The sequence below is a fragment of the Salvelinus alpinus genome, chromosome 13 (genome assembly GCF_045679555.1).
Source record: "Salvelinus alpinus chromosome 13, SLU_Salpinus.1, whole genome shotgun sequence".
Lineage (NCBI taxonomy): Eukaryota > Metazoa > Chordata > Actinopteri > Salmoniformes > Salmonidae > Salvelinus > Salvelinus alpinus.
Genome location: NC_092098.1, coordinates 6,602,334 through 6,746,512, shown reverse-complemented (window position 1 = coordinate 6,746,512; position 144,179 = coordinate 6,602,334). Strand labels below are relative to the sequence as shown.

Genomic DNA, 144,179 nt, shown 5'->3' with positions numbered 1-144,179 from the left:
TCGATTGAAATCTTTTATTTTTTTTTATTGTCATTTCGTCAAACATTAGGGACATGATGATGAAATCACCATATAATTGTATAATCAATCCTAATGTTGTCTATTAGAAGTCAACATATGTGTTATTCCAATCTATAAGATGACTACGTACTTGGTTTCGATGTGTTTTAGTCTTGCGGCATGCCTGCTTTGTATTTGTCAGTTTCTTTTTGTGATTTTCGCTTCTTTTCCAGGCGCTGTATTCTCTTAAAGTAACATCTTTATGAGATTAGCTTTGTGATATTTTTCTTTAATTGTATGTGCAATTAATCCCTGTAGGCTTATTATTGTTTTACTATAGACCACCTTCAAATTGGATGATGGCCTCCTACTGCATGACATCTCTGCTACATGCTGCTTCCTTTGACACCTGAGCTTCCTGTATGCTCGTGAGGAAGCCTACTGCCACCTCTGTCACCTGACAAACCACCTCCTGCAGGCCACCTGAACTAAAGTCAGCATCTGCTGCTTCCTCTGCATCGAGCTGGGTCTACGCTCTCCTTCACTCTCGTTCTCATCTAAAACCCCTACATCTGCTTCCCTGTCTTCTCCTTCAAAACTAGACAATTCAAGACTTTAAACCTGTTGTATTGATTTAAAACAATGATGCATCTATAATTGCTACAAACTTTATAGTTGGCTTACTTGTCTTTCTACTATGCTGTACATCTGTTGCAGATTGAGGGGGTGGATTCATGCAATTTATTCTGGTAGGTACTGCCTCGGAGGACAGTGTCTTCCGTGAACCTTGTTAAAAAATGCATTTTGACGAGAAAAGTATTATATGACTGAAATTTATTTTTATTGACAAAGATTAGCTGTACCTTATTCAGAATAAAACACTCTTCAAAGTCCTCCTCGCACACATCATAACCCCCTTTATTCAGGTCCTTAAAGGACTTCTGCAGACATGTCCCTACACTGGCTGTTTCTCAGCCATATCTTCCTCCTGAGTAATTGCAACAGTGCGTAAGGTCTGATCTCACATTTGATTGAATTCACAAAAAAATAAAAAATAAATCAGGCTTTGTTTTCCATTTTATGGAAATATGACTGACTCTGACTCTCTTCTCTCAGCTTCTACCCTTCCCAGGAAGAGACCTCAGGTTTCTGGGAATCTACAACACCAGTTTTTTTTTTTTTTTACTTCTTCTCTGGGACCCCCAGCCATTGAGTGTGTGTATAAAGTTTATGATTGTGTTCTCAATCCTTGTTCTCTTATACCTCTACACACTACACTGAAGTTTTAAATAGTCCTTTAGATGTTCCTGAGTCTGAGAACACATCTGTCCCCTGAACCCCCTGCAGATCACCTGAACTGCATTAGGCATCATCTGCTGGAGTTTGGTCTATGCTCATAGTCTCCTGTTCTCTTTCTCACCTCTGCTGGATGTTGGCCTACGCTTAAGGTCTTCAGTTTTATAGTTAATTTAGTAGTGTCGTGGTTGTTATAACATCTGTGGTAGTATAGTTTGTAGATAAACAAACTATTATGTCCTCTATCCCTGTTATTCACCCTGATTGTTTTTAATAGTGCTCTACAGTTCATTTAAACAGCAGCCATGTCGTTTTTCTCTCTATATGTGAGGAGTATGACGTAGACTTCAGAAGTCATAAGGCAGCCTTTCTTGCTACTCCTGTGACCAGTACCCAAAGGAGGGTACTGGTCATAGTTATTAGTGTATATGGACTCCATCCCTGTAGTCAGCAGACTTTTACCCCTTTTTTTCTCACCAATTTAGTGGTATCCAATTGGTAGTTACAGTCTTGTGTCATCACTGCAACTACCGTACGGACTCGGGAGAGGCGGCGGTTGAGAGCCATGCGTCCTCCGAAACACAACCCAACCAAGCCGCACTGCTTCGTGACACAATGCCCACTTAACCCGGAAGCCAGCCGCACCAATGTGTCAGAGGGAACACTGTGCACCTGGCTCACCACAGGAGTCGCTAGTGCGCAATGGGACAAGGACATCCCTAACGGCCAAACCCTCCCCTAACCTGGACGACGCTGGGCCAATTGTGCGCCACCCCATGGGTCTCCTGGTCACGGCCGGCTGCAACAGAGCCTGGACTCGATCCCAGAATCTCTAGTGGCACAGCTAGCACTGCGATGCAGTGCCTTAGACCACTGCGCCACTCGGGGGACCCCCAGTCTGCAGACCTCTGGAGTCTGTCACACTCCTTCACTTCAATCAAAACGGACACATTCCTCTCCTAGACACCACCATAACAACCATTGCTTGATTAGCAATACCTCCAATAACAGAGAACATAGTATAGAATAAAGACCCACACTTTATCCTGTCCTATTAAACGTTAGAATAAAGACCTACACTTTATCCTATGAAACATTTTCAGTTGCTGCCCTCTTTAAACCTGATTGATCTAGTGAAGCGATGCTCTAATTCTACACATGGTGTCTTTCTTTTTTGTACCATTTTCTTACTGAGGGGATGCATGCACAATGTGTTCTTCCAGGTTGTGATCAAATGCTCTACTTTCATGGTTTCGATGTGTTCTATATTTTTCACAATGTTAACAGGCATTTAATAAATCAACCTTTTGAGTTGTCCATTTTCTGAAGATGCATATAATTATAGTAGACTATATTTGATGGTATTCAGACTTAATCGGATCATAGAGCAACAGAACATAAGTAGTTACCTATACGATATTTTACAGACATCTATCATAACTTGAGGTACTTAATGGTGTTCTACTTATAGGGATAATGCCTGAGAAGCCGGCGTTTTGAAGGACATATTGGCACAGTGTTAGGCCATAGAGACGACGTAAAGTGCCCGCAAACCGTGTCAATATCTCCTCCAAACATTGTCTGCGAGGGCATTATCACTTTTATACAACGGGTTACCAACATATTCAAATAATGATTGACATATTTTCATAAAAACGTTATTTTGATTAATTTATTAATACTATTTCATCCTTCCACAAAATATAGTCCCGACACAAATCTAGGGTTGCTACCCAAGCCGGCTGGTCGTCCATTCTATCGGTTTGGTAGCCAGAGACGCGACCCAGTCGTTCAGTCTTTTTGTTCTGTATCCAGTCGTTCATTCTAAATGTTCCATTGCCATACTGGCAGGCAACGATCTTATCCCTTGCTTGCTAGCTAGCCAACTATGGCTAACTTAGTCATGTCAAAAAGTGAAACCAGAATAACAGTAAAGTAACATCATTTGCATTTGTTTAAGATAATTTCTAGTGACATTTATTTGGATACATCATAACAATGAGCTAATGAGGCGCGATTTAGCCTGGCATAGAAAATGTGCTCACTCGTCAGGACACTGTTGTTCAGAGGAGCCAGTCAACACAGCAACACAACTTCAAACTGAAGCTGGAAAGACTGCAAACTAGCTGCACTTTGTTTTGTTATACCTTTTTTCTATATATCCATAAAAATTATACCAGCTGATTCATGATTTCGTATGGCTATCTTGTCTCGACACGTTCATTACTATGGGACAGCAGGAGCTTGAATTTGAATATTGAAACAATGTTGAAAATGTCAGAGAGACAGATAGCAAGGTTTATACAAATCTCCGCTGTTGAAAACCAAATGTTAGTCTAAAAGAAATGTGAGATAATGTCCTGATGCTTTTTATAGTGGAGATCAAGTTTATGAATTGCCTGGCTGGGCTGGTGAGGCAGTGGATTGCACATTGATGGAACAGAGTAAATACGCATTTTAACGTCATAGATTTAGCTGGTGTTAACTTGTGGAATAGACACTGGCTAAATGCAGCTTTAACCAATCAGCATTCAGGATTAGACCCACCCGTTGTATAACGCTTGATAAATTACTTTGTGTTACGCACACCTCTAAGAAGAGAGAACGCAACACCCTGCTACAACTCAATGTGAAGTGAAAGAGGTATGGGACTGTAGGTGCGATTAAGGATGACAAAAGCAGAGAATTTACCAGTTACTAGGAATTTATTTCTTCACACAATAATATGTGGAAAAGGTGCTGGACGGAACCAAAGCAAAGAAAGTAAATATCAAAGCCCCCTCTCCTACCTTACCACTACTTACCACCACCTGGTGCGCTAACCAAAATACAGGGGGTGGTCCGCCCAGGTCTTACCTAGTGTGCCTAGACAGTGAATATACTACGGGTATATGTATGCCCGCAGGCCTCTTGCCTAAGCACTCCCTAGGTGCCTTCTCCTTCCCCCCTGGGAACAAATGAAACAGAATATTAAACAATTTCACAAACAAACTGAGAAACACAGGACATCAAATAAGCTCTAACTGACTGAGCAACAAACTAACACAGCACATACCAAAGCTGCTCCCAGCAACGACTAACACAGTAAATATCCCACAGCCATCAGCCTCCTCTCTCAGCAATCATCTCAGGAGAGACAATCAATCTCTCTCTGGCCAACAGAACACTGGCTTATATAGCTTCAGAAGGAATCTAATTGAAGACAGCTGCGTCCTGACGAGGGGGCGGGGTCAGCTCTGCAATCATCAATTCGGGGTCGACCAATCAGCTGCTTGGGGAGAATTTCAGGAAGCCATCTCCTGAAACACACACACTCAAATACAAACTACAACACAGAAACTGGGGAACGTAACACTTTGCAATGACCCAGTGTCACAAATAATGGCTTCTATTGATTGTGGAGCATACCCTGGGATAGCCTTTGATGTAATATAGCTGGACACATTGGTAAAGTACCGTTAGCTAGCCATGCTGCTTCATGCTAGTTGTGTTAAAACTAGCTATAGTTTTGTTTCATTACTGGTAGCTAGCATGTTTTTTCTGTCAGTGATCATTGCTTTGGTGATTGATTCGATGGGTAGTCATAGATACAGCACACTACTCATTACACAGCCAATGACGTGTGCCTCACCATGCAATAATTACTCCAAATGCATCTTCTCATTATTTATTGCATACCTTTCAACATCTGTTGGAAACTGGGGAAATGATTTTCCTCCCTTCCTCTGGACAGTATTGCAGCCGATTGCTGCACATAGCCTCAACTTTGCATTGTCATAATAATTGAATTAGTTATCAGTATTTTTGACAACAATCACATGAGATTCCAGCTCAACAACTTCATAATCAAGTGGGAAATAAGCTTTGCATAATGATTCCTTTTTTGCTTCCCCTCCCCCTAAACAAAATCACAGACAACATTTTACAATAAAAAAATGTATTTATTGATGACATATGTTTCTGATCATGAAAAAAAGTTATTTCACAGGAGGAGAACTAGTAGTCGCAAAACTTGTAAAGACATCGATTTCTAGCAATTTAAGCCAAGTATGTTTTTTTCTTTTTTTGTGAGTTGTGAATTAGCTAGCCAGCTAGATATCTACTTGGGACAGGCTAGCTATCTAGCTACCGCCAACAAGAGGATGAAGACCATTTGTGCCTTACTTAAGATGCATGACGTTCATTAGAAAAAAATGCCCACTATCTAGTGCACTCATCCTAAACAAAGTAATCTCTATAAACAATTAAGTAAGTCAATTCTACCAAATTTTGTGCACTCTGATACAGATTCTAGTTTTGGAAACAGAAAAGTTTATGGAGATTAAATGTTTCATTGATGAGAAAATGAGCAGAATGTCGATCAAAATCTTCTCCCACTGCCGGCCACTGGGCTGCTTCACATTTACACATCCAGGGAAATATCTGTCTCATTGTCCTGTGGCGTCATCGCTGATTTTGTCCAACTGGTGGCCGCCAACCAGCTCCATGGGGCCATATTGGTCACATGTTCAGGTGTCACATGTCCATAACTAATTGGTACATAAAACCTAATGTTGGCTTAAAAATGCTTGAAGGGGTCTAGAGAAAAAAAATAAAACTTCCAAAACATGGCACTTAAATATCCTTATATTTTTGGGGGATGGAAAAGCACCCCAAAATAGTTGTTTTCATGCCAAGTTTGAATATTTTACATGTAAACAGTCTAAATAGGTTATTTAAGTGTTCCCTGAAGTCAGCTGATTACAATGATATAGAATAGGATATTACATACGGTGTTAATTTTAAGAAATGTGACCAGAAATCTGCTCTGTATCACGGCTCAGGCTAAGACCCAGATGCAGACACAGGAGGCGGATAGTACGAGTCTCACAGTTTATTATAGTACAAGGGGCAGGCAAAAGTTAAGTCAATGCAGGCAAAGAGTCATAATCCGAATCAGAGTCAGGCAGGTACAGGATGGCAGGAAATCAAACAGGACGGCAGGATCAGGACGGTCAGAAATGGGAAGACTAGGGAAACCAAAAACTAGCACACGGGAACACGCTGGTAGGACTTGACGGGACAAGACAAACTGGCAATAGACAAACAGAAAACGCAGGTATAAATACACAGGACACAATGGGGACAAATGAGAGACTCCTCGTGGAGACAAGCACAAGACAGGTGAAACAGATCAGGATGTGACGCCCTGTACACATCACTCTAGGTAAAACCCAATAGGAATGCATTATGTCCAGCTGTGAGATGTGTAACCCATTTGAACCAAATGCCTTTGTGATGAGACCATTCGACCTTTACAAAAAAGCAAGTAAAAGGTCGAAATAAAGATGTCTAGCTAAAGTGCCATTGCAGATTTAACTTATTCAATAATTTAGGGCACCACTTTTCAAAAATGGGCGGCAACCAGCTCCATGCTTGAGGCAGTGTGGAAAACACAATAAAATGGCTCAACTATTCCAGATATACGTATGCTTTAAAATGTATGCAGAATAGTGGTCTAAAGGTACCCTCAAATTACTATTTTGTCATTTCCAATTGAACATAACTTCATTAATAAGTGTTATATTAAGCCTAATGATGGCATACAATGTTTTTTTTTGGGGGGGGGGGGGTTAATACAATCATGTATGTTATTCTTTTGAAAATATGACCAAAATGTGCACACAATGCTGTCTGAAGAAGCATTGATTTAATATTTTGATCCCTCGATTCAGGAGATAACATTTCAGCACACTCCTAATGATCTCAAAATATTGTGTCATCTGTGGATTAGAATGATATTCGGTGCCTTCAGAAAGTATTCACACCACTTGACTATTTCCACATTTTGTGGTGTTACAGCCTGAATTTAAAATGGACTACATTTAGATATGTCACTGGCCCACACAAAATACCCCATAATCTCAAAGTGGAATTACAGTTGAAGTTAACATACACTTAGGTTGGAGTCATTAAAACTAGTTTTTCAACCACTCCACAAATTTCTTGTTAACAAATTATAGTTTTGGCAAGTCGGTAAGGACATCTACTTTGTGCATGACACAAGTAATCTTTCCAACAATTGATAACAGACAGATTATTTCACTTATAACTCACTGCATCACAATTCCAGTTGGTCAGAAGTTTACATACACTAAGTTGACTGTGCCTTTAAACAGCTTGGAAAATTTAGCAAAATTATGTCATGACTTTAGAAGCTTCTGATAGGCTAATTGACATCATTTGAGTCAATTGGAGGTGTACCTGTGGATGTATTTCAAGGACTACCTTCAAACTCAGTGCCTCTTTGCTTGACATCATGGGAAAATCAAAAGAAATCAGTCAAGACCTCAGAAAAAAAATTGTAGACCTCCACAAGTCTGCTTCATCCTTGGGAGCAATTTCCAAACGCCTGATGGTACCACGTCCATCTGTACAAACAGTAGTGCACAAGTATAAACACCATGGGACCATGCAGTCATCATACCGCTCAGGAAGGAGATGCGTTCTGTCTCCTAGAGATGAACGTACTTTGGTTCGAAAAGTGCAAATCAATCCCAGAACAACAGCAAAGGACCTTGTGAAGATGCTGGAGGAAACAGGCACAAAAGTATCTATATCCACAGTAAAACGGGTCCTATATCGACATGACCTGAAAGGCTGCTCAGCAAGGAAGAAACTGCTCCAAAACTGCCATAAAAAGGCCAGACTACGGTTTGCAACTGCACATGGGGACAAAGATCATACTTTTTGGAGAAATATCCTCTGGTCTGACTTAACAAAAATAGAACTGTTTGGCCATTGTTATGTTTGGAGGAAAAAGGGGGACGCTTGCAAGCCGAAGAACACCACCCCAACCGTGAAGCACAGGGGTGGCAGCATCAAGTTGTGGGGGTGCTTTGCTGCAGGAGGGACTGGTGCACTTCACAAAATAGATGGCATCATGAGGGAGGAAAATTATGTGGATATATTGAAGCAACATCTCAAGACATCAGTCAGGGAGTTGAAACTTACTCGTAAATGGGTCTTCTAAATGGACAATGACCCCAAGTATACTTCCAAAGTTGTGGCAAAATGGCTTAAGGACAACAAAGTCAAGGTATTAGAGTGGCCATCACAAAGCCCTGACCTTAATCCTATAGAAAATTTGTGGGCAGAACTGAAAAAGCATGTGCGAGCAAGGAGGCCTACAAACCTGACTTAGTTACACCAGCCCTGTCAGGAGGAATGGGCCAAAATTCACCCAACTTATTGTGGGAAGCTTGTGGAAGGCTACCTGAAACATTTGACCTAAATTAATCTATTTAAAGGCAATGCTACTAAATACTAATTGAGTGTATGTAAACTTCTGACCCACTGGGAATGTGATGAAAGAAATAAAAGCTGAAATAAATCATTCTCTCTACTATTATTCTGACATTTCACATTCTTAAAATAAAGTGGTGATCCTAACTGACCTAAGACAGGGAATTTTACCAGGATTAAATGTCAGGAATTGTGAAAAACTGAGTTTAAATGTACTTGGCTAAGGTGTATGTCAACTTTCGACTTAAACTGTATATTTTTTTTAATGTTTACTTTTTTAAATTTTTTATGAAAAGCTGAAATACCTTGAGTCAATAAGTGTTCAGCCCCTCTGTTATGGCAAGCCTAAATACTGTACGTTCAGGAGTAAAAATGTGTAAACAAGTCACACAATAAGTTGCATGGACCCACTCTGTGTGCAATACTAGTGTTTAACATGATTTTTTTATTGACTGCCTCATCTCTGTACCCCACACGTTCAATTATCTGTAAGATCTGTCAATCGAGCAGTGAATTTCAAACACAGATTCAACCACAAAGACATGGGAGGTTTTCCAATGCCTCGCAAAGAAGGGTACCTGTTGGTAGATGGGTAAAAATAAAGAAGCAGACATTGAATATGCCTTTGAGCATGGTGAAGTTATTAATTACACTTTGGATGGTGTATCAATACACCAGTCACTACAAAGACACAGGTGTCCTTCCTAACTCAGCTGCCAGAGAGGAAGGAAACTGCTCAGGGATTTCACCACGAGGCCAATGGTGACAGTCACAAGGTTTAATGGCTGTGATTGGAGAAAACTGAGGATGAAACAATAACATTGTAGGTACTCCACAATAGTAACCTAATTGACCGAGTGAAAAGGAAGCCTGTACAAAATAAAAATATTCCAAAACATGCATCCTATTTGCAACAAAGCACTAAAGTAATACAGCAAAAACATTTAGTAAAGCAATTCACTTTTTGTCCTGAATACAAATTGTTATGTCTGGGGCAAATCCAATACAACACACAAGCATAGTGGTGGCTGCATCATGTCATGGGTATCCTTGTAATCATTAAGGACTGGGGAGTTTTCTTTAGGAAAGCAAAGAAACGTAATAGAGCTAAGCACAGACAAAATCCGAGGGGAAAACCTGGTTCAGTCTGCTTTCCACCAGATCCTGGGAGATGAATTCACAATAACCTAAAATACAAGTAGGACAATAACCTAAAATACAAGGCTTACCACGAAGACAGCGAATGTTACAGAATGTTACAGTTTTGACTTCAATCTGCTTGAAAATCTATTGCAAGACCTGAAAATGGCTGTCTAGCCATGAAGAATTTTTAGCAAATGTTGCACAATCCAGGTATGCAAAGCTCTTAGAGACTTACCCAGAAAAACTGTAATAGCTGCCAAAGGTGCTTCTACAAAGTAATCAGGGGAGTGAATACTTATGTAAATTTGATATTTCTGTATTTCATGTTCAATAAATTAGCAAACGTTCCTAAAAACATGTTTTCACATTGTCGTTATGGGTCATTATGGGGTATAAATCAATTTATTCAATTTTGAATTCAGGGTGTAAGACAACAAAATGTGGAATAAGCCTAGGGGTATGAATACTTTCTGAAGGCACTGTATAAAATGTCCCAAAACGGTGTTTGCAATTTTAAGTAATGGTAGCCTACGTATCTGACCGATACATCCCATTCAAAAATGTAGAGTTCTATTGGAACGGCTTCATGTCCATGGTTCCATGATCAACATTTTAAGTAAGTACAGGAAAGGTTTCCAGTCACATTTCTGGAAATATCATTGCAATCAGTAGACTTTATGGAACCCCCATATGACAGTTTATAGTGTTGAAATGTAAAATGTTGAAAATGAGGATGAAAATATATTCAGGAATCAGTAATCATTTTCACCGCATTTCTGCATCCATTTTAAAGGATACATCCAGTGCATTCGTAAAGTATTCAGACACCTTGACTTTTTACACATTTTGTTATGTTACAGCCTTATTCTAAAATTGATTGAATCATTTATTTTCCTTGTCAATCAAAACCCAATACCCCATATGGACGAGGCAAAAAATGATTTTGGGATTTTTTTGCAAATAGAAAACTGAAATATTATACATTTACATAAGTATTCAGACCCGTTACTTAGTACTTTGTTGAAGCACCTTTGGCAGGGATTACAGCTTCAAGTCTTCTTGGGTATGACGCTACAAGCTTGGCACACCTGTATTTGGGGAGTTTCTCCCATTCCTCTCTGCAGATTCACTCAAGCTCTGTCAAGTTGGATGGGGAACGTCGCTGCATAGCAATTTTTTTAGGTCTCGCTAGAGATGTTAGATCGGGTTCAAGTCCGGGCCACTGAAGGACATTCAGAGACTTGTCCTGAAGCCACTCCTGTGTTGTCTTGGCTGTGTGCTTAGCTGTGTAGTTGTTGTTCTGTTGGAAGGTGAACCTTCGCCTCAGTCTGAGGTCCTGAGTGCTCTGGAGGTTTTCATTAAGGATTTCTCTGTACTTTGCTCCGTTCGTCTTTCCCTCGATCCTGACTAGTCTCCCAGTCGCTGCCGCTGAAAAACATCCCCCCCACCATGCTTCACCATAGGGATGGTGCCAGGTTTCCTCACGACATGACGCCTGTCTTACAGGCCAAAGAGTGCAATCTTCGTTTCATCAGACCAGAGAATCTTGTTTCTAATGGTCTGAGAGTCCTTTAGGTTTCTTTTGGCAAACTCCAAGCGGGCTGTCATGTGCCTTTTACTGAGGAGTGGCTTCCGTCTGGCCACTCTACCATAAATGTTTGATTGGTGGAGTGCTGGAGAGATGGTTGTCCTTCCGGAATGTTCTACCATCTTCACAGAGGAACTCTGGAGCTCTGTCAGAGTGACCATCAGGTACTTGGTCACCTCAATGACCAAGGCCCTTCTCCCCTGATTGCTCAGTTTGGCTGGGTGGCCAGCTCTAGGAAGTCTTGGTGGTTCCAAACTTCTTCCATTTAAGAATGATGGAGGCCAATGTGTTCTTGGCGACCTTCAATGACGAATTTCTTTTTGGGGCATCCTTCCCCTGTGCCTCTCCACAACCTGTCTCAGAGCTATATGGACAATTATTTTCGACCTCATGGCTTGGTTTCTGCTCTGACATGCACTGTTAACTGTGGGACCTTATATAGACAGGTGTTTGCCTTTCCAAATCATGTCCAATCAATTGACTTTACCACAGTTGGACTCCAATAAAGTTTTAGAAACATATCAAGTATGATCAATGGAAACAGGATTAACCTGAGCTAAATTTCAAGTCTCATAGCAAAGGGTCTGAATACTTATATAAATAGGGTATTTCTGTTTTTTTCTAACATTTCTAAAAAACTTTTTTTTTCTTTTCGCTTTGTCATTATGGGGTATTGTGTGTAGATTGATGAGGGGAAAAAATAATTGAATCTATTGTAGAATAAGGCTGTAACGTAACAAAATGAAAGTCAGGGAGTTTGAATACTTTCCGTATGCACTGTATAGCTGGCATACTTTGGTCCTTTATTGTGTTCTCCACAAAACCTCAAACATTTTAAGCCATCATAGGGCTTCATGGATGATTCTTGGATGATTCATCCAAGATGGCGTAGCAGTCAGATGTCTTTGTCTTTGTCCTGTCCCTTTTATATATATTTTTCTTCGCATATCTTTAAAAAATATTTTCTTAAACCTCAACTTCTAAATACTCTCCTGCAACCTGCCTCACCCAATGTGGCGTGGATCTGGATTTTTTCTAAAGTATTTCTATTTACTTCGGATCTGGAATCCCTCAACTGAAGCTAGCCAGCTAACTACCTACCAGCTATCAGTCAGCAAACCACTGCTAGCGGTCATCAGCTAACCTTTAGCTCGGAAAGCTCTCGCTAGTTTGTACAACGTGACTCAAACCAGAGCATAACGGACCTAATTATTTTTCTCTCCATATCTCTGGATTCCTACCGCAAACTCTGAACATTTTCATCTGGATCTTCGAAACTAGCTAACCCTCAATCCCGGGTGACTACTCCTGCCTAGCGTTTCCATCCCGGAGCAAGCACCAATTAGCCTGAAGCTAGCCCGGCTAGGGCTCCTGGGCTACCACCGAAGCCCACTCCTGGGCTACAATATCCGGACCCCTTCTACTGCCGGTATTTGGCACGGAACCCCGCCGATCCTCTACGACTGGAATACCGACATAATCTGCCCGAGGATTCCAACAGGCCCCTCAGGCGCAACATCCGCTGAAGGCCCATTCTGCTAACCGTGGCCTGCTAGCTATCTAGAGCTACTTGGAACCCTACTAATCCACGACTGGTCTATCAACGTCACCACACGAAGAGGCAAGAACAGACTTACCTCCATCACGAAGTCCCCCAAATGCCCTTCTGCTAACTTGCTAGCCCCGGTCTACTAACTGCTAGCTTGCTTGCCCCGGTCTGCAAACTGCTAGCTTGTTAGCCCCGGCCTACTAACTGCTAGCTTGTTAGCCCCGGTCTGCTAACTGTCTGAATCGCCATGCCCCCAGCCAGCCCAACCACTCACTGGACCCATATGATCACTTGGCTACGCATGCTTCTCTCTAATATCAATATGCCTTGTCCATTACTGTCCTGGTTAGTGATTACTGTCTTATTTCACTGTAGAGACTATAGCCCTGCTCAATATGCCTTAACCAACCATGTTGTTCCACCTCCTACATATGCGATGACATCACCTGGTTTAAACGTCTCTGGAGACTATATCTCTCTCATCATTACTCAATGCCTAGGTTTACCTCCAATGTACTCACATCCTACCTTACCTTTGTCTGTACACTATGCCTTGAATCTATGCTATCGGTCCCAGTAACCTGCACCTTTTACTCTCTGTTTCGAACGTGCTAGACGGCCAGTTCGTATAGCCTTTAGCCGTACCCTTATCCTACTTCTCCTCTGTTCCTCTGGTGATGTAAAGGTCCGGCAGGTCCGGCAGTGCCTAGCTCCACTCCCACTCCCCAGGTGCTCTCATTTGTTGACTTCTGTAACCGTAAAAGCCTTGGTTTCATGCATGTTAACATTAGAACCCTGCTCCCTAAGTTTGTTTTACTCACTGCTTTAGCACACTCTGCCAACCCGGATGTCTTAGCCGTGTCTGAATCCTGGCTTAGGAAAACCACCAAAAACCCTGAAATCTCCATCCCTAACTATAACATTTTCCTCTAAGATAGAACTGCCAAAGTGGGCGGTGTTGCAATCTACTGCAAAGATGGCCTGCAGAGTTCTTGTCTTACTATCCAGGTCTGTACCCCAAAAAATTGAGCTTCTACTTCTAAAAATGTACCTTTCCAGAAACAAGTCTCTCACTGTTGCTGCTTGCTATAGACCACTCTCTGCCCCCAGCTGTGCTCTCGACACCATATGTGAATTAATTGCCCCCCATCTATCTTCTGAGCTCGTGCTACTAGGTGACCTAAACTGGGACATGCTTAACACCCCGGCCATCCTACAATCTAAGCTTGATGCCCTCAATCTCACACAAATTATCAATGAACCTACCAGGTACAACCCCAAATCTGTAAACACGGGCACTCTCATAGATATCATCCTAACTAACTCGCCCTCCAAATACACCTCTGCTGTTTTCAATCAAGATCTCAGCGATCACTGCCTCATTGCCTGCATCCGTAATGGGTCTGCAACCAAACGACCACCCCTCATCACTGTCAAACGCTCCCTAAAACACCTCTGCGAGCAGGCCTTTCTAATCGACCTGGTCGGGGTATCCTGGAATGACATTGACCTCATCCCGTCAGTAGAGGATGCCTGGTTATTCTTTAAAAGTGCCTTCCTCACCATCTTAAATAAGCATGCTCCATTCAAAAAATGTAGAACTAGGAATAGATATAGTCCTTGGTTCACTCCAGACCTGTCTGCCCTTGACCAGCACAAAAACATCCTGTGGAATCTGGTTTCAGAGCTTGTCATGGGTGCACCACAGCCACGCTCAAGGTCCTAAACGAAATCATAACCGCCATCGATAAGAGACATTACTGTGCAGCCGTATTCATCGACCTGACCAAGGCTTTCGACTCTGTCAATCACCACATTCTTATTGGCAGACTCGACAGCCTTGGTTTCTCAAATGATTGCCTCGCCTGGTTTAACAACTACTTCTCTGATAGAGTTCAGTGTGTCAAATCGGAGGGCCTGTTGTCCGGACCTCTGGCAGTCTCTATGGGGGTGCCACAGGGTTCAATTCTCAGGGCCGACTCTCTTCTCTGTATACATCAATGAGGTCGCTCTTGCTGCTGGTGATTCTCTGATCCACGTCTACGCGGACGACACCATTCTGTATACTTCTGGCCCCTCTTTGGACACTGTGTTAACTAACCTTCAGACGAGCTTCAATGCCATACAACTCTCCTTTCGTAGCCTCCAACTACTCTTAAATGGAACTAAAATGCATGCTATTCAGCCGATCGCTGCCCGAATATGTGGACTACTACAAATACCTAGGCGTCTGGATAGACTGTAAATCTCCTTCCAGACTCACATTAAGCATCTCCAATCCAAAATGAAATCTAGAATTGGCTTCCTATATCGCAACAAAGCATCCTTCACTCATGCTGCCAAACATACCCTCGTAAAACTGACCATCCTACCGATCCTCGACTTCGGCGATGTCATTTATAAAATAGGCTCCAACACTCTACTCAACAAATTGGATGCAGTCTATCACAGTGCCATCCGTTTTGCCACCAAAGGCCCATACACTACCCACCACTGCGACCTGTTCGCTCTCGTTGGTTGGCCCTCGCTTCATACTCGTCGCCAAACCCACTGGCTACAGGTTATCTACAAGTCTCTGCTAGGTAAAGCCCCGTCTTATCTCAGTTCACTGGTCACCATAGCAGCACCCACTCGTAGCACGCGCTCCAGCAGGTATATTTCACTGGTCATCCCCAAAGCCAACACCTCCTTTGGCCGCCTTTCCTTCCAGTTCTCTACTGCCAATGACTGGAACGAATTGCAAAAATCACTGAAGTTGGAGACTTATATCTCCCTCACTAACTTCAAGCATCGGCTGTCACAGCAGCTGACCGATCGCTGTACACAGCCCATCCAACCAACTTCCTTCCTCCTCCCCATATTTTTTTTTTTCTGCTCTTTTGCACACCAGTATTCATACTTGCATATCCTCATCTGCACATCTATCACTCCAGTGTTAATTGCTAAATTGTAATTACTTTGCCACTATGGCCTATTTATTGCTTTACCTCTATACTTAATTTGTACTCACTGTATATAGACTTTTTGTTTTTCTTTTTTTCTACTGTATTATTGACTGTATGTTTTGTTTATTCCATGTGTAACTCTGCGTTGTTGTATGTGTCGAATTGCTATGCTTTATCTTGACCAGGTCGCAGTTGCAAATGAGAACTTGTTCTCAACTAGCCTTCCTGGTTAAATAAAGGTTAAATACATTTAAAAAAAGTAAAAAATGTACCAATTATTTATGTAGATATGGCCATGTGAATCCTGTCCTATTGGAACCGACGGAGCTGATTGGCGGCCATTTTGGAAAACTAGTCCTTTATAATAGAGTACCACAGCATGAGACATAATATACATAAAACCTAGCAGTCAAGCAAGTAAATGGTTCCAATTGTTTTTTCACCATTCATTTTCCCCGTAAGGGATATTAAAATAAGGGCTTTGTTTTGTTTAGGCTTACCCTAGCGTGATGTTTTGATAACCATGTCAATCTTTCCAGAGCAAGTTGAATTGCAAGAAAAGAATGCAGTTACACAGGTCAAACAAAGACACAAGGTAAGCATTAAAGAATGGAATTCTTTGCAAGTGTAGACTGATAGTGACTATGTAGTTGGCAGTACGCTCTGATGGGCACATCACATTTTAACACCGTAGGCATGCTATGGCATTGGAATAAAAAAAATGAGCTACTTTCCACCTGAACTGGGTGGAAATGTGAAGTATTAAAAAGTGAGAGCAAAACCCTAAGGTGACAAGTTAAAAGAAGTTTAGAAGCTCAGTGCCTCTATAGTTGGTTATTCTATCCCATTCCCTTGACAATGAACATCACTCTCGCTGTTTTCTGTATGAACACACTAAGTCCTTTTGATAGACACTATAGGATTTTGTAATGTCTGCTAAATCTGTGCCTCAACTGTTTGTATTTTTTTTTACCTGTAATGATATCACCCACACCCACACCTACACCGTAATCATTCACTTCCTTGTCTTCCTTCCAGCAATGTATTTTTTGACAGATGAACAAAAAAAAAGCTGATTTGATGGAAAAAATAAGCCAAACAGGGTTGGGGTTCATTCCATTTAAATTACAATCAATTCAGAGAGTATACTGAAATTCAAATTCATGTTTTTCCCCTATAATTTCAATTAGGAGAAAATTTGAATTTGGTTTACTTATGAAGTGCCTAGAATTTAAATGGAATTGACCCTAACCCAGAAGCCAAAACATATATATTGTGTCCACTGACCATAATATCTTCCTGTATAGCTCTTCTACCATGCTATTACACAAGCTTGTATCTTTATCTGACAGGCAACTGATTTTAAAGGATTTAGAACCTCCATCTCATGCAATCACATGAAATACTGGTAGCATTTAATCAGGGAGAATAACTAACTTGCCTCTCGCTCAATCTGTTGTTTTACTGTCAGATTTTCATGCTTTTGATGTGATCCTTATTATTGCAGATATCATTATCCACAATCTAACTTTAATTGTTTTCTGGAAGGGTGTGGATTGGCTCTGCTGTAATTTAAAACCACCTAATCACAGGCTAAATGTACTGGAGAAGGTCACTCTTTTCTCAAACTTTAACCAACTCTGAAAAAGTACCTCACCCCAAACAGATCCATAAGTAACCTTGTTAATCAGTGAAATTCTGAGTAAAGTCTGAGAAAGTCGAGAGGGAGGAGAGAAGCCCTAATATTATGACTTTTCTATCCGCATCTAACAGAAGAATCCCTGGAAGATCAGGCTAAGAGTGGGCCTAGAGATGAGCAAATGTAAAAGTAAATATTGTACCACAGTCAGTCTTGGAGATATTTGGGCGTTTGTATCGTGCTCTACTAGCATGCATGCTGCTGTAGGACGATATGACAGAGAACCCAGAGATTCTCCTCCACACACACACAGAGAGCGAGAGGTGTGGTGCAGTAGGCTCAATACTCCCACACAGGCATCGTTGTACCTTACCAAAATGCCAGCGGTAAAACAAAATGATGCATCACATACTACCCTTGAGATTTGGAATGATAAATTAACCAGACATTCAGATTTTGCTGAGCATGTATCAGACTTTATGTAAAAGGTGTCTGGGCATATGGGCTTGGGAATTGACAGACCTTGTAATTAACAACATCATCAGGTTACAATTAAAAATGCAGAATATAAAAATTTGTTCAGAATTAATGTTTTTGGCTTGATGGATATTGCACAGCGCTGTCAGTTCTACCATCTGCGGTTCTCTGCTGCTCCCCACTGGGGCCCGAAAATATTGCAATTAATGCTATTGCACTGATTTGGTATACAGTAACCTAGCTACATTTATTTAGCATTACTTTGAGTTTGACGCAAGTTTTATGCAAAGGGGATTGAAATGTACTACAGATTAAATTATGTATTAGGCGTTACGATTTTTGAAAACTTAATTTGAAGACTCAGAACCTGTAAACTGTTACACTGTATCGGATGTCCACGAGTTGAATGAAATCATTTAATTCATTTGATCCATGTTCACAACCCATTTTGATGGGAACAACAACCGTTTTGTATGTACCACTACCAGCGTAAACTGTTCGGAAGCAATTACGACGTTGTTATCACAGACCACAAATCTAACGGACGCCATGATTCTTGTTTTCGTTCAGTGGGTAACAGCTGACACGAAGTGAATTAGAAACAAAGGAAACGCGCACTCGCCATAGCTGACTGGTATGCTCATACAGGTAAACCATCAAATTCTAATTTAAAGATACACATTTGTTTAAGCGTACGAAAACAACGTCGTGTGTTTTGTGAGATGTATTAGCTAGCATAGACACCCCACCAGTCAGTTAAATTAACCGAGTTAGCTAGCTAACCAAGCTAGCTAGCTAACAATGGGTACCTAGCGCGCTAGCTGTCAAACTAGCTATCTAAGCTCAACTAGCGTTTTAGTTAAAGCAAATTAGCAAAACGTGCTAATTCACGAGGTCCCTTTTCCTCGTTGTTAATTATTGATATATGTTGCGCTAACTAGACTTTGAAGTCAACTAACGTTAGCTAGCTAGAAGTCGCTGTACTTACGGGGATTGACGCTTTAGCTAGATACATTGTCATCTAGCTATCAATTTATCGTGTGCCTGTGTTCTGTGTGGTTTAGTAAATCAAACGTCGAATATCTTAAAATAAACTAATTTAGCCAACGTTAGATCATAGTTAACGTTTCCGTACGTTAGTTAGATAATTAAACGAGATTAGACTATAATTTGAACGTTACTGTCTGTACCCAGTATGAAAATCAAGTAGAATGGAATAGCCAAAGAGAGCTAGTTAGCTATCATATTTGCTAACGTTTAGTTATTACACAATTTTCGTTTGGATGTTATGTGGTTAATGTTAGGTATACAATGCACATACTTAGTTAGCTTACCACTAAGTTACCAACTAACGTTAGTGCAGTTAGCTAGCTAACGTTACAGATATCAAAACTCAAAATGTTCAAAACAATAACCACTGCTGAAAAGGGATTTATGCTAACGTTAGCTAGCTACAGCTTGTTTGTAGCTAGCTAGCAAGATCAGCTAGTTTGACTTCAATGATTTATTGAAACAAATGTTTGAACGTGCTAACCACAGTATCAACACGAGGACAAGTTGTTTGAGAAAGGTACAGCGATTTTCAGGAACATCCTATTTTTGTCATTACTCGATAGCGCTACTTATCAAGTCTGCTTTTGTTTTGCTTTTGTGGTCGCTCCTAATTTAGCACATGTAGAGCTTGCTGTGTTAGTACAGCCTTCATGTCCCTGCCTGTGTCAATCTGTTCATGTCCCAGTGTTAATCTGAATGTGGCAAATGTGCAAAACAAAAAGTAATGAGTGGCGAATTGTAATAACTTTAGGCTAAACACAGATTTATTTTTTACTGGTTTGTACATATTTGGTTAGGAAATAGGAAAACGTATTAGGAAATGTGTTAGACAAGTGGTTCCCAAAATGTTTATAGTCCTGTACCCCTTCAAACATTCAACCTCCAGCTGTGTAGCACCATGGTCAGCGCACTCTGAAATGTTGTTTTTTGGCATCATTGTAAGCCTGCCTCACACACACTATACAATACATTTATTAAACATAAGAATGTGAGTTTTGTCACAACCTGGCTCATGGGAAGTGACAAGGAGCTCTTATATATGACGAGGTCACAAATAATAATCATTTTGCTCTTTATTTAGTCATCTTACATATAAAACCTTATTTGTTCATTGAACATGGCGAATAACTCACCACAGGTTAATGAGAAGGGTGAGCTTGGAAGGATGCACAACTCTGCAATGTTGTATTGGAGAGAGTCTCAGTTTTAAATTATTTCCCACACATAGTCTGTGCCTGTATTTAGTTTTCATGCTGGTGAGGGCCGAGAATCCACTCTCACATAGGTACATGTTTGCAAAGGGCATCAATGTCATAACAGTGTTATTTGCCAAGGCAGGATACTCTGAGCGCAGCCCTATCCAGAAATCTGGCAGTGGCTTCTGATTTAAGTTACATTTTTACAGAATGCAGACAGAGAAGAGCTCCAACTTCTTAATCATAGCCTCAGTTTTTCCCGCACATTGAATATAGTTGCGGAGAGTCCCTGTATTCCTAGAATCAGATCATTCAGGGAAGAAATAACATCACCCAGATAGGCCAGTCGTGTGAGAAACTCATCCATCATGCAAGTGGTCAGACAAGTGAAAATTATGGTCAGTAAAAGAGAACTTTAAGCTTGTCTGCTCAGATTATTGCATAGTGCAGAAAATACACGAGAGTTCAGGGGCCTTGCTTTAACAAAGTTAACCATTTTCAGTGTAGTGTCCAAAACGTCCTTCAAGCTGTCAGGCATTCCCTTGGCAGCAAGAGCCTCACGGTGGATGCTGCAGTGTTCCCAGTGGTGTCAGGAGCAACTGCTTCCACGCGCGTTACCACTCCACTATGTCTCCCTGTCATGGCTTTTGTGCCATCAGTACACATACCAACACATCTTGACCATCAAAGTCTATTTGATGTCACAAAGCTATCCAGTACTTAAAAAATACCCTATCCTCTTGTCCTGGTTTGCAGAAGAGGATGTCCTCCTTAATTGACCCCCCCCATAAACGTAACGGACATATACCAGGAGCTTTGCCAGGGCCGCCGCGTCTGTTGACTCATCCAGCTGTAACGCATAGCTTGTATGCGCACTTGCTTGTATGCGAAGCAGTAATTGTTTCAAAACATCTCCTGCCATGTCACTGATGTGTCATGAAACAGTGTTTGATGAAGGAATTGTCTGTGTAGTTTTTTTTTTGGCCTTTCCCCCAGCATTGTCCCAGCCATATCCACATCCGCAGGAATAATTAAGTCCTCCACAATAGTATGGGGCTTGCCTCCTAGCCACTCGGTAGCTCACCATATAAGACGCTTCTAGCCCCTTCTTATTAATGTTATCTGTTGCTTTTATATATGTCTTACTACTCAAATCCTCTTAATTCTCGCTCAAACTCCTGTGGCTTATTTTTCAAGTTGGCATGTTTTATTTCTAAATGTCTGCGCAAGAGTGAAGGGTTTCATCGAGTTGTGAGATAGCCACAGTGTGTTATGTGCAAAAGTACTGAGGAAAGGCACTACTCCCAATATAAGTGAACCCCAAACCAATGTAGTTCTCATCATATTTGCGCCTCTTCGATGGTCCAATGTCCCTGTCTGTTGTCCTGTGCTTTCCAGGGCAAGGGGGCAGTAGCTCTTCGGCTGCATCAAATTCACAACTGTCCGTGTCCATGCTAGCTGGCCTTACAACAAATGTAGAATTACTGATGCTATCATTGGATATGCTCGTGGAAGCAGAACAACTTGTGTCGTCGACAGGTGCAGGTTTAGTATTGCTGGTAGTAGCAGTACTACCAGTAGAGCTGGTATGGGTCTCTATGGACGCGGCCTTACTTTTTTTTAAAGCATTTATCCATTTTTCGAGCAAACGGAATGAGCAGCAGCTACGGTTGGCTTTATAACGGACCGTTAGTGGAATTCCTGCGAGAGAGTAACAGTTAATGTGATTGGATGTTAATTGACTAAGCTACCTGTGTTTGATATTGTGTTATTTTGCTGAACACTAGATGGTTCGGGGCTACTCAGGTGAGGGGGGGGAAAAACTCACCCAAATGTATAGCCCCGTTGGAAAATATAAATGGACTGTTTTTGAAAATGTGAAGGTAAATATATATTTTATTTGGCGTACCCCTGACGGCATTGCGCGTTCCCCAGTTTGGGAAACAATTAGTCTTACACAGGTTATGTCAGTCAATCTCTAGGATGTATCTAAGAGGGTATGGTTTCAAATCGACCATGCAATGTTTCTGGTTCAACATTTTGTTTCAAATTGATCATGCAATCTGTTTTTGTGTTTTTCAGTATTATAGGGATGCCCAAGGAAAAATATGATCCGCCAGACCCAAGGCGGATGTACACAATAATGTCCACTGAGGAGGCAGCCAATGGGAAGAAGTCATACTGGGCTGAGCTCGAAATTAGTGGTGAGTGCTGGTGGGGGGGGGGGGTGGCTTCCACATGTTGGCCTAATAAGTGTATTCTTTATTTCCATTTAAATTGAGTAAGGCTATTTCTGTACTCCTGTTTTCACTGAGTCACTCTCTTGTCCCCTGGTTTCCCCACTTGTTTCGGCAGGTAAAGTGAGGAGTCTGAGCACCTCATTATGGACGTTGACTCACCTCACTGCTCTTCACATCGGCGATAACTCCCTCTCTCGTATCCCGCCCGATATTGCCAAACTTCAAAACCTGGTGTACCTGGACCTCTCATCCAACAAGATCAGGAGCCTGCCCGCCGAGCTTGGCAACATGGTGTCTCTCAGGTCAGTCATAGTGCAAGTTGAATTGTGTCCATTGTAGGCTAAGTGTTGTTTACTCTGCTAGTTTGGAGAACCGACATTGCTGTGTCTTCCACGTGAGAAATTATTTGCACTAAAAGCTGATGATTGGGCCTGTTAAAGACAGGAGTTTGCTGTTCTTCAATAGCGTAGTAATTTAACCAGGTTTCTATTTAATTTAAACCCTTTCACAGTTCATGCTTCAAACCTTTTTGTTTTGAGCTATTTACGCTATAATTGGAAATGTTAAGTGTGTTGTTCATCTAATCAACAATGCCATTTCAGCATCCCTAGGGGATTTGGGCTGAGAGCACATTCTATAAAGTAGACGGATGAAGAGCCATTTCAGCCTCCCATGCGTGGTATTAGACCTCTGTTCCCCACTGTGATTGAAATTGGTAATAGCTAGTTACTCTGTTTCAAGGAAATGTATGTTTTTGTTTGTATCGTTCTTGTGTATGCCCTCTCCTGCACCTGTCCCTCAATGACAAATTGCTCATTAACTGGCTGAGTAGACATGGAAATGGCCTGAACAGATACTTATTGATTGACATGCTGACTAGACCGGGTGCGTGCACCATCGCGCCCATGTTGATTTTGTCCATCCACACCAGACGCAATCAGGACACGCAGGTTAAAATATCAATACGAACTCTGAACCAACTATATTAATTTGGGGACAGGTTGAAACGCATTAAACATTCATGGACATTTAGCTAGCTTGCTGTTGGTAACTAATTTGTCCTGTGATATCAACATTGGATTGTTATTTTACCTGAAATGCACAAGGTCAATTTTTTTCCTGTATCATTGTAGAATTTTGAGTCACACAGAATCCTGTGTTCTCTACTCCGACAATTAATCCACAGATAAAAGGGGGAACCTAGTTAGTTTCTAGTAATCTCTCCTCCTTCAGTCTTCTGTGGACTTTATATGGCGGTTGGCAACCAACTTTAAGGTGTGTTTCCGCTACCGACTGGTGTGTGGACCTCAGTTCATCTTTCAATCACCCACGTGGGTATATGTTCCTAAAAACCAAGTTCTATTTTAGCGCCTTGCTACGCAGACGCTTGTTGATGCGCGCAGCAGTTTGGGTGAAATGGAGGAAGCGGTCACTTGTGTGAATACTTGAATGTTGTCTTCTGAATCTTGACCTATTGCGCTCTACTGTCTCTAGCCTTCTAAAACATGTCTGTCTTACCTCTTCCACAGGGAACTTCTTTTAAACAATAACCAGTTGCGGGTTCTACCTTTTGAGCTTGGAAAGCTGTTTAAGTTACAAACACTGGGGTTAAAAGGTAAGCTTTCCCTGATAGTCATTACGTTTTGGCATCGAAGTTGATTATTTGAAGCTGGTCTTTCTGTTCATGGAGTCTTGAAAACTTGCATGCAGATTCCATTGACCCTGCGTTTTCAGTTTTTATAATAATCTGTTTATGCTGATTTGGTTGCACATCCAATTGATTTCTAGAGTAGAAGTCATAGAATGATAGATGTCATTGTTTTCATTCTGTATCATTGAATCTGTGTAATATCTAATTTCTTTACACTGTGTCCTCCTCCTGCAGGAAATCCACTTGCACAAGAAATATTGAACCTCTACCAGGAGCATGATGGCACGAGGAAACTGCTCAACTACCTTCTGGACAATCTGGCAGGGACCAAACGAGGTAAGTTCAAATACAGGAAAAGCATATTGTTGTTTTGAATTGAGTGAGGTAGATAAGTTATTATTTTCTTTGAAATTTGGTGAATGGAATGACTTGGGTCTGTCAGTTGATCTTGATGATCATATTCAAGTGGTCACTATGAGGTTGTATTTACTCTCCTTTGAATCACTCATAATGGTATTTTGGGGAGCAGTGTAAGGATTACTCATTTTCCCCCTCTCTGTCGCAGTCAACTCCGAGCAACCCCCACCCAGATCATGGATTGTCTTGGCCGAGCCTGACCGGGCACGAACAGCAGGTAACTAACTCATCCACCGTTACAAATCACTTGCAACACCTATTCAAAGTCGCACACATCAACACAAAGAACATTGTGTGTGTGTGTGTTATTGATCATGTTCGGAGCCCTAATGAGAGACTGTAGCATAATCTCATGTATGCGTCCCTCTGTCCTGTTCTAGCCTTGTTTTCTGTGATGTGCTACAACGTGCTGTGTGATAAGTATGCCACGCGCCAGCTCTACGGCTACTGCCCCTCCTGGGCCCTTAACTGGGAGTACAGGAAGAAGTCCATCATGCAGGAGATCATGAATTGCAACGCTGACATCATTAGCCTACAGGTGGGCAGACAGATGCTGATGCGATTTGATACTGAAAGTTACAATGAATTATAGGACACATGCGTGGGACAATCGGTCTAGTATTTAAGGCGTTGTCTTACGTCAGAGAGCACGTGTTGCGGTTGCGATGTCGTCTCCATAGTTACAGGTCATACACTTTGAATAATGCACCTTCAAGATTAAGATGAACCTGAATTGTCTTGGTTTTTGCTGAACAGGAAGTGGAAACAGAGCAGTACTACAACTACTTCCTACCGGAGCTGAAGGACCAGGGTTACGAGGGCTTTTTCAGCCCCAAGTCCCGCGCCAGGACCATGTCCGAGTGTGACCGCAAGCATGTGGACGGCTGCGCCATATTTTACAGAACCGAAAAGTGAGTTCACGCCACACTGCCACCTGTCAGTCTTGATTAGATCATGAGTTCAAGTATGTTTAAGACATTTGCTCTGAATATAGTGTTTCAGAGGTGTAATGATTCTAAATTCAGCCATTACAGAAAAGCCTTTTAAGCTGTCCCAGAGGCAGCACAGTGCACTCACCTGTCTCTTCTGCCTCTCCTCTCTGCTGTCTAGGTTCAGCCTGGTGCAGAAACACACGGTGGAGTTCAACCAGCTGGCTATGGCGAACTCTGAGGGCTCAGAGGCCATGCTCAACAGAGTCATGACCAAGGACAACATTGGTGTGGCCGCTCTTCTAGAGGTGCGCAAGGAGATGATGGAGCAGTCTGGTGAGTCTTTCTCAGACTACACATACGCCAGCGAAAAAGTATTAATTCCATATGGCTTAAATGTTTCCATGTCAAAACGCTGGTGTTGTCCAATGTGTGTTTGTCTAGTGGGGAAGTCTCTGCACGGCATGGAGAAACAGCTCCTCCTGGTGGCCAACGCCCACATGCACTGGGACCCGGCGTACTCCGACGTCAAGGTGGTCCAGACCGTCATGTTCCTGTCTGAGGTGAAAAACATAGTGGAGAAGGCCACGCGCAGCCTCAAGCTCTCCTCAGTCTCCGGGGAGACAAATGCCGTCCCACTCGTCCTGTGTGCTGACCTCAACTCACTGCCCGACTCTGGTGTGTACTGGGTCAGCTGAAAATCGAGTGCGTGTACTCTACTGTAGTGCCTTTTCTGTAATTCCTGGTGATCTGTGTGTGTCTGCGTGCAGGTGTGGTGGAGTACCTGAGCTCGGGCGGAGTGGACAGCACCCACAAGGACTTCAAGGAGCTTCGCTACATCGACAGCCTGACCAACTTCAACTGCAACGGCAAGAATGGCACGTCCAACGGCAGGATCACCCACAGCTTCAAGCTGAAGAGTGCCTACGAAAACGGCCTGATGCCTTACACCAACTACACCTTCGACTTCAAGGTGAGACTGTCACATTCATGTCTTCCCTCTTCTGTATATCGCTCTTTTTGCGTCGGTGTAAAATTTGTGCTCCTCAGTTGTTTTGAGCTGTTCTAAAAGACTTGGGTTATTATGAAAGCTTGGGTCACACCGGTGAATAATTTTCTCCCAGCCAGGGATGTGAATGTATCGCCATCTAACGTGCTTTTCCTCTCTGTGCAGGGCATCATTGACTACATCTTCTACTCTCAGCCTACGCTCAATGTGTTGGGGGTTCTGGGTCCTCTGGATCCTCACTGGCTCCATGAGAACAATATCAGCGGCTGTCCCCACCCCCACATCCCCTCCGATCACTTCTCCCTGTTTGCACAACTGGAGCTGCTCCTCTCCTACCCGTCATCAGTCAATGGAATCCACCTGCCAGGGCGCAGGTAGTTCTCCGAGCCACAAGAGGGAGCTGTTGCTCCAACCTCGTTCTATTTTTCCTGCAAAGTCGACAAACACATTCTGTATCAATCAAAATACAATAATAGGAGTGGGATATGGCCAGCATTTTTCCCCCATGGATTTTAACTGAAGCAAAAGTTCACGACGATCTCAACAATACGTCTTTATAACATTTTCTGGGCACAATTTAATGTTGTATATTTCTTTCACACCGTATCCCACGTAGCAGTCCTGGGTGTTTCGTTTTTACGTAACCTGCAGATAAATTGTTGAATTGTGTGGCAATACCATCAGGCCCACAGGGAGTGCATGCATCTGTAGAGTATTTTCCCACCTCTTATCACCAGTGAGAGATTTTGTTACGGGGGGATTCTTCATGTCAAAAGCAAGAGCTGGTGACTAACGGCGAGTAAACTGTAGGCTATAAAAAATAGTTGCACACTATATTAAGGGTAATTGATTGTGTAAACCAACGTTTCGGTGTTAGTACCACAGTGCCGAAATGTTGGTGGTTTACCCAATACATTACTGGGAGTGTGTGCGTATGTGTATATACACACACATATGTATGTGTGGCTCTCTTTATATCCTATAGGGATTGTTCATGTCACCACAGTCCAGTCAGAGCAAGCGGCAAAATCTCAAGACGCCACCAATCAACTAGATAAACCCACAAGGCCGATATACCAGCTTTAACCAGAATCAGTCTCAGCCGCTCCAAATCCATTCCCTAGCATTGCCGTATCTTGCCATAAAGAGTGTAGTAGGTTTGGAGGTGCTGGAGAGAGCAGGCCAAACGGTGCACTTTTGCACTCGCTGCTTCTGAGACCACCTCTCCGGGTGCTAAAAGCCTGTCCTCTAGCTCAGCGGCTCCATTTTATACTGAGTGGCGCAATCGCTCTGTGCAGCTAAAGCACAAAGGCATTTTCAAACCTCCTCTTTGAAAGACTACTGTAAAATGTCTATTTCAGTGTATGATGCTAGGGTGATAATACGTGTAACTTATCTAGACTCATAGCATTAACACCTCGGACTGGGTCTGTTTTTTATGGCCTAATCACAAATCTGAACATCATCGCAAAATTAAGCGACTGCCTTTTTAATATTGCAATGCAATTTTACCTTAGTCACGTGCCATAGAGGCATTTTGAATCTAGCATCAGATATAAAAATGTTACAAAAACCACCAGTCATTCACTGGGAATGACCTTTAGTGATCCTTAGCAATGGGGCTTAGGGATTTAGAAAGGGAAAATGGTCACAGTCAGTCTGACTTGGCAGCTTCCAAACAGGTTGTCTTATGCCAGAGACCCCATCTCTGACCCCATAGCTGTGTAGCCAAATGGAATTGAGCAGGGGCCAACTTGCTTTAAATAACCCCCCCCCACAAAAAAAAAAATGCTCCAACAGACAGATCTGTGGTGCTGTCTTTTAGGCCAGTAGCAAACCTTCCATTACAAAGACATCCACTCTTCAATCCAGGGTTATTCCTCTCCATTACTAATAGCTATTTGTTTGATACAGGAACTTGGGCTAAAATTGATTGTATATGAACTGCAGAAGTCCTAATACACTGCATTATTTTGTACCTGTAAGTATGGTCAGATTTGGAGAAAAATGATTGTATTGTAAATTAAGGCTAAATTTGTATCCATTTTAATTGTTTAAAGTTAAGAAAATGTAAAAGACCAGCTTGTACAAAAAACGAAACAATAGAGGTTTTTTCAGGTTTCCGCCGTTGCAAGTTGCACTTGACCAGGTTACATTTTCCCGGTTTAACCACTTTTTTTAAATTGAATGCATTTCAGAGGCAGGTTTCTGGCTATTTTCTCACATCTGTCTTTGGAATTTGCAGTAAAACATAAAACGTGCCTCCCTGATTCTGTTCTCTAATGCACTGCCAGTGCTATCAGTGAACACCTGAACAGCTTCCTATTTTTCTCAAATTGAAAACACCGTTAGAATATATATTTTTTTTGTATTAGCTATCAAACATATTTTCTCCTTGTCTCACTTAGTTGATATTTTAGAGTAATCGGGTAAAGTGGCTGTTTTTGCTGGGCTTTAAAAAAATGTTCAGCTTAAACTATAAGCCGCTCTTGTCTCTTAACGTGTTTTTAGATCGGTTTTTATCATGTCCTTTGTTTTGTCTTTTCGAGGAACCCGATCATGCAGAGGTCCATACTTGGAAGCCTCCCCCTCTTCCTCAGTCTAGTGTAAAATAGTTGTATCTAGAGCCACTGACTCCAACTCAGGCAATTCTCTTAAAATGTTGTTTCATTTTTGAGGTGTTTTCGTATGTCTACTGCTAGACCACAGTGATATATTCTATTGTCTCTAGTGCCATTTGATGCATTCTACTTCAAGGCCAATTGTTAAGTCCACTTATATACTGTACAGGAAAATATCAAGGTAAAAAATGAACTAAAGGGGGCATAAAATGTTATTCATAAATATTGCTCTGAGCTTGTTGTGAGCCAGCGCTATGGCGTGGCCCAGCTTGTTTCCTAACCACAGTAAGATCAGCTACATGAAAAAATATGATCAGTTTTAAATTATTGATATTTTCTCTTAAGGCCAATTTGTGTGTTTTGTTGTGCTCTCCTGAATTCAGTTTTTTTTTATTCAATGGATTGACAAGCACTTATTGTAGATCACTAGTGCAGCTACTCATGTGGCTTTTTTAAAAATGATACTTTTGCTGTTTTGTAAAAGCCAATTTTTTTATAAATTTTACCAAGCAGGAGAAAACGGAAAGGGTTCCGTCTTGGTCCTTTTTGTTGTCCCTTTCAATTTTCCACCATCCTCTTTTGTTTTACATCAAAATCAATGTATCTGGTTAATTATATTAGATTGCTGATGGTGTTGTAGCTAAAAATAGATTTTTTTTTTGTAAATTGTGAATAAATTGTATCACGTTTCCTTTCATGAATTGTTTGTATCATGACAAATGTATGATTGGTTTGTCTCTTTTCGCATAGTTTTTCTTTTGTAATTCTCAAACCAAATTTATTTTTGTGATAATGTTGGCACACTGAATTATAGATTTATATGGTTGCTAACTTTTGATTTAAGAGAACATGATTTGAACAGTATTTTAAACAATTGACAAACATCCTAGAGAAAACAGTCACAGATAAAAGATTTGTCATTGTCACCAAATGATATTCTCCAACTTTTAGCTTTATAGAACCTTGTTATCGGATGTGGGTTTTGGTTAGGTAGAGTATGTCGGGTAGTAGCCAATGTTGACGAGATGGCTGGTGTAAAAGACTCTTTGCTTGTAGATGTGCAGCATTTTGAGGTTCCACTGATTTTAGCCAACATTTATGACCATTTGACCCACACATTATTCCCCTGCTGTTTGATCTGTTGGCAGACCCTAGACTAGAGGGTGGGAATGGAGATGTTTGGCAGGCACTAGTCACGGCCTAGTTTACTAACATCATTTAGGCCCAACTAATCCCTGGCAATGTAGGTATCTTGCCTTCACCTCTGTTACGTTTGATAACTGGTGCATCTATGTCCACCACAGTCCTAGTTCATAGGCAAAATATGTATAGTTTACCCAAACTTGGCAATAATTAAAACATTCAACTTTTTTGACTTTCTTGTTTTGTAATGCTTTGGCAGAATTTACAATTACCTGTCTTTTCCATTTGAATCTGTCTCCTTTTCATGGACCTTTCTCAATCTGTTTACCGTTCTCTCTTAAGTAGAAGTAGTAATGCAATGGTTAGGTTTGTGGCCAGCTGAAAGTTAAGTGTATAGAGGTAATGTGTCACTATGTAATGCACTGGACCAACTCTTGTTTACCAGTTATGGAATACCAGCAACACACTTGCACAATGTTTTAAAGAGTTATGTATTTGAAAAAAAATATAGATATATAAAACATGGCAGCTGTTTTTAATGTAATATTAGGACATGTACAGCAACCTAATGGTAAACCATGGTCTTCATTATTTCACTGTTATCCTCTAGTCTTGGTTCTCTTGAGTAGTTGTGTTTATACCAGGGTCAGCTTGTTTCCTTTACACCTCTGTATTTTTTTTCCTACTTCTGGTTGACTATAAAATTCTATATCTGTTTGTCCTTGTGTACTGTATTTATTGTGTGCGTGTCCTACACCCGAGTGAGTGAATCAATGACTGTGTGGTAATCTCTCATGGACAGATAAAACAGTCGTCACTAGTTGCCACAAAGTCATAAACCCAACCCCTTTTCTTCAATTTGTCTTCTTAAAATTTGATTTTAAACCTAACCTTAACCACGTCACACTGCTAACCTTATGCCTAAACCTAACCTTAAATCAAGAACAAAAAGCACATTTTTGTTTTCATGAATTTTAAAAATCTAGCCATTTTTTGAGTTTGGCTGTTGTAACTAGTGACAACTAGATGAAATGTCGATTCTGTCAAGGTTTAGAATTTTGTGATTACGAGCAGCAGTAGTTCCTGGTTTTGGGTATTCGTTGATTATTTGGACGAATCAGGATTGGGCATTGGCGGTGCTTAAGCATCAAGGATGTTAAGCAGTTTCCACTAGCTTCCACAGCCACAAAGTCAGAATTGTCTATCATGAAAACAAACAAAAATTTGCTTCACGGCCATGATAAACATGGGTGAAATTAGCGGAAGGGAGTTTTGCCAAGATATTCTGTTTGCGAAGGATTAGATTTCCCTTCCTTCGTACAAAGGTAATCGCAATTGTTATCGGCATAGAGCACCCACAGTGGAGGTGTCATAATACCCATAAAACCTAGTGGTTAATCAGGGAAGTGATTCAAATAGTTTTTCCACCATTCATTTTTCCCATAGAGGATTTTAGAAATACTTCAAATATGGTCTGTCTTATGTAGGCTTACCCTGGCGTGATGTTTTGATAACCATGTAAATCTCTCTTGGACAAGGTGATTTATCAATATACTCGGCTCTATTTACTCTCAGATTAGAAAATGCTAATTAGCATCAAAGTAGACATCATGCAAGACTAGAAATCCCTGAAAGCTCCTGCATGTAATTTCTAGCTGACACCTTTGCTAACAGGTATTATGTCAATTTAAAACTTGCAGAAGACAGTTCACAGAATTGTCCATTTAAAGACATGTAGCCCATTCATTCATTACTACAATTAGCTAACATTGGATAAATGAATCCAGAGATTCTTACTTCTGCCTCGATTCATCAATCTCGTCCAGTTCATCATGGCATTTGTAGTTATTTATGATAGACATCTTAGCAGCTAATAATCATTTCGTTTTTGGAGGTACATACAGGTGGATATATTGTTAAAGGTCACCTTGTCCTAGAGAGATTAACAGATTAACATGGTTATCAAAACATCACACCAGGGTGAGCCTACACAGAACACAGCTCTTATTTTAAGTGTTTCTAAAAAAAACTATGGGGAAAACCATTTCCTTTTTTGACCTCTAGGTTTTATGGGTATTATGACTCATACTGTAGTACTCTATTTCCAGAAGTAAAACAGGACATGACAAACTTTCGCAATAGAATTTTACTTCTGGGTAACTGAGATTATTCCTAGTGGTAACGGGATTTGTCTTGTTCTAGTTGCAGACGCCTACACGGACAGGAGTGACCATTGGGAGACAGATTCCATTTCAAGGTAAATCTCAATTTAGTTTATTCCTAGTTTTACAAAATTGCCTTTTGGAACATACAGTACAATAGGTTGGATAAATATGCAGCATTTCTTCTATCAGAAAGTCTGTAACTAACTGACGGGCAGCCAGCAGATGGTGTCCATTTGCAATTAGTTAGAAATCTACAATTAATTTGAGGTTCCCTTACAAAAAAATATTGCATTTTTGAAACTGCAGTAAAAGTGCAGTAACTGCAGTCAACTTGTATTTTGGATACAGTAATTGCAGAATAACTGTAATTGCAGTTACACTGTTAAATCCTGCAGTAATTCTTTTTTATTTTGGACACAGTATTAGCAGCATACTGCAGTTATATGGCAATCTTTTTTTGTAAGGGTTATTATGAATGGTATGATTTCCAATAACTCTGTTGTCTTTGGCCACAGTTGAATACATAGATAGAGGTTCTGTCTTGTGGATGCAATATTAAACTGGATCCCAGACTAAACTCTGTACTGACTGTGTTGTCTCTTCTCACAGATAGCCACTGTATCTCCCTGAGTCTGGCGAAAGAGACTACTGACTGTGTAGCTGCTCCACCAGTATTGTCTTGTCTGAGCAGCACCTGTTGCCATGGGTGAGGAGGCAAGCTGGGAGGGGCCAGGAAATGTAGAGACATTTCCATTTCCTGGGAGGGGCATGTATGAACTTGCTGTCACAATAGAGTTAAATAATAATCAGCTCTAGAGCCAGACCCTTCTCTATGCTAGGAAGAGAGGGAGTTATTTCATGTATGGTGGGGAACATTCACAGATCATTCTGAGGAGATGTTACTGATGGCTTTGCTGTAAACAGCATGATATCCATCCATTAGCAGGTCTTCACAATAAGCACGCTCACTCCTTCTCTCTGGCATGTCATACTGTCACCGGGACAGGTATTGTTGATGTACTCAAGCTGGGAAACTGACTCTCTGATCTACATGCCACATTGGTATGAGGAGAGGCTCGACGAGAGGCAGAGAGAGAGTTTAGAACTTCAGTACAGAGCAACAGTTTGATTCCAGCTCTGTGTAGTTAATCAACGCTCCCATTAGTCTTGAGAAGGCCAGATACAGCTCAGAAAACCCAGGAACGTTCTCACTGGAGCATGGCATTGGCCCGCAGAAACACAGATTGCCTCTGGCTGAGCTGCACATGGCTGGTGAAGAAACACTTCGCTAAGGTTTCTTTTTTTGCTAACATTCCCAGAAGATACAATGTTGTTATTAGAAAACCTTTAGAAAAACCTTTGTAAATCTATGAAGTAGAAAATAAAGTTTGCATTTCAAGGACAATAGTAGCATGACATGGTTTGATACGAATGTTGATGTTGCTCAGTGCTCTGCGAGAGCTGTCAGTGGAAGCACTGAGACCCATCTGTTAGTTTCTCCCTCAGCCTCCCTGGCCTGTACTTTACTGGAGGTTCAGAGTCATTCAGCTGGAAATATCAACACCTTGAGCGAAGGTTGATTAAAAGAGGATTAGCTAGGAACACAGTGGATTGCACATTCATATTTTTCCCAGAAAGCACTCTCCCCGGCCTCCGGAGTGGCACAGTTCTAAGGCACTGCATCGCAGTGTTTCGCCATCACTACAGCCTGGGGTTCGATCCCAGGCTGTGTCACAACCGGGAGTCCCATAGGGTGGCGCACAAGGGGGGGTTTGGCCGGGGGGGCTTTACTTGGCTCATTGCACTCTAGCGACTCCTTGTGGCGGGCCGGGTGCCTGCAGACTGACTTCGGTTGTCAGTTGAACCGTGTTTCCTCTGACACGTTCGTGCAGCTGGCTTCCGGGTTAAGCCAGGGGGTGTTAAGAAGCGTGGCTTGGCGAGTCATGTTTCGTAGGACGCATGACTCGACCTCCGCCTCTCCCAAGCCCGTTGGGGAGTTGCAGCGATGAGGCAAGATCGTAATCATGAAATTGTGGAGAAAAAGGATGTGAAAAAATGTAAATAAAGCACTCTCCCTACAGCAGTAATGCCACAGTTGTTCAGCTTCCCTTCAAATGACATGGCTTCATTTAGTATATTGGGAGATTATGGTTCACAGTTAGTTTGGCTTAGAGGCCAACACATACTGCAAACATTTGAGACCTCTTATATTTATAAAGGACTCTTCAGACTCCTTATCTCTCTTATACCATCAGTGGACAGAAGCTTTGCACCTGGGATTTGAATTTGCACTAGCCCTGGCAGATAATACAAAGCAGGAGGTAGTCGTACAACGAGGTAGGCTTCCAGACAGCCACTACATTACTGCACAGTGCATTGGGAATTTCTAACCAATTCTGTCAGCAAGCTATCTCTGAACTTATACATATTTTGCCATAGATCATGTTTGGTATTTGGTTAGAACTACCCGCCAATTGGCAGGTATCACCTACCCCTCCCCATAGTCCTGTTTGCCATGTATCACTCTCCTTAGGCAGGGACAAACAGTAGCTTGGAGAGACACAGGGCCTGCGTTGCCAGGCAACGGCACAAAGCCTTGATGAAGAGTAAGGACTTCAGAGTGCTTTGTGGAGGTGCGATCAAGTCTGATATTAGTGCCTGAGGACGACGCAATCTCAGACCCTGACAGACAGACCCCTTTCTCTCCTCCTCGGGGCTGTGCCCCCCCCCCCAGCATAGGCGGTGGATTGACATGTTTTCCATCTCCGCTAAGGAGAGGCCATGTCAGCCTGATGAATGGCTACGGATCGTTGGTTTTCCTTTGAGCTAATGAGTGCGAGCTGTAAATTACTCCGTTAAAGGCTAACTGTTGTCACGATGCTTCCCTGATAGTAAATCATTTGTCCTGTTTTCCGTTTAGTCCATCAGTATCAGGTGTGTCCTCGCTTGTCTAGGCTTGATACAGTTGCTCTGTTTGGCCCAGTAACTCTCACTCTGCCTAGGCAGATACCATAGATACCAGAGAAGGGCAGCTTAGTTTTAATGCCATGGTAACGTTTGTGTTGCTGTATATATTTGGGTAGCTACGATTTATAGTGCAAGTGCATACTTCAAATCTGTGTTTCGTCTTATAAAAGAAATAGAGCCCGCACACTAATAAGATCCACCACCTACCTTTATTTACAAACAAACAATGTTTCAAATCTGCAAGGATCTTCGTCCGATTATTTAGCTGGAAGTCTGCCACATGCATATTTATAGACATAGGACAACCACCAATTTGGGCAGTCTGTTGAAGTTGAAAAGGGTGACACACAAAATATATAGGGGAGAGTGGGGTAAGCTGAGCCATAAAGTTAGTTGAGCCACCCCTTGGTGTATCATCGTGTATCAAATTAATTTAATGCAGAAATGTGGGCTCGTAAATTTTCCGACTTGACTTGGCAAAAAATAAAAAAAACTTGCCACTTGACTTCTACTTGAGCATCTATGACTCGTGACTTAACTTGGCCTTGAGCTGTGTGACTTGACTTGTCATCTCGCGCACTATGTAAGCCTATCTGTGCTTTCTATTGGAGTGCTGCAGCTTCTGTGCGTTCTGTTCTGTCTTGACCAATAAGATTCACAGAAATCACAGGTTGCGCAGGCAGGGCACAAATCACATCATCTAGAAAAGCACAACGTGCCCACAGGACCACTGTCCTTTATTTAGCAAATGTGATAACGCATCAGTCCCGACATACACAAGCAAGAACACTTCACTGACACACACAAGCAAGAACACTTCACTGAAATGTTGCAGCAGCCTACACCTAAACTGTATGGGAAGCTAACAAGACGATTTCTCAGTCTGATCAACTAGGCTACTGTTAACAACCACAGCCAGCATCTATATAGGCTATAGCCAATGTGCCCTGTCCCCTCTGGCCGGGGTAAAGGAAGTGGTAATGTTATGTAGTGTAATTATAGCCCATTTATTTGTGTTAGGAGAAAATGTGAATGTGATAACATTTGTTTCAGCTATATTCAAACATGGGCTGGCTGGCTAGGCCAGCCTTGACCTTTTCAATCCAAAATGATTAACTTAAACTAATCAAACAACACAATACTGATTAAATAAATTGACCGTGTGTTACTTTTTATTTGCAGTTGCATAGGCCTATATGACGCAAACCTGCATAAAGCATCTCGGCCCTTTGAGTTCTATTGTCCAATTGCAGTGGTTGTGTCAGTGTAAAGGGAAGTCTAATTTTAAAATATATTTCATATTAACAAGTACAAGATTGCTACAGTTTGACAAGGTTGTCATCCTCCCTAGGTCCAGAGGTTTTTCCAGAATTTCTTTAAAAGCGTGTGACCTGTTAACAAAATAGCTGTATACCTAGGTGGTAGGTATAGCCTAGCAGTTAATAGCGTTGGGCCAGTGACCAAAATATCAACGATTCAAATCCCTCATCACCGACGAGGTGAAAAATCTATTGATGTCCCCTTGATTACGGGGATCAGCTTTAATATTGCATGTAGATTATGGCTTCTATCAATGTAATTGTCTGCATCATTTCCAATCCCCCCTTATATATTTTTTTATTAATATATTATTTTAAATATATAAACTCAGCAAAAGAAGAAACGTCCTCTCACTGTCAACTGCGTTTATGTTCAGCAAACGTAACAACATATTTGTATGAACATAACAAGATTCAACTGAGACATAAACTGAACAAGTTCCACAGAAATGTGACTAACAGAAATGGAATAATGTGTCCCTGAACAAAGGGGGGGGGGGTCAAAATCAAAAGTAACACTGCAGTGCATCTCAAGTACTGCAGTGCATCTCCTCCTCATGGACTGAACCAGATTTGCCAGTTCTTGCTGTGAGATGTTACCCCACTCTTCCACCAAGGCACCTGCAAGTTCCCAGACATTTCTAGGGGGAATGGCCCTAGCCCTCACCCTCCGATCCAACAGGTCCCAGACGTGCTCAATGGGCTCTTCGCTGGCCATGGCAGAACACTGACATTCCTGTCTTGCAGGAAATCACGCACAGAACGAGCAGTATGGCTAGTGGCATTGTCATGCTGGAGGGTCATGTCAGGATGAGCCTGCAGGAAGGGTACCACATGAGGGAGGAGGATGTCTTCCCTGTATAGCACAGCGTTGAAATTGCCTGCAATAACAACAAGTTCAGTCCGATGATGCTGTGACACACCGCCCCAGACCATGACGAACCCTCCACCTCCAAATTGATCCCGCTCCAGAGTACAGGCCTCAGTGTAACGCTCATTCCTTCAATGATAAACTCGAATCCGACCATCACAAAACCGCGACTCGTCAGTGAAGAGCACTTTTTGCCAATCCTGTCTGGTCAAGCGATGGTGGGTTTGTGCCCATAGGCGACGTTGTTGCCGGTGATGTCTGGTGAGGACCTGCCTTACAACAGGCCTACAAGCCCTCAGTCCAGCCTCTCTCAGCCTATTGCGGACAGTCTGAGCGCTGATGGAGGGATGTGTGTTCCTGGTGTAATTCTGGCAGTTGTTGTTGCCATCCTGTACCTGTTCCGCAGGTGTGATGTTCGGATGTACCGATCCTGTGCAGGTGTTGTTACACGTGGTCTGCCACTGCGAGGATGATCAGCTGTCCGTCCTGTCTCCCTGTAGCGCTGTCTTAGGCGTCTCACAGTACGGACATTGCAATTTATTGCCCTGGCCACATCTGCAGTCCTCATGCCTCCTTGCAGCATGCCTAAGGCATGTTCACGCAGATGAGCAGGGACACTGGGCATCTGTTTTTTGGTGTTTTTCAGAGTCAGTAGAAAGGCCTCTTTAGTGTCCTAAGATTTCATAACTGTGACCTTAATTGCCTACCATCTGTAAGCTGTTAGTGTCTTAACGACCGTTCCACAGGTGCATGTTCATTAATTGTTTATGGTTCATTGAACAAGCATGGGAAACAGTGTTTAAACCCTTTACAATGAAGATCTGTGTAACGCGTATTTGGATTTTTACGAATTATCTTTGAAAGAGGGTCCTGAAAAAGGGCCGTTTACATAGTTTACACATTTTACAAACACAGTATATTTTACATTCGTTATCTTTTATTTTGTTTTTAGTCTCATCCTTCAACTACTCTCAACCCCTCCCATCTATCTCTCAACACCATCCAGTTTTGATTTCTATTTGCAATATATTTTTCAACTGTGCTGTGATGTTTCACAAAAGTTCTGAACCTTTCTATTCTCATAGTGTCTATAGATTGTAAATTAAAGATACATATTTTTGCTAAGACCATTATTAAACTATTGATCAATTGACTATGACTTTTCAATCACCCAGCAGTGCTATTTGCAGAGTTAACTCTAGGTAAATGTTGCAATTTTTCAGCCATTCCTGAACCTGCGACCAAAAACAAGCTACATATGGACAGTACCAAAACTAAATGATCTAATGATTCTGTCTCTTTGTAGCAAAATCTTAAGAGCTGGGATGGTTGTACCCCTCATATATATAACATTCTATTGGTTGCATTCATTTTGCATAATGATTTAAATTGAAAAACTTGTTTTGAATCCTGTGTCATTTTGTGTATCAATTCATAAACCGTGTGCCATGGAATCGGTACATTGAAAATCTCTTCCCAACTATTTTGCAATCTGTATGGCACAGCTGTAAATTTTTTGGTCCTTATATGAAACTGATATTCAATTTTCTTTAACCAATTATGGTCTTTAATGCAGGGCCGACAGACAAGTTCCCTACTTTCTCCCCCTTCCATTTGACTCTTCCATTTTTGCGCAAAACATTTCCATATATTGTTGTTAGCTGTATGTGTGACATAACTCCACCAGTCCTATTTATGATATCATTCACAAAGATTATACAATTTTTTAAATACTTATTTTTAAATATAAATGAGTATCTTTGAGTTTAACCATGTTTGTTGTAATATTTGTTCGGTCTTTTCTGGTGGATTAAACTGAAATTTCAACCAAATTTATATGGCTTGTTTTTCAAAAAATTGTCTGGCATGCCATTCACCAATCCAAATAAAATGTAATATTTTTTGCTGATATAATTTAAAGAGAAAAGTTCTTTGGTGTAGGCAGGGCCATAAGCAAATAGGTAAATTGGGATATGACTAAAGAGTTAATCAAGGAGATTTTTCTACAAATAGACAGGTATTTTCCTTTCCATGGTAGCAAGATCTAATCTATTTTTGCAAACTTTCTATAAAAATGTATTGTTGTGAGAATTTATTTATTTCGGGATTTGAATGCGGAGTAAACTACACAGTAATGTAAAAGTTAAATTTTTTTGTGATCCAATACGAAAAATGTTCCAGATCCTCTATGAGGCTATGGAGGGATGCAAATTGTGTATTTAAACCTCTACCGCTTCTCTCTCCCAGATCCGGGATCCCCCCCATCAAAAAAGATGACTAGCATAGCCTAGCCTAACGCCACAGGGATATCATATAACATAATTTTCATGAAATCACAAGTCCAATACAGCAAATGAAAGATAAACATCTTGTGAATCCAGCCATAATTTCCGATTTTTTAAATGTTTTACAGCGAAAACACAATATGTATTTCTATTAGCTAACCACAATAGCAAAAGACGCATATTTTCAAAAAAAAATTACCGCATAGGTAGCTATCACAAAACCGACCAAATAGAGATATAATTAGTCACTAACCAAGAAACAACTTCATCAGATGACAGTCTTATAACATGTTATACAATAAATCTATGTTTTGTTCGAAAATTTGCATATTTGAGGTATAAATCATAGTTTTACATTGCAGCTACCATCAAAAATATCACCAAAGCAGCCAGAATAATTACAGAGAGCAACGTGAAATACCTAAATACTCATCATAAAACATTTATGAAAAATACATGGTGTACAGCAAATGAAAGATAAACATCTTGTGAATCCAGCCAATATTTCAGATTTTTTAAGTGTTTTACAGCGAAAACACAATATAGCATTATATTAGCTTACCACAATAGCCAAACACACAACCGCATTTATCAGCAGCAAAAGGTAGCAATTGCAAAAAAACAGCAAAAGATATAAAATTAATCACTAACCTTGACCAACTTCATCAGATGACAGTCTTATAACATCATGATACACAATACATGTATGTTTTGTTCGGAAATGTGCATATTTAGAGGTACAAATCTTGGTTTTACATTGTGAATACGTAGCCAAAATGCACAAAATTCTCCGGAGATATTTTGGACAGTCACCTAATCTAATCAAAGAACTCATCATAAACTTTACTAAAAAATACATGTTGTACAGCAAATGAAAGATACACTGGTTCTTAATGCAACCGCTGTGTTAGATTTTTTTTAATAACTTTAGTACGACATACAGCTTGCGTTATTGCGAGACAGCGCCCGCTATAAGGGCGGAGAATAGGACTAAACATTTCACACAAAAATACGAAATAACATCATAAATTGTTCTTACTTTTTGCTGAGCTTCCATCAGAATCTTGTACAAGGAGTCCTTTGTCCAGAATAAATCGTTGTTTGGTTTTAGAATGTCCTTCTCTCCTGTCGAATTAGCAACCTTAGCTAGCCAAGTGGCGCGAAGATGTCCATCTTCACCTAACGCAGAGAACGGAAAACTCCAAAACTCCCGATAAACGTTGAATAATCTGATAAAACTATATTGAAAAAACATACTTTACGATGATATTATCACATGTATCAAATAAAATCAAAGCCGGAGATATTAGCCGTCTATACCGAACGCTTTTCAGAAGCCAATGCTGATGTCCTTCCCGCGCCTTGGTAGACAAAGGAAATTGTGGTCACGTCATTCCAAGAGCTCTTGTTCGACCTCAGATCAAGCTAGACACCCCATTCCACCTCCCACTGCCTGTTGACATCTAGTGGAAGGCGTATGAAGTGCATGTATATCCATAGATTTCAAGCAATTGAATAGGAAGGCCCTGGAACAGAGCCTCGATTTCAGATTTTTCACTTCCTGTCAGGAAGTTTGCTGCAAAATGAGTTCTGTTTTACTCACAGATATAATTCAAACGGGTTTAGAAACTTGAGAGTGTTTTCTATCCAATAGTAATAATAATATGCATATTGTACGATCTAGAATAGAGTACGAGGCAGTTTAATTTGGGCACGATTTTTTACAAAGTGGAAACAGCGCCCCCATATTGACAAGAAGTTAAAAGAAAACATAAATCATCAGCATACAATGACACTTTTGTTTTTAAGACCTGGATTTCTAGCCCTTTGGTGTTATTGTTGGATCTGATTTTAATAGCAAAAATGTCGATGGCCGTAAGAAATAGATATGCCGATAGTGGACAACCTTGTTTTACTCCTCTTGACAGTTTAATACTTTCTGAGAAGTTGACATTATTTTCTATTTCACACCTAGGGTTACTATGCATAACTTTAACCCAAGAGATTCTCCAACATTGAAATAATCCATGCATACATAATTCCATTTGTGCTTTATCAAAAACCTTTTCAAAGTCAGTTGTGAATACCAGGCCTGGTTTCCCAAATTTTTCATAGTGTTCTATTGTTTCCAGTACTTGTCTTATATTATCTCCAATGCATCGTCCATGTAAAAAACCTGTCTGATTATGATGAATAATATCTGACAATACCGTTTTAATTTTATGCGCAATGTATTTTGCTAGAGTTTTTGCATCACAACACTGAAGTTTAAGGGGCCTTGTCATGCCCTGACCATAGAGAGTGCTTGGTTCTCTATGGTGTAGTAGGTCAGGGCGTGACTAGGGGATGTTCTAGCTCAATATTTCTATGTTGGTGTTTTGTATGGTTCCCAATTAGAGGCAGCTGGTAATTGTTGCCTCTAATTGGGGATCATATTTAGGTAGCCATTTTTCCCACCTGTGTTTGTGGGATATTGTTTTGTGTTTGTGCACCACTACTTTCACGTTTCGTTATTGGTTTATTGTTTTTGTTTAGAGTTTCACCATAATAAAGATGTGGAACTTCAATCACACTGCGCTTTGGTCCGCTCATTACGACGATCGTGACAGGCCTCCAATTTTTTTAATGGACTGGATCTTTATATTTACCACCTGGGTCCTGTTTCAGTAATAGTGAAATAAGACCTTCTTGTTGAGTATCTGATAATAGATTTTTTTAATAGGAGTGGTTAAAACATGCTAATAAAGGTACGATGAGTACATCAAAAAAACGTTTGATATACCTCAACTGGTATGCCATCCAGCCCTGGAGTTTTCCCAGACTTAAAGGCTTTAATTCAATCAATAAGTAATGTGGCCCTCACATGAGTCTTTCTGTACAGCTGTGAATTTTACATTATTAATATAACTTTTTTTTTTACAATTAACTTCGGTTAGTGGAGATGGAGGAAACTGAAAGGAAAAGTTGTGCTTAAATTTTTTTATGAATTTTGTCTTGCTGCTTTTTGTTCTATGTTGCTCTGTCTGTATGCTGCATCTTGCTTGTTCTATGTTGCGCTGTCTGTATGCTATGTCTTGCTTGTCCTATGTTGCTCTGCGTGTGCTCAATGATTGTCTATATTGTAATTGTTTTTAATAATCTGCCCAGGGACTGCGGTTGAAAATTAGCCGGCTGGCTAAAACCGGCACTTTTACTGAAACGTTGATTAATGTGCACTGTCCCTGTAAAAATAAAATAAACTCAAACAAACTCAAACTCAAAGTACGTTGCTTCCTCTTTCAAAATATAATTTGATCTTCAGTTTCTTAGCAATTTCTCGCATGGAATAGCCTTCATTTCTCAGAACAAGAATAGACTGACGAGTTTCAGGAGAAAGTTCTTTGTTTCTGGCCATTTTGTGCCTGTAATCGAACCCACAAATGCTGATGCTCCAGATACTCAACTAGTCTAAAGAAGGACAGTTTTATTGCTTCTTTAAACAGCACAACAATTTTCAGCTGTGCTAACATAATTGCAAAAAGGTTTTCTAATGATCAATTAGCATTTTAAAATGATAAACTTGGATTAGCTAATACAACGTGCCATTGGAACACAGGAGTGATGGTTGCTGATAATGGGCCTCTGTACGCCTATGTAGATATTCCATAAAACATCACCCATTTCCAGCTACAATAGTCATTTACAACATTAACAATGTCTACACTGTGCTTCTGATCAATTTGATGTTATATAAATGGACAAAAAAATAGCTTTTCTTTAAAAAAAAGAAGGACATTTCTAAGTGACCCGAAACTTTTGAACGGTAGTGTATATATACAGTACCAGTCAAAGGTTAGGACACACCTACTCATTCCAGGGTTTTTCTATATTTTTACTATTTTCTACATTATTGAATAATACACTGCTCAAAAAAATAAAGGGAACACTTAAACAACACAATGTAACTCCAAGTCAATCACACTTCTGTGAAATCAAACTGTCCACTTAGGAAGCAACACTGATTGACAATAAATTTCACATGCTGTTGTGCAAATGGAATAGACAAAAGGTGGAAATTATAGGCAATTAGCAAGACACCCCCAATAAAGGAGTGATTCTGCAGGTGGTGACCACAGACCACTTCTCAGTTCCTATGCTTCCTGGCTGATGTTTTGGTCACTTTTGAATGCTGGCGGTGCTCTCACTCTAGTGGTAGCATGAGACGGAGTCTACAACCCACACAAGTGGCTCAGGTAGTGCAGCTCATCCAGGATGGCACATCAATGCGAGCTGTGGCAAGAAGGTTTGCTGTGTCTGTCAGCGTAGTGTCCAGAGCATGGAGGCGCTACCAGGAGACAGGCCAGTACATCAGGAGACGTGGAGGAGGCCGTAGGAGGGCAACAACCCAGCAGCAGGACCGCTACCTCCGCCTTTGTGCAAGGAGTAGCACTGCCAGAGCCCTGCAAAATGACCTCCAGCAGGCCACAAATGTGCATGTGTCAGCATATGGTCTCACAAGGGCTCTGAGGATCTCATCTCGGTACCTAATGGCAGTCAGGCTACCTCTGGCGAGCACATGGAGGGCTGTGCGGCCCCACAAAGAAATCCCACCCCACACCATGACTGACCCACCGCCAAACCGGTCATGCTAGAGGATGTTGCAGGCAGCAGAACGTTCTCCACGGCGTCTCCAGACTCTGTCACGTCTGTCACATGTGCTCATGTGCTCAGTGTGAACCTGCTTTCATCTGTGAAGAGCACAGGGCGCCAGTGGTGAATTTGCTCTCTGGCAAATGCCAAACGTCCTGCACGGTGTTGGGCTGTAAGCACAACCCCCACCTGTGGACGTCGGGCCCTCATACCACCCTCATGGAGTCTGTTTCTGACCGTTTGAGCAGACACATGCACATTTGTGGCCTGCTGGAGGTCATTTTGCAGGGCTCTGGCAGTGCTCCTCCTTGCACAAAGGCGGAGGTAGCGGTCCTGCTGCTGGGTTGTTGCCCTCCTACGGCCTCCTCCACATCTCCTGATGTACTGGCCTGTCTCCTGGTAGCGCCTCCATGCTCTGGACACTACGCTGACAGACACAGCAAACCTTCTTGTCACAGCTCGCATTGATGTGCCATCCTGGATGAGCTGCACTACCTGAGCCACTTGTGTGGGTTGTAGACTCCGTCTCATGCTACCACTAGAGTGAGAGCACCGCCAGCATTCAAAAGTGACCAAAACATCAGCCAGGAAGCATAGGAACTGAGAAGTGGTCTGTGGTCACCACCTGCAGAATCACTCCTTTATTGGGGGTGTCTTGCTAATTGCCTATAATTTCCACCTTTTGTCTATTCCATTTGCACAACAGCATGTGAAATTTATTGTCAATCAGTGTTGCTTCCTAAGTGGACAGTTTGATTTCACAGAAGTGTGATTGACTTGGAGTTACATTGTGTTGTTTAAGTGTTCCCTTTATTTTTTTGAGCAGTGTAGTTAAGACATCAAAACTATGAAATAATACATACAGTGGGGAGAACAAGTATTTGATACACTGCCGATTTTGCAGGTTTTCCTACTTACAAAGCATGTAGAGGTCTGTCATTTTTATCATAGGTACACTTCAACTGTGAGAGACGGAATCTAAAACAAAAATCCAGAAAATCCCATTGTATGATTTTTAAGTAATTAATTTGCATTTTATTGCATGACATAAGTATTTGATCACCTACCAACCAGTAAGAATTCCGGCTCTCACAGACCTGTTAGTTTTTCTTTAAGAAGTCCTCCTGTTCTCCACTCATTACCTGTATTAACTGCACCTGTTTGAACTCGTTACCTGTATAAAAGACACCTGTCCACACACTCAATCAAACAGACTCCAACCTCTCCACAATGGCCAAGACCAGAGAGCTGTGTAAGGACATCAGGGATAAATTGTAGACCTGTACAAGGCTGGGATGGGCTACAGGACAATAGGCAAGCAGCTTGGTGAGAAGGCAACAACTGTTGGCACAATTATTAGAAAATGGAAGAAGTTCAAGATGACGGTCAATCACCCTCGGTCTGGGGCTCCATGCAAGATCTCACCTCGTGGGGCATCAATGATCATGAGGAATGTGAGGGATCAGCCCAGAACTACACGGCAGGACCTGGTCAATGACCTGAAGAGAGCTGGGACCACAGTCTCAAAGAAAACCATTAGTAACACACTACGCCGTCATGGATTAAAATCCTGCAGCGCACGCAAGGTCCCCCTGCTCAAGCCAGCGCATGTCCAGGCCCGTCTGAAGTTTGCCAATGACCATCTGGATGATCCAGAGGAGGAATGGGAGAAGGTCATGTGGTCTGATGAGACAAAAATAGAGCTTTTTGGTCTAAACTCCACTCGCCGTGTTTGGAGGAAGAAGAAGGATGAGTACAACCCCAAGAACACCATCCCGACCGTGAAGCATGGAGGTGGAAACATCATTCTTTGGGGATGCTTTTCTGCAAAGGGGACAGGACGACTGCACCGTATTGAGGGGAGGATGGATGGGGCCATGTATCGCGAGATCTTGGCCAACAACCTCCTTCCCTCAGTAAGAGCATTGAAGATGGGTCGTGGCTGGGTCTTCCAGCATGACAACGACACGAAGCACACAGCCATGGCAACTAAGGAGTGGCTCCGTAAGAAGCATCTCAAGGTCCTGGAGTGGCCTAGCCAGTCTCCAGACCTGAACCCAATAGAAAATCTTTGGAGGGAGCTGAAAGTCCGTATTGCCCAGCGACAGCCCCGAAACCTGAAGGATCTGGAGAAGATCTGTAGGGAGGAGTGGGCCAAAATCCCTGCTGCAGTGTGTGCAAACCTAGTCAAGAACTACAGGAAACGTATGATCTCTGTAATTGCAAACAAAGGTTTCTGTACCAAATATTAAGTTCTGCTTTTCTGATGTATCAAATACTTATGTCATGCAAAAAAATGCAAATTAATTACTTAAAAATCATACAATGTGATTTTCTGGATTTTTGTTTTAGATTCCGTCTCTCACAGTTGAAGTGTACCTATGATAAAAATTACAGACCTCTACATGTTTTGTAAGTAGGAAAACCTGCAAAATCGGCAGTGTATCAAATACTTGTTCTCCCCACTGTATATGGAATCATGTTGTAACCAAAAAGCGTTAAACAAATCAAATCAATTCTTCAAAGTAGCCACCCTTTGGTTGATGACAGCTTTGCACACTCTTGGCATTCTCTCAACCAGCTTCATGAGGTAGTCACCTGGAATGAATTTCAATTAACAGGTGTGCCTTCTTAAAAGTTAATTTGTGGAATTTCTTTCCTTCCTAATGCATTTGAGCCAATCAGTTGTGTTGTGACAGGGTAGGGGTGGTATACATAAGATAGCCCTATTTGGAAAAGACCAAGTCCATATTATGGCAAGAACAGCGCAAATGAGTAAAGAGAAACGACAGTCCATCACTACTTTAAGACAGGAAGGTCAGTCAAAGAGGAAAATTTCAAGAACGTTGAAAGTTTCTTCAAGTGCAGTCGCAAAACCATCAAGCGCTATGATGAAACTGGCTCTCATGAGGACCGCCACAGGAAAATAATATCCAGAGTTCCCTCTGCTGCAGAGGATAAGTTCATTAGAATTACCAGCCTCAGAAATTGCAGCCCAAATAAATGCTTCACAAAGTTCAAGTAACAGACACATCTCCACATAAACTGTTCAGAGGAGACTGCATGAATCAGACCTTCATGGTCAAATTGTTGCAAAGAAACCACTACTAAAGCACACCAACAAGAAGAGACTATCTTGGGCCAAGAAACACGACCAATGGATATTAGACCGGTGGAAATGTGTCCTTTGGTCTGATGAGTCCAAATTTGAGATTTTTGGTTCCAACCACCGTGTCTTTGTGAGACGCAGAGTAGGTGAACAGATGATCTCAGCATGTGTGGTTCCCACCATGAAGCATGGAGGAGGAGGAGGTGTGATGGTGTGGGGGTGCTTTGCTGGTGACACTGTTGGTGATTTATTTAGAATTCAAGGCACACCTAACCAGCATGGCTACCACAATATTCTGCAGCAATGCATCATCCCATCTGGTTTGCACTTAGTGGGACTATCATTTGTTTTTCAACAGGACTATGACCCAACACATCGCCAGGCTGTGTAAGGGCTATTTGACCAAGAAGGAGAGTTATGGAGTGCTGCATCAGAAGACCTGGCCTTCACAATCACCCAACCTCAACCCAATTGAGATGGTTTGGGATGAGTTGGACCGCAGGGTGAAGACAAAGCAGCCAACAAATGCTCAGCATATGTGGGAACTCCTTCAAGACTGTTGGAAAAGCATTCCAGGTGAAGCTGGTTGAGAGAATGTCAAGAGTGTACAAAGCTGTCATCAAGGCAAAGGGTGGCTACTTTGAAGAATCTCAAATCTCAAATATATTTTGGTTTGTTTAACACTTTTGGTTACTACATGATTCCATGTGTTATTTCATAGTTGTGATGTCTTCACTATTATTCCACAATGTAGAAAATAGGAAAAATAAGGAAAAACCCTTGAATGAGTAGATGTGTCCAAACTTTTGACTGGTACTGTATATACTGTATATACACTGTATATATTGTGTGTTGACCTTTTCTACTTAAAGATGTATAGACCGCTCTAATTTGCGCTTGTCCTTATGTCTATAAATATGGGTGAGTAGTACACTTCTGATTTGAATAACCTGTTGAAGATCATGCAGGATCGAAACGTTGTATGTTTGTGAATAAAGGTATGTGGTGGAGCTTATGAGTGAGTGGGCTCTATTTCTTTATATTTACTTTTTTCACCCCTGCACCCCACTAAGGGATGTTTGTTTGATCACACTTGACTTTGTCGTCTAGTCTAATGCCTCATGGTTGTCTGTTGTTGTTGTTGTCTCTAAAAGTAGGAAATAACGGGGGCATCTGACTTATTAAAAGTAAACCGTAAACCCCTGACGAATCAAACCCACCAGCAGTAGCAGATGTGTTCTTTGGAATTAGTGAACTGTATGGAAAACCTCAACCCATCTCGCTCTGTCCTCCCTCTATCCTGCCTCCAGCTGAAAACAAGAGCCAATAAGAAGATCTCACCGTCTTCATTACAACTGGAGTTGCAGAATTCTGGTAACCTTCTCAAAATGCCCAGGTTTTCCATAAATCCTGGTTGGAGGATTCCGGATCTTCTATTTATTCCCCCCTGATTCCGGGAATCTTCCAACCTGGATTTATGTAAAACCTGGGAATAGCTATAGGATCGCTAGATCCATTTCACGGAGTAGCCAGGTGAATTTGATGGGATATCATCTGTGATCAATACAGCGTCATCTCTGTTGCCCTGCACTAGATTAGCCAAGGAGAGCGCTTGTAGGAAACTAACCACTGGACTGGAAATTGGACCATCTGGTCCGTCTTTTGTGCGCAAGAACCAAACATCAGTTAGCTAAAGTTGCAAGCTCCTCACCATGCAAGCTGACCTTAATGGGAAGCATGTGGAGCTGCAGCATGCAATATGGATGAAAAAAGTCTAAACTCTAATGCTTTAATAAAACGGTCTCAAATTGTTAGATTGTCTATACATCTCAAATTATTCAGATGCATGGGTCAAATGGTTGGCCATCTGGTAACAGAGGTAGGGGTAAGATGCTGCCCATTACACGCCTTGTACAGGTCTTGTGCAGGAGCTATGTACAGCGGTGTCGAAATTTTTGACACCCTTGATAAAGATGAGCAAAAATGACTGTATAAAAAAATAATTCATTCTGAGCTACATTTTATGCTTAATTTTGTTGTTGAAATTATATTATTTCATACTAATACAATTGCTCAGAGAAATACATTTTGTAAAAAAAAAAAAAATATCTCAAAAAGGTAGGGGGCAAAATGATTGACACCCCTGTTTTCAATACCTCACCTTGCAAGGATAATGGCACTGAGACATTTTCTAAAATGTTTTTGAGCTGGAGAACACATTGAGAGGGATCTTGACCCTTCCTCCATACATAATCCTTGCAGATCCTTGATATCCCTCGTCTGCATTTATGGACTGCCACTATCAATTCAAACCACAGGTTTTCAATGGGTTTGAAATCCGGAGACGGAGATGGCCATTGCAAAATGTTGATTTTGTGACCAATTAACCATTTATTTGTGGATTTTGATGTGTGCTTGGGGTTATTGTCTTGCTGGAAGATCCATTTGATCCACTCGTGGCCAAACAGCTCTATTTTCCTGTTATCTGACCAGTTCACCAGTTCCAATCCAAGTGCCAATGCCATTTAGAAAACTCTAGGAGTTTACATTTGTTGGATGACATGAAAATAGAGCTCTTTGGCCATTCACACCAGTGGTAGGTTTGGCCAGTACACACACGCATACAATGTAGCTGAGTATTTGAATTATTTATTTTTGTCACACCTTGATCTGTTTCACCTTTCTTTGTGATTGTCTACACCTCCCTCCAGGTGTCGCAAATCTTCCCCATTATCCCCTGTGCAGTTATACCTGTGTTCTCTGTTTGTCTGTTGCCAGTTTGTCTTGTTTGTCAAGTCAACCAGCATTTTTGTCTCAGCTCCTGCTTTTGCCAGTCTCTCTTTTTCTCACCCTCCTGGTTTTGACCCTTGCCTGTCCTGCCTCTGAGCCAGCCTGCCTGACCACTCTGCCTGCCCCTGAGCCTGCCGTCCGGTACCGTTGTTCCACCTCTGGTTTACTGACCCCTGTCTGCCTTGACCTGTCTATTGCCTGCCCCTGTTGGATTATTAAACCATTGTTAATTCGACGTTGTCTGCATCTGGGTCTTACCTTCATGCCTGATAATTTTATACAGCAATTTTTGCTCATCTTTATCAAGAGTGTCAATCATTTCGGACCCCACTGTATGTGTTTGTCCAGGTCTTGGATCCCTGTGCCTTTTCATGTTTGACTGTTGTTCCGAGGACAGCCTAAATTGGAGGCAACAGTGTCTCTGTCTCTCTCGCTCTCTACTCACTCACTCACTCTCACACACACACAGAGTCACAGATGGATCCTGGCGAGGGTCGCTGCAGACGGGATACGTTTTGATGTAAATGACCATGGACAGCTCCACCTGCTTCTCCGTGCCTCCACTATACTGTAATCAGTCTTACGCCTCTCTCAATGTCACCCAAAACTCATTTTAGAAAGCTCCCTTTTAGGTAGCACATTGATTAGGTTACGCCCGCCTCTATATTGCTCCTGTTTTTGTCACCACTGATTCGCTTCTACATTCATCTCTACCACTGCAGGAGAAGCTATACAATTTGTGTTAGACAGTTTGAGTTACTGAAGTTTCTGTTTGTGTCACTTCAGTTGAATTCTTCCATTTAAACAGACTTATCAAAGCAGAGCCAGAGAGAAGGCATCAGTCATCGTAGAACCCTCCAGCACATTGGTGTCAGTGGAGATGGCAGGCTACGTCAGGCCAGGCTGGGACACCTGGAGGGAGAGGCTGTAGTGTAGAATGTAGTGTGACAGTGGGCCCATGTACCTGCAGACAGTAAAGAACAGCTTCAACACAGACTGCAGAGAACGTGGAGCAAAAACACAGCAACTATCGCAAAATCTAACCTCCACTTGAATAAAATGTTCACTTAGTTGTGCAGTGATGTCAATTTCAGTGGAAGGATTCACCCCTTACATTTTGCGATACAAATGTTCACCATGTCATATATTGATGTCAATTTCAGTGAAAGCAAGGATTCACCGGTAAATTAACTTCCAACGGAATGAGAAAATAATTTTCATGAATTTTCACAGAAAGTGACATGGTTATTTACCAGGGGAAGTGGTTTGCATCTAGATAGGCTGCTATGTGTTGCTTATGGATAACAATAATGATAGCAGTATGGTGAACTACAGTGCATTTGGAAATGATTCAGACCACTTGACTTTTTCCACATTTTGTTACGTTACAGCCTTATTCTCATCAATCTACACACAATACCCCAAAATGACGAAGCAAAAACAGGTGTGTAGATTTTTTTCTCAAATGTATTCAAAATAAAAAACAGATACCTCATTTACATAAGTATTCAGGCTCTTTGCTATGAGACTCGAAATTGAGCTCAGGTGCATCCTGTTTCCATTGATCATCCTTGAGATGTTTCTACAACTTGATTGGAGTCCACCTGTGGTAAAATCAATTGATTGGACATGATTTGGAAAGGCACATACCTATCTATATAAGGTCTCACAGTTGACACTGCATGTCAGAGCAAAAACCAAGCCATGAGGTCAAACTAATTGCCCGTAGAGCTCCGAGACAGGATTGTGTCGAGGCACAAATCTGGGGAAGGGTACTAAAACATTTCTGCAGCATTGAAGGTCCCCAGGAACACATTGGCCTCCATCATTCTAAAATGGAAGAAGTTTGGAACCACCAAGACTTTTCCTGAAGCATGGTGGTGGCAGCATCATGCTGTGGGGATGTTTTTCAGTGGCAGGGATTGGGAGACTAGTCAGGATCGAGGGAAAGATGGACAAAGTACAGAGAGATCCTTGATGAAAACCTGCTCTTGAGCGCTGAGGACCACAGACTGGGCAGAAGGTTCACCTTCCAACAGGACAACAACCCTAAGCACACAGCCAAGACAACGCATGAGTGGCTTCGGGACAAGTCTCTGAATGTCCTTGAGTGGCCCAGCCAGAGCCCGGACTTGAACCCGATCAAACATCTCTGGAGAGACCTGAATATAGCTGTGCATCCAACCTGACAGAGCTTGAGAGGATCTGCAGAGAAGAATGGGAGAAACTCCCCAAATACAGGTGTTCCAAGCTTGTAGCGGCTGTAATCGCTGCCAAAGGTGCTTCAACAAAGTACTGAGTAAAGGGTCTGAATACTTATGTAAATGTGATATTTCGTTTTATTTTATAAAATAGCAAAAATGTCTAAAAACCTGTTTTTGCTTTGTTATTATGGGGTATTGTGTGTAGATTCTATACATTTTAGAATAAGGCTGTATCATAACAAAATGTGGAAAAAGTCAAGCGTCTGAATACTTTCCGAATGCACTGTATATCATCTCTAGTTGCAGGTCTTGTCTTTCAGTGGCCAAAACTATTGAGGGAGGGGATTTTGGATCAGAGAAGGTGTTTATCGTTATGTTAGAAGTGATAAGACGTTATTCAGTGTTTTTTCTTTTTTTTCCTTCAATTTGGCCTCACAGATCTGCTCTGGTGTTAAAACTAGCTGTGAGAACAAACTGTTTTGGAATATCCTGGTGGTTGTTCAACTCTTTATTGGAACATTCCCTTTCCATTCCACTTTATTTCTGTCCAACATTTCAACTGCCTTTGATCATGGAGTTGGAGACAGCAGACGTGGCACACTTTTTCAGCAAGGATCACAGGCTGTTTCTGCTTAGCTCTCAGTCTATCACAAGACCAATCCTTCTTACTCCAATTCATTACATCTTCACATACCATAAGGAGAAGAGAGGGGGAGAGGAGGCTGCAGCAGGCTGGAAAAGCCTTGTGTTTCACAGATTAAAGTACTTAAATTCTCTGATTAGAAAGGAATGATCATTACATGAGTGTGCCAGGATGGAACCAGAATAAATCACTCTGTGGTCTATCAACTCTGTTGTCACAGCTTGTTTAACTAGACCAGGGTTCCCCCAAACTCGGTCCTGGGTGGGCCCTGGACTGAGTTTGGGAAACACTGAACTTGAAAACTAGAGTAAGTCTTGGGGCAGTAAAGGGGACTTTGCTCTGCGTAGGGTGCCATCTCTCGGATGGGACGTTAAACGGGCGTCCTGACTATGTGGTCATAAAAAGATCCCATTGCACTTATCACAGAGTAGGGATGTTAACTCTGGTGTCCTGGCTAAATGCCCAATTGGCATATATCACTCCTCACTGCTTTGAGTACCTCAGTTGGTAGAAAGGTGGTATATATATCCAATCCATTATCCGAGGGCCTTGCCTCAACGGTTATAGACTCGTAGTATTACTGAGTTCATCCATCCTGCAGTTGAGTTTTGAGGTCACCGACATCTCTTTGACTCTATCTGCAGCTCCACTTCCTGGTCCTTGATCAGGGAGGACAACCTTTGACCACACCACTTGTCACTGTTGTCACCCACTTCATCTCATGTCCTCCACTACTTGGGCAGTTGTTACGCTCTGCAATGTTATTTTCTACCTTTACTGTATATTGGCACAAATAATAATTAGCCAAGCATGGAGGCACAACAGATACCAGGGGAACCTTGTGGGCCTTCTGGACCGACAGTGAGAACCAATCACACACTGCAGTAGACAGCCTAGTGAGCTGACAGAAGAATGGAGGATAACCTCTGTCTGAACTTGGTCTTGATTACATTATCGAGGTGTCACTATGAGGTAATGGCAGCGCGGCTTGTGCCATGCGTTTACTGTGGTATGCATGCCCCGTAAATTCTGCTCAGACCTGCAGTAGTCTGCCTTCACGTGAAGAGCTTTTCTCTATGTCAACATACAGTGCCTCGTTTTCCCTGATTCTGTATTGGCTTCTGAATTCAATTTAGGGAGAAGATAAAGAATATAGCACTGTCCTCAACAATCTAGACACCACACACGTGTTGCATCTTGGGCAGGTTAATTTCCTTTACATTGGGAATCAGATGTGCCTTTCAACGTGATTCTGTGCTCTATGATGTAGATATTATTTGTGAGTGAGGGGCTTTATGAATCAGACAGTAAGAAGGGTGAGCCACACATCTCATAAGGATAGCAGTGTGATCTCTTTGCTGGCCCCTGGCATCCCTCTGGCCCTGTAAATGTCACTAAAGGATCCATCATCTCCCACCTCTTGGAAGAGCTCCACTGATGACCCAGGTCTTCAAATGTCAGTTCCTAGTGAGCTGTACAATTTTATTAACTTTAAAAGGGCTGATCTCACACACGCAAAATAGGAGAGCAAGACGTGCCACTGAAAACATTCTTGTGTTTAAATAACGTCTTACTGAAATCTATCAAATGTTGACGTTGCCTTATCTGTTCATTTTATTTAGACAATGTATGAAAAAATGTTGCCTCGTGATTCCAACAGAATAAAACCCCATTTAAACATCATAGTAAGTGCACGTGTGTCCATTTGCACGCATATGTATGTATCTGTGGGCGTGTGCTCTCCAGTGTTTGTGCACGTGTATGTGTCTGTCAGTTAGTCCGCCTGCCCGCCCACGCATGTGAACCAGCCACAGCTGCTGCAGGGATGTGATATGTAGGGCCGTGACAGCCTAGCGCTGAGCTCCTCTGATGGAACAGGGATGGAGAGATGGAGGGGAGTAAATGGGAAACACAGCCTGGCAGGGCAATCAGACTAGGCCACGCTCCAGTTGTTGGCCAGGAGTGACGCCACTGCAGCCCCTCTCCTTAATAAAGAGCACACAGCAAGTCCCAAACTAAGGCATCCATCCCCCAGTTGGGACCAAGTACAGTGCATGCTGGTAAATCAAAGCAGAACATTGATGGGATGGATGCTCCTGATTTTTCCATCAATCCATTCTGAGGACAATAATTTGTTTTGTGATGTTTGGTATTCAAGTACAAAGCTTAGGCTACTCAAAATACACTATTGGGAAACACATACAGTTGAAGTCGGAAGTTTACATACACTTAGGTTGGAGTCATTAAAACTAGTTTTTCAACCACTCCACAAATTTCTTGTTAACAAACTGTAGTTTTGGCAAGTCGGTTAGAACATCTACTTTGTGCATGACACAAGTCATTTTTGCAACAATTGTTTACAGACAGATTATTTCACTTATAATTCACTGTATCACAATTCCAGTGGGTCAGAAGTTTACATACACCAAGTTGACTGCCTTTAAACAGCTTGGAAAATTCCAGAAAATGATGTCATGGCTTTAGAGGCTTCTGATAGGCTAATTGACATAATTTGAGTCAATTGGAGGTGTACCTGTGGATGTATTTCAAGGCATACCATCAAACTCAGTGCCTCTTTGCTTGACATCATGAGAAAATCAAAATAAATCAGCCAAGACCTCATAAAAACTCCACAAATCTGGTTCATCCTTGGGAGCAATTTCCAAACACCTGAAGGTACTATATCTATATCCACAGTAAAACGAGTCCTATATCGACATAATCTGAAAGGCTGCTCAGCAAGGAAGAAGCCAATGCTCCAAAACTGCCATAAAAAAGCCTGACTACGGTTTGCAACTGCACATGGTGACAAAGATCGTACTTTAAAAAAAAATGTCCTCTAGTCTGATGAAACAAAAATAGAACTGTTTGGCCATAATGACCATCGATATGTTTGGAGGGAAAAGGGGGAGGCTTGCAAGCCGAAGAACACCATCCCACCCGTGAAGCATGGGGGTGGCAGCATCATGTTGTGGTGGTGTTTTGCTGCAGGAGGGACTCGTGCACTTCACAAACTACATGGCATCATGAGGAGTGAAAATTACGTGGATATATTGAAGCAACATCTCAAGACATCAGTCAGGAAGTTAAAACTTACTCGCAAATGGGTCTTCCAAATGGACAATGACCCCAAGCATACTTACAAACTTGAGCAAATTGGCTTAAGGACAACAAAGTTAAGGTATTGGAGTGGCCATCTCAAAGCCCTGACCTCAATCCCATAGAAAATTTGTGGGCAGAAATGAAAAAGCGTGTGCGAGCAAGGAGGCCTACAAACCTGACTCAGTTACACCAGCTCTGTCAGGAGGAATGGGCCAAAATTCACCCAACTTATTGTGGGAAGCTTGTGGAAGGCTGCCTTAAACGTTTGACCCAAGTTACCCAATTTAAAGGCAATGCTACCAAATACTAATTGAGTGTATGTAAACTTCTGACCCACTAGGAATGTGATGAAAGAAATAAAAGCTCCGGCCTCCACCACAATCTGACGAGACGGGTCAGGATGAACCAATATGGGAGCTATGGTGAAGCAGTGCTTGAGGTCCCGGAACGCCCGGTCAGCAGCTGGGGACCACGTGAACGGAACCTTGGGAGAGGTGAGTGCAGACAGGGGGGAAGCCAGGCTGTAACCCACTGATAAAGCTGCAATAAAATGTGGCAAATCCCAGGAAACGTTGCAGTTGCACTCTGGACGTATGCTTGGGCCAATCCACCACCACTCTCACATTCCCGGCATCCATCTGTACACTCCCTGCAGCGATGATGTAACCAAGGAAGGGGATGGTGGAGCGATGGAATTCGTGCTTCTCCGCTATCACAAAAAGCTTCTTCTCCAGGAGGCGCTGGAGGACCTGTAGGATGTGGAGCACGTGTTCTTGGGCTGAGTGGGAGAAAACGAGGATGTCATTGAGGTAGACGAAGATGAACCGGTTCAACATGTCGTGGAGAACATCATTAACCAGGGCCTGGAACACAGCTGAAGCGTTGGTAATGACAAATGGCATGAAAAGATATTCACTCGTCCCCTTCCTGTATCTACACCAGGTGGTAGGCGTTCCACAGGTCCAGCTTGGAGAAAACAGTGGCCCCCTGGAGCGGCTTCGAAGGCCGAGGCGATGAGTGGTAACGGGTAGCGGATCTTCACCGTGATGTCATTGAGGCCCCGGTAGTCGATGCACGGGCACAGGGTTTTGTCCCTCTTCTCCACAAAGAAGAACCCAGCGCCGGCGGGGGAGGCAGAAGGACCGATACACCCTGCAGATAGGGAGTCCTCGTTGTAGGTGTCCGGAACAGACAGAGAATACAATCATCCCCGGGGCGGTGTGGTGACAGAGAAGGTTGATCCCGAAATTATAGGGTCGGTGCAGAGGAAGCGAAGTGGTCCTTACTGAAAACCTCTTGGAGGTCCTGGTACTCCGCGGGAATGGCGGAGAGGTCCGGGGAAACTGTTGAGCCCCCAGGAGACGCCCTGGGGCAGGCTGCACTGACTTTAGGCAATGGCCATGGCAGAACCGGCTCCAGCCCATGATGGCACCAGAAGTCCAGTCAATGAGGGGATTGTGTCGCTGGAGCCAAGAGAATCCCAAAACCAAAGGAACCTGAGGAGACTTTAATAGCATGAATTTGATGGGGGTGGTATTAGGGGTGACCCGGCCTATGGAGCGCACGCCCAGCGCTCTAACATCCATGGAAATTGAGAGGGGCTGAGTGGGGATGCCCAGCTCGGACGCCAGGGTAGTGTCCATAAAACTCTCATCGGCCCCAGAGTTGATGAGTACCCAGAGAGATTTCGACTGGTTCCCCCATAGCAGGATGGGATGGAAAGCGGTGTGAGTAAGGGTAGAGGAAAAGTTATCCGTATTGTCTACCAGAATTCTCACCCCAACCGGTGAGCCTGGTCTTTTAGTGGACAGGAGGACAGTAAATGACCAGTAGTCCCACAATACAGGCAACTCTTCGTGTGAAGCCTGTGTAGACATTCAGCTGGAGACAGTCTAGCTCTGCATCGGCTTGGGAAGAGGTGAATCGTCAGACTTTGGAGACTCTCGGGGGAACTCGGGTAGCCTCGGGTTCTTTCGGCAATGGAGACGTGGTGGAATGCTTGGGCGGGCGAGTGGAATCGGGCCTCCTCTCCTTCTTACATTCCCGTAGCCGCCCATCAATCCGGATGGTCAAGGCGATGAGCGAGTCGAGATCCGTCTGTAGTTCCCGGGCTGCTTGCTCATCCTTTTTTTTTATTTTATTTTTTTTTTAACTTTATTATTTTTTCGTATTTTTTTATTTTTTTAAAATATTTTTTTAGGGGTGGATCAGCTTAATATTGCGGAAAGAATGTTGCTTCCAATGTAATTGTCTGCATCATTTCCAATCCCCCATATTTTTTTGGGTAAATATATATATCCATACACGCATGCATACATATACACATATATACATACACATACCTATATAGACATACATACTTTTTTAAAGAATATACCTTTATTATTATTCCCCGCAACCCTACCACCGCTCCCCAATTGGAGTAAACTAATAAACACTTCTGCTTTTACCTTCAATTTATACATCTTATACCAATTTTACAGACACAGTCTACTTTATAATAGTTCTCTCTTGTTTGTTCTTAGTCCTTCCTCTATTTCTGTTGTCCATCCAATTTTATTTCCACTTGTAACTGTGCTATTTCACAAAAGCTCCGCACCTATACACATTTCACAGATCCCGTATGCCCTACATTGTTTATCTTGTTATTAGTCCCACCCTTCAGTTCCACTCAACCCTTCCCATCTATCTTCCAACATCATCCATTTCGGATTTTTATTTGCCATATATTTTTCAACTGTGCTGTGATGCTTCACAAAAGATTTGAACCTTCCTATTCTCATAGCTTCTACAGATTGTAAATTAAAAATAAACATTTTTGCTAAAATAATTATTATATTATTGATTGATTGACTATGGCTTTTCAAATCCCCCAGTATTGCTATCTGTAGCGTTAGTTCTAGGCAAATGTTGCAATTCTTCAGCCATTCCTGGACCTGTGACCAAAAACGAGCTACATATGGACAATACCAAAATAAATGATCTAATGACTCTGCCTCCTCACAACAGAATCTGCAGAGCTGGGAAGATTGTATACCCCATATATATAACATTCTATTAGTTGCAAGAATTTAGTACAGTAATTTAAATTGAAAAATTCTAAGTTTTGAATCCGGCGTTGTTTTGCGTATCAATTCATAAACCATGTGCCATGGAATGGGTACATCGAAAATCTCTTCCCAACTATTTTGCAATTTATATGGCACAGCGGTCAGTTTTTTGGTCCTTAAATGAAATTGGTATATGTTTTTATTTATCACACTTTTCTTTAACCATTTATGTTCTTTAATACAGGGCCGACATACAAGTTCCTTACTTTTTTCCCCTTCTACTTGCCTCTTCCATTTTTGTGGTAATGCTGCAATTAATTGGTTGTAATTTTGGGTAGAGCAGACATTTCCATATGTCTGTGTTAGCTGCATGTGTGACATAACTCCACCAGTCCTATTTATGATATCATTCACAAAAATTCTACCTTTTTTAAACATTTCTTCGATAAATACAGTTTTTTTTATCAATTACTATATTTGAATTTAACCACAATATTTGTTGTACTATTTGTTCCGTCCTTTCTGGTGGATTAAACTGAAATTGCAACCAACTTTCAAAGGCTTGTTTAAAAAATAAGGATATTTTGGAGATTATTTCCTTTTCAAACAACCGAAAGTGAGCAGGTGTAATCTGAATAAAGGGAAAAAGGCCCTTCTTGAACATAGGATGAGACATTCGTACCAATTTACTAGAGAACCAGTTTGGATTTAAGTATAACTTTTGTATGACTGATGCCTTTAGTGAGAGGTCTAATGCTTTAATATTTAATAATTTCTGCCCTCCGATTTCATATTCGTTATATAAATAGGCCCTTTTAATTTTATCTGGCTTGCCGTTCCAAATAAAATGGAATATTTTTTGTTCATATAATTTAAAAAGCAGGTCACTAGGTGTAGGCAAAACCATAAGCAAATAGGTAAACTGTGATATGACTAAAGAGTTAATCAGGGTGATTTTTCCACAAATAGACAGGTATTTTCCTTTCCATGGTAGCAAGATCTTATCTATTTTTGCTAACTTTCTATAAAAATTTATTGGAGTGAGATCATTTCTTTCTTTTGGGATTTTTATACCGAGTATGTCCACATCTCCGTCAGACCATTTAATTGGTAAACTACATGGCAATATAAAATGTGTATTTTTTAGTGATCCAATACGTAATATGGTACATTTATCATAATTTGGTTTTAATCCAGAGAGGATAGCAAAGGTATCTAGATCCTCTATGAGGCCCTGGAGAGACTCTAGTTGTGGTTTTAAAAGAAAACATGAATCATCAGCGTACAATGACACCTTAGTTTTTAAGCCACGGATTTCTAATCCATTAATATTAATGTTTGATCTAATTTTAACAGCTAACATTTCGATGGCAATAATAAATAGATATGCCGATAGTGGACAACCTTGTTTTACTCCTCTAGATAGTTTAAAATTTTCTGAGATGTAGCCATTATTTACTATTTTACACCGAGGGTTACTATACATAATTTTAACCCATTTTATAAGAGATTCCCCAAAATTGAAATATTCTAGGCATTTATATATAAACTCCAGTCGTACTTTATCAAAAGCCTTTTCAAAATCAGCTATGAAAACCAGGCCTGGTGTCCCCGATATTTCATAGTGTTCTATTGTTTCCAGTACTTGCCTTATATTATCTCCAATGTATCGTCCATGTAAAAAACCTGTCTGATTAGGATGAATAATATCTGACAAAACTTTTTTTATTCTATTTTTATTTTTTATTTTATTTCACCTTTATTTAACCAGGTAGGCTAGTTGAGAACAAGTTCTCATTTGCAACTGCGACCTGGCCAAGATAAAGCATAGCAGTGTGAACAGACAACACAGAGTTACACATGGAGTAAACAATAAACAAGTCAATAACATGGTAGAAAAAAAAGAGAATCTATATACAATGTGTGCAAAAGGCATGAGGTAGGCAATAAATCGAATAATTACAATTTAGCAGATTAACACTGGAGTGATAAATCATCAGATGATCATGTGCAAGAAGAGATACTGGTGTGCAAAAGAGCAGAAAAGTAAATAAATAAAAGCAGTATGGGGGGTGAGGTAGGTAAATTGGGTGGGTAGTTTACAGATGGACTATGTACAGCTGCAGCGATCGGTTAGCTGCTCGGATAGCAGATTTTTAAAGTTGTTGAGGGAGATAAAAGTCTCCAACTTCAGAGATTTTTGCAATTCGTTCCAGTCGCAGGCAGCAGAGAACTGGAAGGAAAGGCGTCCAAATGAGGTTTTGGCTTTAGGGATGATCAGTGAGATACACCTGCTGGAGCGCGTGCTGCGGGTGGGTGTAGCCATCGTGACCAGTGAACTGAGATAAGGCGGCACTTTACCTAGCATAGCCTTGTAGATGACCTGGAGCCAGTGGGTCTGACGACGAACATGTAGCGAGGGCCAGCCGACTAGGGCATACAGGTCGCAGTGGTGGGTCGTATAAGGTGCTTTAGTAACAAAACGAATGGCACTGTGATAAACTGCATCCAGTTTGCTGAGTAGAGTATTGGAAGCTATTTTGTAGATGACATCGCCGAAGTCGAGGATCGGTAGGATAGTCAGTTTTACTAGGGTAAGTTTGGCGGCGTGAGTGAAGGAGGCTTTGTTGCGGAATAGAAAGCCGATTCTTGATTTGATTTTCGATTGGAGATGTTTGATATGAGTCTGGAAGGAGAGTTTGCAGTCTAGCCAGACACCTAGGTACTTATAGATGTCCACATATTCTAGGTCGGAACCGTCCAGGGTGGTGATGCTAGTCGGGCGTGCGGGTGCAGGCAGCGAACGGTTGAAAAGCATGCATTTGGTTTTACTAGCGTTTAAGAGCAGTTGGAGGCCACGGAAGAAGTGTTGTATGGCATTGAAGCTCGTTTGGAGGTTAGATAGCACAGTGTCCAAGGAAGGGCCGGAAGTATATAGAATGGTGTCGTCTGCGTAGAGGTGGATCAGGGAATCGCCCGCAGCAAGAGCAACATCATTGATGTATACAGAGAAAAGAGTCGGCCCGAGAATTGAACCCTGTGGTACCCCCATAGAGACTGCCAGAGGACCGGACAACATGCCCTCCGATTTGACACACTGAACTCTGTCTGCAAAGTAGTTGGTGAACCAGGCAAGGCAGTCATTAGAAAAACCGAGGCTACTGAGTCTGCCGATAAGAATATGGTGATTGACAGAGTCGAAAGCCTTGGCCAGGTCGATGAAGACGGCTGCACAGTAATGTCTTTTATCGATGGCGGTTATGATATCGTTTAGTACCTTGAGCGTGGCTGAGGTGCACCCGTGACCGGCTCGGAAACCGGATTGCACAGCGGAGAAGGTACGGTGGGATTCTAGATGGTCAGTGATCTGTTTGTTGACTTGGCTTTCGAAGACCTTAGATAGGCAGGGCAGGATGGATATAGGTCTGTAACAGTTTGGGTCCAGGGTGTCTCCCCCTTTGAAGAGGGGGATGACCGCGGCAGCTTTCCAATCCTTGGGGATCTCAGATGATACGAAGGAGAGGTTGAACAGGCTGGTAATAGGGGGTGCGACAATGGCGGCGGACAGTTTCAGAAATAGGGGGTCCAGATTGTCAAGCCCAGCTGATTTGTATGGGTCCAGGTTTTCCAGCTCTTTCAGAACATCTGCTATCTGGATATGGGTAAAGGAGAAGCTGGGGAGGCTTGGGCGAGTAGCAGCGGGGGGGGGCGGGGCTGTTGGCCAAGGTTGGAGTCGCCAGGAGGAAGGCATGGCCAGCCATTGAGAAATGTTTGTTGAAGTTTTCGATTATCACGGACTTATCAGTGGTGACCGTGTTACCTAGCCTCAGTGCAGTGGGCAGCTGGGAGGAGGTGCTCTTGTTTTCCATGGACTTTACAGTATCCCAGAACTTTTTGGAGTTAGAGCTACAGGATGCAAATTTCTGCTTGAAAAAGCTGGCCTTTGCTTTCCTGACTGACTGTGTGTATTGGTTCTTGACTTCCCTGAACAGTTGCATATCGCGGGGGCTCTTCGATGCTATTGCAGTTCGCCACAGGATGTTTTTGTGCTGGTCGAGGGCAGTCAGGTCTGGAGTGAACCAAGGGCTATATCTGTTCTTGGTTCTGCATTTTTTGAACGGAGCATGCTTGTCTAATATGGTGAGGAAGTAACTTTTAAAGAATGACCAGGCATCCTCAACTGACGGGATGAGGTCAATATCCTTCCAGGGTACCCGGGCCAGGTCGATTAGAAAGGCCTGCTCGCAGAAGTGTTTTAGGGAGCGTTTGACAGTGATGAGGGGTGGTCGTTTGACCGCGGACCCGTGGCGGATACAGGCAATGAGGCAGTGATCGCTGAGATCTTGATTGAAGACAGCAGAGGTGTATTTGGAGGGCAGGTTGGTCAGGATAATGTCTATTAGGGTGCCCATGTTTACGGATTTAGGGTTGTACCTGGTGGGTTCCTTGATGATTTGTGTGAGATTGAGGGCATCAAGCTTGGATTGTAGGACTGCCGGGGTGTTAAGCATATCCCAGTTTAGGTCACCTAACAGAACAAACTCTGAAGCTAGATGGGGAGCGATCAATTCACAGATGGTGTCCAGGGCACAGCTGGGAGCTGAGGGGGGTCGGTAGCAGGCGGCAACAGTGAGAGACTTATTTCTGGAGAGATTAATTTTTAAAATTAGAAGTTCGAACTGTTTGGGCATAGACCTGGAAAGTATGACAGAACTTTGCAGGCTATCTCTGCAGTAGATTGCAACTCCTCCCCCTTTGGCAGTTCTATCTTGACGGAAAGTGTTATAGTTGGGTATGGAAATCCCAGAATTTTTGGTGGCCTTCCTAAGCCAGGATTCGGACACGGCAAGGACATCAGGGTTGGCAGAGTGTGCTAAAGCGGTGAGTAAGGCAAACTTAGGGAGGAGGCTTCTGATGTTGACATGCATGAGGCCAAGGCTTTTTCGATCACAGAAGTCAACAAATGAGGGTGACTGGGGACATGCAGGGCCTGGGTTTACCTCCACATCACCCGAGGAACAGAGGAGTAGTAGGATGAGGGTGCGGCTAAAGGCTATCAAAACTGGTCGCCTAGAGCGTTGGGGACAAAGAATAAAAGGAGCAGATTTATGGGCGTGGTAGAATAGATTCTGGGCATAATGTGCAGACAGGGGTATGGTGGGGCACGGGTACAGCGGAGGCAAGCCCAGGCACTGGGTGATGATAAGAGAGGTTGTATCTCTGGACATGCTGGTCTCAATGGGTGAGGTCACCGCATGTGTGGGGGGTGGGACAAAGGAGGTATCAGAGGTACGGAGAGTGGAACTACGGGGTCCATTGCAAACCAAAACAATGATAATGATAACTGGCCTGAACAACAGTATGCAAGGCATATTGATATTTGAGAGAGACATACAATAAGGCATAAAGTGATTGCAGGTCTTGATTGGGAGAGCTAGCTAAAACAACAGGTAAGATAACAGCAGCAATAACAGGGTGCTAGTCTAACACAGCAACAACAGGTAAAAATGGCGACGACTAGGCAGAGAGGGTCGGATTAACTACACACAGATCCTGAGTTAAAGCACAGAGCCGACAGATAAAACACAAATAAACAGAATGGAGTACCGTGAATTAATGGACAGTCAAGCAGGCATCAGCTATGTAGCCAAGTGATCATAGTGTCCAGGGGGCAGCCGTAGATGGAGCAGGGAGGCCTCCACTAAGCTAGCACGCGGCGTTTAAAGTTAGTAGCCCGGGGGGTGGTCTGCTCAAACGGAGGGGGTCTGCTCAGACGGAGGCCGGTTGAGGGCACAGCGGGTGGGGCACTCGTCTGCAGACCAGACGTGGTCGTGTCGACAGAGAATCCAAGCCGGATGGCGATGGCGAAAGAGAGGTTGTGAATTGTAGAATTGTGTTTGCTAACTGGTGCTAGCTTCGTGGCAGTGGCGCTAGCTGCGCTAGCTGCAAGCTAGCTGTGAGGATCAGAAGTAGTGGCTCAGGGATTACGGCAGGAATCCGGCGTTGTTGTCGAGAGACAGTCCGATGCTGGTAAATTGGTGAGTAATATCCAGGCTAATAACAGGGCTGGTGTCTGTGCAGAAGGTAAAAGCTGCTAGCAGCGGCAAAAAATGGCTAAATTAGCTTGTAGCTGATTTAGACCAGTTGTGATGGATTGGCAGGGCTCTGTGTCGGCAAAAAAAGGTCCAGGCCAATTGGCAAAATATGTATTGTAGCACAAGAATTAGCCGGAGGACCTCTTCGGCTAGCCGGGAGATTGGCCTAGCTCGAGGCTAGCTCAAGGCTAACTGTTGCTTGCTTCGGGACAGAGACGTTAGCCAGGAGTAGCCACTCAGATTGCAGCTAGCTATCTGATCCGGTGTAAAGGTCCAGAGCTTGCGGTAGTAATCTGGAGATTTGGTAGAGAAAAAGCAGTCCGATATTCTCTGGGTTGATATCGCGCTGTGCAGACTGGCATGTATTGACCAAGCTGAGGCTGGCTGGTGTCCGAGTTAACGGTAAAGACCACTAGCAGTGACTAACTGATAACTAGCTAGTAGTTAGTTAGCTGGCTAGCTTCTGATGGGGGTTCCGGTTCTAAAGTATAAAAATAGCAGATCCGTACCACATTGGGTGTTGGGGGTTGCAGGAGAGTATATTCAGTCCGTAGATGGAAAGTGAGATTAAAATATAAACGGAAAAAACGAGGAAAACGATTATTTACACGGGACAAGACAAAACACACGTCCGACTAGGATTTTTGCATCACAACACTGAAGTGTAAGAGGTCTCCAATTTTTTAATTGGACTGGATCTTTATATATACCACTTGGGTCCTGTTTCAGTAATAACGATATCAGACCTTCTTGTTGCGTGTCTGATAATCTACCATTTATATAGGAGTGGTTAAAACAAGCTAATAATGGTCCTTTGAGTATATCAAAAAAAGTTTTGTATACTTCCACTGGTATGCCATCCAGCCCTGGAGTTTTCCCATCCTTAAAGGCCCCAATTGCATCAAGCAGTTCCTCCTCTGTAATTTGGCCTTCACATGAGTCTTTCTGTACAGATGTACTGCTTGCTCATCCTTAACTTCCTCCGATACTCCGTGCAGGAACATGTCGAACAGCGATTCCGGGTTCCAGGGACTCTCAGCTGCCAAAGTGTGGAGATCCACCGCATAATCTGCCACACTGTGGGAGTCTGGCCGAAGCTGGTGTAACTTCAGGGCAGCCTCTCTCCCTTACAATGGATCATTGAAAACCTTCTTAACCTCTGCCACAAACTCCTCCAGACTGAAACATACGGCTGACTGTTGTTCCCACACTGACGTAGCCCAGGCGAGAGCCTTCCCGGACATCAGCGTGATGAGATACGCTATCTTTGAGCAGTCCGAGGGGAAGGAGGAGGGCTGCAGCTCGATGATGAGATAACACTGAGAAAGAAACGCCCGATAGGTTCCCGACTCTCCAACGAAGCATTCCGGGAAACCGGGGTGACCGGGGAGGCCGCGCTGCTAACAGCCAGGTAACTGAGGGGCTGCGAGGTTACCGGCATGGTAGGCCGCCTGACAGACAACCCGCATATTTGCTCCAGCAATATGTTCAACGCTAGGCCATGGCGTTCAGCCAAGGTCTGGAACCCTTCCATAAGACCACGAAGCAACTCCTCATGCCTTCCAATGGTGGCTCCTTGGGAGGAGACGGCATTGCGGAGCTGGTCTGAGTCTGCTGGGTTCGTCATGGCCAGTTCGTACTATCACGGCTCAGGAGAAGACCTAGATGCAGACAGTTTCGAAGTAACAAAAGTTTATTATAAAAACAGGGGGGCAGGCAAACGACAGGTCAAGGGCAGACAGAGGTTAGTAATCCAGAACAGAGTCTAAAAGGTACAGAATGGCAGGCAGGCTCAGGGTCAGGGCAGGCAGAGGTCAGTAATCCAAGGCGGTGTCACAAGGTACAGAACGGCAGGCAGGGTCAGAGTCAGTGCAGGCTAGAAAACAGGAACTAGAAAACAGGAACTAGAAAAAAACAGGAGTACGGGAAAAACGCTGGAAAGCTTGATGAGACAAGGTGAACTGGCAACAGACAAACAGAGAACACAGGTATAAATACCCTGAGGATAATGGGGAAGATGGGCGACACCTGGAGGGGGGTGGAGACAAGCACAAAGACAGGTGAAACAGATCAGGGTGTGACAGTATTTGTATTGCATAACTGTAATAAATCTGATTACTTTGAAATGGATACGAACCATAGTCCTCATATTTCTACGTAATATTACTTGTATTATTATTTGGTGAATGATCTAATGGTAAATGTTATTTACACTACACATAGCATACAGTGTATGTTTGGCCTCTAACTGTGCAGCTCTGAGCTACGGTGAAATCAATCATTTAATGCTAGGAATTTGATTGCAAGATATTAGCTTCTTGTCCCTCAGCCTCTTAAAAATAATTGCACAACAGTTACCTTGGACACATGCAACTTATAGTATTCCAAGTGGTGATGCAAGGCTCACTACCTTGGCTAGACCCATCGGATACGCTTATGGGCCCATAGTGTTCACATGATAATAGGGTCCAATTGAAGATTATATTATGGTCAAATTCCTCTTACACTAATTCTCTATCATCCTCAGTCTAAGTGGATTTTCACCAATCTACAGTAATTGATATATAACGCATGCTCAACTCTCAAGTTTAACTTGAACTTGTTGACTGATGACAAGGCGGCGGCTGCTAACATGAAAGGGAGCAGCTGCAGACCAGAAAACTGCAGCCAAGGCAGCACTGGTCCTCACCTGTCCTGTCTGTCGGGTGAATAATATTGGTAGATACTGTATGTGCTTTAGGTTCCTCTCCATGTGTAGGCTATTGTACTGGCCTGTGTGGTACAGTCTTTCATATGTGTAGTAGTTTGTTGCATCGTATTGCTTAGTTTACCAGTCGTGTCAGCTTTGAATTCAATCTAAGCTCCTACACTTTCTGCACTTTCAGAGAAAGCATCCCAAGTCTCCAATGGTTACAGTACTGGTTGATGTGCAGGCCTAAGTGACCACACACACTCAAATGGACCTACAGCTGGGGTAAGATTCTTCTATCATTTACACAGTAGACATAGTGTGAACCACCATGTTGTCAACAAAATGCTGTCCTCAATGCTTAAGTTGTACTGTGTATGGCTCAATTTGTGGAAACGCTGTAATCACTCATCGTCTTTAATGTTGTGATTCACAGACACACGATGACCACGATTTGAATGCTGCAACTAAGACGGAATGACGTCGAAGGGCACACCAGCGTGTTCTCAACAGAAATCGAGTATGACTGGACATGGGCCGGATATTTGTGACAATAACCTAAAAGGGGTGCAGAATCACACCAGCACCCCATTGTATGTTTATTCCACTGCCAACCATCACTCTAGCTACCCCATATTCCCAGTGGTGTAAAGTAAAACTACTTTAAAGTTCTACTTAAGTAGTTTTTTGGGGTATCTCTACTTTACTTTACTATTTACATTTTTGCCAACTTTTACTTTTATTTCACTACATTCCTAAAGAAAATAACCTCATTTTTACTCCATACATTTTCCCTGACACCCAAAAGTACTCGTTACATTTTGACAGGAAAATGGTCCAATTCACACACTTACCAAGAGAACATCCCTGGTCATCCCTACTGCCTCTGATCTGGCGGACTCATTAAACATAAATGCTTCGTTTGTAAATTATGTCTGAGTGTTGGAGAGTGCCCCTGGCTATCTGTAAATGAAAATAAAATAGTGCCATCTGGTTTGTTTAATAGTTTTGATACTTAAGAATATTTATAACCAAAGTATTTTACTGGGTGACTTTCACTTTTACTTGAGTCATTTTCTATTTAAGGTATCTCAACTTTTACTCAAGTATGACTATTGAATACTTTTTCCACAACTGCTTATTCCACACTATGCATTTTATACCTCATGGTCCCTCAACTTCAGACACTTTGGAACTCTCCATCTTATCTCTATAAACCCACCCTACCTTCATCCATTTTCCCTATGTTGCTTTTATGCTATTTATTTTCCCTATGTTGCTTTTATGCTATACTATTTATGCTACCGTCTTCCTGCTTATTCTGGGTTTCAGACTGAATGCAGTGGTCAATGTGCAGCTCACAATTGACAGCAGGTACATGGACCACCTCAAATACGGGTATGTTGCTAATAATCATCTAGCTAGATTCTTTTCAAAAACACTAGCCTATTGTTCATGACACATTGTATATATCCGACTGCTACTGGGATGGTATTCTGTACAAGCTGTACAATTGGGGCAGGTGGGCATCATTTAAAAGCTTATTATATTGCCAACATGGTTAGTCAAGTTATAAAATACAATCTTACAGTGTTTTCCTTTCAAAAGGCACTTCAGACGATCACATTGTAATTGTGGTGCGCATAGAACGGCATCATGAGTGCATTCAAGTGCATGTCCCGTGACAAATTTTCGTCACAATATGACAAACAGCCTCATTCTGTCCAGAACAACCCAGGGTATAACACATGTCATCCGTGTAACTGTAGATCAAAACATAGTGATTGTAAATGTTGATACTGTAAATGACATGAGTTTTCAAATATGGAAACGTGAAGTGCACACTTGGACACGTGGGTGTGTGGTTTGCTTGTATGACATCAAAGTGGTATTTATTCTAATCCTCAATGTCTCATCTATCTTTCAGAACATGTCCGACTCCTCTTGATTTACAGCATTTACCTCACTCAGACAACAACAAATGTGCAAAATAGCCAAGTTAGCGGGAGGGATGGGGGCATCTTCTTGTCGCGTGCAGTGTTCAAGTTTATAACTGCTGTCAGGCAAAAGCCATACTGCGCTGTGAAGCGGAGAACTGGAGCTCTCACATCATGTACAGCATGTTACCGTACAGCCACTGCGTTCCAATTTAGCCACTTGTCAATGACAAAATCTGCCATTTTCAACCTCTATATGGGATGACAGGGGCTGTGAGTAGAATGGCAACAGCAAAATATTCCTACATACGGGAATTTGCTATTGGGGGTTCAGTATCATGAAAATAATGAATATACATGACCATCTGTTTTTACAAACTCACTTTTCAGCAGTTCTGCTAACATACTGTTAGAGGCAGTCAGACAACTGGCCAAGGTGTAAAATATTCTTCATTAAAAAAACACTTTTGTTGAATTCTAAGAATTGTATTTCTTTATGTTGTTAAGCTGGCAAGTTGCTTAGCTGTACATTTAGATGACGTTGTGTGGTAATGTGTGTTTTTTGGCTTTAGTATATGATACCGCACACAGAGATCTGGGATATACTGTACACTAGACTAGACAGACACCAGGCCCTCTTGTGGCAGGATGAGACACATGAGGTCCTGCAAATCATATGGAGGCTTATGGGGTGGTGTTCTTGTTGGTTGTAGCTCTTCATTGTGTAATAAGGTGGTTTGATGAACCACGCTTGTATAATGTCTAACCGTTCCTGAGACCTGTAGACTTAAGTTAACTCCATGAGCAAATGCCAAGGCTTTAGCTCAGCAGGCTAACATAGTTGTGGCACCCAGACAACCTGGGGTTCCTAGAATTTTGTGAGGCTGGAAAGCCTGCCATTTTTGAATAAAGAGAAACAAAATCCATAAATGTTTTATTCTTGTGCAATTTATATCTATAGGCTACATTGAGGTTTAGTGCATAAGCCTAAGCTTTAGGGCTTAACTGTACGCACGCCAAATAGCCTACACAGCCAATCGCCAAATTATGCTTTTGGGATCGGGCAGAAAAAGTTAACGTCATTCCATGGAGGCAAAAAGGACATTGTTGAAGTTTAATTCTGTCACACCCTGATCTGTTTCACCTGTCCTTGTGCTTGTCTCCACCCCCTCCAGGTATCACCCATCTTCCCCATTATCCCCTGGGTATTTATACCTGTGTTTTCTGTCTGTCTGTGCCAGTTCGTCTTGTTTTGTCAAGTCAACCAGCGTGTTACTCCGAGCGCCTGCTTTTTTCCCTTTTCTCTGTTTTTTACTAGTCCTCCCGGTTTTGACCCTTGCCTGCCTTGACTCTGAACCCGCCTGCCTGACCATACTGCCTGCCCTGACCTCGAGCCTGCCTGCCACTCTGTACCTCCTGGACTCTGACCTTGTTATGATATTTTGCCTGTCCACCGCCATTCTCTTGCCTGCCCCTTGGATAGTAATAAATATCAGAGACTCGAACCATCTGCCTCCCGTATCTGCATCTTGGTCTCGCCCTGTGCCCTTATAAATTCAAAAAGACAAAAGCTGCAAAAGGAGAGTTGAAAATAAAGAGAACGAAGGGCCAGAAAAGTAAAGTTTGGAAAATATTTGGTGAAGTTGTAAAGGAGGATGATAATTATTTGTGGTGATTGTCAGTTGCTCTAGAAATTTGACAGTCAAAAGATGGGACTTTAAATAGGCATATGGCATGTCAAGGGATGTTTAGATGAGTTAAATGGAAACTGGAATGTGGGCACTGACTGTATGTCTATAACCTCTCTCATAGACTTAATATTAACTCCTGCAGAATTAAGCATTTTTTTTGCAGCAAAATTATACACCAAATGTAGGCAAAATTTGGTCTTGGGAACAGGAGTGGAGAAATGTATTTCTGCATGCAATGCTCAGTTCTACTTTGATATTTTATTAGGATCCCCATTAGCTGTTGCAAAATCAGCAGCTACTCTTCCTGGGACCACACAAAACATGAACCATAATACAGAATGACATAATAGAGAACATTAATAGTCAAGGACAGAACTACATCAATTTCAAAAAGGCACATGTAGCCTACATATTAGTGTATATACACACAAACTATCTAGGTCAAATAGGGGAGAGGCGTTATGCCTTGAGGTGTTGCTTCATCTGTTTTTTGAAACCAGGTTTGATGTTCACTTGTGCTATATGAGATGGAAGGGAGTTCCGTGCAATAATGGCTCTATATAACACTGTATGCTTTCTTGAATTTGTACTGTATTTGGGGACTGTTGTATAGACCCCTAGTGGCAGGTCTGGTGGGGTAAGTGTGTGCGTGTAAGAGCTGTGTGTAAATTGACTATGCAAACAATTTGGGATTTTCAACACATTAATGTTTCTTAAAAAAATAATAACTGATGCAATCAGCTCCTCAATTCTTACCCAAGGTAGACTGGCATGCATAGTATATATATCAGCCGTCTGATTACAATGAAGAGCAAGACATGCCACTCTGGTCTAGGCCAGCTGCAGCTTAACTAGGTATTTTCTTGCAGCATCCGACCACACAACTGGACAATAATCGAGATAAGACTAAACTAGAGCCTGCAGGACTTGCTTTTCGAGTGTGGTGTCAAAAAAAGCAGAGCATTTCTTTATCACGGAAAGTCCTCTCCCCATCTTTACAACAATTCAATCTATATAGTTTGACCATGACAGTTTACAATCTAAGGTAACACCAAGTAATTTTGTTTCCTCAACTTGTTCAGCTTTGATTTGTACCAAATACAACGCTCTCAGTTTTAGAGATGTTCAGGACCAGTTTATTACTGGCCACCCATTCCAAAACAGACTGCAACTCTTAAGGGTTACAGTGACTTTATTAGCTGTGGTTGCTGATGCGTATATGATTGAATCATCAGCATACATGGAGATTCATGCTTTGTTTAATGCCAGTGGCAGGACATTGGTAAAAATAGAAAAGAGTAGAGTGCCTAGAGAGCTGCCCTGCTGTACACCACACGTTACATGTTAGACATTAACAAAGCTTCCATAAAAAAAAACTTTGAGTTCTATTATATAGATAGCGCTGAATCCACGATGTGTCAGAGGTTGAAAAGATATAACACATACGTTTTCTCAACAACAGGTTATGGTAAATAATATCAAAGGTCGCACTGAAATCTAACAGTACAGCTCCCACAATCTTCTTATCAATTTCTTTCAACCGATCATCAGTCATTTGTGACAGTGCAGTACATGTTGAGTGCCCTCTTCTCTATAAGCATGATGAAAGTCTGTTGTTAATTTGTTTACAGAGAAATAGCATTGTATTTGGTCAAACACCATTTTTTCCAACAGTTTGCTAAGAGTTGGCAGCAAGCTGATATGTCTGCTATTAGAACCGGGAAAGGACACTATTGGTTAGTGGAATTACTTTGGCTTCCCTCAGACCCAACCCATCTGGGCAAGAGGAATACCAATGTAAGAATGCTGTTCATTGACTATAGCTCAGCATTCAACACCAAAATACCCTCCAAGCTCATCATTAAGCTTGAGGCCCTGGATCTGAACCCCACCCTGTGCAATTGGGTCCTGGTCTTCCTGATGGGCCACCCCTAGGTGGAGAAGGTAGGAAACAACATCTCCACTTCGCTGATCCTCAACACTGGGGCCCCACAAGGGTGCGTGCTCAGCCCCCTTCTGTACTCCCTGTTCACCCATGACTGCGTGGCCATGCACACCTCCAACAATCACCAAGTTTGCAGATGACACAACAGTAGTAGGCTTGATTACCAACAACGATGAGACAGCCTACAGGGAGAAAGTGAGGGCTCTGGGAGTGTGGTGTCAGGAAAATAACCTCTCGTTCAACGTCAACAAAACAAAGGAGATGGGCCTCCCGAGTGGTGCAGTGGTCTAATGCACTCTCTCACAGTGCTAGCTGTGCCACTAGAGATCCTGGTTCGAGTCCAGGCTCTGTCGCAGCTGGCCGAGATCGGGAGACCCATGGCGCGGTGCACAATCGGCCCAGCGTCGTCCGAGTTAGGGGAGGGTTTGGCGCTGTAGCGACTCCTGTGGTGGGTGGACGCATGCACTCTGACATGGTTGCCAGGTGCTTCCTCTGACACATTGGTGTGGCTGGCTTCCGGGTTAAGCGGGCATTGTGTCAAGTAGCAGTGCAGCTTGGTTGGGTCGTGTCTCGGAGGTCGCATGGCTCTCGACCTTTGCCTCTCCCGAGTCCGTACGGGAGTTGCATCGATGAGACAAGACTAACTACCAATTGGATACCATGACATTAAGGAGAAAAATGGGTAAAAAAATCAAAGGAGATTATCGTGGACTTCAGGAAACAGCAGAGGGACCCCCCTACCCACATCGACGGGACAGCAGAGAAGGTGGAAAGTTCCTCGGCATACAAACTGAAATGGTCCACCCACACAGACAACCTCAGGAGGCTGAAGAAATGTACCTTGTCACCTAAAACCCTCACAAACTTTTACAAATGCACAATATAGAGCATCCTGTCGGGCTGTATCACCGCCTGGTATGGCAACTGCATTGCCCACAACCGCAGGGCTCTCCAGAGGGTGGTGCGGTCTGCCCAACACATCAGCGGGGCAAACTACCTGCCCTCCAGGACACCTACAGCACCCGATGTCACAGGAAGGCCAAAAAGATAATCAAGGACAACAACCACCCGAGCCGCTACTTGTTTACCCCGCTATCAATCAGAAGGTGAGGTCAGTACAGGTGCATCAAAGCTGGAACCGAGAGACTGAAAAACAGATTCTATCTCAAGGCCATCAGACTGTTAAATAGCCATCACTAGCCCAGAGAGGCTACTGCCTACATACACAGACTTGAAATCACTGGCCACTTTAATAAATGGACACTAGTCACTTTAATAATGTCACTATAATGTTTACATATCTTGAATTACTCATCTCATATGTATATACTGTATTCTATACTATCTACTGTATCTTAGTCTATGCCGCTCTGACATTGCTCATCCATATATTTATATATTCTTAATTCCATTCCTTTACTTAGATTTGTGTGTATTAGGTATTTGTTGTGAAATTGTTATATATTACTTAGATATTGCTGCACTGTCAGAACTAGAAGCACAAGCATTTCGCTACACCCACAATAACATATGTTAAACACGTGTATTTGACCAATACAACTAGATTTGATTTGACCTGAGGACAAACACCTTAATCTAGGCTCAGATTAAAGATATGACAGATAGGAGTGGCTATAGAGTCAGCTACCATCCTCAGTAGCTTTCCATCTAAGTTGCCAATGCCAGGACGTTTGTCATTATTGATCGATAGCAATAATTTCCCCACCTCTCCCACACTAACTGTACAAATTTCAAATGGCAATGCTTTTCTTTCATTATTAGTTTTTTTAATGCATGAGTACGATGGCTCACTAGTCGTTGTTGGAATTTCCTGCCTAAGTTTGCCCACTTTGCCAATGAAGTAATCATGAAAGGAATTGGCAACATCAAATGGTTTTCGTGATGAATAAGCCATCTGATTCGATGAAAGATGTAGTTGAATTTGTCTTTCTGCCCATCATTTCATTTAAAGTACTCCAAAGTTTTTTTCCCCCATCATTCTTTATGTCATTGATCTTGGCTTCATAATACAGTTTCTTCTTCTTTTTGTTGAGTTTAGTCACGTAATTTCTCAATTTGACATAAGTCAGCCAGTCAGATCTGCAGCCAGACTTATTAGCCACTCCTTTTGCTCCATCTCTTTCAGCCATACAGTTTTTCAATTCCTCATCAATCCATGGAGCCTTAACAGTTCTAACAGTCTGTTTCTTAACAGGTTCATTTTTATCAATAATTAGAAGAAGCAATTTTATAAATTCATCAAGTGCAGCGTCTGGATGCTCCTTATTAATCACATCATACCAACAAATATTTTTAACATCAGCCACATAAGAGTCACACCAAAATCTTTTGTATGATCTCTTATACACTATTTTAGGCCCAGCTTTTGGAACTTTGGTTTTCCTGGATATAGTCACTATATTGAGATCACTGCATCCAATGGGTACGGATACAGCTTTAGAACAAAGTTCTACAGAGTTAGTAAAAATGTGATCGATACATGTGTATGATCTTGTTCCTGTAGTGTTTGTAAACACCCTGGTAGGTTGGTTAATAACCTGAACCAGATTACAGGCACTGGTTACAGTGAGAAGCTTCCTCTTGAGCAGATAGCTTGATGAAAACCAGTCAATATTCAGGGCACCAAGAAAGTAGACCTCTCTTTTTACGTCACAATCACTATCAAGCATTTCACACATATTATTTAGATACTGACTGTTAGCACTTGGTGGCCAATAGCAACACCCCAAGGAAAAGGCTTTAGATGTACCAAGTGAGCCTGCAACCACAACACTTCAATAACACTTGACATACGATATTCTCTAAGCATTACAGAGATATGTTATATCCTTGTATTGCTACTGCTGTATCATCAAACATATTATCTAATTACGTCTCAGAAATGGCTAATGTACAGTATGAATGTTATCTGATGTTACCACCTGTAGAGGTGCTGTCTTCATCAGTCAGTGTCCAGATTTCAGTTTCCATTTAACCCATCTATACAGTAGGCTACAGTTCCCTTGACATGCCATAGGCCTATTTCAAGTCCCGTCTTGTGACTGTCGAATTTCAACCACAGACAATATGCATGGAAGCCGAACTGAAATCTTATCAGAAACACGTTGGGTTGTTTTCACAGATTTCGTTTTCCTTAAAACTGGTCAAACTGATGTAATGTGGACATTTTGCAAAGAAAATATTTTGCGTTTTTTTATTTTTTTATTTTGCGTTTTTTTATTTTTTTATTTTGCGTTTTTGTATTTTCTCCCCGGTCCCTAAATGTCCTTACTCCGCATAAGATGACAGAGAAAACTTTACCGATGTCAACTAGATTGAAGCATTCATTCTATCGATTATTACATTATTCTGTTGAGCAAAAGTTTATTTAGTATCCTAGGGAAACATAGTGCATTCGGAAAGTATTCAGACCCCTTGTCTTTATTTACATTTTGTTACATTATAGCCTTATTCGAAAATTGATTAATTTTTTTTTTTAATTTCCTCATCAATCTACCCCATAATGATGTAGCAAAAACAGGTTTTTAAAAATGTTTGCACATTAAACATAAAAAATAGAAATATCACATTTACATAAGCAGACTTGTCCTGAAGCCACTCCTGCGTTGTCTTGGCTGTGTGCTTAGGGTCATTGTCCTGTTGGATGGTGAACCTTCACTACCAGTCTGAGGTCCTGAGCCTTCATGGCCTGGTTTTTGCTCTGACATGCACTTTCAACTGTGGGACCTTATATAAACAGGTGTGTGCCTTTTCCAAATCACAGATGAACTCTAATCAAGTTGTAGAAACATCTCAAGGATGATCCATGGAAACACGATGCACCTTAGCTCAATATCAAGTTTCATAGCAAAGGGTTTGAATACTTATGTATATTTTTAATACATTTGCAAACGTTTCTAAAAACCTGTTTTTGCTTTGTCGTTATGGGGTATCGTGTGTAGATTGATGAGAAAATTGTTTTTGAACATCCATTTTAGAATAAGGCTGTAACGTAACAAAATGTAGAAAAAGTCAAGGGGTCTGAATAATTTCCGAATGCATTGTATATGTACTGTATATACAGTACCAGTCAAAAGTTTGGACACACCTACTTATTCAAGGGTTTTTCTTTATTTTTACTGTTTTCTCCATTGTAGAATAATAGTGAAGACATCAAAACTATGAAATAACACATATGGAATCATGTAGTAACCACAAAAGTGTTAAACAAATCAAAATATATATTTATATTTTACATTCTTCAAAGTAGCCACCCTTTCCCTTGATGACAGCTTTGCACTCTTGGCATTCTCTCCACCAGCTTTGTGGGGAATGCTTTTCCAACAGTCTTGAAGGAGTTCCCACATATGCCTAGGACTTGTTGGCTGCTTTACCTTCACTCTGCGGTCCAATTAATCCCTAACCATCTCAATTGGGCTGAGGTCGGGTGATTGTGGAGGTCAGGCCATCTGATGCAGCACCCCATCACTCTCCTTCTTGGTCAAATAACCTTTACACAGCCTTACACAGCATTCTTCCTATTGGTGTCCTTTAGTAGTGGTTTCTTCGCAACAATTTGACCATGAAGGCCTGATTCACGCAGTCTCCTCTAAACAGTTGATGTTGAGATGTGTCTGTTCCTTGAACTCTGTGATGCATGTATTTGGGCTGCAAATTTCTGCAATTTCTTCCTTTCCTGTGGTGGTCCTCATGAGAGCCAGTTTCATCATAGTGCTTGATGGTTTTTGCGACTGCACTTGAAGAAACTTTCAAAGTTCTTGACATTTTCCGTATTAACTGACCTTCATGTCTTAAACCTCTAACGAGTCACAAACCCGGATGCGGGATCCCCCCCATCAAAAAAGCTGACTAGCATAGCCTAGCCTAAAGCCACAGGGATATCATATAATCAAATGTTCATGAAATCACAAGTCCAAGACACCAAATGAAAGATACAGATCTTGTGAATCCAGCCATCATTTCCGATTTTTTAAATGTTTTACAGGGAAGACAAAATATGTATTTCTATTAGCTAACCACCATAGCAAAAGACACAACTTTTTTTTGTCCACCATTTTTTTACTCCATCAGTAGCTATCACTAATTCGACTAAATAAAGATATATATAGCCACTAACCAAGAAACAACTTCATAAGATGACAGTCTGATAACATATTTATGGTATAGCATATGTTTTTTTTGAAAAATGTGCATATTTCAGGTATAAATCACAGTTCTACATTGCAGCTGCAATCTGAAATAGCGTTGGAAGCAGCCGGAATAATTACAGAGACCGACGTCAATTACCAAAATACACATCCTAAAACATTTCTGAAAAATACACAGCATACAGCAAATGAAAGCCCAACATCTTGTGAATCCAGCCATAATTTCTGATTTTTAAAATGTTTTACAGGGAAGACAAAATATGTATTTCTATTAGCTAACCACCATAGCAAAAGACACAACTTTTTTTTTGTCCACCATTTTTTTACTCCATCAGTAGCTATCACTAATTCGACTAAATAAAGATATACAGTGGGGAGAACAAGTATTTGATACACTGACAATTTTGCAGGTTTTCCTACTTACAAAGCATGTAGAGGTCTGTAATTTTTATCATAGGTACACTTAAACTGTGAGAGAAGGAATCTAAAACAAAAATCCAGAAAATCACATTGTATGATTTTTAAGTAATTAATTTGCATTTTATTGCATGACATAAGTATTTGATACATCAGAAAAGCAGAACTGAATATTTGGTACAGAAACCTTTGTTTGCAATTACAGAGATCATACGTTTCCTGTAGTTCTTGACCAGGTTTGCACACACTGCAGCAGGGATTTTGGCCCACTCCTCCATACAGACCTTCTCCAGATCCTTCAGGTTTACGGGGCTGTCGCTGGGCAATACGGACTTTCGGCTCCCTCCAAAGATTTTCTATTGGGTTCAGGTCTGGAGACTGGCTAGGCCACTCCAGGACCTTGAGATGCTTCTTACGGAGCCACTCCTTAGTTGCCCTGGCTGTGTGTTTCGGGTCGTTGTCATGCTGGAAGACCCAGCCACGACCCATCTTCAATGCTCTTACTGAGGGAAGGAGGTTGTTGGTCAAGATCTCGCGATACATGGCCCCATCCATCCTCCCCTCAATACGGTGCAGTCGTCCTGTCCCCTTTGCAGAAAAGCATCCCCAAAGAATGATGTTTCCACCTCCATGCTTCACGGTTGGGATGGTGTTCTTGGGGTTGTACTCATCCTTCTATTCCTCCAAACACGGCGAGTGGAGTTTAGAGCAAAAAGCTCTATTTTTGTCTCATCAGACCACATGACCTTCTCCCATTCCTCCTCTGGATCATCCAGATGGTCATTGGCAAACTTCAGACGGGCCTGGACATGCGCTGGCTTGAGCAGGGGGACCTTGCGTGCGCTGCAGGATTTTAATCCATGACGGCGTAGTGTGTTACTAATGGTTTTCTTTGAGACTGTGGTCCCAGCTCTCTTCAGGTCATTGACCAGGTCCTGCCGTGTAGTTCTGGGCTGATCCCTCACATTCCTCATGATCATTGATGCCCCACGAGGTGAGATCTTGCATGGAGCCCCAGACCGAGGGTGATTGACCGTCATCTTGAACTTCTTCCATTTTCTAATAATTGTGCCAACAGTTGTTGCCTTCTCACCAAGCTGCTTGGCTATTGTCCTGTAGCCCATCCCAGCCTTGTACAGGTCTACAATTTATCCCTGATGTCCTTACACAGCTCTCTGGTCTTGGCCATTGTGGAGAGGTTGGAGTCTGTTTGATTGAGTGTGTGGACAGGTGTCTTTTATACAGGTAACGAGTTCAAACAGGTGCAGTTAATACAGGTAATGAGTGGAGAACAGGAGGGCTTCTTAAAGAAAAACTAACAGGTCTGTGAGAGCCGGAATTCTTACTGGTTGGTAGGTGATCAAATACTTATGTCATGCAATAAAATGCAAATTAATTACTTAAAAATCATACAATGTGATTTTCTGGATTTTTGTTTTAGATTCCGTCTCTCACAGTTGAAGTGTACCTATGATAAAAATGACAGACCTCTACATGCTTTGTAAGTAGGAAAACCTGCAAAATCGGCAGTGTATCAAATACTTGTTCTCCCCACTGTATATAGCCACTAACCAAGAAACAACTTCATAAGATGACAGTCTGATAACATATTTATGGTATAGCATATGTTTTTTTAGAAAAATGTGAATTTTTCAGGTATAAATCACAGTTTACCATTGCAGCCACTATCACAAAACTCACCCAAAGCGACTAGAATAACTACAGAGAGCAATGTGTATTACCTAATTACTCATCTTAAAACATTTCTGAAAAATACACAGCGTACAGCAATTGAAAGACCAACATCTTGTGAATCCAGACAATATTTCAGATTTTCTAAGTGTTTTACAGCGAAAACACAATATATCGTTATATTAGCATACCACATGAGCTAACATCACCCAGCATTGATTCGAGGCAAAAAGCGCAATAACGTTATCACCACCAAAATATATAAATTTTTTCACTAACCTTCTCAGAATTCTTCAGATGACAGTCCTGTAACATCATATTACACAATGCATATAGAGTTTGTTCGAAAATGTGCATATTTAGCATCACAAATCGTGGTTATGCTATGTAATCAGTCAAAACATGGCATGCATTCTGGCCGGCGCCATCTTGGAAGGGCACCTAAGTTTACGATTATTTATCGATTAGATTGACTAAAAAAATACAGGTTGGACAGCTAATGAAAGATGCATTGGTTATTAATGCAACCGCTGATTTAGATTTTTAAAATTAACCTTACTAGACATACAGTGTGCGTTACAGCCAGACTAGTGCCGCAATATTGGCCGAAAAATGCGTTTACATTTTTCCACATAAATACGGAATAAAATCATAAATAGTTCTTACTTTTGGACGAGCTTCCATCAGAATCTTGGGCAAGGTGTCCTTTTGTCCAAAAGAATCGTTGCTTTGTTGTAAAACGTCCACTTCAACTTCGGAACTAGCAGCTAACAGTAGCTACCTGGCACACATGTCCAAATCCTCAAACGCAATACTACGAAAATTCCGAAAATAGCAATATACTCGCATAAACTGATATAAATCGGTTTCAAATAACTTCGTTATGATGTTTCTAACACCTATTTCGAATTAAATCACAGACGGACATATCTTAGCCCGATAACAAGAGCTATTCAACATGCCATTCTGATGTCCCCTCTTGCGCCTTGGCGAGCGTCCAAAAGAACGTACATGTCACTCCATTGCCTTTTATAAACTCTGAGAAATACGTAGAGATTCCATTCCACTTCTCATTGGTTACTGACATCCAGGGGAAGGCGGGTGCAGTTCATTTCGATCCATAGGGCACACACAGAGTTTTAAACTGATCCGAGATCAGAGCCTAGTTTTCAGACCTTCGCATGTCCTGTCATGATTTTCGCTGTAGAAAGAGTTCTGGTTCACCCACAGACATAATTCAAACGGTTTTAGAAACTAGAGATTGTTTTCTATCCAATAGTAATAATAATATGCATATTGTACGAGCAAGAATTGAGTACGAGGCAGTTTAATTTGGAGTGACAAGAAGTAATGATGGACTGTTGTTTCTCTTTGCTTATTTGAGTTGTTCTTGACATATTATGGACTTGGTCTTTTACCAAATAGGGCTATCTTCTGTATACCATCCCTACCTTGTCACAACACAACTGATTTGCTCAAATGCATTAAGAAGAAAATAAATTCCACAAATTAACTTTTATCAAGGCACAGCTGTTAATAGAAATGCATTCCAGGTGGCTACCTCATGAAGCTGGTTGAGAGAATGCCAAGAGTGTGCAACGCTGTCATCAAGGCAAAGGGTGGCTACTTTGAAGAATCTAAAATCTTCCTTTTTTTAAAATTTGTTTAACACTTTTTTCATTACTACATGATTTCATATGTGTCATTTCATAGCGTTGATGTCTTCACTATTATTCTACAACGTAGGAAATAGTCAAAATAAAGAAAAACCCTTGAATGAGTAGGTGTTTCCAAACATTTGACTGGTGCTGTATGTATAATGAGAAAAGAGAAGCTACATGTATCTAATTATCAGGGGCACAACTTTGGTTTCAGAAGTGGGGGTCAGAGGGTCCTCCCTTTTATGGGGGTAGCTAAAGGTAATTTCCTGAATGTCTACACAATCTAATATGACCTATGGCCCTTTTAGCCGTCTCTATTTAGAACAACAAAAAGTGAGCAAAAATGCCCACGGTCATCAAGCTAGGAAAGAGACCATTATTAAATATATTTAAATGATTGATAAGACTTAACTATATTAATGACAATTCAATAATCAATATTAACCAATAGCCTAACAAATGAACAACACTTACAAATAAAGTACAAAGACTTAACTTTTGATTGTCTTTGATTGTCTCTTCCCAACACAACTTCCTTCCCAATCTTTTTTTTTTATGTCTCAATGGAAAGGTTTGGAAATCAAAAGTTTCATAAAAACACACATACACCTCCTACACATTAACACACAGAAACAGTATATCCTCCATATAACTCATATCATAAGCCTAATAGTACTGTAGAGCTATTTTTACTTGCACACAATATAGCTGGGTCACCCCGTCCTGCTCCTAGGGGTCCACGGTCCTGCAGCTCCCCAACCCAACACACCCCATTCAGCTTTAAGATCTTAGTGAAACATTCATTATTGCTTTCAGGTGTGTTAGGCCAGAGTGACAACCAACAGTATGTCAGAACCCCAGGGCCAGGACTGAGCAGCCCAACAGCTAGGGATTGCCTACAGTAAATAGGTATCTCTCCTGACGTGGGCCTGTTTTCAATATAGACTCCTTTTGTCATACAGTATTCCATATAAGGAATCCAGACCTTATGAAAGTTGCACAGTGTACCCTTAGTCTTGTAATAAATCAAATCTAGTGATACATAACTTGACATTTCTGCCATTCATTATGACATTGTGGGAGGATAACCAACCTTCCAATTAATGACAATACATTATAAATGCTAGGTTACACAGTTTCTACTGATAACAGTCTCCAGTATCAACATTTCCAATCAAACAAAAACAGGGAGAATCTGTAGACATGTTGAGATAAAAGAACATACTATTTGCCAGCATTCAGCCAGCGTTCACAAGACCATAACATTTGCAAATATGTCCCCTTTTGTGTTTTACACCTCCAGAAGAATAATTACTTTTCTGAGTGCATAATATTCAGATTCACTGGTATATAGTTAGTGAAGCACGGGGGTGGCAGAATCATGTTGTGGGGATGCTTTGCTGCAGGAGGGACTGGTGCACTTAACAAAATAGATGGCATCATGAGGGAGGAAAATGATGTGGATATATTGAAGCAACATCTCAAGACATCAGTCAGGAAGTTGAAACTTACTCGCAAATGGGTCTTCCAAATGGACAATTACCCTAAGCATACTTCCAAAGTTGTGGCAAAATGGCTTAAGGACAACAAAGTCAAGGTACTGGAGTGGCCATCACAAAGCCCTGACCTCAATCCCATAGAAAAATTGTGGGCAGAACTGAAAAAGCATGTGCGAGCAAGGAGACCTACAAACCTGACTCAGTTACACCAGCTCTGTCAGAAGGAATGTGCCAAAATTCACCCAACTTATTGTGGGAAGCTTGTGGAAGGCTATCCGAAACGTTTGACTCAAGTTAATCGATTTAAAGGCAATGCTACCAAATACTAATTGAGTGTATGTAAACTTCTGACCCACTGGGAATGTGATGAAAGAAATAAAAGCTGAAATAAATAATTCTCTCTACTATTATTCTAACATTTCACATTCTTAAAATAAAGTGGTGATCCTAACTGACTTAAGACAGGGAATTTTTACTAGGATTAAATGTCATGAATTGTGAAAAACTGAGTTTAAATGTATTTGGCTAAGGTGTATGTAAACGTCCGACTTCAACTGTACCTGTATTAATTCATCATCATCAATAGCTTCGCCCAGGTCTTCCTCACATTTTTGTTTTACATGTTTTGTGTCATCGGGAAAAGCCACTGCAACCCTTGATACAGTTTGGAAATCAACTTTAGAGGTTTGTCACACTGCCTTAAAATCTTTGAAGCATCTTGCTTGTCCAGTGTTTGCTGCACTGAGAGAATAAAGTGTTGTATCTGCAAAGGTTCACCTCTGCACAGTCACAGACTGGTCTTCCCTGGCTGCCTGACCCTGATGAGACCCCTGTCACCATCTGATCCTGATCCTCCAGAGAAAGGCATGACAAAGAATTATCATGGTATACATTTATACATAATATTATCCAAGAATAGAATCAATAGTTCAATAATTGAAATGACCATTATTCCCAGATCCCAGACTGTAGTCAACCCATCAACTCAAGATGGATCTTTGTATCCATTCACTGATTGTTATGGTATACTGCAAAATTCACCTGAGCTCTGTAGACTGGTCTTCCCTGGCTGTCTGACCCTGCTGGGATACCTGTCACCATCTGATCCTGCTAAAACATTGTCAGGACTCTCCTGTGAGGATCCAAAGGATCAGGTTACAGTGTATCAGCGCTACAGAACTCCCTCTCTTCCCCAGAGGGGGCTGGGGGGAGGGTGGATGTGGGGGTTTTATGACACCTCACGCCCATCGTAAATTGTAAGGCAGTAGACGATTTCTGCTCCAGCATGGGTGACTGGAATATCTTAGTGTCCTATGAAAAGCTCACAGCCCAAAACTAGAACATCAAACAATGGACACGGGGACACTATATTTCATCCTCCGAATGCTGGTAATGATAAGAGATGGAATGTGGAAGTTGAATGTCTATTTTGTGACGTCATTAAAAGTTAAATGAAGACGTTATGATGAAAACATTGTAACTGGAAGAGTTTTCATAATGTGTATATGATGTTTACACACTTTACGTTGTTTCGAAAATATCCAGATTAAAGAGAATGTTTTTGTAAAGATGAACTGTGATTTTAGTTGTCTAAACTAGATCATAGTAAATTGTGATACCTTGCCTCGTAACGAGCTACGCCCCAGGGATCCCAGAGAGCCTGCCACCCCTTTCTACCCGAAGGTATAAAGCATTTGAGTTAAGAATTAACATACCAGACTAGGATGACCACGCGCTGCGGCCGAGGTCTACGATTAGTCACGACCCCAAAACGCAACACGAAGTTGAAGAAGACAAAGGAACCTCTTATAGAACAAGTACGAGTAAACAGACAACTAAGAGAAAGGACATTGTGACATCTTGTGGACAATCAGAGACTTACACCTGAGAACGAAAGACCAGGCCCAACAGAGATACCCAACAGAGCAAACCATTTTTAGATTGTAAATCAGTCTTGCCAGCTATCTAAATTTGTAGTAATCCTGGCCCAATTCCCGACTGGTCACACAGGGCACGTGCCCAGGGGCCCTGACCTCCAGGGTGCCCCCATTCGATTTAGTTAGTCACTCTGATTCAGAGGGGTTGGGTTAAATGCGGAAGACACATTTCAGTTAAATGCATTCAGTTGTACAATTGACTAGGTATTCCCCCTTTTCCTTTCCTTTCTTACTCAGATATCATTGCATAATGTAAGTCATGGCAAAACGGGCTAGAGCTGGCCCTGGCTTAGATCTTTGACAACATGTGAACTATATTTAGTCTCTACGTAAATACTTTTGCACAATGAGCACTTGTTGTCTCTCAAATAGATCATTACAGTAGCTGCTTAGCTAGCTAGCGAATTTTGTGTCATATTAGCATGGACATTGCATGAGTCAAAACACCTCAAAACACGACATGGTATCGATAACAAGATACAACAAGCTGAAACTAGCCACCTAAGATTCCCCGCATGGCAGATTCTTGTCCTTGTTGCTAGCTATCTGACCATTCAGAATCGTAACACCACACGGCCTTCTGCCTCATCGATGCGCGAGCATCATTTTCATGACTTTGTCAGCCAACCCAAAATAAAGGAAACACCAACATAACGTGTCTTAATAGGGTTTTGAGCCACCAGAACAGCTTAAATTGCCTTGGATACTAGAAGTGTCTGGAACTGTATTGGAGCGATTACACACAATTCTTCCACGAGAAATTAGATCATTTGGTGATTTGTTGATGGTTGTGGAAAATGCTGTCTCAGTCGTCGCCCCAAAATGTCCAATAAGGTTTCAATTGGGTTGAGATCTGGTGAATGAGAAACACACACACACACACACACACACACACACACACACACACACACACACACACACACACACACACACACACACACACACACACACACACACACACACACACACACACACACACACACACACACACACACACACACACACACACACACACTCTCTTTTAAATCCCCTATGCTCCATTGAGACCCCTCTTTCAAAGTCACTGAGAAATCTTCTTCTAGCCATGGTAGCCAAAATAATGTGCAACTGGGCATTTTATACATGACCCTAAGCATGATGAGATTGCTTAATTAACTCAAGCGCCTGCTTTCAATATACTTTGTATCCCTCATTTACTCAAGCATTTCCTTTATTTTGGCAGTTCCTCTATGTCCCTGCTAATATGGCTACAAATACCATCAATCAACTTGTCTGTGTAATGCACAGCGTAATATGCAATCAAATAAATTGCTTATTAACAGGGGTGAACGTACCACACAGTCCTATTTTACCATGCACATAACACGATGGAGATTGTAAAGGCACGGAATACATATTTTAAAGGCTGCAGTGGCCACATCTTCACATGCAGACCTGGCATGTAATAAAAAGAGATGGGTTATGTGCTTTGGTGAGACGTCGCATATTTGAAGCGTGGTTGAGGGATCTGGGTAATGTCTTGAATACATGTTTCGACAGCTGCCGGACTCAAATGCTCAGTAAATTATAGAAGCCATAGCTAAAATACCTGCAGGAGGTGAGGGCAGCAGAAGAGGCTCAAGATTATGATTGCTTTTTTTCTACTTAAGGATGGCACATCTTTTTGTGGGGTTTTAGCAATTCTACAGTATGTCGATTAATGTCACTGTGTATAATTTAGAGAATAAAGAGCTATTTTCAACTCAACTTGAAATATATATGGTTGGGTAGAGCATGGCACTTGCAACACCAAGATCGTTGTTTTCGATTGGTGGTCATGTAGGAACAGCATGAGTAAGTAGCTTTTTTGTCTGCTAAATGGCATTCATTATTATTATTATTATGTTGTAAGGCTCCATAGACCATGGGAAATTCAAGGTCAGAGGGTGATGGACAGTCTTGATTCCCACACCGATATGTCTTATAACCATTTGTAAAGTTCGTTATCGATTTAAAGTGGCCAAATATGTGCGCTATATCGTTATCACTGTTCCCTGTGAAGTGATAATGTTACATGATACAATAGCTTAATTTCTACATATTACTTTATTACGTTGTGTGTGTGTGAGAGAGAGAGAGAGAGAGAGAGAGAGAGAGAGAGAGAGAGAGAGAGAGAGAGAGAGAGAGAGAGAGAGAGAGAGAGAGAGAGAGAGAGAGAGAGAGAGAGAGAGAGAGAGAGAGAGAGAGAGAGAGAGAGAGAGAGAGAGAGAGCACTTTGCGATCTGTTCCGGAGGGGGTTCGGGGCTGGTAGATCGCATTATCTAGAATCTCAAAGTCCGCCTCTGATGTGCGGTCTTTTTCTTCATACCTGCAATGGATGTTACGCCTGGATTTGCATTCTTTATTATTTTACTGCATTTAATTCACGCGAATGGACTTTATATCTCCAATGGCATAGGTATGTGTGATTGATGGTTTTATACGTTTGATACAATTATGTAAAGCTTAGGCTTTAATAACCTAGGTAGGCTACCACCCTTGCGAAAATAATCTGATCACGATTCGATCTTGGAGCATGTCAAATTCACACAGGTTATGTCGTAGCCTATACAAGTTCAATAACATTTTACATAAACAGAAATATCGTTGAGTACCTATGGTAGTTTTTTTTGCAGTGTCTCAGTACGTTTCCCTTTCTTTTGCATGAGACCAACTTTTTCCACATTTCTTTTTCATTCAAACACAGTTTACGTGCGCTCAATTTCAGCATCTGAAGAACATTCCAATGGAACATAGATCATGCACTATTGATTCAAATTCGTTATATATATATAGTCGTATGAATTAGCAAATGTATTGTTAAAGTTTTTATAGCAGTTATAGCTTAAGTTAACCTAAAAACGACCGTCTCCAAATAAGCCATTGCATTTGACTAGTAAAATAAATGGTTGGAATGAAATTCAACTTTACGCTTCAATTTGATTTGACATTTGTAATTACCTGATTTCATGAATATCGACCTCAGTTATTCTTCATAGTTGACAGCTTTAATCATCACCCGGTCTTGACATGTGCTTGTATGCGTGCTGGGTCACAGCTTCCAACCAAAACTGTCGCAACTCGCAAGTAGACAATAGATGCAGTCATGCATATAAATTGATGCGTTTGCTCTGAACTTGGACGAGACGAGCGTGCTCATCTGCGCGCGAACGGGCGTGAACACAGGGGCACACCGACGTTTTTTGTTGTTGTTGATAGGCCTATTAGTCAATGCTCATTATTGCCTGTGGTTTATTGATAAGGTAGGAAATATACCAAAGTCAGTTGGGGTTGTAAAATGTGTCAGCGATAGATTCACATTTTATGATATAATGTGTTTATAAAGTTAGACCCAGCATAAGTTTTGACCTATGCTATAGCAGTGGATGCTGGTGGGAGGAGCTATAGGAGGATGGGCTCATTGTAATAGCTGGAATGGAATTTATGGAATATATCAAACATATCAAACATGTGGAAACCACATGTTTGACACTATTCCACTTCAGCCATTACAATGAGCCTGTCCTCCAATAGCTCCTCTCACCAGCCTCCACTGTGCTATTGATACTATAGACACACACACATGCATGTGCCTGTGCATGTGTGTGTATGAGGGGGGGGACTGTTTGAGTGCATCTGTGCTCCTGTGCACGATTATGTGTGTATTGATCAGTGTGTGATTCTGTCTCTCCCTGTGTATACAGAATCTCTGCAGCATGTCCTGAGGGAGTATGGCGTTGTTAAGCCTGTGAACACTGATTCCGAGGGCCGCTTCCTCTCAGGTGCTGTCTCTGCACCTCAACTGGACAGCCAGCACCAGCAGGCCCACAGACGCTGGAGAAGAGAGGCTGCAGCCGCCTCAGACCCCAGCCATGGAGACCTGGAGGAGGGAGAGGGTACAGCCAGGCACAGGGAGACACTCTTCTACAATGTCACTGTGTTCGGCCAGGAGCTCCACCTACGCCTGCACCTCAACTCCAGGCTGGTGGTCCCCGGAGCTAAGGTGGAGTGGCACGAGGAGGGAAGCCAGACCACCTATGAGCCTCTACGGGACAGCGACTGCTTTTATGTAGGAGAGGTCACCAACGTCAGGGACACATCCGTCGCTATCAGCAACTGTGATGGCCTGGTAAGTGCTGCACTGTTGATAAATGTGTCCCTCATGTATAGGTGTTACACTGATATTGCTCCTGTAGAACTGTATTAGGTACAGATGATAGACAAAGGGGCAATCCCATAGTATTGAAGGTGGCTAGACTTATGTCATCCAAAAAGACAGGAGAGGTTGGAGAGTTGAACCTCTGGCACATTGTTGTGGTTGTGTATCTCTGCACAGAAGGACTGAAGTGTTTTTTTATGTAGGCAGATGTTATTCATAATTGTGCATGTGAAATATAGGACTGTAAAAAACAAAAGCAGCATACGTAATCTCATGTCAGACTTCTCTTTCCCTGCTTGGCATTGCTGGTTGGCCTCCAGCAGGCAGGGCGGCAGTATTCAGTATGCAGGTCTCTGTGTTGAGGGAGGGAGCGAGGCCCAGTGGAGCTGTAAGTCCCTGGAGGCTTACGCCTCATATCCCAGACAGCTACTTTATCCACTCCTCTTTCCCTCCCACCCAGCTGGAATAAAACCACATATCTTAATGATGACATGAAATAGTTTAGCCAAAGCCCCCACCCCGTCTTAAAGATACACAGAGCACTCATTGCAGAGTAGTACTCTCTCAAGGTGGGTTTCAGACAAGTCTGAATTTAGAATTAGCAATAAAGTAAACCATTTGTTAAAAACACACCACTGTGTTTTTCTCTCTTTAACCCCCGTGTCATCTGAACAAAACACACTTGCAGTGATGTGATCAGAACTGTCCAATAAACAAGTCCAGACTATGGTGTCAGAAAACAACTGTCAAGAGAAAGACCGGTATCCAAACATGGACAGTCTCATTGCTGAGTTTCTGTCTGTGACTGTGAGTGACTTGTAGTACTCTTTCCTCTCTGTGAGGAGTGTTACATTTCTCTGCTTGGAGCACATAGCACCACAGCATGTCCATACAGAGTACTGTCTGTGTTGTGACAGACGAGTGCAGGTTCTCTATTTAATCCCTCAGTCCACATACAGTCTCTCGGAAAGTATTCAGACCCCTTGACTTTTTCCGCATTTTGTTATATGTTACAGCCTTGTTATAAAATGTATTAAATCGTTTTTTTCCTCATCAATCTACGCAGAATAACCCCTAATGACAAAGCAAAAACAGGTTTTTAGAAACACAACACCATACACGTGGTCTGCAGTCGTGAGGCTGGTTAGATGTACTGTCAAATTCTCTAAAACGACGTCGGAGGCGGCTTATGGTAGAGAAATGAACATTCAATTCTCTGGAAACAGCTCTGGTGGACATTTCTGCAGAGCATGCCAATTGGATACTCCCTCAAAACTTGAGACATCTGTGGCATTGTGTTGTGTGACAAAACTGTCCGTTTTAGAGTGGCCTTTTACTGTCCCCAGCACAAGGTGCACCTGTGAAATGATCATGCTGTTTAATCAACTTGATATGCCACACCTGTGAGGGGGATGGATTATCTTGGCGAAGAAGAAATGCTCTCTAACAGGGATCTAAACACATTTATGCACAACATTTGAGAGAAATATGCTTTTTGTACATATGGAACATTTCATGGATTTATTATTGAAACATGGGACTAACACTTTACATGTTTCATTGCTATTTTTGTTCAGTGTGGGTTACTCTACTGCATAATAATTACAATTTACAAGTGGAGTCGGCTAGGAACATTACAGAACTAAGATGTAATTCTAAATTACATAGACAAGTTGAACAATATAGGCCACCTACTGTGGTGCCACAGTAGTGTCGTTATCTGCTTGATCTCTTGCAGTGCAAACACTTGCCTGTTTAAAGTTGATCCTCAGCAACTATAGGGTTGAATAAATTCGCCATCAAAAAGTTGCAATAGTAAACTCCACATCCTTAATGAAAACACTCAGCCAGCTAGCAACTCCAACAAAGTTTGCAAGAGGATGAAGGTTTGTTTGGCTATAGGTTAATCACCCACTGGTAGACTATGCAGATTTGCAAGCAATGCGTGTGTGGATCTATCTGTTTGTGAGCCAGCTAAATTAGCTTACCAGTAGACCGAGCGGGCTTTTGTGAATATTATCCATAGTGTCCAGCATGCTGCTGGCACTGGTCATGCTGAGAAGTCTGAAATATGGTCCAACTAGCAAGTGTTGCACTAGGAAAATATTCTCAATCCCTTGCTGAATGAAAATCGCCCACAATTCCAGTTTTCATTCAGAAGCTCAAGCAAGCAACATCAAAGCAATTTTGTAACGACAAACCCACCAGTGTTTTCAAATCTGTGCCCTGGCCTATCGTCAGCTGTCGCACAGACAGGCAGACGTACAGACGGACTGACAGCCAGGAGCCACATTTATTTGTCAGCTAAACTACATGTTTATTCCGTATCACTCAACTCTCATTTTATGTGTCTCGTTTGTATTGAGAGGATATAGCTAGATATATATTGTTGATGTGTTGCTGTTTTATTTATGTTTTTATTTTTTTATTTCACCTTTGTTTAACCAGGTAGGCCAGTCGAGAACCAGTTCTCATTTACAACTGCAACCTGGCCAAGATAAAGCAAAGCAGTGCGACAAAAACAACAATGCAGAGTTACACATAAACAAAAGTACAGTCAGTAACACAATGGAAAAATCTATGTACAGAGTGTGCAAATGTAGAAGAGTAGGGAGGTAAGGCAATACATAGGCCATAGAGGCGAAATAATTACAATTTAGCATTAACACTGGAGTGATAGATGTGCAGATGATGATGTGCAAGTAGAGATACTGGGGTGCAAAAGAGCAAGAGGATAAGTAACAATATGGGGATGAGGTAGTTGGGTGTGCTATTTACATATTGGCTGTGTAAAAGTACAGTGATCTGTAAGCTGCTCTGACAGCTGATGCTTAAAGTTAGAGAGGGAGATAAAGGACTCCAACTTCAGTGATTTTTGCAATTAGTTCCAGTCATTGGCAGCAGAGAACTGGAAGGAAAAGCAGCCAAAGAGGTGCTGGTTTTGGGGGTGACCAGTGAAATATACCTGCTGGAGCGTGTGCTGCGGGTGGGAGTTGCTATGGTGACCAGTGAGCTGAGATAAGGCGGGGCTTTACCTAGCAAAGACTTATAGATGACCTGGAGCCAGTGGGTTTGGTGACAAATATGAAGTGAGGGCCAGCCAACGAGAGCATACAGGTCGCAGTGGTGGGTAGTATATGGGGCTTTGGTGACAAAACGGATGGCACTGTGATAGACTGCATCCAATTTGTTGAGTAGAGTGTTGAAGGCTATTTTATAGATGACATCGCCAAAGTCAAGGATCGGTAGGATAGTCAGTTTTACAAGGGTATATTTGGCAGCATGACTGAAGGAGGCTTTGTTGCGAAATAGAAAGCCAATTCTAGATTTAACTTTGGATTGGAGATGCTTAATGTGAGTCTGGATGGAGAGTTTACAGTCTAACCAAACACCTAGGTATTTGTAGTTGTCCACATATTCTATGTCAGAACCGTCCAGAGTAGTGATGCTGGTCGGTCGGGCGATTGTAGGTAGCAATCGGTTGAAAAGCATGCATTTAGTTTTACTAGCATTTAAAAGCAGTTGGAGGCCAAGGAAGGAGTGTTGTATGGCATTGTAGCTCATCTGGAGGTTTGTTAACACAGTGTCCAAAGAAGGGCCAGATGTATACATAACGGTGTCATCTGCGTAGAGGTGGATCAGAGAATCACCAGCAGCAAGATTGACATCATTGATATATACAGAGAAAAGAGTAGGCCCGAGAATTGAACCCTGTGGCACCCCCATAGAGACTGCCAGAGGTCCGGACAACAGGCCCTCCGATTTGACACACTGAACTCTATCTGAGAAGTAGTTGGTGAACCAGGCGAGGGAGTGATTTGAGAAGTTAAGGCTATGGAGTCTGCTGATGAGAATGCGGTGATTGACAGAGTCGAAAGCCTTGACCAGGTCGATGAAGACGGCTGCACAATACTGTCTTTTATCGATAGCGGTTATGATATCGTTTAGGACCTTGAGCGTGGTTGAGGTGCACTCCTGACCAGCTCGGAAGCCAGATTGCATAGTGGAGAAGGTACAGTGGGATTCAAAATGGTCATTGAAAATAAGAATGTGTTCTTAACTGACTGCCTAGTTAAATAAAGGTAAAATAAAAATATATAAATATAGATCTATAACAGTTTGGGTCAAGAGTGTCTCCCCCTTTGAAGAGGGGGATGACCGCGGCGGCGTTTCAATCTTTGGGGATCTCAGACGATACGAAAGAGAGGTTGAACAGGCTAGTAATAGGGGTTGCAACAATTTTGGCAGATCATTTTAGAAAGAGAGGGTCCAGATTGTCTAGCTCAGCTGTTTTGTAAGGATCCAGATTTTGCAGCTCTTTCTGAACATCGGCTATCTGGATTTGGGTGAAGGTGAAATAGGTATGCTTGGGCAAGTTGCTGTGAGGGGTGCTGAGCTGTTGGCCGGGGTCGGGGTAGCCAGGTGGAAAGCATGGCCAGCCGTAGAAAAATGCTTATTGAAATGATCGATTATCGTGGATTTATCAGTGGTGACAGTGTTTCCTAGCCTCAGAGCAGTGGGCAGCTGGGAGGAGGTGCTCTTATTCTCCATGGACTTTACAGTGTCCCAACATTTTTGGAATTAGTGCTACAGGATGCAAATTTCTGTTTGAAAAAGCTATCCTTAGCTTTCCTAACTGACTGAGTATATTGGTTCCTGACTTCCCTGAAAAGTTGCATATCACGGGGGCTATTCGATGCTAATGCAGAACGCCACAGGATGTTTTTGTGCTGGTCAAGGGCAGTCAAGTATGGGGTGAACCAAGGGCTATATCTGTTCTTAGTTCTACATTTTTTTTAATGGGGCATGCTTATTTAAGATGGTGAGGAAAGCACTTTTAAAGAGCAACCAGGCATCCTCTACTGACGGGATGAGATCAGTGTCCTTTCAGGATACTCGGGCAAGGTTGATTAGAAAGGCCTGCTTGCTGAAGTGTTTTAGGGAGTGTTTTAAGTGTTTTAGACAGTGTTTTAGACAGTGACGAGGAGTGGTCGTTTGACCGCGGACCCATTACGGACGCAGGCAATGAGGCAGTGATCGCTGAGATCCTGGTTGAAGACAGCAGAGGTGTATTTAGTGTGCAGGTTGGTCAGGATGATATCTATGAGGGTGCCCGCGTTTACGGATTTAGGGTGGTACCTGGTAGGTTCCTTGATCATTTGTGTGAGATTGAGGGCATCTAGTTTAGATTGTAGGACAGCCGGGGTGTTAAGCATGTCTCAGTTTAGGTCACCTAACAATACGAACTCTGATGATAGATGGGGAGCAATCCTGGATGGGGGGCAATCCTGGATGGATCAGTAGTCCTGGATGGATCAGATGGACAGATAGAAGGTGCGCAAGAGAAATTATCAATAGGACTATGCGTCATAATTACCAGGAGAAACCTTACCTGCAGTTTGTAAACAATAATTCATAAAACCTTCACATGTATCACTTTGAAGTGATCCAAATGGCAAATACATATTTTGTCTATACACTTCAAGATATAATATACCAGAAAAAAAGTGACATTTAATTTGGGACTTACTGAGTCGGGTTTTAAGGCCCTAGGTCTTCTCATCGTCTGCTCTATGTTCTCCACACATCCCTCTGCATGGCCATGGTATTGCAGGCCAGGCATGAGTATCATCATTAGCAGACTGCACCATGCCAGAGCCGAGCAGGCCGCCACCCCTGCTAAGTGAGAACTGAGTAGGAGGTGCACTACAAGTGTCCGCTTCAGACATCCAGCAGAGGCACAAGCTGTTGCCATTGCCGCAGTATCTATAGGAAACTGATATTGGAGAAAGTGACATCCACCAAATTATTATTATTGGGGGGGGGGGGGGGGGGGGCTGAGAAAATCTGTTGTGGCCTATGCTACAGACAGTTGTCATGGAAACCATCCTCTTATGCAATTTGTCCCAAGGGGTCAGCGTGTCAGCTTAGTCTGCGTGCGTGTGCGTGTGTGCGTGTGTGCGTGTATGCGTGCGTACGTGATATCTATCTGTTTTCAATTTTGCGTTTTGATGGTTTCTGTGTTGGTTGAAAATCCTCCATCAATTGCATTATATTAACTGAGTATACAAAACATTTAGAACACCTGCTCCATGACATAGACTGACCAGGTGAATCCAGGTGAAAGCTATGATCTCTTATTGATGTCACTTGTTAAATCCACTTCAATCAGTGTAGATGAAGGGGAGGAGTACTTGAGACAATTCAGACATGGATTGTGTATGTGTGCCATTCAGAGGGTGAATGGGTAAGACAAAACATTTAAGTGCCTTTGAACGGGGTATGGCAGTAGGTGCCAGATGCACCGGTTTGCATCAAGATCTGCTGAGTTTTTCACAGGTATATCAAGAATGGTCCACCACCCAAAGGACATCCAGCCAACTTGACACAACTGTGGGAAGCATTGGAGTCAACATGGACGGGCAAACACGTGGAACACTTTCAAATTGAGGCTGTTCTGAGGACAAAAAGAGAGGTGCAACTCAAGGTGTTCATAATGTTTGGTGTACTCAGCGTATGTCAGTTGTGTATAACCTCCAACATCCAGTTGTTGGGGACTTGGCAGAGGATGCAGCCATCTGTTGACCCCCTCTCTGGTTTGGACCAATAGGAGACACTCTCTTTTGTGGAGCTGAGTGAGCAGTGGAGAGGGGTTAAAGAGGAACACACTTGTCAGCTAGGGCCATTCCAGAATCCCCTGGATCTGGTCTCTATGGATCTATATATCATATATCTATCATATATCTGTGGCCTTTGATGATGCCATTAACATTCCACAAGCCACACTTACCATTGCTACAAGCTGGAGGAAGCAGCATTGAATGATAGAAGTGAGGAGCCCACTGCACAGGCCCATTTCCTTTCCTCTCACCAGAGTTCAGATCTCTTTCTATATAAGTGTGGATGAAAACCTCAGTCTTAATTGTAGGATACAAGAAAGCATTCGTCTTCCTCCACCACTAAGCGCTCATGTGGCCAGTCTGTCTGTCTACCACACTGTCTGTCTATCATGTTGTCTCTCACTGTCTGTCTGTCTGTCTAGTGTCCGCCTTCCCTCTCTCCATCTCTCATCCATCTGGCTGAATGCCCAGTCCAGCAGGCTGTGTGTTACATTACCGTTTCAAAGTGACATATTGGCGCTCTTGTCAGGATTTATAGTTGAGATAACAAGCCCAGCTTGAGCGTAAAGAGGATCTTTGAACCGGAAGACACAAGGCCTCTGCTGTAGAGAACAGGTCTAAACACACGAATACAGCTGACCTCCTTAGAGATGTCTTGCCGTGTTTTGTTTTTGTTTGATTCTGTGTCGGCTTTCTTTCAGGGCCGTGATACTTGGTCCAATTATGCAGATGAAAAACATGGAACGTCTTGAAGAATTCCATGACTGACACCGTAGCATTTAGAGTTGTCTATGTATGTCATGGTGTAAAGGAGCACGACCTGGATACGTACAGTAGATGTTTCTGCGGAAAACATTTCAAAGGAAAAGCGTGTCAGGGCACACACAGACAAAGTGTTGAGTGTGACTCTATCCAAATGCAATGTTAAAGTGATGGGCGGGAATGAAAACGAGGAGTTGGGTCTTGATAGTTCCCTCCGGTCCTGTCTGTAGTTACAGTATGCGATGTGATCTCAGCCACCTGGCTTGGCCAGTCCCTGCAGGAGTTGCGGTCTCCAAAAGGAAAACCGCAGTGTGGATGTTAGTGTTACGTTCCCCAGTTTCTGTGTTGAAGTTTCTATTTGAGTGTGTGTGTTTCAGGAGATGGCTTCCTGGAATTTCTCCCCAAGCAGCTGATTGGTCGGCCCCAATGGATGATTGGAGAGCTGACCCCGCCCCCTCGTCAAGATGCAGCTGTCTCTAATTACCATTGCCACCTGAAGCTATATAAAAGCCAGTGTTCTGTTCAGGAAGGCAGAGATCATTGCTGGAGAAGTTGATTGTGATTTCGTGTTGGTTGTTTATCAGAAAGCGTTGGTAGGTACTGTGTTAGTTGTTGCTGGGAGCAGTTGGTATGTTCTGTGTGAGATTGTTGCTCAGCTGGAGCTTATTTGATGTCCTTTGTTTATTAGTTTGTTTGAGTATTGTTTGATTTAACTCAAGAGAGTTCCGAATGGAGGCAATACATGTGAGATCTGACCCGATGACTCAGGACAGTTTAATGTGTGTGCATGCGTCAGTGGCATACAGCAGTTTTGCGGTTCCCCCAGCATCTAAGCTTTTCTTCTAATTCAACACATTTTCCCATGGGGCAAAGAGAAAATGTTTTAAAGTAAATTTTCTGCAATTAAACACATTATAATGGTTGAGGAAAATGTCCAGTTTTATAACTACTATTCTACATTTTTGCAATGAGGCTGAGAGAATTTAGCGTTCTTTAATTACATTTCCTGCTATTCTACACATTTTGGCTATCTGGGGAGGGGGGGCTCCAACCCCTGTTTGGGGCCCCCAGAAGCCATGCCACCCCCCACCCGCTGGCGTGCAGGGGGGAGGGGGGGTTGTGAGAGAGAGGGAGAGGGAGAGCAATATTGTTTGCATTAGACCATGCTTGTGTATATATTGTACTTTAAACAGTTATTGTTTTATTAGGCTTTTATGATTTTAGTCTGTTGAGGTTAACATTGATGTCATTGTGTTGATTCCTGACACCCGTTAGCAGGGCTGGCTGCTGTGAGTTTGATTGTCAGCTTGTAATGAAGAATGAATGCAGCCCAGAAGGGATTTCAGTTTCAATCTATCCATGTCCTATATTTCTGCTTTCAGTGGTTAGCAGAAAAAGGAAAGGGATTACTAGAATGAACATCAACAATCCAACACAAATCACAAGTAGCTTTGGCCCGTCAGTCAATGCGGGAAATTTCAAGAACTTTTAAAGTTTCTTCAAGTGCAGTCGCAAAAACTATCAAGAGCTATGATGAAACTGGCTCACATGAGGACCGCCACAGGAAAGGAAGAGCCAGAGTTACCTCTGCTGAAGAGGATAAGTTCATTAGAAATTGCAGCCCAAGTAAATGCTTCACAGAGTTCAAGTAATAGATACATCTCAACATCAACTGTTCAGAGGAGCCTGCGTGAATCAGGCCTTCATGGTCGAATTGCAGCAAAGAAACAACTACTAAAGGACACCAATAAGAAGAAGAGGTTTGCTTGGGCCAAGAAACACGAGCAATGGACATTAGACCGGTATCATCTAGAAGGCGAGGTCAATACAGGTGCATCAAAGCAGGGACCGAGAGACTGAAAACAGCTTCTATCTCAAGGCCGTCAGACTGTTAAATAGCCAGCACTAGCCGGCTACCACCCGGTTACTCAACCCTGCACCTTAGAAGCTGCTGCTCTATATACATAGACATGGAATCACTGGTGCTCTATATACATAGACATGGAATCACTGGCTGGTGACAGTTCAGGGCAGGGTACTTGGCGGAGGCCAGCTCTGTCTCTGATACATCATCCAAAGTATAATTAATAACTTTACCTCAAAGCTCAAAGGGACATTCAGTGTTAGCTTTTTTTAATAACACATCTTCCAATAGGTGCCCTTTTTGCGAGGCATTGGAAAACCTCCCTGGTCTTTGTGGTTGAATCTGTGTTTGAAATTCACTTCTCGACTGAGGGACCTTACAGATAATTGTGTGTGTGGGGTACAGAGATGAGGCAGTCGTTTAAAAATCGTGTTAAACAGTATTTTTGCACACAGAGTGAGTGCATGCAACTTATTATATGAGTTGCTAAGGAAATGTTTACTTTAGGCTTGACATAAGGGGTTGAATATTATTGACTCAGTTTTTCATTTTTTATAAAAAATAAAATAAAAAATAAAAAACACAATTCCGCATTGACATTACGGGGGGTTGTGTGTAGGCCAGTGACCAAAAAATCTAAATTTTATTCATTTCAAATACAGGCTGTAACACAAACAGCAAAATGTGGAAAAAGTCAAAGGGGTGTGAATCATTTCTGAATGCACTGTACAGTATACTTTTTCCATATTTTGTTACGCTACAGCCTTACTCTTTTAAAAGAAAATTCCCCTCATCAATCTACACACAATACCACATAATGACAAAGTGAAAACAGGTTTTTTATTATTTTTGCAAATGCATTCAAAATTAAAACAGAAATACCTTATTTACATAAGTATTCAGACCCTTTGCTATGAGACTCAAAATTGAGCTCAGGTGCATCCTGTTTCCATTGATCATGCGAGCTTCAATGCCATACAACTCTCCTTCCGTGGCCTCCAATTGCTCTTAAATACAAGTAAAACTAAATGCATGCTCTTCAACCGATCGCTGCCTGCACCTGCCCGCCTGTCCAACATCACTACTCTGGACGGCTCTGACCTAGAATATGTGGACAACTACAAATACCTAGGTGTCTGGTTAGACTGTAAACTCTCCTTCCAGACTCACATCAAACATCTCCAATCCAAAGTTAAATCTAGAATTGGCTTCCTATTCCGCAACAAAGCATCCTTCACTCATGCTGCCAAACATACCCTTGTAAAACTGACCATCCTACCAATCCTCGACTTCGGTGATGTCATTTACAAAATAGCCTCCAAAACCCTACTCAATAAATTGGATGCAGTCTATCACAGTGCCATCCGTTTTGTCACCAAAGCCCCATATACTACCCACCACTGCGACCTGTACACTCTCGTTGGCTGGCCCTCGCTTCATACTCGTCGCCAAACCCACTGGTTCCAGGTCATCTACAAGACCCTGCTAGGTAAAGTCCCCCCTTATCTCAGCTCGCTGGTCACCATAGCAACACCTACCTGTAGCACGCGCTCCAGCAGGTTTATCTCTCTGGTCACCCCCAAAACCAATTCTTCCTTTGGCCGCCTCTCCTTCCAGTTCTCTGCTGCCAATGACTGGAACGAACTACAAAAATCTCTGAAACTGGAAACACTTATCTCCCTCACTAGCTTTAAGCACCAGCTGTCAGAGCAGCTCATAGATTACTGCACCTGTACATAGCCCATCTATAATTTAGCCCAAAAAACTACCTCTTTACCTACTGTATTTATTTATTTATTTTGCTCCTTTGCACCCCATTATTTCTGTCTCTACTTTGCGCTTTCTTCCACTGCAAACCAACCATTCCAGTGTTTTTAGTTTTTATTTTACTTGCTGTGTTGTATTTACTTCGCCACCATGGCCTTTTTATATTTTTATTTATTTATACATATATTTGTTTGCCTTCACCTCCCTTATCTCACCTCACTTGCTCACATTGTATATAGACTTATTTTTTTTTCACTGTATCATTGACTATATGTTTGTTTTACTCCATGTGTAACTATGTGTTGTTGTATGTGTCGAACTGCTTTGCTTTATCTTGGCCAGGTCGCAATTGTAAATGAGAACGTGTTCTCAATTTGCCTACCTGGTTAAATAAAGGTTAAATAAATAAATAAAATAAATAAATAAAATAAAATCATCCTTGAGATGTTTCTACAACTTGATTGGAGTCCAGCTGTGGTAAATTCAATTGATTGGACATGATTTGGAAAGGCACGCACCTGTCTATATAAGGTCCCACAGTTGACAGTGCATGTCAGAGCAAAAACCAAGCCATGAGGTCGAAGGAATTGACCGCAGAGCTCTGAGACAGGATTGTGTCGAGGCACAGATCTGGGGAAGTGTACCAAACATTACTGCAGCATTGAAGGTCCCCAAGAACACAGAGGCGTCCACCATTTTTGAATGGAAGAAGTTTTGAACCACCAAGAGCTGGCCGCCCGGCCAAAGCAATTGTGGGGGAGAGGGGCCTTGGTCAGGGAGGTGACCAAGAACCCGATGGTCACTCTGACAGAGCTCCACAGGTCCTCTGTGAAGATGGCAGAACCTTCCAGAAGAACAACCATCTCTACAGCACTCCACCAATCAGGCCTTTATGGTAGACTGGCCAGACGGAAGCCACTCCTCAGTAAAAGGCACAAGACAGCCAAAAGACAGCTTTTTGCCAAAAGCCACCTAAAGGACTCTCAGATCATGAGAAACAAGATTATTTGGTCTGATGAATCCAAGATTGAACTCTTTAGCCTGAATGCCAAGCGTCACGTCTTGAGGAAACCAGGCACCATCCCAACGGTGAAGAGTGGTGGTGGCAGAATGCTGTGGGGCTGTTTTTCAGCGGCAGAGACTGGGAGACTAGTCAGGTTCGAGGGAAATATGAACGGAGCAAAGTACAGAGAGATCCTTAATGAAAACCTGCTCCAGAGCGCTCAGGACCTCAGACTGTGGTGAAGGTTTACCTTCCAACAGGACAACGACCCTAAGCACTCAGCCAAGACATCGTGGATGTGGCTTCGGGACAATTCTCTCAATGTCCTTGAGTGGCCCAGCCAGAGCCCGGACTTGAACCCGATCGAACATCTCTGGAGAGACCTGAAAATAGCTGTGCTGCGACGCTCCCCATTAATCCGACAGAGCTTGAATGGATCTGCAGAAAAGAATGGGAGAAACTCCCCGAATATAGGTGTGCCAAGCTTGTAGCGTCATACCTAAGAAGACTTGAGGCTGTAATCACTGCCAACGGTGCTTCAACAAAGTACTAAGTAAAAGTATTGAATACTTAAGTAAATGTAATATTTCAGAGTTTTATTTGTTTTATAAATTTCTCAAAAACTGTTTTTGGTTTGTCATTATAGGGTATTGTATGTAGATTGATGAGGAAAAAATAACAATTTAATCAATTTTGGAATAAGGCTGTAAAGTAACAAAATGGGGAAAAAGTCAAGGGGTTTGAATACTTTTCGAAGAGTCATATGCAGTATGTTACTATACAGCCACTGCATTCCAATTGAGGCACTTATCAGTGACCAAATCTGCCATTTTCAAGACATATACGGGATGACAGGGATGTGAGTGCAAAGAGCTACAGGGCTGGAGTTATTACAATGGCTCGTTCATTCATATCAACTGGACAATAGTACTATTGTCAACCCTATTAAACCTTCCACTACCTCTTAGAGATGTGCTTAGCTGCAGTATACAGTATCTGCAATTGCACACAGAGCTGTCCATTTTGAGAGCTAAGGTAGTGCTCAGGTGCTTCCACCCCTGTTCAGACTGACAGACAGACAGACAGCTGTCTGGTTCTTAATGGCAAGGCAGCAAGTCAGCCTGAGTGAGAGCTCTACTCTGTCTGCTTCTTATTTGGAACATGTCAGGCAGGCTATGTTCTCCTCTCTCTTCTCCCTACAGACATGACTACCTCTGTATTCATTCATTTTCCTGCCCTCTCTCCCTACCTCTTCTCTCCTGACTTCTCAGCTTTTTTCTCTGGTTTGAAAATAGTTTACTGCCCTTCTCAGTAAAATGGAATTAGCTCTCATCTTTACTTGGAATTGTTTATTTAATTTTTGACTGAATCAAAAAGTGAATTCCCCTGTACCCAAGATAAGTTTGTTGTCTTATTGGAAATGTTTTGTTGTTTTAGGCCTGTTCTATGTCCTGGTATATTGCAGTCCCTGAAAATACGCATGCAGGCACTCAGAGTCAAACACACACACACACACACACACACACACACACACACACACACACACACACACACACACACACACACACACACACACACACACACACACACACACACACACACACACACAAAAATCATCAAATGTATTTATATAGCCCTTTGTACATCAACTGATATCTCAAAGTTCTGTACAGAAACCCAGTTTAAAACCCCAAACAGCAAGCAATGCAGGTGTAGAAGCACGATGGCTAGGAAAAACTCCCTAGAAAGGCCAAAACCTAGGAAGAAACCTAGAGAGGCACCAGGCTATGAGGGCTGGCCAGTCCTCTTCTGGCTGTGCCGGGTGGAGATTATAACAGAACATGGCCAAGATGTTCAAATGTTCATAAATGACCAGCATGGTCAAATAATAATAATCACAGTAGTTGTCGAGGGTGCAACACCTCAGGAGTAAATTTCAGTTGGCTTTACATAGCCGATCATTAAGAGTATCTCTACCGCTCCTGCGGTCTCTAGAGAGTTGAAAACAGCAGGTCTGGGACAGGTAGCACGTCCAGTGAACAGGTCAGGGTTCCATAGCCACAGGCAGAACAGTTGAAACTGGAGCAGCAGCATGACCAGGTGGATTGGGGACAGCAATGAGTCATCAGGCCAGGTAGTCTTGAGGCATGGTACCAGGGCTCAGGTCCTCTGGGAGGAGAGGGAGAGAGAATTAGACGGAGCATACTTAAATTCACACAGGACACCGAATAAGACAGGAGAAATACTCCAGACATAACAGACTGATCCTAGCCCCCGACACATAAACTAATGCTGGAGGCTGAGACAGGAAGGGTCGGGAGACACTGTGAGGGAGGGGTCGGGAGACACTGCCGGTTCGACGATACCCCCAGACAGGGCCAACCAGGCAGGATATAATCCCACCCACTTTGCCAAAGCACAGCCCCCACACCACTAGAGGGATATCTTCAACCACCAACTTACTATCCTGAGACAAGTCTGAGTATAGCCCACAAAGATCTCCCCCACGGCACGAACCCAAGGGGGGCGCCAAACCCGGACAGGAAGATCACGTCAGTAACTCAACCCGCTCAAGTGACACACCCCTCCTAGGGACGGGATGGAAGAGCACCAGTAAGCCAGTGACTCAGCCCCTGTAATAGGGTTAGAGGCAGAGAATCCAGGTGGAGAGAGGGGAACCGGCCAGGCAGAGACAGCAAGGGCTGTTCGTTGCTCCAGTGCCTTTCCGTTCACCTTCACACCCCTGGGCCAGACTACACTCTATCATAGGACCTACTGAAGAGATGAGTCTTCAATAAAGACTTAAAGGTTGAGGCCGAGTCTGCATCTCTCACATGGATAGGCAGACCATTCAATAAAAATGGAGCTCTATAGGAGAAAGCCCTGCCTCCAGCAGTTTGCTTAGAAATTCTAGGGACAATAAGGAGGCCTGCGTCTTGTGACCGTAGTGTACGTGTAGGTATGCACAGCAGGACCATATCAGAGAGATAGGTAGGAGCAAGCCCATGTAATGTTTGTAGGTTAGCAGTAAAATCTTTGAATCAGCCCTAGCCTTTACAGGAAGCCAGTGTAGAGGCTAGCACTGGAGTAATATGATCACATTTCAAGATTCTAGTAGCCGTGTTTAGCACTAACTGAAGTTTATTTAGTGCTTTATCCGGGTAACTGGAAAGTAGAGCATTGTAGTAGTCTAACCTAGAAGTGACAAAAGCATGGATTAACTTTTCTGCATAGTTTTTGGACAGAAAGTTTCAGATTTTTGCAATGTTACGAAGATGAGCAAAAACTGTCCTTGAAATAGTCTTGATATGTTTGTCAAAAGAGAGACGCTGAGGTCCTTCACCGTTTTATTTGAGGCGACTGTACAACCATCAAGATTAATTGTCAGATCCAACAGAAGATGTATTTGTTTCTTGGGACCTAGAAAAAGTAAAAAAATTGCCACCATCCACTTCCTTATGTTTGAAACACAGGCTTCCAGGGATGGCAATTTTGGGGCTTCACCATGTTTCATCGAAATGTACAACTGTGTATCGTCTGCATAGCAGTGAAAGTTACCAAGAGGTACAATATATAGTGAAAACAACAGTGGTCCTAAAACGGAACCTTGAGGAACACCGAAAGTTACAGTTGATTTGTCAGAGGACAAACCATCCACAGAGACAAACTGACATCTTTCCGACAGATAAGATCTAAACCAGGCCAGAACTTGTCCGTGTAGACCAATTTGGGTTTCCAATCTCTCCAAAAGAATGTCATGATTGATGGTGTCAAAAGCAGCACTCAGGTTTAGGAGCACGAGGACAGACTGAAGTGTTTCGCATACATTGTTTGTCTTCAGGAAGGCAGTGAATTAAAAACATTTTTTGGAGAGGAATGGGAGATTCGATATAGGCCGATAGTTTTAATGTTTTCTGGGTCAAGGTTTGGCTTTCTCAAGAGAGGCTTTATTACTGCCACTTTTAGTAAGTTTGGTACACATCCGGTGGATAGGGAGACATTTATTATGTTCAACATAGGAGGGCCAAGCACAGGAAGCAGTTCTTTCAGTAGTTTAGTTGGAATAGGGTCCAGTATGCAGCTTTAAGGTTTAGAGGCCATTACTATTTTCATGAATGTGTCAAGAGATATAGGATTAAAAAACTTGAATATCTCCCGTGATACTAGGTCCTGGCAGTGTTGTGCAGACTCAGGACAGCTGAGCTTTGGAGAAATATGCAGATTTAAAAGAGGAGTCTGTAATTTGCTTTCTAATGATCATGATCTTTTCGTCAAAGAAGTTCATGAATTTATCACTGCTGAAGTGAAAGCCATCCTCTCTTGGGGAATGCTTTTAAGTTAGCTTTGCGACAGCATCAAAAATACATTTTGATTGTTCTGGAAAAATAGGATGATTAAGCAGCAGTGAGGGCTCATCGATATTGCACGGTACTGTCTTTCCAAGCTAGTTGGAAGACTTACAGTTTGGTGGAGCACCATTTCCGTTCCAATTTTCTGGAAGCTTCCTTCAGGGCTCAGGTATTTTCTGTATACCAGGGAGCTAATTTCTTATGACAAATGTTTTTTTGTTTTTAGGGGTCAGACTGCATCTAGGGTATTATGCAAGGTTAAATCTAGTTCCTCAGTCAGGTGGTTAACCAATTTTTGTACTCCAACGTCCTTGGGTAGGTGGAGGGAGTCTGGAAGGGCATCTAGGAATCTTTGGGTTGTCCGGGAATTTATAGCACGGCTTTTGGTGATCCTTGGTTGGGGTCTAAGCAGATTATTTGTTGTGATTGCAAGCGTAATAAATCGGTGGTCCGATAGTCCAGGATTATATGGAAAAACATTAAGATCCATAATATTTATTCCACAGGACAAAACTAGGTCCAGAGTATGACTGTGGGAGTCAGTAGGTCCGGAGACATGTTGGACAAATCCCACTCGATGATGGCTCCAAAAGCCTTTTGGAGTGGGTCTGTGGACCCTTCCATGTGAATATTAAAGTCACCAAAAATTTGAATATTATCTGCCACGACTACAAGGTCCGATAGGAATTCAGGGAACTCAGTGAGGAACGCTGTATATGGCTCAGGAGGCCTGTAAACAGTAGCTATAAAAAGTGATTGAGTAGGCTGCATAGATTTCATTACTATAGAAGCTCAAAAGATGAAAACGCAGTCATTTTTTGCGGAAATATTTAAATTTGCTATCGTAAATGTTTGCAACACTTCCACCTTTGCGGGATGCGCGGGGGATATGGTCACTAGTGTAACCAGGAGGAGAGGCCTCATTTAACACAGTAAATTCATTAGGCTTAAGCCATGTTTCCGTCAGGCCAATCACATCAAAATTATGATCAGTGATTAGTTAATTGACTGTAACTGCCTTGGAAGTGAGGGATCTAACATTAAGTAGCCCTATTTTGAGATGTGAGATATCACAATCTCTTTCAATAATGACAGGAATGGAGGAGGTCTTTATTCCAGTGAGATTGTTAAGGCGAACACTGCCATGTTTAGTTTTGTCCAAGCTAGATCAATGCACAGACACGGTCTCAATGGGGATAGCTGAGCTGACTACACTGACCGCGCTAGTGGCAGACCACTAAGCTGGTTGGCTAACAGCCTGCTGCCTGCACCCTATCTCATTGTGGAGCTAGGGGAGTTAGAGCCCTGTCTATGTTTGTAGATAAGATGAGAGCACCCCTCCAGCTAGGATGGAGTCCGTCACTCCACAGCAGGCCTGGCTTGGTCCTGTTTGTGGGTGAGTCCCAGAAAGAGGGCCAATTATCTTAAAATTCTATCTTTTGGGAGTTGCAGGAAACAGTTTTCAACCAGCGATTGAGTTGTGAGACTCTGCTGACGGGGCCAGAGACAATTACTCGATGCTGACATCTTTCTAGCTGATTTACACACTGAAGCTATGTTGATCTTGGTGACCTCTGACTGTTTCATACTGAAATGTGTAATTCAGCAAAGGGTCCACCAAATGTCTCCTATTTGTCTGCGTCTTCAGTCCAGAGTGCATTGCATGGTGCTGTTGCATGGCCGTTGCGAATGTCAGACTCCACTCTGCGAGGCACATCAATCTGCAGGTTCAACATGGTGAGATTGTAGACTTCTTAAATTGATAGTACAGTTTGTTTCGGCGATTTTACAGCTAACTAGCTACTTCACGTGCTGATATTGACTTTGGTATTAATATTTCCAGGTTGCAAAAATTCTGATAGTGTCACGCCCTGACCTTAGAGAGCCTTTTTATTCTCTATTTGGTTAGGTCAGGGTGTGACTTGGGTGGGCAAATCTATGTGTTCTATTTCTTTGTTGGCCGGGTATGGTTCCCAATCAGACGCAGCTGTCTATCGTTGTCTCTGATTGGGGATCATACTTAGGCAGCCTGTTTTCCACCTGAGTTTGTGGGATCTTGTTTTTGCACAGTTACTGTTTAGCCTGCAGAACGTTACGTTCGTATATCTTTTGTTGTTTTTTTGTTGTTCATAGAAAGAAAGAAAGAAAGAAAGAAAGAAAGAAAGAAAGAAAGAAAGAAAAAGAAAGAAAGAAAGAAAGAAAGAAAGAAAGAAAGAAAGAAAGAAAGAAAGAAAGAAAGAAAGAAAGAAAGAAAGAAAGATGTACGCTTACCACGCTGCGCCTTGGTCTCATTCCAACGACGGACGTAACAGATAAACTGAAATTAGACAACCTGTGACAAAACAAGCAAGTATAGTGTAGAGAATCATTGTGCCATCTAAACCGCTGTGAAATATATTTTCCATAGCCAAAAATATTGTGTTTTCAGTTGTTTTTGAAGCTGGTGTACAAAACCAAAAGTAAAAGTAAAATGCAAAAACTAAACTTTAAAATGGGATGCATAGAAATAGTGCACATAGAACAAATCTACCTCTTCTTAGACTTGATTTCAATGAGAATGACAGATTTATAACTCATATTTCTTTGTGAATTTTATCGGGTTGCCCAAAAAGTTATACTGTATATTGCAGCTTTAACACGGTAAATTATAGGAATTAGTGGTTTTGGGTGGATTTTTACTTTAATGTGGCAGCAGGCCTGACTCTGAGCAGGAAACCCAGACGTGACAGGGCTTCTCAGGTTCTCTCAGGCTCTGCTCTCCCATTTCAGTCTTGGCAGGCCAGGCGTGCTCTGGAGTCTCTCAGGCTCAGAAAAGCCAGAGTCTCACTATTGCAGTGGAGCTGGATCCCATCAGATCTTCACTAAGATGCTGCACTTCAGCATAGTTTATGCTGACTTATCAATCAATGCTCCTGTCGAGGTTTACAATTTGTATGCCAATTTACAGCTACATATCTATTGTGCTCTGGACTCATGTGGTGAAAATGCCAGAGTTGTGGACCACTGATCCAAATGTCTTGACACTGTATCATTTTTTCAGACAGCTAAGCTGGTGACAGAGTGATATCATTGTGATTGTTAGGTGAAGTTGATCCTTCAAATGTTAGTTTGAGATTTTCTAGCCCAAATGGCAATGTGCTTTGTTGTTGAAGACAGAGTTTGATTTCAGATTGGGGAGTTTGGATGTCTTTCACAGTGAAGCCAGAAATAATTAGTCTGCAAAACCCCAGTCTTGCACCATTGTTTAATAAAAGATAACTGTACTTAGTTTATTCGTTTTACAAGTGGTTGCAATAACAGATAGCCATCCCTGACACGTGGAAGAATGGGAATTATTGCTTTCAACACTTCTGTCTTCTGAACATTCTTTCCTCCGGCCCAGGGTAGAATCTTTTCTGTTAGCTCCTTTAATCCCTAGCATGACTTTAATCAGCTGTTAGAGTTCTAGATTTCCTGAGATGAGGTGAGCAACTGCCTTTCTGAGGTGAGGATGTTGTGTGTTTAGCCCTGCAGCAAGGCAGATTACGTTTGACTTCACAGTGGCTCAGAGAGTTGGCTAATCGAGGTCTATCCGCTGGTGTCGATTTATGCTGCGTCCAGACCTTTCTTTGGTAATTAAACCTCGGGAGGATGTGACAGCTCCTTATGTAAAATTTCCCAGGAGGCTGTGGCTAAACGGCCGCATCAGCGGCCATGCTCTAGCTCTGCGGTCAGGGGGGGAGAGAGAGGAGCAGTTCACATTCACACCCCTTGTCTTCACATTCACGAAGACTTGGCTTGGGGGGGGGGGGAGCACTTGGCTTGGGTTGTCACGCCACATTTAGGCTGTCTGCATTTATTTTTTTATTTTGCTGTTTATAGCCTCATATTGATCAACTAATTTCCCTTTCAGTCTCATGTCAGGTCTACTTGTCAATGCTGTCCTCTCTTCTGGCTGATCTTCAAAGTGGTTGAGATATTGATTATTGTGTATTTCCCTTTCTCAAAGTTATTCTCAAAGTGTTATTTAAAGCTGCAATAGGTAACTTTTTGGGCGACCCAACCAAATTCACATAGAAATGTGAGTTATAGATCTGTCATTCTCATTGAAAGCAAGTCTATAAAGTGGTAGATATGTTCTATGTGTGCTATTTCTATGCTTCCCATTCTTAAGCTTAGTTTTTTTGCGTATTTTACTTTTGGATTGGTACACCAGCTTCAAACAGCTGAAAATACAATATTTTAGGTTATGGAAAATATATTCCACAGCGGTTTAGATGGTACAATGATTCTCTACACTATATTTGCTTGTTTTATCACATCAACTGAAATTAGGCGAACTATTCAAATTTTTTCAACCAGGAAATGGTGATTTTTCTCCATAGTGCACCTTTAAAAGTTAGTTTTTCATGTTAGAAGATTGTGATTGTAGAGTTCAACCCCCCCCTTCTCATCTCTCTCTCTCTCAGGCAGGAATGATCCGTACGGGGAAGGAGGAGTTCTTCATCGAGCCCCTGGTGCGTGGAGGGGGTCTGACGGTAGAGGAGGAGGAGAGCGGAGACGGACGACATCACATTGTTTATCGCTCCTCTGCCATTAAGAGGCCCCCTGTCAATCAAACAGCAGACTCTCACCCCCGAGGTAAAAGGAACTTCCGATACACCTTTACAGACTCCATATGATTTTCCTGACTGTCAGGAGACATGATCAAAATCCTTCATAGGTCATCGTCATTTGTGACTTTCGAGTGCTGAATGCAGATAAGCCTCGTGGGATTTCTGGGTTTAATGTATGAGCTACTCTGTCAGATTATTGTCCTTCATTTTGAAATGTGAAACAGTTATGAAAGACTTCCATTTGTATCCCTTTTGGGAGATACCGTATGTTGAAAATGGCAGTAAACGTTGCTTTATTGTGCAGAGAGAAAACAAATGTATCCCTCTCCATGTTCTCCCGGTCCAGCCTGATGAACATTATGGATGCTATCCCGAGAAAGCACCTTATTACACATTTGTTTATTCAGATTTGTTTTGTGTTTCCTGATTCTATAAATCTAATCTTTAGTTCACTGTATACATAACCTGTCATGACTCCACATGTAAATACGCAAACGCGTGCACTCTCTGGCATGCCTCTACTAAGCAAATCTTACTGGAGGATAGTTCAACCCCCTTGTTTGACAAAGCAAAGGCTACTAAACTCGATTGAACCAAATGTGCTACTTTTTAATCTTCTCTCTGCCGTGTACAGCCATTCGACTTTGCAAAATTGTGATAAAGCATTCTCACTGGATGGGAAAAGTACAGTATGGTGCAATGCCCCCCCCCCCCCCCCCCCCATGTCTCCCATTTGACCCTGTCCATTCCTAAAGTTTGCCAGAACGTATTCCTGACAAAGCAGGAATATACACTGAGTGGGTGGATCAAGACAAGTAATAAAGTTATAAAAGGGATTCACATGTCACTTCAGTTCCAACAACGGAGCTCAGCCTGAAGATATTGGGAGGCTAGACTTGCTTCTCAGTCACTTCAAATTTGTAGTTTCTTTGTCTGAGTAGTTCTACTGTCTACTCTAAAAGACGATACAAAAGGCAGATGTATTCCGGTTGAATTGTTCTATACAAATTCTCATAACACAAATGCACACATTCTCTCACAATTTATATAAACGTAAAGAACACAGATACACACACGTACAGCACAGACAAAATTGTATGAACTTCTAAAGGGGGAACTGGTGGAGATACAGGAGAACACCCTCATGATGGACTTTGGCGACATCAGCTGGAATGTGTGGATCGGATTAAAAGCTCAGATGTAGTCGCACAAATCCATCAGAGGCGGTTCGGTCGCAGCCAACTCCTACGTGGCAGGGCTGATGGGATATTAGCCTACAGTAAACTTAACTCCTCCAGGAGAGCATGGTTGACCTAGAGCAGACTCTAGATGGACCTTGTTCAAGAGAATGATAAGGACATTGAGTAAAATAAACATTAAGGGCACTATTCAATCAGATCAGCTTTAGCCGACATCTGCATATCGGTTATTTTGGCAGTGTCAGAAGTGGAACTGTGTTAGAACTGTCAAATGATTATACCTAAAGCGAACATTGCCGTTGGCTGCACGGGGTCACATTAACAGAAATCCTTGTTTACAAGTTGGAACAGTGGAATATGAGATGGAATCTACACCTCCATTAGGATGATAGAAACCCTCATTATTTAGTTGAATGCTTTTTTTAATTTGAGCATAATTATTTCTATATAGCCTGCACTTTCTCGTTCAGAACTTCTAACACAAGAGGGGCGGGCTTCGTGACAATGATCGCAAGAACAGCTGCTCAAAGAAATTAGCCAAGACCTCAGAAAAAAATGTGTAGACCTCCACAAGTCTGGTTCATCCTTGGGAGCAATTTCGAAATGACTGAAGGTACCACGTTCATCTGTACAAACAATAGTACGCAAGTATAAACACCGTGGGACCACACAGCCGTCATACCGCTCAGGAAGGAGACCCGTTCTGTCTCCTAGAGATTAACGTACTTTGGTTCGAAAAGGGCAAATCAATCCCAGAACAACGTCAAAGGACCTTGTGAAAATGCTGGAGGAAACAGGTACAAAAGTATCTATAGCCAGAGTAAAATTAGTCCTATATCGACATAACCTGGAAGAAGCCACTGCTCCACACCCACCATAAAAAAGCCAGACATAATGTTATGTTTGGAGGAAAAAGGGGGAGGCTTGCAAGCCAAAGAACACCATCCCAACTGTGAAGCACGGGGGTGGTAGCATCATGTTGTGGGGGTGCTTTGCTGCAAGAGGGACTGGTGCACTTCACAAAATAGATGGCTTCATGAGGATGGGAAATTATGTGGATATATTGAAGCAACATATCAAGACATCCATCAGGAAGTTAAAGCTTGGTCGCAAATGGGTCTTCCAAATGGACAATGACCCCAAGCATACTTCCAAAGTTTTGGCAAAATGGCTTAAGGACAACAGAGTCAAGGTATTGGAGTGGCCATCACAAAGCCCTGACCTCAATCCCTTAGAAAATGTGTAGCCAGAACTGAAAAAGCATGTGCGAGGAAGGAGGCCTACAAACCTGACTCGGTTACACCAGCTCTGTCAGGAGGAATAAGCCAAAATTCACCCAACTTATTGTGGGAAGCTTGTGGAAGGCTACCTGAAACGTTTGACCCAAGTTAACCAATTTAAAGGCAATGCTACCAAATACTAATTGAGCGTATGTAAACTTCTGACCCACTGGGAATGTGATGAAAGAAATAAAAGCTGAAATAAATCCTTCTCTCTACTATTATTCTGACATTTCACATTCTTTAAAATAATGTAACTGTAACCTAACTGACCTAAAACAGGGAATTTTTACTAGGATTAAATGTCAAGAATTGTGAAAAACTGAGTTTTTAAATGTATTTGGCCAAGGTATATATAAACTTCTGACTTCAACTGTATCTGATGCAAGACAATGACTTGAGTTAGCTCCTTCATGGCAAGAGTAGGTGAACTATTTCTGAGGATTTGGTAATGTTATCCTGTAATAGCCATGCAGCAGGGAGTGATTTTGAATGGGTCAAAGAAGTGCTGCTGTATATCCTGGTCACCCTTAATACCCTGTTACCCTATAAACACATAGTCATGCCTAATACTAGAGGTGGCTGAAACCGTGCATTACTTCTACGTACTGTGTGTGTAGCTAAGAGTGCACGTGTGTACTTGTGTCTGTGTGTATGTGCATGCTTGCCTGGTTTGGCCTGCATGTGTATGTGTGTGTCTGTGTGTCTGTGTTTCACCACCGCACATGTTTTTCATTGAAAGTCATCCCCTAAAATAAAAAATATTCCGTTTGTTTTTTGACAAATGTTGGACGGTGAACATGTTTTTTACAGGCGATTTTGTAGACGCTACAAATGTCCCTGGTTCTCTCTGTCTGTACAAAGTGCTCTACGTCTTGTTTAGTCGTTTGGGTTTTGTATACTTCGTCACATAACAGATTTCCTTTATTTGACTGCAGCATCCATTTTGTTTTATTTGGCTGTCATGTCAGTGTTCCAATCTCATCTGAGTGGAGGCGTTATCCCCTGAATGTGGAGCTAGGCTGGGTCTGATGCGGCGGATCAGTTGAGTGATAGAGGGGGGACCTTGGGTAACCCAGGGAAGGTTTAGGATTCTAAACACATCTGGATGGGATTTGGCTGCAGGCAGCAATGGAAGGGGGAAGGAAAGTGTGACCTCAGACGGATGCTGTGTTTTAAGATCCGCTCAGAGAGAAAACAACATCAAGAACATCAAGAATCACTTCATCTTGCGAAGACATGTGATCTTGCATGGTGCTTGCAACGCCAGGGTTGTGGGTTCAATTCCCACGGGGGGACCAGGATGAATATGTATGAACTTTCCAATTTGTAAGTCGCTCTGGATAAGAGCGTCTGCTAAATGACTTAAATGTAATGTAAATCTTGATACGCTTTTCCCTTGCACCCGAATCCTTTCTCTTCACATTCAGATTGAACGCAGCTGAGCCAGCATACCTCATGAGACCACCCTCATCCAGGGTGACTTTTGTGGTGGGTGTACTATTTAGGTTTTGCATTGTCACTGAAATGTTCCCAGAGGCCCCTAAGGCTAAGTACCTGCCTCAAGGGCACAACCTCACTGTCCCACCTGGGGTTACAGCTAACAGCATTAGAACTGCACCAGGCACCATGCTATTTATACTTGAAGTATAGACTCTTGTTCCGTATGGCTCAGTTGGTAGAGCATGGCACTTGCAATGCTAGGGTTGTGGGTACAATTCCCACAAGGGACCAGTACGAACAAATCTACAAATGTATGCACTGCACTTACTGCTGTAAATCGCTCAGGATAAGAGTGTCTGCTAAATGACTAAAACGGTAAATGTAAGTAGCCTAAACACTCCAATAAAAAACACCTGTGGTTGATTGCTTTCTATTCAACCATTTTATCATTTGAAAGCGCTATCATGTCTCAATTCACACTTTCTCATCAGTGTGTAATATGAGGGGTCCTTGAGGATTGCTACTGGGAAGCCCAGTATTAAAGCTCACCAGCATCGACACACAGTATCTATCAACACTAATGAGGAATCAATGTCCACAGTCAGTATAGAAACCCAAAGCACGTGACCCACCCGCCTCTGTATCAATCTATTTATAGTCATTGGCAGAGAACATTGTTGTTCTTCGAAGGCTTTACCCTTGAAATATGATGACTTTGTTTTTTAGCTCAGGATGCCTGTGTTGGAACGTGCTGAGTTATGTTTTGATGGGCTGGAATGGAAACGGGGTGTGAGCTGACGGTAACCTGAGCAATGGGTGTTTTGTCCCCTGTTCCCATGCTTCACTTCCCAAGCTGCTTGGATTGCCAGGTTTGTTCCATCTATTCCAATGCTTCGATCAAGAGTTCACCTGCAAGAGAGTCCATGAAGACAGAACTCATACCATTGTTTTATGGTAGGAAAGCCTGGAAGTGCATACAAAGACACAATGCTTTAAGATGTATTCTTGTAATATTGAGGAGCAATGATATCATTTTAAAGAGAAATTAATTTTTTATCGTGGAATGTATTACCTTTTTCTTCACCCTTAATACAATCTTTCATAGTTTATAAATCTAGATACATTTTCTACATATGTTTTGCCAGAGATATGTAAAAAATGATTACAGTGATCTAATGCATCTCCTCCAGTTTCCCTATTAGAAGTTCTCCCATTTATTCATGAGATTTACTGCCTACAGCATATGACGTCTTGTACGGTGGCCAGGCAGCAGTAGGGCTGGTCCAGCTCTCTGTCCTCTAACCACCCTGTCTTTCTATGAATCAGCCATAAATCTGCTCCTGTAATGAACCTGAGGAGATTGTTTATTGAGAAGAACACATCATTAATTATCAAATAAATATGTTTAAAACTTGAAAGGGGAGCTTTCTAAAAAGAATACGACTGGCCCTTATGTGAACCCTTTCAGCTTGTTATTAGTCTGAGCTTTATATATGTCACTTCTGAGCCAATTGACTCTGTCATAATTCAAGATCACCCCTGTCATCATCCAGGCTCTATTTAAATATGCTGGATGTATACATGCTTTTTGCGTCATTGAAATTGTATTGGTAATTGCAGTACAGTAGAGCATCATTGTTTCCCCTATTGTTGCCACCGCTGTAAAAATGATGATGCCATTTTATATATATATATGTGACTCACCGTCTCGATTTGGTCTTATGTAGTTAAATTAGAAATTGTGTTTTTTACATTGGATAAAAGTAGAGACACAGAGCTAGAAAATGGTATATCATACACTACAGTTGAGGAACAATATGAAAGTATTTCTGCTTTGAAAGATGATAAACTTGTAACTACACTTTTGAGAAAATGGCCCTTGAATGTTTTAGTACACCTACTGGAAAGGGAAAGGGAGATACCTAGTCAGTTGTACAACTGAATGCCTTCAACTGAAATGTGTCTTCCGCATTTAACCCAACCCCTCTGAATCAGAGAGGTGCGGGGGGCTGCCTTAATCGACATCCACTTCGGACTGGAGAGCTCTTATTTGTCTACACCCATTTAGCATCGTTCATACCCTCTTAAGCCTAGACCCAGGATTCAAATGTGAGGCCATGTGCTAAACAGTGAGTATGGTAGTGAGTGTACTAAACAACCAAATATTGTACTTAACAACCAAAGATTTCAAGACTAAAGGCTGGTTTATGCTACGTCTATCGACACTTCTGTATACAGTTGTCGCAGTGACATCATGAACATTCTATAGTCGTTCACCATCAAACTTGTCGTAATGAAAAATAAGCTATAAACACAAAAATGACAGGATCCATGACATCAGCAGCCTGGTGGTCCACAATAGCATAACTGGTGTATTTTAAAACTAATAAACTCATCTGTTTAAAAATGTGTTTAGTAAATGTCAATCTAGCGAACCAGGCAACTAAAAGCAACTTTCTAAATAATGTTTTGGTTAGTTTCTAGCTTGTTGGCTAGCTAGCTAAAGTTAAGTTAGCTGGCTAGCCAGTTCAAATAATGACCATATCATATAGCTGACAACGTCTTAACTTTAGCTCATTTGTATTCATTAATACAGGAAAATAAACTCGCAACAAAATCGTTATTTACAAGTTAATGGCGAGCTAATTACAGAAAATATCTTACGGTTGTGAGTGTGACAAAATAAAAGCAGTGCATTCTACCAGAGAATTTTAGAACAGGGACACTGTCTTGTTGGCCTAACGTTACATCTTAATTTGACTTTGGTGCAGGTCATGTTGTTCTTCACATTACCGTCTCTGGTAAACACACGCTATATAAAATAAAATCAAAGTTTGTCACATGAACAGGATATAGAAGGTGTAAACGGTACAGTGAAATGATTACTTGCATAGTGTAGTCTTTTGTTTAGACATGAAGCTAGCTAGCTAAACAATGAACTATAAACCCAACTCCTAACGTTACTACCCTGCATAAATCTACAGGTAGCTAAAGCTAACCACCAACTAGGTTTAATGTTAGCTAACTAGCTAACATTAGGCTATAACTATCAATGAAAACAATAGTATTAATACAAAGATCATATTCGTAACATTAGATAGCGAAACAGCCTTTAACTTTAAATGAAAACAACTTTCTGACCGAATTAGAAACGTATAATAAGTGAAAATGTAGCTAGCTAGACTCTCTTGCTCGTATACATGGATGAACGCTTCTCCCTCTCTGCCACGGATGCCATGGTTGCCCTTAGTTTGAAGATGTATAAAACACCTGTCTTCGGAATACAACAGCCTTCTATGTTCTCTTTTCGACTCCCTCCACATTTGCAATCAAACACCTCAATTTTCTCTACTGCTATCTCCTTAGCTATCACTCTCTGCTTCCACCCGGCATTCCACTGATTTCAAAACTCGGTCCTCTTCGTGATATCTTAAAAAAAACAACTGCGATACAACGAATTACCGACACATACTTTATGTTATAGACAGAAGCGTAATACATGGCAGACCAATCCGAACTCATCTCTCGGCATGTCCAGCCCATCCATTATCTCAGCCAATCATGGCTAGCGGGAAGGTTCCTGGCTTTTTCTGTGGCTAAACCAACTAGGTTCACAATTTAACAATCTATTAATTTATACAGATGGCATGCAAATCAAATCAAATTTTATTTGTCACATACACATGGTTAGCAGATGTTAATGCGAGTGTAGCAAAATGCTTGTGCTTCTAGTTCCGACAATGCAGTAATAACCAACAAGTAATCTTACCTAACAATTTCACAACAACTACCTTATACACACAAGTGTAAAGGGATGAAGAATATGTACATAAAAATATATGAATGAGTGATGGTACAGAACGGCATAGGCAAGATGTAGTAGATGGTATAGAGTACAGTATATACATATGAGATGAGTAATGTAGGGTATGTAAACATATAACGTGGCATTGTTTAAAGTGGCTAGTGGTACATGTATTACATAAAGATGGCAAGATGCAGTAGATGGTATAGAGTACAGTATATACAGTGGGGAGAACAAGTATTTGATACACTGCCGATTTTGCCGATTTTCCTACTTACAAAGCATGTAGAGGTCTGTAATTTTTTATCATAGGTACACTTCAACTGTGAGAGACGGAATCTAAAACAAAAATCCCGAAAATCACATTGTATGATTTTTAAGTAATTAATTAGCATTTTATTGCATGACATAAGTATAAAAAAAAAAAAAAATACTGCATAGTTTCCTAGGAACGCGAAGCGAGGCGGCCATCTCTGTCGGCGCCGGAAGTAGATGCTTATTTATTAATAACAAGTTTGTTATTAAGGCACATGAAAATTCATATGTTCCAGAATGTTTACGTTCAAATGCCTCTCCTGTGAGGTAGTGACGCATGACATACGCCTAGTTTCCTATGCACTACCGTTCAAAAGTTTGGGGTCACTTAGAAATGTCCTTGTTTTGAAAGAAAAGCTACTTTTTTGTCCATTAAAATAACATCAAATTGATCAGAAATACAGTGTAGACATTGTTAATGTTGTAAATGACTATTGTAGCTGGAAAAAGCAGATTTTTTAATGGAATATCTACATAGGCGTACAGAGGTCCATTATCAGCAACCATCACCTCTTGTGTTCCAATTGACACATTGTGTTAGCTAATCCAAGTTTATAATTTAAAAGGCTAATTGATCATTAGAAAACCCTTTTGCAATTATGTTAGCACCGCTTAAAACTGTTGTTCTGATTAAATAAGCAATACAACTGGCCTTCTTTAGATTAGTTGAGTATCTGGAGCATCAGCATGTGTGGGTTCGATTACAGTCTCCAAATGGCCAGAAACAAAGGACTTTCTTCTGAAACTCATCAGTCTATTCTTGTTCTGAGAAATGAAGGCTATTCCATGCGAGAAATTGACAAGAAACTGAAGATCTCGTACAATGCTGGGATGTGCTTTTAAATAGATAGCAATTGATGCAATGACTGAAAGTCTATGAGAACAGCTAGCATGTTATTGTGCTAATGCTATTATGAAGATATACAGTGCATTCGGAAAGTATTCAGACCCTTTTTCCTTTTCCACATTTTGTTACGTTACAGCCTTATTATAACATTTATTAAATAAATAAAAAATCCTCATCATTCTACACACAATAGCCCATAATGACAAAGCGAAAACTCCTCAGTAAAAGGCACATGACAGCCCGCTTGGAGTTTGCCAAAAGGCATCTAAAGACTCTCAGACCATGAGAAACAAAACTCTCTGGTCTGATGAAACCAAGATTGAAATTTTCTCTGCAGATCCTCTCAATTTCTTGGATGGTTGGATGTGTAGCGTCGCTGCACAGCTATTTTCAGGTCACTAGAGAGATGTTGTATCGGGTTCAAGTCCGGGCTCTGGCTTGGCCACTCAAGGAAATTCAGAGACTTGTCCCGAAGCTACTCCTGTGTTGTCTTGGCTGTGTGCTTAGGGTCTTTGTCCTGTTGGAAGGTGAACCATCGCTTTTCATTTCACCAATGGATAGAGAGAAGTTATTCTCAGGAGCAAACCCAAGATTTTGCGATTGTCTTAACGAATCTCTCTCTTTCAAACCTGTTCGCTGGCAGGAGATGTGTGTGTAAACAGTCGAGAGGATTATACTTTTTAACAAGCTGTCAGATCAACCTATCGTACCACAAGACTTCGAAATGGCATAGAGAAGGTGCACTGTGCACTGTGAATCAGCACTGTGAATCAGCTCATGAGTTTAAATTAAAATTGAATTGGCCACACCCCACAGGATGTACAATTTGAGTTTGACTGACAGGAAGTAGAATTCTATTCAGTACAATTCCACTCAGTCATATGCTACATGCATTCACATGCTATCGTAATTATCTGACATTATCTGACAACTACAACCTTATCAATATGGAGAATGTAGCTAGTTTGACCATATAGTCAATGTTAAGCAAATTAGCTAACTTTATTAAGCTGGCTAAAATCTTATTGGGTGAAGAATTGTTTCTGACTTCAAAAGCACTTGAACACAATCATATTGGATTTATGACTTCCCACTTTCCAGTTTTCCATTTCCCGCGAGCATGTGAAGCCAGCAATAGAACATGAGAGTTTCATTGAATCTGACAGGTCACACTTTCAGGTATTTACATTTACATTTAAGTCATTTAGCAGACGCTCTTATCCAGAGCGACTTACAACAAAGGTATGAAAGAATACATCACTTTTCTCAGGTAACAATGTTCATATACTGTACTCTTTTAACCATAGTGCTTAGAATAGCCTATTATATTTCCACCAACCGTTTAATTTGTTTGGCTTCTTTTTGAAGGCCTCAGGGTCAAAGTGAGGGTTAAACTAATGCATTCTGGGAAATGTAGCATTTTCCCATACTGAAGAACATTTTTGTGATTAATGAAATATAATAACTTATAATAATTTTTGCATACAGGTTTTGTTTTCCATGATCATTCATTTTAAAATCAATTGTTTCAACAATATTTCCAATACAGGTATATGTAAACTCAGTAAAAAAAAAACGTCCTCTCACTGTCGACTGCGTTTATTTTGAACTGAACAAGTTCCACAGACATGTGACTAACAGAAATTGAATAATGTGTCCCTGAACAAAGGGGGGGTCAAAATCAAAAGTAACAGTCAGTATCTGGTGAGGCCACCAGCTGCATTAAGTACTGCAGTGCATCTCCTCCTCATGGACTGCACCAGATTTGCCCGTTCTTGCTGTGAGATGTTACCCGACTCTTCCACCAAGGCACCTGCAAGTTCCCGGACATTTCTGTGGGGAATGGCCTTAGCCCTCGCCCTCCGATCCAACAGGTCCCAGACGTGCTCAATGGGATTGAGATCCCGGATCTTCGCTGGCCATGGCAGAACACTGACATTCCTGTCTTGCAGGAAATCACACACAGAACGAGCAGTATGGCTGGTGGCATTGTCATGCTGGAGGGTCATGTCAGGATGAGCCTGCAGGAAGGGTACCACATGAGGGAGGAGGATGTCTTCCCTGTAACGCACAGCGTTGAGATTTCCTACAATGACAACAAGCTCAGTCCGTTGATTCTGTGACACACCGCCCCAGACCATGACGGACCCTCCACCTCACCATCGATCCCACTCCTGAGTACAGGCCTTGGTATAAAGCTGATTCCTTCGAGGATAAATGCGAATCCGACCATCACCCCTGGTGAGACAAAACCGCGACTCGTCAGTGAAGAGCACTCTTTTCCAGTCCTGTCTGGTCCAGCGACAGTGGGTTTGTGCCCATAGGCAACGATGTTGCCGGTGATGTCTGGTGAGGACCTGCCTTACAACAGGACTACAAGCCCTCAGTACAGCCTCTCGCAGCCTATTGCGGACAGTCTGAGCGCTGATGGAGGGATGTGTGTTCCTGGTGTAATTCTGGCAGTTGTTGTTGCCATCCTGTACCTGTCCCGCAGGTGTGATGTTCGGATGTACCGATCCTGTGCAGGTGTTGTTACACGTGGTCTGCCACTGCGAGGACGATCAGCTGTCCGTCCTGTCTCCCTGTAGCGCTGTCTTAGGCGTCTCACAGTACGGACATCTGCAGTCCTCATGCCTCCTTGCAGCATGCCTAAGGCACGTTCACGAAGATGAGCAGGGACCCTGGGCATCTTTTTTTTTGTGTTTTTCAGAGTCAGTAGAAAGGCCTCTGTAGTGTCCTAAGTATTCATAACTGTGACCTTAATTGCCTACCTGTGACCTTAATTGCCTACCTAAGCTGTTAGCGTCTTAACGACCGTTCCACAGGTGCATGTTCATTAATTGTTTATGGTTCATTGAACAAGCATGGGAAACAGTGTTTAAACCCTTTACAATGAAGATCTGTGAAGTTATTTGGATTTGTACGAATTATCTTTGAAAGGCAGGGACCTGAAAAAGGGACATTTTTTGTTGTTGTTGCTGAGTTTATATAACGACATGTTTGATGTTTTACGTACAACATGTATATTTGTATAAAATACACCTACATGTAATATAGAAGAGGCGTTTCCATTTCATTGAATTCAATTCTATTTCCTTTTATTCAAATTTGAATTTAAGAGGCCTTCTCAAATTCAATTCTGAATTTAATCCAACCCTGCTGTGAATTAGACACATTGTATTTGTCTGTATGTTCCAAAAATGGCTATTGACTAATATAAAATATTAAATGGTAAAAATACATTTTTACCACCATGCACATGCTGGATTACTTGCAAGGATACAGCACCATGTAACGAGTGCGCTGAGAGTCGGGAAGCAAGTTCAAGGAGTGAGTGTTTTAATACATAAAAGAAACACTAACAACGTACCGACATGAAAACAGAGTCAACAACACCTGAGGTAAGAACCAAGGGGAGTGACAGATATAGGGAAGATAATCAAGGAGGTCACGGAGTCCAGGTGAGTGCTATGAGGCGCTGGTGCGCTTGACGATGGAGACAGGTGTGCGGAATAATCAGCAGCCTGATGACCTAAAGGCCGGAGAGGGAGTATATGTGACACACAAAAACATTTTTGGAGAAGAATACAATTTGAGTCAACACTTTGTTTAATGTTTTTTAGGCTAATATCATCCAGCTTAAATAAAATTTCTGTACAATGCCATTAACTACTGTGACTCCTCTCTAAGGCCTTCTTCCACACATACTGTATCTGTCTGTCTGTGTTGTTCAGGATCAGTTATAGGTGATCTGATGGACCTGCAGGCCCTGTCCAAAGGAGTGCAGCAGCAGCATCACAACCTGATCTGGAACAGGACCAGGCAGGCTCGGGCCCGACGCCAGGCCAACGAGGAACACGAGCTGTTCAACATTGAGGTCCTACTCGGGGTGGACTCCTCTGTGGTCCACTTCCATGGCAGAGAGCACATCCAGAAGTACCTCCTCACCCTCATGAACATAGTTAGTACCGTATACTACGCAACGCTATGCTACGCAACGCTACGCAACACGACACTACACTAAACCTTTTTCACACATGCAACCATTTCCACCTCTGAGGTGATTTTCTACCACAAAATCATTCTCTAACCTAAACTCTGTAACCTGTTCTATGTGCTTTCAATGTGTTTTCCCCTTTTTCATTTCTGTCTCTTCCACCACCCATCTCCCCTCAGGTGAATGCACAGTGGCTCCTGTTTGAGACCTTGCAGAATTATTATTTTGATTCTAATGATTTTCTGGCACTCTGGCTTCAATTAGCCAGCTACCTGGCCAGTGAAAAAGAATCCAGCCCATGCCCTCCGGTGGATCAGGACAGGGGCCAGTGCTAATGAGGGCCCTGCTGCCAGGGTTATTAACACAGGGTTAGGGATGTGGTGGGGGGGGCAGGGTCATGGGGTAGGACCAGGAAGATATATATATATATAGAGAGAGAGAGGGGAGGAATTAAACAGGGGACGGTAGATACGTATAAGGATGAGGGCAAAAGAGTGTGTGTGTGAGAAACAGCGATAGAAGGGTGCGATGGGAGTCTGGTGAATATTGATCAGATACTTGTTTTATTTGGCCAAGGGAGGAATTTGCTTCACATCTGTATCTATACCAGCAGGCCTCCCTTCGCTATTTCACTTGTTAGCACGATCCAGTAGAGTACTGTTCACTTTGCATGAATTTGAAAGCTTCATGACGGCTCATTTTCTAGAAATATAAGAAATACAAGATCAAATGCACTACCCAGAAACACACTGTGGCACAGTTCTGTTATTCCTCAGTAAGGGGAGTCATTTAGCCATTTTACATTTGATCCACTGAAGCAGAGCAAGAGGATGAATCCAAGTAAATCAATTCACACAGGCAGACAGGCAGACAGGTCAACAGAAAGATGAGACTGGCATGTAGTCAAGCAGGCAAGCATAGACAGAGGCCAGGCAGGCAGAGAGACCGACCGAATGCCAGACAGACAGAAGCCAGGTGGGTAGACAGAAAGACAGACAGGTTAACAGAAAGATGATGAGACAGGTAGCCAGACAGGCAGAAAGACAGACATACAGACAAACATAGGCCAGGCGGGCAGACAGACAAAAAGACAGACAGGTCTACAGAAAGATGATGAGACAGGCGGGCAGAAAGTCGGACAGGCAGGAAGGAAGGCAGGCAGACAGACATGGCCAGGCGTGCTCAGGGCTCAGGGGCTCAGGTGCAGCTGGCCCAGCCTATCAAGAGGGAGGGGCCCAGACAGACACAGGCCCCAGGGGGTTTCTACCAAGGACATCTTCTGAAGGTTGCTTAGCAACTCTTATGCAGAAGAAGAGGAGAGAGAGAGATAGGCAGTGTTCTCCTGAGTGGGGACTAGGTACTGGGGACTAGTCCTTAACGGGTCTGTTTAGCTCTAATAGGCTCGTTTGGATTCTTGTGCATTGGTGCCAATTAAACTGCATTCAATTGCATAATACATAAAGGATTCGGTGTATCAGGTATCTAGACTCCAACGCACATTCAATAATTGTTTCCTTTTAGCCTATTTCAAGAAACCCTGTAATGGTCCATTGCAGTGAAACGGCTACCATGTGTATTAGATGAAATCTGATATGGTAATACAGCTAAAGGTTTTCAATCAGAGTTACCTTTTACATGATCCCATGTCAGTCAGTCTGTCAGTGTGCGTGTCTGTTCTGCTCTCTTGTCAGGTCTCTATTCTCCTCCCCTGGCCTCATTCGCTCAGCTTATCTGACAGGGGACTGTCCTCCTTCTATTCCTCTACGCTCGCTCACTCGCTCACACTCACTCACTCACTCACTCACTCACTCTCTCTCTCTCTCTCTCTCTCACACACACACAGAGAGAGAGAGATCACACTCTCACTCACTGCACTGTTGTGGGCCTCCTCCCCTATGCCAGGAAAGGTGAGGTGTGTAAATGAATAAGGAGTGACAGACAGACAGGGCCAGAGGAGACTATCCCTCTCTGGGAGATGCACACTCAGACTGAGGACACCCCTGCCTCTCCTACTAATCTTTGACAGTTGGGACTGGAATAGTGACAGAAGACATAAAATATGTGTGGATACTTTTTTTAATTAGACCTCCTCTTAGAGAGAGAAGAGCATTCTTAGCAAGAGGTGCATTTCTGGGGAAGAGGTGCACATGATGCATTGATAAAATTCCAACATATCAATGTCAGATGGAAACACACCAGGTCCTGTTAACTGCTCTCTCCCTCCTGCACAATATCCAACCTCTCTCAGATAAGTCAGCCAAGTGATATGCATTATGGTCCTGTACTGTAGTCGCAGGCCACGTGCTCCTGTCAGTCTGTCTGTCTGTCTGTCTCTGCAGGTGAATGAGATTTACCAGGATCGTACCCTGGGTGCTCACATCAACGTGGTTCTGGTCCGTATCATCATGCTGTGTCCTGCCAAGGTAAGACACAATAGGCCTCAGTCATTCACTCACATGGTCAGCAGATGTAACCTGTAGGAGATAGACTGATCCCCATGTCAGAATACTCCTGTACTCTGGTACTGCGGTGGGGCTCTGTTGGAGCATGCGGGGTTGATGCGGTAAGGGATCTGATTGTTTCGCCCTCTACCTGTTAGTCTGTATAATCTTTAAAATGCCAAATAAAAAAAGCTTGATCAAAAACAGAATAGTCCTTTACTGTATTTACTTTGGTTAAGTACATGTAATAGTAAAACCCTATTATCTCTAGTCTGCAAAAGCATTTTGTTGTGTGCGGAGTTACATCAATTGTATTATGGATTGGATGTGATTGTCCGTTTATATGAGAGAATTCCTCATTTGCTGTCATGGAACCGGTGTGCATTTGTCACTTCAAGAGTACCACCTACTGGCTAGAAGGATATGCCAGAAATACTTGGGAAAAAATTGAAATACTTTTCAATGCATTGCAGACATACAGGGAAATATACAAAAATAAGTTGTCGACATCCTCTTGATGAGTCGCCCTCATCAATAACTGATTGAGTTCTTTAGCATAACTATGTTGTAAGAATGGACTGAGGTAATGTGGTCACAGTTGGTCCTTTCCTGTATTGTCTCCAGTCTATGAGTCTGATAGAGCTGGGCAACCCGTCTCAGAGTCTAGAGAACATTTGTCGCTGGGCCTTCCTGCAGCAGAAGGAAGACAGGAGTGATCCAGAGTACCATGACCATGCCATCTTCCTCACCCGACAAGAGTTTGGTCCCTCCGGCATGCAAGGTACTGGAGATACTTAATGTGCTCTCATACGATATACACATCATGTGTGTTCACACAGTATACATATTCCTTCTTTTCTCTCTCTTTTGCTCTCTTTCTCGTTGCTTAGGTTACGCTCCTGTGACGGGTATGTGCCACCCAGTGCGGAGCTGCACTCTCAACCACGAGGATGGCTTCTCCTCTGCCTTCGTCGTGGCACATGAGACTGGACACGTGTGAGACACACTTATACACACCGTTCAACACACAGTATGCACAAATATTGTATTATTGTATGTATTACAACAATAATATTGTATGCATGACAACAGTTACTACTATGCATTTACATTTCGTAGGATAACAAGAAACTCTATAAAAAAAAATGAATACACAGGACACATGCATGAATACTCACAGATGTGTATTAGTGCCTGCTGTTTATATGATGCCATCCTGTCTTCCCCTGGCAGGCTGGGTATGGAGCATGATGGCCCCCCTGGTAATGAGTGTGGCGACGAGGTCCCCATGGGCAGCATCATGGCCCCTCTGGTGCAGGCTGCCTTCCATCGCTTCCACTGGTCCCGATGCAGCCAGGCGGAGCTCAGCAAGTACCTGAAGTGAGTCCAGGTCAACTCTGACCTCTCTCTGTTCCCACAGTCGGGACCGACACATCTCAATCCCCCATAGAACATGGCTTTACAGTGCATTCGGAAAGTATTCAGACCGCATTACTTTTTGATCATCCTTGAGATGTTTCTACAACTTGACTGGCGTCTACCTGTGGTAAATTCAGTTGATTGGACATGATTTGGAAAGGCACACATCTGTCTATATAAGGTCCCACAGTTGAGAGTGCATGTCGGAGCAAAAACCAAGCCATGAGGTCGAAGGAATTGTCTGTAGAGCTCAGACAGGATTGTGTCAAGGCACAGATCTAGGGAAGGGTACCAAAAAAATGTCTGCAGCATTGAAGGTTCCCAAGAACACAGTGGCCTCCATCATTCTTAAATGGAAGAAGTTTGGAACCACCAAGACTCTTCCTAGAGCTGGCCGCCCAGCCAAACTGAGCAATCGGGGGAGAAGGGCCTTGGTCAGGGAGGTAACCAAGAACCCGATGGTCACTCTGACAGAGCTTGTGGCCAGACGGAAGCCACTACTCAGTAAAAGGCACATGACAGCCCGCTTGGAGTTTGCCAGAAGGCACCTAAAGACTCTCAGAGTCTTGTTCTGGTCTGATAAAACCAAGATTGAACTCTCTGGCCTGAATGCCAAGCATCACGTCTGGAGGAAACCTGGCACCATCCCTAAGTTGAAGCATGGTGGTGGCAGCATCATGCTGTGGAGATGTTTTTGAACAGCGGGGACTGGGAGACTAGTAAGGATTGAGGGAAAGATAAACAGAGCAAAGTACAGAGAGAAATTTGATGATAACCTGCTCCAGTGCGCTCAGGACCTCAGACTGGGGCGAAGGTTCACCTTCCAACAGGATAACAACCCTAAGCTAACAGCCAAGACAACGCAGGAGTGACTTCGGAACAAGTATCTGAATGTCCTTGAGTGGCCCAGCCAGAGCCCGGACTTGAATCCGATCGAACATCTCTGGAGAAACCTGAAAATAGCTGTGCAGCGATGCTCCCCATCCACCCTGACAGAGCTTGAGAGGATCTGTAGAGAAGAATGGGAGAAACTCCCCAAATACAGGTGTGCCAAGCTTGTAGTGTCAAACCCAAGAAGACTCGATGCTGTAATCACTGCAGAAGGTGCTTCAACAAAGTACTGAGTAAAGGGTCTGAATACTTATGTAAATGTGATATTTAATTATTATTCTTTTTTTTATACATTTGTTAAAATTTCTAAAAACCTGTTTTTGCTATGTCATTATGGGGTATTGTGTGTAGATTGAATCCATTTTAGAATAAGGCTGTATCGTAACAAAATGTGGAAAAAGTCAAAGGGTCTGAATACTTTCCAAATGCACTGTATGTTGGTCTAATGGTCTTATACAGATTAGATCAGGTCAGTTATGGAGGTTTCTCTGTCTTGTTCTCTTCTGTCTTGCAGTCATGTGGCTCATTCCTTATGTGATTACAGTGAAGGGTTAGGGTTAGATTTTGAAATGTTTATTCAACTGTTAGATCGAAACCAAAGTCTTCAATTCCAATGAACATTTTTCTCCCACAGCTCCTATGACTGTCTCCGTGACGACCCCTTTGACCATGACTGGCCGGCGTTGCCACAGTTACCAGGGATCCACTACTCCATGGACGAGCAGTGTCGATTTGACTTTGGCGCCGGCTACACCATGTGCACGGCGGTGAGTCCTTCATCAACTCCTCAACCCGTATGCCCAACAAGCTGACTAGTCGCCACACCAGCAGCATCTAGTGGCGTTACCAATTGAATTGAATATCCATCCCTTAGAAAGGCTGCCATCTGGGGCTGGTAAAATCCAATACAGCTTGAGCTTCACTCCAGGGTCTCTCTAATGACCATCGTCCTTGACTTCCTCCTTGACCTCCTTGTCTAGGTCAGGGTGTGACCATAAAATTGGAGCCATCTTAGCTTTTAAAGCATCCAGGGGAACAAATCAGATTTTTATGAAGTCATGAGTTCAAAGCAGGCTGACTTGACCTATCGCTGCAGTATGACCTCATTAGTCTTTGGATGAAAAGAACTACAAAACAATAACGGTATATTTAATTGCCTCTCTAAAGAGGAAATCAACACTTCAGAGTCAGTTATATTGAACTGTTTTTCATTGTATCGCTTCAAGAAGGCTGAACTATTTGGAGAGATGGTTTTTGTTTGATGTGGAAAGGAGAGAATAAAGACAGCTGGGACAGCAGGTTTTTGGATCACATTCTGGAGTAAATTGGAGGGAGTGCCTATTGGACACTTTGCTTCACTGTCTTGTCAAACTATTTCCTTAGCTGCGAAGGGTGGCCCGTTCAGCAAAGCAGGTAAGGGATAGGTCCGAGAAGTAGTGTGTCCATAACTTCTTTGTTTAATGTTGTCCACAAACCATGTAGCTGTTAAGGTGTCTGTTAGGGTGGTCAACCATGTCACTGTCTATCCTTCGTGACATTCATGTACATTTGTGTCAATCAGGGTTAGTATTTTATGAGCTTGGTGGACTGTGGTTTTACAGACCTGTCCTCGTGTGTACACAAACACACACACAGGCACACACACCAGACTCCATGATTTGTTCCATGTCCTTCAGGCCAGGTTACATGTACTGTATGTTCGCACGCAGCTTGTTCGTTTATCTGATGGTGATGGAGTAAGCAAAGACGGGGTGATTTTAACCTACAGTCTAAACTACTGGAGTTAAGGCGTTATACGTGAAACATCCTCCTGCAAATGTATCTGACTGTACTGTGCTGTGAGGGACCGCAATAGAGTCATAGTATGTGTGGTTCTATGTACTGTATGTAATTCAAACATTGGTGAATCAGATTTGACCAAGTTCAATGTCTTGTTTAAGGGCCTTGGTAATATATGTACTTCACAAAATGTAAGTATTAAACATAGATGTCCTTAATGACAGCGTTATTTATTGACCTGTGTAAACCGTATCTTGTGTACAGTTACAACTATTCACAATTTTAGCGATATATTGGACTGGTATAATATTAAGTTAGTACCACCAACAACAATGTTGGACGGCTGTGTACACACACTACTGTTGATGTTTTCTTGGTTGACATGTCAAGGCTGTGGGAAGCTTTCTTCAGCTGCACGTGTGTGAGAGAGAGCATGAATCTGTTTCTTCTAGTACAGCACCTACGACCCCTGCAAGCAGCTCTGGTGCAGTCACCCAGACAACCCGTTCTTCTGCAAAACCAAGAAGGGTCCGCCCATCGACGGCACTACCTGTTCACCGGGGAAGGTGAGTACGATTCCTCTTTACACGTTAATGCTTTGCTACAACGTCTGTGTAAACATAAGCAGTGGCAGCTCTCTTCCTCTCACCCTGGTTCTCTCTCTCTCTCTCACTCTCTCTCGTCCCATCCCTCTCCCTCTCTTTCAGCACTGCTTCAAAGGTTACTGCATCAAGTTGACCCCGGACATTCTAAGGCAGGATGGTGGTTGGGGCACGTGGAGTAACTTTGGCTCCTGCTCTCGCACCTGTGGGGGTGGTGTGCGCTTCCGGACCCGTCAGTGTGACAACCCGACGTGAGTACAACACAAGACGACACACAGATAGACGTGCATTTACTCTCTCTTCATAATAGGAAGCTGTCTAAAATGTCAGGAACTCCCGCTGTCTTTCTCCCGTGCCATAACTCAGCCCTGCCAATGGAGGACGCACCTGCTATGGCAACAGCTATGAGTTCCAGCTGTGCAACCTAGAGGAGTGCTCCAAGCCTTTCGCTGACTTCAGGGAGGAGCAGTGCAAGATGTGGGACCCTTACTTTGAGTATGACAACGCCAAGCACCACTGGCTGCCCTATGAGCATCCTGACCGTAAGTCCACAATGCTGTCTGGGAGTCAAAAGGCCTGGCTTTGAAAAAGACAGAGGGTCCAGAGAAGGGTTCAGACTGACGTTAATATGCTTTAGCAACATTCTTAAACATGTGGACAGTGTTATAGCGTAACTACCACTTTTTGGACACTAAAAATAAGACGCAACTATTTGCCATATTGTTACACCTGGAATAGAAGCAGAGTATAATAAGAGTTGGACTTTCTCCGTCTTGTGCATCAGTGGAGGCTGCTGAGGGGAGGATGGCTCATAATAATGGCTGGAACGGAGCCATGTGTTTGATGCCATTCCACCTATTCCGCTCCAGCCATTACCACGAGCCCGTCCTCCCCAATTAAGGTGCCACCAACCTCCTGTGTTGTGCATGCCCTTCTCCATCCATGGACTGTCGAGAGGCCAGATGGCTTTTTTTTAATCAGAAGTTGACCTGGAGGTTTTGTTGAGGCAGAGAAAGGAACAGTTCTACACCACTGCTCTCATTCTTCCGTTGTGAGGCCAGGACCAATTTCCATGGCAAACCATCATAAAAATCTGAAGTTACGTAAGGTTGGCCCATAGCTAAAACAGACAACTGAGCTGTAAGTGGAGAGCAGGGGGAGGAGGAAAGGGAGGAGGAAGAGCATCTGGCTGCGCTGATATTCACAGTACTTCACGAGGCTGTATCAGCTCAGTTAATGACCCAGCAGCTCAAGTCTCTTGGCAACCATAATGATTGTTCTGAGTGGGGTCAATGGGGAATGATTGGTTTACCGGGGAATCTGAGAAGCCCTCAGACAGACAGGCCATGCCTCTCCACATGTCAGGGGAACGTCGGTCAGGCCAGTGTTTAAATAAGGACACATGGAAATGTCATTACTCAGGAATCTCCCTCCTGCTTTCCTCCGGGGTGGAAAGATTGTTATTGTGTTATTTGATTAGCTTTATAAATGAAGGGTTTCATTACACACCCTTACAGTGTCCTTTTCCATTATCCTGTTGTTATTGCCATAAATGTGTATCCTCATGACTTAAACAAAATAATGCAGACATAGTATGATATAGAATTCCAAATATTGTTTGTTCAGATGGTTTCATTTGTGCCAGTGGAATATGGACCGGAATATGGGCACAGTCAAAGAAAGCTGAAGACATGTACTGTATGACTATAATTCCTTTATGAAACCCTATATCATGTTCTCCTCCCCTCTCATCTGTACTGTAGCTGATGAGAGATGCCAACTCTACTGCAAGTCTAAGGAGACGGGAGACGTGGTGGCCATGAACAGGATGGTGCACGATGGCACACGCTGCTCCTACCAAGACCCTTACAGTACATGTGTGCGGGGGGACTGTGAGGTAGGCATCGGTAGGTCTTATGGCCTACAGAAGTCATGCATGAAGGGACATTATGAAATACGGCCATAAACATTACAGCGCCTTATACAATCCCATAAATCTCCTCCTGCTACTGGGTATTTGCACTGGTCTGGTGCAATTGAAGTTATGACCGTTTTCCATATGGGTTTCCCAGACTGTTTATCCATACTGACGAGAACCATTGGTCGCTCTCTCGCTCTCTCTCTCTCTCCTTATTTTCCCTTTCCGTGCAATACATATTGAAATATAATGTATTATACTGTCTGTCCACCTTATTACAGCAGTATGAGTAATTAGGTGGACGGCACTGTACAACTCTCAAATGTTGACTGTGCAGAGGTAGGAGGTTGTCAGAAAGAATGTCTTTGTCCTGATTGACCCATCCAGGTCCCATACTCCCAAACACTGACTCAGCGTATCTCTCTACAGCACGTTGGCTGTGATAACCAGATAGCCTCAGACACGCAGGAGGACAAATGTGGGATATGCGGTGGAGACAACTCCAGCTGTAAGATCATCAAGGGAAACTTCACTAGAAGCGTTAAAAAACAAGGTGAGCCCCTCCTCAACATCCTCTACCCTCACTTCACAATTTGTCATTTTTTAATGGGAGTCTAGGGATGCTCTTCTCGGTATCTTAAGCTAATTTTATACCAAGACGAGACTCTTCGTCATCACACATCTATTTTGTTTGTGGTTTGTTTCAGGTTTCCTCAAGATACTTGAAATCCCCCGAGGGGCCAGGCATCTGTTGATCCAGGAGTTCAAGGGGACCCCTCACATCCTAGGTAGGTTTATTTATGGACAGTTCTGTGAATAACAGAGTGGGTCGTTAATATCCTGGACATTGGCCTCTATAAATCAGTAATCTGTGACTAGCTTGGGTAAGGAAGGTTGTTATTAATTGCTGCTTCAGTCAGGTCTTGGCTGCGTTGGGTTTGAGAGTACAGACAACTCTAGCTGGCTGCCAATAATGGATCTGGACTGCTGGGAAGAGATCACCTGCGGATACTGATTTATACTGCTCTAATGCTCGTCATCATAATCCTGCCAAATGTCTCTGGTTTGTTCCTCATATGAATAACCAAGTTTAGAAAATTCAAGTTTAACCAAAAGTGTAATTCTGAGACGAAAAAGAAACCAACCATTAGGATTTCCTTTTCTCATTGTTCTCCTTGTGTCAGCGGTGAAGAACCAGGCCACAGGTCATCTGTTTCTGAATAACGAGGATGAGTTCCCAGAGTCCCGTATGGTGATAGAGAAGGGGGTGGAGTGGGAGTACTACAACGATGACGACACGGAGACCGTCCAGACCACAGGACCTCTGGGATACGCTGTTCTGGTCATGGTGAGTCAATATACTCAGGTCCCTGACAAGTCAAAATGACTGCGATGACCTGTATTAATGTGTAGCCTACATGCCACAGAGCAATGTTTTTAATATCATTGTTTAGTCCTTACCCACTTTTAGTTAAAACCACCTCACCAACGGATATACTAGCAGTAGCTTCAGGAAATAATTTAACCTGAAATGTTCTCTGTGCAGTGAGTATCCACTATCCAGCCATATCGTTGGCAGAAACCTCAGTGCATCTGTTTGCCTCATGTGGAGTTAGTTAAAGGTCCAATGCAGCTGTTTTTATCTCAATATCAAATCATGTTAGTGTAACAATTAATTACCTTACTGTGATTGTTTTCAATTAAAATTGTCAAAAAGAAATCAAAGTAGCTTCTTAGCAAAGAGCCATTTCTCAGGCAAGAATTTTGCTAGGACTGTCTTGGAGTGGTCTTAGGGGAAAACGAAAAATTTGCTGGTTTTGGCAAAGATGTTTCTTACTGGTTTATTAACTCATTTACTGCATGGTGATGTCTCTGGAAGGCCATAACTGCATCGCACATAATATTATTACAACCTAACAGTGTGGACCTTTAAAAGAAAAGCGCAGTAGTTAAAGAAAATGTACCATATCATTGTCGCTGTCATGTTTGCCACGTCTCAAGCTGCTCCTTAACTTACTATTTGTCATTTGTGGCATTTACTGTGTCTTTTCCTCCCACAGATCCGTTCCCACGGTGACTCCAAAGTGACCCTCTCCTACAAATACATTCTCCACGAGAAGCTGCAGTCATCCATAGAGAGCAACCTGGTGCAGGAGGACACAGCCTACTTTGAATGGGCTCTGAAGAAATGGTCTCATTGCTCTAAACCCTGTGGAGGAGGTAGGTAAACAAGCGTGTCTTTTAAAAGGGTCAATAAATATGCCATTCAAACCTTTTACTGCAGTGGGCTGAATCAGGGTCACACATTCTGGGGTAGTCTTCAACAAATCTACTTTGAAACAAAAGTGTATACCTCACACACATGGTTATGGGCTTAGAAAAAGGAGACACCTAATACCATGTACATTTTGAGTTTGCATCCCAATGTTACACTTTATATACTGTACATCGCAGAAGACTGAAATATACAAAAAAAATTGACATAGAAACACTGTATTTTCGTATTTCTAGTCATTATTAATTATGAAATTATAAAAAATATGAATAACATTCCACCCATGAAACCAAAGAGGGCGCTTTTGGTCATTGACTGCAGGAAAGAGCTACCTGTCAAGTAACCTTGGACGTTGACCGACATTGTTGATGTGAGTGGTATTGTGCACACTCTGTACCCTCGATAGGTAAGCAGTACACACGGTTTGGCTGCAGGAGAAAGTCCGATGGGAAGATGGTCCACCGCACCAACTGTGTGAACATCGACAATCTCAGAGCTATCAGCAGGGATTGTAACCAGAAAGAGTGCTCCCAGCCAGTGTATGTGAATGCATTTATGTATGTGTTTGTTTGATACGTGTGCTGTGAATGTTCTATGTAACTATTGTATTATTATGTCTGTACATAAGCTTTTAATATTCCTGTTGTCTCAGTAAGTCATTTCTGTTCTCACTCTACCTGTATGGTGATGTGTGTGTGTGTGTCTACTCTATTCTCCAGTTGGATCACTGGGGACTGGGAGGAGTGCAGTTCATCCTGTGGGAAGACTGGCTACCAGAGCCGCTCTGTACGCTGTCAGCAGCCCCTCTCTGGCGGTGGCCAACGTTCCATCCACAGCAAGTACTGTAATGATGACAGGCCAGAGGGACGACGACCCTGCAATCGCCAGCTCTGCCCTGCCCAGTGGAGAGTAGGACCCTGGTCCCAGGTACGTAGGCGTTGAAAGACAAATGTGAATAATTCTCCACCATTACCGACAGCAAATATAAGATAGACAGGAAAACACTTGTTTCCATGAAATCTTTAACTTAAAGGAGTGTGTGCGTGTGTTTTAGTGTTCGGTGACGTGTGGCAACGGGACCCAGGAGCGCCAGGTTCTGTGTAGCACTCCTGATAACTCAGTTGGACTCTGCATGGCGACCAAACCCATCACACTCCGGACCTGCCAGCTAGTCCCCTGCACAGGTGACTGTCCAATCTCAAGGCTTAAGTTATTGAACACAAGTACATACAAATGTATTACTGATACAATATTTTTTAATTTTCACACCGTGCACAATCCTTTTCTGTTTGTTTTGTTCTCAGGTGATGGAAAAAAAGTTTTGATCCAGTGGCTGTCACGGTCCAACCCCGAATTTCCTGTACCCAAGATCTCCTCAAGTAAACGTCCCCTCTATAGCGCGGAGTGTGGGGTCCGCTGCATGCCTCTGCTCACCTGGGCTCTACCCTTCTCTCTCTGCCTCTCTCTGCGGGGCAGACTGCATTGATAGTGGCTCTCTGTTCTTCTCTTCTTCTCCTGTTCTCCTCTACACTGGAGGTTGGCTCCGAAAAGCTCCTGCCTGACTTTGGCTTCTCTGTCTGGCTGAGGGATGGAGGCTTCCTGTACTATGGTCTCTTTGGCTCTTTCTCTCACACATATACACTCTATCCTTCAGGGGTCTTACTGCACTGTAGGCTGCAGAGCTGGCCTTGGAACACTCGCTGACGAGAGAAATGGAAGTTCCCATCCCATCCTGATAAGGCTCTATTAACGCCTGGATGCAGGACTATGGTCGTGGCCTAGCCTCTGTATATGGAGTTGCTCACTGGTTGCGTGTTGTTGGGTTTCAACCTGGGACACTCCATGGAAGTGAATATGGAGTTTTGCAGTGGATTTGATAACAAGAAGAGACATTTATTCCATGGTTGTTAACACAAAAGGTGCAGCAGCTCATTATAGTTATACAGTATGCATACACAATTATCAACAGAAATAGTTCCACAGAAATAAGGTGTGGATTACTATGCCTCTCCATTACTGACTGTTACCATACCGTATATGTATTTTTGTATCAATTCTACCTAAATATTTAAGTGAAACGTTTAATGAGCATTAAACCGTATGGGAATTTAGTAAGGAGGCCAGAATGTTTATGGGGAGGTGAGTATGGTTCATTCTCACTTTCCGAAAGTACTGTGAATTTTACTCAAAACACATTTTGTGCGTCAGACCAAGGACACTAAAATGTGTCCTTATATAGCTAAATGCTTGTTTGTTAGTGTATAATTGTAAGGCATTAGTCAAAACAGATACTCAGATACCTCATGCAATGATTTTGTCATAAACATCTCGAGAATACCTTTGCCTTATCAGGCTGTTGAGAGAAATGAAAACATGGCTTTTTCTTGAGTTATACAGCAGAAGCATGCTGAGGATGAAAAAATTACTTGAACTTGATGTTTACAACCAAATGGATTCTATTCACAGCACCTTCATTGACAACACAGATATCGTCATTTATTATCATTGTATCATTATTGTGGAAAGCTATATTCTGTCCGCCGTGGGGAAAGCCCTGTATCAACAAGACTTAAACTATGACTTGGGAGTATCTACAGTATATCAAATTGTGTTGCCTGTATTAAGGACCACGTTTCTGAACTTGGTGACAATGAATTGTGTGCTTTCACCAGCCAACTTGTAAGGCCTGAAAGCATGTGTTCCTTACTATATATTGGTCCAAAATTATTTTTTATCAGAGATACTGGATTAAGAGTTTTTATGCTCATCACGAGACATTAAATGTGTTCCTTTTACACCAAAGGAGGACACATTTATTGTTTCCCTTGACAACCAGTTTATATCAGTTATTGTTAATCTGTTTTGGCTTACTGGTGTTATGCAGTTCTTAACCAAAGTGTTTACCAAATTGTTAACTGTGTACAGTACCTTCTGATTTAATGTACAGTACTCAATCAAGACAAACAGCTCCATACTGAACTGCATAGACAGCTTCATATATTTGACAGGGAGAGTGTATCATATGACTTTGGTTTCTAGTTTGTTTTAGCAGTACAGCCCAAACCCAACAAATAAACTCCTAAAATTATTCAACTTTTTGTCTCACAGATTATACACCGCGAGTGATGAATAATATGATGAATAACAACTGCATTACCGTTTTACATCCATTCAGTCTGACAAACGAGCATCCCCTTCCTATATGCTTGCTTAATCACAGTAGCCTTTTCTGTTACTTCCTCACTTTTTCTTTCTTTGGGGTAGTTTTATGGTTTATTATGTTTACCCTAACATCTGGGCCTATAGAGGTTGTGTTTCTGAGATGAGTGTTGCTTTGTGTTTCAGGGCAGTGTAAGGGGGATAGGTCAGCGTTCTGTCGTATGGAGGTGCTGAGCAAGTACTGCACCAACCCTGGGTACAGACAGATGTGCTGCAAGTCCTGCGCCGAGGGGAACTTCACCACTATGGGCCAAAACCTCACCACTGGGCCCTGGAGGTACACCACACTACCCACCCCCATCAATGGCACCTATTCAACAAACCCCACAACAACCCTCAGACCCAAACCCACCGCTGGGATATATAGCACTGACTTTGCTTACGTCGAGCATGATGATTATGGGGAGTATACAACCAAAACCGACGAACACAACACAAGTAAAACATATAGGCCTACCACCGCCCCTGGATTAACCACTAGACAGCCCAGAAGAATAACCACCTCCCCGGTTACCGCCAGAAGTACTACATCTCCAACCACCACCACCGAGGAGACTACGTTTCCCAGAACCTCCATCATCACCGCCACTACCGCTGAACCCACCACAATCTCCACCAGTCAGGACCCATCAACTCTCAGAACGACAAATGTCCCCAAGTCCACCACAGCTTGGGTTGATGTCATTGAGAGGGAGTCCCGGACAACCCCGGCTCCATCCACTTCCAGACCTAAAGGAGACAAGAGACGGAAGACCATTCCAACACAGCGTAGGGTCGTTGTGACACTCATGCCCTCCACCATAGCCCCCCACCGGACAGAGGACAAGAGGGAAAACAACCCGGTGGACGTGCCGTATCGGATCGTTGGTGTAGACAATGAGGTCTTTCAGAACCACTTTGTTCCTAGAATACGGCCTCCGTTCCGAGAAACGACACGGAACAAAAGGATACAAGAGCTCCTCGCTGAGAAAAGGAGGCGGGACTTACTTCTCAGACGAGCGAAAAGAAAACCAGGACCTTGATAGTCAGTCATTCAAGTCATCTTTGTTCGTGCTCTATATGGAGATATTCCTATTGAACACCTGCATAACAATTTTGCTTTATTGAAACCAGAGTGAAACCACTCATTCCAGTTCAGAGACTGTCAGTCATGTAGAAATTAAAACTTGTGGCTTGAAGATTGGAATTTGGCCTGCTTCGCTTTTTTTATCCAATGAGGAAAGGGGACAGCAATGGACAAAACAGACAAAATATTGAGAAATGAATATACTAACTCTACAATTACTATTCTGTAAATACATCTTTTGAGCGATAATTGCACATTTGTACTTGCTGCTCGGCAATGAAGAGATTTAATTGTCTTTTATGCTTTGATGTTATGACATATCGTACTTTTGTTAATATTGTGAACAGTTTACAATTTGGACCTTTGTAGCTCAGTTAGTAGAGCATGGTGCTTGCAACATCAGGGTAGTGGGTTTGATTCCCAGGACCACCCTTACGTAAAGAATATATATATACAATTCATATACATACATATATATACAGTGTATATATAGGGGAATATATGTGAGGCATTTTTTTACATTCAGTATCAAGGGAAATATACTGCAGTATTCTTTCTAACAAAGATATCTACATATATTTATTTGTTGTTGTTTTTCCCTGGACATAATCAGAATTAATGTAAACATAATAGTTTTGAAAACATAACATTAGTGGTACTGTATCTTGGCACAACTTACGCCAGGAATGGGATAAGTTGAGCATAGGTACAGGGTAAGTTGATCATTGGGACAGGGTAAGTTGATCATTGGGACAGGGTAAGTTGATCATAGGGACAGGGTAAGTTGATCATAGGGACAGGGTAAGGAGAGCATAGGGACAGGGTAAGGAGAGCATAGGGACAGGGTAAGGAGAGCATAGGGACAGGGTAAGGAGAGCATAGGGACAGGGTAAGTTGATCATAGGGACAGGGTAAGTTGATCATAGGGACAGGGTAAGGAGAGCATAGGGACAGGGTAAGGAGAGCATAGGGACAGGGTAAGGAGAGCATAGGGACAGGGTAAGGAGAGCATACAGTGAGGGAAAAAAGTATTTGATCCCCTGCTGATTTTGTACGTTTGCCCACTGACAAAGAAATGATCAGTCTATAATTTTAATGGTAGGTTTATTTGAACAGTGAGAGACAGAATATCAACAAAAAAATCCAGAAAAACGCATGTCAAAAATGTTATGAATTGATTTGCATTTTAATGAGGGAAATAAGTATTTGACCCCTCTGCAAAACATGACTTAGTACTTGGTGGCAAAACCCTTGTTGGCAATCACAGAGGTCAGACGTTTCTTGTAGTTGGCCACCAGGTTTGCACACATCTCAGGAGGGATTTTGTCCCACTCCTCTTTGCAGATCTTCTTCAAGTCATTAAGGTTTCGAGGCTGACGTTTGGCAACTCGAACCTTCAGCTCCCTCCACAGATTTTCTATGGGATTAAGGTCTGGAGACTGGCTAGGCCACTCCAGGACCTTAATGTACTTCTTCTTGAGCCACTCCTTTGTTGCCTTGGCCGTGTGTTTTGGGTCATTGTCATGCTGGAATACCCATCCACGACCCATTTTCAATACCCTGGCTGAGGGAAGGAGGTTTTCACCCAAGATTTGACGGTACATGGCCCCGTCCATCGTCCCTTTGATGCGGTGAAGTTGTCCTGTCCCTTTAGCAGAAAAACACCCCCAAAGCATAATGTTTCCACCTCCATGTTTGACGGTGGGGATGGTTTCTTGGTGTCATAGGCAGCATTCCTCCTCCTCCAAACACGGCAAGTTGGGTTGATGCCAAAGAACTCCATTTTGGTCTCATCTGACCACAACACGTTCACCCAGTTGTCCTCTGAATCATTCAGATGTTCATTGGCAAACTTCAGACGGGCATGTATATGTGCTTTCTTGAGCAGGGGGACCTTGCGGGCGCTGCAGGATTTCAGTCCTTCACGGCATAGTGTGTTACCAATTGTTTTCTTGATGACTATGGTCCCAGCTGCCTTGAGATCATTGACAAGATCCTCCTGTGTAGTTCTGGGCTGATTCCTCACCGTTCTCATGATCATTGCAACTCCACGAGGTGAGATCTTGCATGGAGCCTCAGGCTGAGGGAGATTGACAGTTCTTTTGTGTTTCTTCCATTTGCGAATAATCACAGAAACTGTTGTCACCTTCTCACCAAGCTGCTTGGCGATGGTCTTGTAGCCCATTCCAGCCTTGTGTAGGTCTACAATCTTGTCCCTGACATCCTTGGAGAGCTCTTTGGTCTTGGCCATGGTGGAGAGTTTGGAATCTGATTGATTGATTGCTTCTGTGGACAGGTATCTTTTATACAGGTAAGAAACTGAGAATAGGAGCACTCCCTTTAAGAGTGTGCTCCTAATCTCCGTTCGTTACCTGTATGAAAGACACCTGGGAGCCAGAAATCTTTTTGATTGAGAAGGGGTCAAATACTTATTTCCCTCATTAAAATGCAAATCAATTTATAACATTTTTGACATGCATTTTTCTGGATATTTTTGTTGTTATTCTGTCTCTCACTGTTCAAATAAACCTACCATTAAAATTATAGACTGATAATTTCTTTGTCAGTGGGCAAACGTACAAAATCAGCAGGGGATCAAATACTTTTTTCCCTCACTGTAGGTACAGGGTAAGTTGATCATAGGGACAGGGTAAGTTGATCATAGGGACAGGGTAAGGAGAGCATAGGGACAGGGTAAGGAGAGCATAGGGACAGGGTAAGGAGAGCATAGGGACAGGGTAAGGAGAGCATAGGGACAGGGTAAGTTGAGCCACCTTGGGGTAAGTGGGTGATGGTGTCCTGTGACAGTGGGGGCTGGTGCATGTTCTCAGAGCGTAAGACATTAATGTTCTAGACACATTTCATGGGAATGTTGCAAGAACATTCATGTGTACAGGTTCCTAAGGGTTAGGAGAATGTTCCGCCCCACCAAACATACTGTACACAGAAGATGGTTGCCATGTTCTCAAAACATAAGATATTAATGTTTCATGGGAACATTGCAAAAACAATGTGTCCAAATAAATACATTACACATCCTGTTGCTGAGCCAATCAAGGCCCTGATCAGTGAACCACTGATAGCTCTTTGTCTGTTGGCAAAGTTGGGTATACTCCCACACACAGTGATTAATTGAACTTGCAAAGTGTAATCATGTGTGTCAAATATGTAAGTTATAAGCACTAACTCTAATTCAACATGTCCTCGCCTGGGATTTGAACTCACAACCTCTTGGTCCACAGTACTCCAATCTTCCTGCTCTCAATTGTCAGATTAATGGATATTGGGCACGGACATGGTGGCCATGTGTGATCATTGATTTAATTTAATTTAAGGGCTTTGTGTATAGGTGTCTAATGTTGGTGGGGCATATTAACCTGTTTTAGAGATACTCCTGAATCACTATCATCAATAAAATACTTTTAACAGAGCTGGGATTTAGTTTGAAAGTGCATTCACCCTACTGCTTACACCTATCAAGTTGTTTCAGATCTACACAAGTGCCTAGGGAGGAGAGTTTAGGGTTTCTTCTGGACAGCTCATTACTATACTAGCTCATTAAACACATGCCCTTGAGATAACCCTTATTGGGACAGTGGTTAGGGTGTTAGTCATTGAAGCTGCTGGCCTGGGCTTGAGACCTGCTAAGCGAGTCATCCTACGCTCACGTTCTTAGCAATATATGTTAATGACAGTTACAACACACTTATCTGTTCTAATTAAAATTAGTTTGAAAGATGGGAATCTGTAGGATTACCTTTGAGCACAAATGATGACCATATTTCCACTACCTCTCATATGTTATCAGTTTTTATTAATTCTATACAGCTACCTAGTTAAATAAAAGTTTCATTGTTTTCTTGAAATCCACACCATTCAAAAATGGTTGTAGCAACGTCAGAGTGCACCTTTAACATATTGTGATGTCTGATATGTCCCAAGTGATTCGGTTGCAATTTGTCTGTTTTTCCACATTAAAACTTGGAGATGGAACTATGTGTTGTGTACTGTTTTGGTATAACTGGCTTCATCATTGCTTAAATGGCAAATGTGAGAAAGTGCAGACATGCTACTGTAAATATACACATTTCTGATATTCTCAGAATATGGCAATCATGTTCTGGATATGTTTTTAGCAGAAGCAACACTACCATCTTGGCCATGTTTTAGTAACACATTAGGAATGTTCCAGATAGAGAGATGATGTGATTCCTAATCAGAGACAGGTTTGTTCTACAAGGTATACAGTATGTGGTGCAGATTTCAAAAAGACAATAGAGAGTTCTCTTTAACTTCTTCGGGCTATGGGGCAGTATTCGGAAGTTTGGATGAATGAGGTGCCCAAAGTAAACTGCCTGTTACTCAGGCCCAGAAGCTAGGATATGCATATTGCGCAGCAAGCTGTTGCGCAGCAACTCACTGCCTTTCTGAAGACAAACAATGTATACGAAATGCTTCAGTCTGGTTTTAGACCCCATCATAGCACTGAGACTGCACTTGT

The 144,179-nt window shown here is 42.4% G+C and overlaps 2 protein-coding genes and 1 long non-coding RNA gene across 4 annotated transcripts; all 3 read left to right on the top strand.

Moving 5' to 3' along the window:
- Window positions 1-18,151: 18,151 nt before the first annotated feature.
- On the top strand, window positions 18,152-30,897 carry cnot6a (CCR4-NOT transcription complex, subunit 6a). Its single transcript, XM_071337586.1, has 12 exons — window positions 18,152-18,569; window positions 22,253-22,374; window positions 22,526-22,712; window positions 23,940-24,025; window positions 24,296-24,397; window positions 24,627-24,695; window positions 24,859-25,016; window positions 25,235-25,389; window positions 25,589-25,743; window positions 25,852-26,085; window positions 26,178-26,380; window positions 26,582-30,897. The coding sequence occupies exons 2-12, from the start codon at window positions 22,263-22,265 to the stop codon at window positions 26,792-26,794; spliced, it is 1,674 nt and encodes a 557-aa protein (XP_071193687.1). The 5' UTR covers window positions 18,152-18,569; window positions 22,253-22,262; the 3' UTR covers window positions 26,795-30,897.
- Window positions 30,898-32,319: 1,422 nt separating this feature from the next.
- LOC139538038 (uncharacterized) lies at window positions 32,320-33,743 on the top strand. Its single transcript, XR_011667651.1, has 2 exons — window positions 32,320-32,437; window positions 32,955-33,743. It is a non-coding gene; the product is annotated as an uncharacterized lncRNA (long non-coding RNA).
- A 54,582-nt stretch (window positions 33,744-88,325) lies between these two features.
- On the top strand, window positions 88,326-143,676 carry LOC139538037 (A disintegrin and metalloproteinase with thrombospondin motifs 2-like). Of its 2 annotated transcripts, XM_071339949.1 has the most exons (22): window positions 88,326-88,482; window positions 89,768-90,192; window positions 111,036-111,207; window positions 123,806-124,032; window positions 126,408-126,491; window positions 127,134-127,290; window positions 127,400-127,505; window positions 127,743-127,889; window positions 129,454-129,586; window positions 131,051-131,164; window positions 131,306-131,451; window positions 131,567-131,742; window positions 132,964-133,097; window positions 133,548-133,671; window positions 133,826-133,906; window positions 134,303-134,466; window positions 135,179-135,338; window positions 135,800-135,932; window positions 136,113-136,320; window positions 136,448-136,577; window positions 136,698-136,772; window positions 138,739-143,676. In XM_071339949.1, the coding sequence occupies exons 1-22, from the start codon at window positions 88,398-88,400 to the stop codon at window positions 139,632-139,634; spliced, it is 4,077 nt and encodes a 1,358-aa protein (XP_071196050.1). In that variant the 5' UTR covers window positions 88,326-88,397; the 3' UTR covers window positions 139,635-143,676. The 2 variants fall into 2 exon arrangements, with proteins under 2 accessions (XP_071196050.1, XP_071196051.1); XM_071339950.1 differs by lacking the exons at window positions 88,326-88,482; window positions 89,768-90,192 and adding an exon at window positions 108,606-108,848.
- Window positions 143,677-144,179: the final 503 nt, after the last annotated feature.

Excerpts from the sequence above, each read along its gene's own strand:
- LOC139538037 (XM_071339949.1), top strand. The coding sequence starts at position 88,398 with ATGGATGTTACGCCTGGATTTGCATTCTTTATTATTTTACTGCATTTA. Across the intron at positions 127,291-127,399 it reads TGGTCCCTCCGGCATGCAAG|GTTACGCTCCTGTGACGGGT; the intron begins GTACTGGAGATA and ends CTCGTTGCTTAG. Across the intron at positions 129,587-131,050 it reads GCTACACCATGTGCACGGCG|TACAGCACCTACGACCCCTG; the intron begins GTGAGTCCTTCA and ends TGTTTCTTCTAG.
- cnot6a (XM_071337586.1), top strand. The coding sequence starts at position 22,263 with ATGCCCAAGGAAAAATATGATCCGCCAGACCCAAGGCGGATGTACACA. Across the intron at positions 22,375-22,525 it reads GGCTGAGCTCGAAATTAGTG|GTAAAGTGAGGAGTCTGAGC; the intron begins GTGAGTGCTGGT and ends TTGTTTCGGCAG. Across the intron at positions 24,696-24,858 it reads TGACCGGGCACGAACAGCAG|CCTTGTTTTCTGTGATGTGC; the intron begins GTAACTAACTCA and ends GTCCTGTTCTAG.